Source organism: Chiloscyllium punctatum, chromosome 36 (assembly GCF_047496795.1).
Source record: "Chiloscyllium punctatum isolate Juve2018m chromosome 36, sChiPun1.3, whole genome shotgun sequence".
Lineage (NCBI taxonomy): Eukaryota > Metazoa > Chordata > Chondrichthyes > Orectolobiformes > Hemiscylliidae > Chiloscyllium > Chiloscyllium punctatum.
In genome coordinates, this window is record NC_092774.1 from 41,799,750 (window position 1) to 41,913,675 (window position 113,926).

Sequence of the window (113,926 nt, forward strand, 5' to 3'; positions counted from 1 at the left end):
ATTAGCTCGTCATTCACTGCTGTATCTGATACATGACATTGGAAACTTAGTGCAGGAGGCTGAAAGAAATGAGCAGCTTTAAAACAAAAACCTCTTGGAGCTCAAAGTTTTCAACTGTATCATTCAAAATCAGAGACAATTACACAGAGTGGTGAACTTAGCCCAGACAATCACAAAGGTCAACCTCCCATCTATGTAATCCATCTATCAGGCCCACTGTCAAGGAAAGGCCGGCAGCATTCTCAAAGACTCATCACAGCCTGGCAATGTTTTTCTTCAACCTCTACCATCGGGGTGGATAGTACACATGAACACATGCACCAGCCGGTTTTGAACCAGTTCCTACCACACTGTCGTTAGAATACTGAATGGACTCTCAAACTCTTAACATTCGCCTGGACCTGTGTTTTTGTTTTTTGCAGCTGTTTATTTATTATTTACATATCTTTGCTACTTAACTCTGTGATCTACATGTACTGCTCACAAGACAAAGCTTTTCACTGTATCGCGGCGCACGTGACAATAAATCAATTCAGTGAAAGTCTGAACCCTTCAGTAAATTCAGGTAACCTTTATTGCGACTCAACTTTGTTACAACTGCAGATCCCCCAGCAAAAAGGTGTTGAGATTGTAGCTTTTTCTTTTAAACAGCTCAAGGTCCCCAAGTGCTCACACTCTTCCCACCCCCCCACCACTTTCTTTACTATTGGTCAGCACCAAGCTACCAAGCTGTCCCTTTGTAATTGGATCCTTGGTACAGCCTTAACCTGTATTGCCTCACTCAGCAATTTCAACCCACACTCTGTATCCAAATACATTTCTCCCCACTCATTTGCTGGGTGTGGCAGTGTAGAGTCAACCACACTGCTGTGGGTCTGGAGTCACGCAAAGACCAGACCGGTTAAAGGATGCAGCTGGTTTTCAGTATCAGTGGGACTGGATGAGAGACCCTACTGTTGCAGCGCACTGAGTGTGGAGTCTGAGACAGAAATACGGGCCGAGAAAGCGGAGTTCACAGCAGGGAGGGCCTGTACACAATTTTGTGTGCAGCTGAAGCTTTCGCCACCAAGAAACCCGAGGAATCCCATCCTGTGGTGAAACCGTGGAAGTGTTGCAACTGCGGGAAAGGCTTCTGTTACCCATCTGTGTTGGAGACTCATCGGCGCAGTCACACCGGGGAGAGGCCGTTCTCCTGCCCTGACTGAGTGAATCCTTTCCCACAACGGCAGTTTCCTTCCCTAAAAAGGACATGAGTGAATCAGATGGGGGTTTTCTCCAGCTCCCCCCACCCGTGAAAACAGTTTCATCATTAGATTCTGAACCCTAGATTTCTGACCAAATTCCAACTCCGCCATCTGACTCAGAGGGATTCAAACCCGGGAGTCTCTGGAACTGAGCTGATAATCCAGTCAATAACGGTACTCTGTCATCACTCCTTCGATCCCCTTGCCATGGCACATGAACTCTTTGGTGCCTCCGCAGGTGGGAGGAGCGGGTGAAGCCCTTCCCACAGTGAGAGCAGTTGAAAGACCTCTCCCTGATGTGGACCCACCGATGTGTCAGTAGGTTGGAGGAATTGACGAAGCCCTTCCCACACTCGGGGCAACTGAAGGGCCTCTCCCTGGTGTGATTGCGCTGATGAGTTTCCAACACAGACGGGAAACAGAAGCCTTTTCTGCAGTTGCCACACTTCCACGGTTTCTCCATGGGGCGGGATTCCTCGGGTTTCTTCATGGCTAAAGCTTCAGCTGCATACAAAATTGTGTACAGGCCCTCCCTGCTGTGAATTCCTCTTTCCAGGCCCTCAGGCTCCACACTCATTGCGCTGCAACAGTAGGGTCTCTTATCTAGTCCCACTGATACTGAAAATGCACTCAAGCAGGAACCAAAAGCTTTGCTCTTTCTCATAGATCCATAGTTGAAAATTGTTGCGGTCTCAATGGATTGAATGACTGTCAGACATTGACGTCAAAGTGAGGATTGCAGACACTGGATAGTCAGAGTCAGAAAGTGCGGCACTGGCAAAACACAGCAGGTCAAGCAACATTTGAGGAGCAGCAAAGTCTGTTTCGGGCAAAAGCCCTTCATCTGCTGATGTTGAAACTTCAGTCTTCAGATCTTCAAATACTCTGTTGAAAGAGATTACAAAAGTCGTCACTGTCAGTCCAGGGTAGAAATTCAGAACAAGGAATTTTACTTGCCATTGAACATTCTTTTCTTTTGTTATTTCATAAATTTGAAAGCACCATCCCACTCTCTCTCCCCTTCTGTTCTCACTCTGCTCTAACAAATTCTCCTTAAAGTGCTGATTCAGCATCTTATAGGGGCAGAAAAGCAAAAACGTCAGGACTGATATCACTGAATTTTGGATAACTCCACCTGAAAGTTAATATCTTTCACAACAACTTTAGGGATATTGCCGAGAGTGAGCAGTTCTGATTTTGGGAAGCAAAACAAGTGTAAATTAAGGTTGAACTTGTAATACAGCTTCTTGAGAAAAAAACAGACATGAAATGGTTAACATCCCCGGGAAGTGGGAGTGGAATGAGATATTCAGGCATTGACACTGACACCAGAGAGAGACTGAACATACAGACGTGGCAAATGTCTAGTGGAAAGCCAGAGTCATAGAGATATACAACACAGAAACAGTCCCCTCGATCCAACTTGTCCATGCCGACCAGATATCCCAAATTAATATCGCCCCATTTGCCAGCACCTGGCCTCTATTCCTCTGTACCCTTCCAACTCATATACCCATCCAGATACCTTTTAAATGCTGTAATTGACCCCCCTCCACCACTTCCTCTGGTAGCTTATTCGTTGCAAGCACCATCCTCTGAATGAAAAATATGCCTGAGGTCCCTTTTAAATCTGCACCCCCACCCCACAGCCCTCACCCTGAACCTGTTACTCTCTATCTCTGGACTCTCCCATCCCAAGGAAAATGCCTTGTTTATTTACCCTATCCATGCTTCTCATGATTTTATAAACGTCTATAAGGTCACCTCTCAGCCTCCGGCGCGCAAGGAGAAACAGTCCCAGTCTGTTTGGCCTCTCGCTATCACTCACACCCCCTGGCTACATCATTGTAAATCTTTTCTGAACCCTTTCAAGCTTCACAACATCTTCCAATAGGAGGGAGACCCGAATTGCACACAATCTCCCAAAACTTGCAATGGTTCTGTTGGCCAATGGCAATTTAATTCCAAAATGCTAATTCCTTCATGAGAAGGCAATGTAGCTGTGAGAGGTCCCTTGCGGAAAAGTGAAGAACTGAGTGAGAACTTTCCATTACGATGTGGAGCAACAGAGTTGATACTGAGACTGGGGACTTAAATCTAAAGCAAGGAAATTACAGGCACAAACAGGCTGCAACAAATGAGGGAACATGATTGAAAGAAATGACAAACATTTAGATAGCACCTGGAGCAACTGCAATAGTTGTTCCATCCTGTCTGAAAAGTAAAACACAAAAGGTGGCCCAGCCACCGCGAATAAGGGATATTATGGACAGGACGGGATCCAAAGAAGTGGCATACAAATTAGCTAAAAAAAAAAGCAGCTAATCTGAAGACTGGGAGCAGTTCAGGTTTCAACAAAAGGATTGATTCAAAGGGGAAAATGGGGTATGTGAAGAGGGAAAAAAAAGGATTGGTGAAAACAATTACAATTAGAAATAGGCAAAGTTCTCATGTGGAACAAAGATGGCAGACCAATTAACCACAGATGTTGCTTATATAATCACAAAAGGAGGGCACAAGTAACGTCCCCAAAATGTTGGGGAACACATGGTCCATTGAGAGCAGAACTGAAGGAACTGAGTAGTTGTAAGGAAATGGTGTTGGAGAAATTGATGGAATTAAAAGTTTACAAATCCACACCCCAGACTATGGCCCGAGATGCATCATGCAATTGTTGAATTTAGGCTAATCTTAGCAGGACTTCAACACATAATGATAAGGTCTTTGCTTAACAAAGAGACCTTGGAGTCTAGGTTCATAGCTTCTTAAAAATACATTAGGAAGTGCGGTGGAGATGGTGGATTCATTAGTTATAATCTTCCAAAGTTCTCTCGACGTGAGAAAGATTCATTGAGTTTATTTAAGACTGAGATAGGTAGGTTGTTGATTGTCAAGGTGATGAAAGGTTCTGGGGAGAAAGTGGGAGAATGGGGTTGAGAAACCAGTCAACCATAGTGGGGCAGACTCGATGGGCTGAATGGCCTCATTTCTACTTCTATATCTTATGGTTCCACTGGATTTGAAAAATGCTAATGTAACACCTGTATTCAAAAAGGGAGGGAGGCAATTTGTGGGAAATTGCAGACCAGTTAGTTTAACACCTGTTGTTAGAATCAATTATCAAGGAAGCAATATCAGAATGCTTTCAAAGTCAAAACTCCATCGATCGGAGTCAGCATGGTTTTATGAAGGGCAAATCAGATTTGACTCAGTTCTTCAAAGATGTAACAACCAAATGGTGATCCTGTAGATGTAATATATCTGGCCTTTCAGAAGGCATTTGCTTAAGTGCCACACAAAAAAATTAATTCACGGGTGGGATCATATGGGATTAGGGGTAATTTATCAGCTTCAATAGGTGACTAGCTGATCGGCAGAAGACAGACAGTCCGAATCTATGGCTTTTTTTCTGGACGGCAAGATGTAACTAGTGAGGTGCCACAGGGTTGGGTCCTTGGACCCCAGCTATTTACAATCCACATTAGTTACTTGGATACAAGGATAAAAGGCTCTTTTGCCAACTTTGTGAATGACACAAAAATAGGTGGGATGGTAAATTGCAATGAGGAAATAAGAACCTTACAAATGGATATATATAGGTTAGGAGAGTGGGCCCAAATGTGGCAGATGGAGTTTAAGGTGGATAAGTGTGAGGTCATGCATTTTGGTCAAAAAAAAAAAGGAAGGTGATCTACTGTCTAAATGGGGAGAGACTTTGGGGTGCTCTGGTGCAGAGGGATCTGGGTATCATCATTAATGAGTCACAGAAAACTAGCATGCAGGTACAGTAGATAAAAAAGTGAGTAAATGCAACGTTGGCTTTGATAGATAAAGGAATAGAATACAAAAGGTAAGGAAATGTTGCTGCAACTATACATGGCATTGCTGAGCCTGGACCTGGAGGATTGTGCCCAGCTTTAGACCCTTTTTCCCCCTTATATGGTTATGGTAGGGGATTTAACTGCCCAAACATACACCGGGACTGCCATAGGTTTAAGGATTTCGTTGGAGAGGAATTTAAGTGTGTACAAGAAAATTTCTGATTCAGTATGTGGATGTACCTACTAGAGAAGGTGCAAAACTTGACTTACTCTTGGGAAATAAGGCAGGGCAGGTGACAGAGGTGTCAGTGGGGGAGCACATTGGGTCAGCGACCATAATTCTATTAGTTTTAAAATAGTGATGGAAAAGGATAGACCAGATTTAAAAGTTGAAGTTCTAAATTGGAGGAATCCTAATTCTGACAGTATTAGGCAAGAACTTTCAAAAGCTAATTGGGGGCAGATGTTTGCAGGTAAAGGGATGGCAGGAAAATGGGAAGCCTTCAGAAATGAGAATGAGGAGACCAGAGATGGTATACTCCTGTTGGGGTGAAAGGAAAGTCTGATAGGTGGAAGGAATGCTGGATGACTAGAGAAATTGAGGGTTTGACTCAAAAAAAGAAGGAAGCATATGTCAGGTATAGACAGGATAGATCAAGTGAATTCTTAAGAGTATAAAAGGTACAAAGTATAAACAAGTATACTTAACTGGGAAATCAGGACGGCAAAAGGGGGACATGAGATAGCTTTGGAAAATAGGGTGAAGGAGAATCAAAAGGGTTTTTACAAAAACATTAAGGACAAGAGGGTAACTAGGGAGAGAATGGGGCACCTCAAAGATCAGCAAGGTGGATTGTGTGTGGAACCGCAGAAAATGGGGGAGATGCAAAATACTCATTTTAGTATCAGTATTTACAGTGGAAAAAGTTATGGAAGATATTGACTAAAGGGAAATAGATCGTGACATCTTGAAAAATGTCCATAATACAGAGGTAGTGATGCTGGATGTCTAGAAACACAAAGGTGGATAAGTACCTATGACCTTATCGGGTCCCCCTAGAACTCTGTGGGAAGCTAGGGAAGTGATTACAGGACCCCTTGCTGAGATATCTGTAAATCAATAGTCACAGGAGAGGTACCAGAAGTCCAGAGGTTGGTTAACTTCTGAACTCAATTTTTCTTGCTAATGTACCATTGCCTTGCTGATTGCTTGTTGCACCTGTCTGACAACTGGCATTGATTGGTGTGGAAGGACGCTGAGGCCCCTTTGTACGTCCATTTCTGATGAAAGACCCATGCCTAAAACGGCGACTCTCCTGCTCCTCCGTTGCTGTCTGACGTGCTGTGTTTTTCCAGCAACACATTTTTCGACTCTGATCTCCAGGTCTCACTTTATCTACATCCCAATATATCACCATTTAAACAATGCACCTCCTTTCCGCTCTTTTTTTGACAGCAAATGCTATAACTTCACATTGCGGTACTGCATTTGCCATGTGTTTGTCAATTGTGGACTTCTCTACATTGGGGACACCAAGAGTAAACTTAAGGAACGGCTCGCCGAGCATCACAGCCGGGTCCGCAGAGACTGACCGGTCCTCCCAGTCACCACCCATTTTAATGCCCCATCTAGAGTTCCCCCTACACTCTTCCCCCACCGCCCATAAGACATAGGAGTGGAAGTAAGGCCATTCGGCCCATCGAGTCCACTCCGCCATTCAATCATGGCTGATGCGCATTTCAGCTCCACTTACCAGCATTCTCCCCGTAGCCCTTAATTCCTCTAGACAACAAGAACCTATCAATCTCGGCCTTGAAGACATTTAGCGTCCCGGCTTCCACTGCATTCCGTGGCAATGAATTCCACAGGCCCACCACTCTCTGGCTGAAGAAATGTCTCCGCATTTCTGTTCTGAAATGACCCCCTCTAATTCTAAGGCTGTGTCCATGGGTCCTAGTCTCCTCGCCTAACAGAAACAATTTCCTAGCATCCACCTTTTCAAAGCCATGTATTATTTTGTACGTCTCTATTAGATCTCCCCTTAATCTTCTAAACTCCAACGAATACAATCCCAGTATCCTCAGCCGTTCCTCATATGCTAGACCTGTCATTCCAGGGATCATCCGTGTGAATCTCCGCTGGACACGTTCCAGTGCCAGTATGTCCTTCCTGAGGTGTGGGGACCAAAACTGGACACAGTACTCCAAATGGGGCCTAACCAGAGCTTTATAAAGTCTTAGTAGTACATCTCTGCTTTTATATTCCAACCCTCTTGAGAAAAGAGACAACATTGCATTCGCTTTCTTAATCACAGACTCAACCTGCATGTTTACCTTTAGAGAATCCTCGACTAGCACTCCCAGATCCCTTTGTGCTTTGGCTTTATTAATTTTCTCACCATTTAGAAAGTAGTCCATGCTTTTATTCTTTTTGCCAAAGTGCAAGACCTCGCACTTGCTCACGTTAAATTCCATCAGCCATTTCCTGGACCACTCTCCCAACCTGTCTAGATCCTTCTGTAGCCTCCCCACTTCCTCAGTGCTATCTGCCTGTCCACCTAACTTCGTATCATCGGCAAACTTCGCTAGAATGCACCCGGTTCCCTCATCCAAATCATTAATATATAATGCGAACAGCTGTGGCCCCAGCACCGAACCCTGCGGGACACCGCTCGTCACCGGCTGCCAATCTGAAAAAGAACCTTTTATCCCAACTCTCTGCCTTCTGTTAGACAGCCAATCCTCAATCCATCCCAGCAGCTCACCTCGAACACCATGGGCCCTTACCTTGCTCAGCAGCCTCCCGTGTGGCACCTTATCAAAGGCCTTTTGAAAGTCTACATAGACCACATCCACTGGGTTTCCCTGGTCTAACCTACTTGTTACCTCTTCAAAAAATTCCAACAGGTTTGTCAGGCATGACCTCCCTTTACTAAATCCATGTTGACTTGTTCTAATCAGACTCTGCTCTTCCAAGAATTTAGAAACCTCATCCTTAATGATGGATTCTAGAATTTTACCAACAACCGAGGTTAAGCTGATTGGCCTATAATTTTCCATCTTTTGCCTTGATCCTTTCTTGAACAAGGGGGTTACAACAGCCATCTTCCAATCATCCGGGACCTTTCCTGACTCCAGTGACTCTTGAAAGATCTCAACCAATGCCTCTGCTATTTCCTCAGCAACCTCTCTCAGAACTCTAGGGTGTATCCCATCGGGGCCAGGAGATTTATCAATTTTAAGACTTTTTAACTTTTCTAGCACTATCTCTTTCGTAATGGCAACCATACTCAACTCAGCCCCGTGACACCCTTTAATTTTTGGGATATTACTCATGTCTTCCACTGTGAAAACGGACGCAAAGTACTTGTTAAGTTCTCCTGCTATTTCCTTATCTCCCATCACGAGGCTCCCTGCATCAGTTTGAAGTGGCCCAATGTCTACTTTTGCCTGTCGTTTGTTTCTTATGTACTGAAAGAAACTTTTACTATTATTTCTAATATTACTGGCTAGCCTACCTTCATATTTGATCCTCTCATTTCTTATTACACTCTTTGTTATCCTCTGTTTGCTTTTGTATCCTTCCCAATCTTCTGATTTCCCACTGTTCTTAGCCACTTTATAGGATCTCTCTTTTTCTTTAATACATTTCCTGACTTCCTTTGTCAGCCAAGGTTGTCTAATCCCTCCCCGGTTAATCTTTCTTTTCTTGGGAATGAACCTCTGTACAGTGTCCTCAATTATACCTACAAACTCCTGCCATTTTTGCTCTACTGTCTTCCCGGTTAGCCTCTGCTTCCAGTCTGTTTTAGTCAGTTCCTCTCTCATGCCTTCATAATTACCTTTATTCAACTGTAACACCATTACATCAGATTTTGCCTTCTCCCTTTCAAACTCCTGACTGAACTCTACCATATTATGGTCGCTACTTCCTAAGGGTTCCCTTACTTTAAGATCTTTTATAGAGTCTGGTTCATTGCAAAGCACTCCACACAAAGAAGGTTTACACCCAAAACATCGACTTGTCCACCTCCTTATGCTGCCTGGCTTAGTGTGTTCTTGCAGTCTCCTGCCGATGTATTTTGTCAATTGAGACACAGACCTGGACCAACTTTTCCAGAGTCAGTCTCTGCCTGGATTCACCCCTTTTCCTTTCAGTTGCTGCAAGCCAACAACCGAACCCCAAATTGAAAAAAAGTTGGTGAGAAAAGAGGCTACCATACTCACAGATGTTGGATGGAGAAAGGAAGTTGTAGTCTGGGGTGAAGCTCAATCTACATTCCAAAGAGAGGAGCACGAGGAGTCGCTTCAGAAGCTCGTCGTCCAACTTCCGCATTCAGACACTGCGGTGGCTCTGATTGGCAGGAAGACCAATCGCCTTCGAGTCCTCCAGGGCTCCCGATTGGTCCATCAAAAGCAGGTCGCGCGCCTTTTGTTTGGGCAGCGATGAGTATGCGCACTGCGTCGCTGACACCGGCAATATACTCTTGTGGGGATGCGAGTTTTACTGACAGAGTTTAAGTGTCCAAATGCAAATAGGAAAACAAAGGTAGAGCAACAATTTTGTTCCCCCGTGGCTCGACATTTTATTGCTTTTGCATTTTGTCTGGCTGCTCAACTTTTGTATGTCTTTTCCGCATGTTTGGGGGAGAGGGGAGGGAAGACCAGAACTGGAGGGCATAGGTTGAGGATGAGAGGGGAAAGATTTCTGAGGATATTAAAGGCCAGCCTTTTTGCACAAAGGGTGGTATGTGTATGCAATGAAGTGGTGGAGGCTGGTACAGTTACAATATTTAAAATGCATTCTGATAGGGCTATGAATAGGAAGGATTCAGAGGGAATTGGGCCAAATGCTGGCAAATGGGTCACTCGATTAATTTAGGATATCTGGTCGGCATGAACCGAAGGGTTTGTTTCTGTGCTATACAAATGTATGACTCTATTTTGACATAGTCAGAACCAATTTCATGAGACTAAGAATAGGCCATTCACCCCTTACAGCCTGTCCTGAGCTGTGGCCGAACTGCACCTATTTCTGATGGGTGGCATGGTGGCACAGTGGTTAGCACTGCTGCCTCACAGTGCCGGAGACCCGGGTTCAATTCCCACCTCAGGCGACTGACTGTGTGGAGTTTGCACGTTCTCCCCGTGTCTGCGTGGGTTTCCTCCGGGTGCTCCGGTTTCCTCCCACAGTCACAAAGATGTGCAGGTCGGGTGAATTGGCCATGCTAAATTGCCTGTAGTGTTAGGTAAGGGGTAGATGTCGGGGTATGGGTGGGTTGCGCTTCGGCGGGCGGTGTGGACTTGTTGGGCCGAAGGGCCTGTTTCCACACTGTAAGTAATCTAATCTAATTTCAATGCAAGTTTCAGGAAGATTTCAGCAGCTCTTATTAATTAAATTAAACATTTTAGCTATTGTCAATTTTAAAGAGCAGCCATTTGTCACCCCTCCTGGCTCTGGGTTGAGTCATCACCATCTATTCTCTCTCTCTTCTGAAAAGGCCTTGATACAGTGATCAAAGAGGGCTCGAGGCATGAAAAGAGAGAGAATGGATGAGAGGGCAGAGGGTGATGTGTAGAGAAACAGAAAATGGACAGGAGCAGAGGGTGGGGTTAGAGAAAGACTGGGGGGCAGAGGTTCGTCGGGGGGGAAGAGAAAGACCTGCAGGGCAAAAAGAGAGAATGGGGCAGCAGAGAATGGTGGAGGGGGCCAAGCGAGAATGGGGTACAGATCATTGTGGGGTAAAGAAAGAGTGGAGTGCAGAGTGTGAGGGGAGAGAGAATGGATGGGAGTCATTGGATGGCAGGAGAATGGACAGAGGGCAGAACATGGGTGGAGAAAGAGAATAGATGGGGGAACAGAGGGATGGAGAGCAGAGGGTGTGGGGGAGAGAGAAAATGCATGGGGAGTCAGAAGATGGGAAGAGGGATTGGACAGGGATGCAGAGGGTGGGGGTGAGAGAAAGAAAGAGAGAGGGAATGGACGGTGTGCCGGGGTGGCGAGGGAATGGACGGGGGTGTCATGGGTGTCATGGGGGAATGGAGAGGGGGGAGCCATGAATGGCAGAGGAGAATGGGCAGGGGATGCTGTGTGTGGCGAGGAGAATGGACAGGGGCGCTGTGAGTGGCAGGGAGAATTGACGGGGGCGCTGTGGGTGGGGGTGAGAATGGACAGTGGCACTGTGGTTGGCAGGGGGTAAGGCCAGAGGCCTTACTGTGGTGGTGGAGGAATGGACAGGTGTTGCTGTGGGGATGTTTGGGTCTTGGAGGGAGATGGTGGTGGTGAAAGCATCCCACTCACTCCCAGCATCCCCTTCTCTGCACACGTGCGGTGCACATTTTTGTGAGTCTGGATGGGATGCTGTTTGGAGGGTCAGTGTTGACTCGATGGGCCAAATGGCCTGCTCCCACACTGTAGGGATTCTATGATTAGGAGAGCTGTCAAACCAACAACTTCTAATTGGTGAAGTAAAAGACCAGGAGCCAATCTTTAAGCAGTTTTCCATTTATTCACTCAAATTGCCCATTCAATTGAATCCCTTGAATTTAATATGTTCCATTGTAGTTTAATTATGATCCATGAAAGCAACATCCAGTCACATCTGAGGGCAGAACCAACTCAACTGACTGAACAAGTGTAACAACTCTTCTGTATGCACTTTAGATGTGACATCCTCTCCCTCTCTCTCTCTGTTGACCCAACGGCTAGAACTGCTCTGTTGACCAGGGCTAGAATTACCACTCTCAAAATATAATTGCTGATCTACTGTTTGCTTCTGCTGCTTAACATAAGGATTTAAAAGCTGCTCGCCTGATCTCACAGAAAGCACAAAAACAGACTGTTCACTTGCGCCTGCGCAGAGATAAAATTTCATTTGGAATAGATCACAAAATAACAACAGGTGCCAATCCCACACTCTGTGTTACACATGGACGGAAGGGAGGGGAAGTAAAGTATTTTACTCTCAGATGTTAGAGGAGAGGACAAAGTTTCAGCCAGTGGGAAGTTAAAATTAAACCCTGTGCTGTTTTCTGTTATTAAAAACTCAAACCACATAGATTTGGGGGGAATAAAAAGTGAAGGAAAGGGAGCTTGCAAAAGTTTCCAAGCCCCCCGCACACACACGCAATTCCCACTGCTCAGCTGGAGACAGTGCTGCCACCACCCCCCCCCCCCCCCCCCACTCTCTTTAGGAGTAAACTCTGGAAAGATGGCGGTTTTGATCGTGAGGAGGATGGTCTCCGGCCACAGTTTGATACCAATCAGCTGGTAAATGGGGCAGAGAGATGGAATTTAATCTCCAGGCATTCTGGGAAATGTAATAATGGAAGAAAGTAATCAATAAATAGTAGGTCCCTACAGAGTGCTGAGGAACAAAGGAACCTTGCTGTCCATGTCCAGAGATCCCCGAAGGTATCAGTACAAATAAAACTAGGGAGTGACGAAGGCATAGATTTGTATTTTTTTCATGCAGAGGGTGGTGCGTGTGTGGAATGGGCTGCCAGAGGAAATGATGGAAGCTGGGGTACCATTATAACATTTAAAAGGCATCTGGTTTGGTATAGGTATTGGAAGGGTTGAGAGAGATATGGGTCAAATACTCCCAAATGGGTCATGAGATTAATTTAGGATATCCAGTCAGCATGGGTGAGCTGGACTGCAGAGTCTGTTTCTGTGCTGTATGACTCTACCCGCCTAATTCAATGCAAGTTTCAGAAACATGTCTGCAGCTTTATGCTTTTAGACATTAACAATGTTTCTGAATATATCATTTCAGCTGTTCTCAATTTTAAAGATCAGCCATTTCTTGTGCACCCCTGTCTTCCAGGTTGGGTCATCACCATCCATTCTCTCTCTTTCCCGAGAAGGGCTTGATACAGCAATCAAAGAGGGTTTGCGATACGAGAAAGGATGGAGGGAAGGTAGAAGGGAGAGAGAATGGACAGGGTGCAGAGGGTGTGGGGGAAGAGAGAGAGAGAATGGATAGGGGAGCAGAGGGTAGGGTGAGACAGAGAGAAAATGGACAGGGGACAGAGGGTGGAGGGGAGGAGAAAGACATGGGGACAGAGAATGGGGGGCAGAAAATGAGGGGGAGAGAGAGAATGGCTGGGCAGAGAGATTTGGTGAGTGCAGACTGTGAGGAGAGAGAGAATGCATGGGGACAGTGGGTTGGGGAAGTGACAGCACAAATCCCACCTTACCCAGGAATGGTGTCAGTGTTCCATGAACTGGAACCCACTCCATCCACAGCAGACTTGGGGGCAGTCGTTTCTCAATAGACACATGCCTAAGACGGTAGATTCATATAATCCCTACGGGCCATTCGGCCCATAAAATTCAGACTAACCTTCCAAACAGCATCCCACCCACTTTCCCTGCAGTTCCCCATGGTAAACCCACCCTAGGTTGCACATCTCTGGACACTTCAGCATGGCCAATTCACCCCAAACTTCAGATGGTTAGACTGTCGGAGGAAACTGGAGCACCCAGAGTTCACCCACTCAGACACAAAGGTGAGAACATGTCAAAGTCCACACAGAGAGCTGCATGAGAGTGGAATTGAACCCAAGTCCGTGGTACTGTGAGGCAGTGGTGCTAACCACTGAGCCACCATGCCACCCAGAACTGTGAAGTTCTGCTTTGTCTTTGTAGCTTCTGACTTCTCATGAGCCTTCAGTAGAGGGTGTCTCCTCCTGACATTGTTAGACCACGCCTGCTGCAACTTCCCTTTTCCATTTCTCCAGCCCTGAGCACACCGGTTCCCAAATCCTGGCGCCAGGCAGACACTGATGCAATCTGGTCTTGTGCTGCCAACTGCAGAGAATGGTGACAATCCCTGCCACTATTCTCTCCCTGACCACCACTGCCCCCTCCCCAACATTGTTCTTACTCCCACCACGCAGCCAGTTAGCTCCTCACTCGTGCAGACCTCTCTCAGATCCCCTTTATCTGTCTGACCTGTGCTGACACCCTCCTGACCCTGTCCACTGACCCAGTCAGAAGGCTTTGTCTGTAGAGAAATGACCATCTCCCAGAACAAAGTGTCCAGTTAACTTTCCCCTTTTCCCCCAAAGTGTCTGCAGCCCGGCTTCCAGCTGCATCTTTCTGAGCCGAAGGTACTCCAGCCTGTGTTTGCCCTGGATCACAGCATCCAGAGCATCTCAACTCTCTGCAAATCGAAAGACAAGCCCAACCCTTGGAAGAGAAGGGGGAGAAACAGAACAGACATGAACGTAAAATCATTGTAGTGCGATCACTTCCCTTAAGCATGAATGGAGGTCATCAGTCGTCCGTGAGCTTGTGGCGCAACGGTAGCGCGTCTGACTCCAGATCAGAAGGTTGCGTGTTCAAATCACGTCAGGCTCACTGCAATCAACTTCTTACATTTCAAATCAAGAAAGGAGTACGTTCTTTCCGTATATCGGTCATGTCAAATCTTCTTTGCGGTAACTTTCGATCACACGTGAATCTTTGCTGTCAGTTTGATGTGTGAACACTGTGTCAGGGAGATGGTGTGCCCATTGTTTGGGGAAATGCTCAGCTTCCCGCAATGTGAGAAGTAAAACACAGACTGTTCGTTCAGTTGGTGACCGCGGGGTGTGAATAACATTATACCGATATTTTTACAACATAATCTAGAGATTGCCATCCAGGTTTTAGTCACATCAAACTGCCACGCAATGCTGTTATGGCCTCAGTAAACTATAATAATGTGAAGATCGCTGGGATGATTTTCTACATCCGACTGCAATATAAACACAGATCATTGTTTCCAGTTTTGGTGGAACAAAAGACATCGTATTGGTGGATAATTACAGTTAGTGCAAACACAGCTAGCCATCGATAAATATTAATCCTGTTCACTTCAATGGCCAAATTTCAATTCAGAAACCAAGTGCACTCGGCTGCTTGTAACATCGACAACATGACAAAATGGCCCTTAGGACGAGAAATGGGGCATTGAGGAGGAGTGAAATGTTTGCTTTTGGTCACCTCCACAATTGTTTGAAAAACAGGTTGAAAGGATTCTTAAAAGGTGGCTGAAGTAGTGGTGAGGCATAACACTTCAGACAGCGCAAAGTGGAAGACCACTTTCTAGTGGAAGAAAAAGACATTCCTTATTTCTGAAAGAACTGGGAAACAGAAGAGGGAATGAAATCTGACTTGGGAGCTATTTCCTATTTGTTGAGGATGTTGCTTCATCACAGTCTTGGTTTAGAGCATAAGCTCTTCATCAGGAATAAAGGGTGGCCCAAGGGGGCTGAGAGATACATGGGAAGGAAGTGGGGCTGGAGGGAAGGCAGCTGGGAGTGCAATAGGTAGATGGAGGTAGGGATTGATGGTGATAGGTCAGAGATGAGGGTGGAGTAAATAGGTGAGAAGCAAGGTGGACAGGTATGACAGGTCAAGAGGTTGGTGTCGAATTGGCAGGTTGGATCTGGGACAAGGTGGGGGAGAGGAAATAAGGAAACTGATGAAATCTACATTGATACCATGTGGTTGGAGGGTCCTAAAGCAGAAGTTGAGGTGTTTTCCTACAAGTGTCGGGTAGCAAGAATTTGGCAGTGGAGGAGGCCCAGGACTTGCATGTCCTTGGTGGAATGGGAGGGGGAGTTAAAGTGTTCCACCACAGGGCGGTGTGTCGTTTAGATTTAGAGTCCCAGAGTTGTTCCCTGAAATGTTCCGCTAGTTGGCGTCCAGTTGCCCCAATGTGGATGAGACCATATTGCGAGCAATGGATATAATCTTATAAATAGATTGCATAAATCTTAGCCTGCCAGAGTTATTTTCTTTAATTAAATTAAATAATTTTTTTATTCAATTGGATGACTGCATGAAACGGTTTGTTGGTCAGATTTGAATCATCACATCCAAATGAGACGATGTCATGAATATCAGTGAACTGCTCTTTTTGTTAAAAACCACAAGTTCTTGATTTATTTTCACAACTTCCTGGTATTCACACCTGCACATTTAATGTCAAACTCTGACATCAGAAATTAAATTACAGCATTAATTTTGACTTACAATATTCGAACAAACAAATTAATAGCACAGAGTGAATAAATACCAAGTCTTATTAATATGAAATTAAATTTGACCAAAAAATATAAAATCAAGATGGGAGATAAGAAATGGGGGAAGGGCAAAGGGCAAGAAATGCAGCATCATAGAAAGTGCTCCACCAGAGAGTGCATTTTACCAACCACCACTGCTAAATAATAACACTCTGATATGATCCTCTGGTTTTAATGTAAATCATAGCCCCATACAGTAGGTACCATTTAACTGAGTTAAAAATACAATCCTTGAGCAAATCCAGCTTCCAGCCTTACCCCCCCCGCTTATTGGAGCTTGGACCTTCCTCCAGCTCCGGGGGGGTTGTTGAACTCCTGGGCTCCAGCGGCCATGCCTCCACTGAAGAAGCTTTGGGAAGCAGATGCAAAGGCAAGATACAGAACAGAGAACCTTTGTATATGAAAGCAGAGACATTGAGCAATAGCATGACATGGTATGTACCCATCGACCTCTGGGTTATCTACCCAGCACACTCATGCAGCACTACTCTACTTCTGTGCTCCCAGCAGCTGGATCGTGGATCAGTTTAAAGTAGGTCCTATATCTCTGAGTACATCGGTACACAAGGCAGTGAAGAAAGGTTTAGGCACACTGGCCTTCATCAGTTAGGGAATTGAGTATAGATGTTGGCAAGTTATGTTGTAGTTATACAGGACGTTCATGAAGCTGGAATATTGTGATCAGTTTTGGTCCCCTTGGTGTTCTGACTTCTGACTTCTTCAACTCTGGGTTTGTGTTGAACTTGATGGGATACTTTGTCCAACTCAGTATGTTCAACAGTATCTCTCAGAGGGATTCATGTGAAACTTTTGAGGAGGTGAGCTCAACAAGATTGAAGTATTCAAAGTTACTTGGACTCTATTTTAAACTTACATAGGGACCAGTAGTCAGAGACACGTACAGCATGGAAACAGACTCTTCGGTCCAACTTGTCCATGCTGACCTGATATCCTATATTAATCTTGTCCCATTTGACAGCACCTGACCCATATACTCTGGCAGCTCATTTCATATATATCCCACCCTCTGAATGAAGAAGTTGTCCCTTTAATATGTTTCGCCTCTTACCCTAAACTTATGCCCTCTAATTCTGGACGCCCCCACACCAGGGAAAAGACCTTGTCTATTACACTGTCCATGCCCCTCATGATTTTATAACCGCTATTAGGTGACTTCTCTGCCTCCGATGATCCAGTGAAAACAGCCCCACGCTATTCAGCCTCTCCCTGTAGCTCAAACCCTCCAAACCCCATCAACATTCCTGTAAATCGTTTCTCACAGAGAAGTCAACGTTTCAGTCATGAAGAAGGGTTAATACCCAAAACGCTGACTACTCCACATCCTGGTGCTGCCTGGCTTGCTGTATTCTCCCAAACTCCTACTTGCCAACTTCGGGTTGCAATATGTAGTGGCTCAGTGGTTACCACTGCAGCCTCACAGTGCCGGGGACCCAGGTTTGATTCACGCCTTGGGTGGCTGTCTGTGAGGAGTTTTCATATTCTCCCAGTGTCTGCATGGGTTTTCACTGGGTGATCCTGTTTTCTTCCATAAACCAAAGATGTGCAGGTCATGTGGATGGGCCATGCTTAATTGCCCAAGAGTTAGGTACATTAGTCAGAGAGAAATGGGTCTGGATGGGTTACTCTTCGGAGGGTCGATGTGGACTTGTTGGGACAAATGGCCTGTTTACACACTGTAGCTAATCTCATTTACACTACTTTTGTCACTAACGAATGGCTGAGTAGACCCGATGGGCCGAATGGCCTAACTTCTGCTCAGATTGTTTTGCAGTCTTACGTTTCTCTGGATCATTTCATTTGGCAATGTGCAGTCCCTGGTTCAATGAGCAGCAGTTTCCAATGAAAGCAAAGCTCATATGATGGTTGAACTCCTACGTGTGGAAACAGGTCCTTCAGCCCAACACATCTGCACAGATTCTCCGAAGAGTAACCCAATCAGATCCATTTTCCTACGCTCCATAAATTGCACACAGAGCCCCAAGGGTGGAAGTATTCCTGGGTTCCTGGTGCCATGAGGCAGCAGTGCTAACCGTGAGCCACCATGAGGTTGTGGTTGTGGGGGGGGTGGGGGAGGCAATTGCAGTCCAGCAGAAAACAAAAACAGCCCACCTACTCTCCCACTGCACACAGTGTCAGAACTGGCAGGAGGTTCAGTCCTGGGGGGTGACTAAAGGCAGCGTCACTGGTGGGATCTGATTGCTGGGAGCGCTGGTGCCCCCGCTGGTGCTTCCGCAAGTTGCAGGAAAACACGAACCTCTTTCCACACTCGGGCCAGCTGAAGGGCCTCTCCCCGGTGTGGACACACTGGTGCTTCAGCAGGGCGGAGGAATTGCTGAAGGACTTCCCGCATTCAGGGCAGCAGAAAGGCCTCCCCTCTCCACCCCCCTTCCCCCCGTGTGGACTAGCTGGTGCTTCAGCAGTGTGGAGGAGCGGGTAAAGCCCTTCCCACACTCGGGCAGGAGAATGGCATCTCCCCAGTGTGGACGGACTGGTGCCTCAGCAGGGCTGAGGAATTGATGAAGGCCTTCCTGCACTTAGGCAACTGAACGACCTCTCCCCCATGTGGACCCACCAATGGGCCACCAGGTCGGAAGAAAGAGCAAAGCCCTTCCTGCAATCGGGGCAGAAGAACGGCTTCTCCTCAATATGGACCCACTGGTGTCTCAGCAGGTGGGAAGAACCGCTGAAGACCATCTCGCACTTAGAGCCGGAGAACAGCCTTCCCCGGTGTGGACCAACTGGTGTGTCAGCAGGGCAGAGGAATCACTGAAGACCTTCCCACACTCAGGGCAGCAGAAGGGCGTCTTCCCCTCTGTGGACCCATTGGTGCTTCAGAATCCTTTCAAATTTCACAATATCCTTCTGATGGGAGGGAGACCAGAATTGTACACAATATTCCAAAAGTGGTCTTAAAAAATGTTGTGTACAACCACAACATAACTTCCCAACTCCAATACTCAGTCAGAGGATTGGGAAAGCTTTGAAAACCCACACAAAACAAACAGGAAAGAATGGAGGGTCAAACCGAATTTTTGAGTGTCACCTTGGAAGCATCACTGAGAAATCAGCGGACTGACGTTTATTGGGGAGCCGTTCTCCTTAAATACACTATATACGAATTTCTCTTGTGCTTTTCGTAGTTTCTCTGAGCTGCAGTGTGCGGTGGCTCGTTGAAATAATCTCTTCGTTTGTGGGTGTTGGGATGATTGCTTCTGCAGTTAAGTCCTTGTTTTGGGTCTGTTGTTTTTCTGTAGATGCTAGTTTGACGTTCCCCATTGACTGTTCGTTCTACTGTGACATCAAGGAATGGCACTTTGTTGTTATTCTCCTCCCCTTCAAACCAGGAGCCCCCCTTAGACCATAGTCTCACGACTTGGAACATCAATATACAGACTAGTCAAAGGCCTCCACTGAAGGCTAAAACACCTAGTCGAAGATTCACTCCACTCCATTTACTCCATCCAAGAATTCCTGAACACTGTTGTGGTTCTGTTCGCCGAGCTGGGAATTTGTCTTGCAAACGTTTCGTCCCCTGTCTGGGTGACATCCTCAGTGCTTGGGAGCCTCCTGTGAAGCGCTTCTGTGATGTTTCCTCTGCCATTTGTCGTGCCATTGAGTGCCATTCATCCACAGACTCTATCAACAAACACATCGACCTGGACCCAATATACCGGCCACTACAGCGGGCAGCTCGAACTGACAACCGGAAGCGGCAGAGACAGGCCACTATAAATGCCGGAAGAAACATCACAGAACCGCTTCACAGAAGGCTCCCAAGCACTAAGGATGTCACCTAGACAGGGGACGAAACGTTTGCAAGACAAATTCCCAGCTCGGCGGACAGAACCACAACAACGAGCACCCGAGCTACAAATCTTCTCCCAAACTTTGAATTCCTGAACACCAAAGACACTGAGATAGAAGAGGATGGAATAATGTTGTCCTTTGATATAACAGACCTGTTCACATCCATTAACATCAACGTGGCCAAAGAAAACTGAAGACACTACTCGAAGAATCAAAGACACAAACACAGCATCAACTTCATCAGCAAAGATAACACTGTCAAGCTCGTGGAACTGTGCCTTACCACCGACTTCATATTCAGTAACAAGCCCTACAAACACATCAACGAAATACGCATGAAACCACCAGCATCAGGATTCCTAGCAGATGCAATAATGTAGAGACTCGAACAAACAGCCCTTCCAATGATCCAACCCAAACCTAGAGTCCGCTACAGCGATGACACTTTTGTCATAAAAAAATGAAACAAATTAGAGGAAACCTACAACACCATCAACAATATCCTTCCTGGCATAAAATTCACAAAAGAGGAGAACAACAACAAAGTGCCATTTCTAGATGTCACAGTGGAGCGAACAGTCAATGGTAAATTCAAAACAGCGTCTACAGGAAAACAATGCACGTGAACCAAGAACTTAACTACAGAAGCAATCACCACTACACATACAAATAAATCTGAATCAGGGCACTATTTCAACGAGCCACGACACACTGCAGCACCCAGGAACTCCGAAGATCAATCAATAACTGTACAGAGCACTTAAGAAGAGCGGGTAGCCTATAAACCCCCTGAAAACGGTTGTCCTGACCGGGAATCGAACCCGGGCCACGGCGATGAAAGCGCCGAATCCTAACCACTAGACCACCAGGGAGACGCAGATGCACTCTGATAGCTCTACTGAAAATTTCTTCCCTGCCCGGAAACCGAATCCGGGCGGTGGTCGGTCGAAGGCTTTCACCTGTGTATCCAACAATGTCATTTCTTGTATCCATTGCTCCTGATGCGGTCTCCTCTACATTGGGGAGACTGGAGACTCCTCGCAGAGTCAAGTCACAGCGCTTGAGGGAACATCTAAAGGACACCCGCACCAATCAACCCCATCGCCCTATGGCCCAACATTTCAAACCCCCTCCCACTCTGCCGAGGACATGCAGGTCCTGGGCCTCCTCCATCGCCGCTCCCTCCCCACTCGATGCCTGGAGGATGAACGTCTCATCTTCCGCTTGGGTTAAATTCAACCCCAGGCCATCAATGTGGACTTCATCAGATTCCTCATTTCCCCTCCCCCGACCTTACCTCAATTCCAACCTTCCAGCTCAGCGCTGACCTCATGACCTGTCCTACCTGCCAATCTCCCTCCCCACCTATCCACTCCACCCTCCTCTCTGATCTGTCACCTTCATCCCCACCCCCATTCGGCTATTGTACTTTTTGCTACCTTCGGCCCAGCACACCCCACGCACAATTTATCTCTCCACCCTGGAGGGGTCCTGCCTCGATTCCTGATGAAGGGCTTTTGTCCGAAACGTCGATTTTCCTGCTCCTCGGAAGCTGTCTGACCTGCTGTGCTTTTCCCTCACCACTCTGATCTAAACTCTGCTTTCCAGCATCTGCAGTCCTCACTTTTGCCTTCCCAATAAACCCAGTGTGCCAATTTCACATCAACAAACTGACACAAGCGGACACAACGTCTGCAGAAACCCTAGCCACATTACTTTACATGAAAGTCATCTGGGAAATGATGTCCGGACAACTCAACCCTCTCAGCATCATGGTCGCCCACAAACCTCCCAACACACTTAAACGGCGGCTAATGAACCTGAAATACCCGATACAAACAACCAGAAAACGAATGTTATTCACAAAATACCATACAAGGAAATATATACATGAACTCTGCCGCATAGCTCTCTGTGGCAAGAAATGCTGGGATGAGATAAGGAAGATTTTTTCAGCCAAAACGAATCGACACTGACTGGACAGCCATTTAAAATCAACGCTGTCTGCCCAGGATGGAAGATCCGAAGGGATGAACTTATTTCTTATTTCCTGAAGATTTACAAAGCTGATACTGGGTTTTGGTGTTTGTTCCCTTTCCACTCCCAAGAGCCGCAGTGGTTGGTGCGGTGTGTTGGGGAAAGTGAAATGTGCCCATGAGCAGCGTGTGGGGTTATTTCAGCTTCCCCTCCTCTAACAGCGCTGTGACTTGACTCTGATGTTCTCAGGGACATTTACTGACACGAGACAGTGAAAAGATTCTCATTCCTGCAGATTAGGAATTGTACCCATACGCCGGTTTCATGACAATGAGAAAGATTAATTGGGGTGTGTGAAGAAGCTGTGAGCTGCAGTTGAAACAAGTAGGTGGAGTCAGATACGTCATCCATTGCCCCCATGGTCCTGAAGAAATGTTTGCTTTTGTCTGCTTGAGAGACTTTGGACACTGGTGTGGCAGGGAGAATACTGAGATACTGAGTGAGGGAGATTCAGTGCGCTGACTGTGAAAAGTGCTTCAAACCATTTACTCAGATTGGGGAATTAAAATCACAGCCATTCGCGGTGGGAAAGACTATGTCCCCGCTCTGTTTGTAATTTCAAACCCAGAGCAACACAAGGAAAGCTCCACCCAATGAGGAAACCGTGGAAATGTGGGGACTGTGGGAAAGGATTCCCTTCCTCATCAGTGCTGGAAACCCACAGACGCATTCACAACGGGGTGAGGCCGTTCACCTGCTCAGTGTGCAGGAAGGGGTTCAGTCAGAGAGAAGCCATTCACGTGCCCCATGTGCAGGGGAGGGGTCACACAGTCAGCTGCACTGCTGACCCCCCAGTGGGTCCACACTGGAGGGAGGCCATTCACCTGCTGTAAGTTCCAAAAGAGCTTCACCTGCTCCTCTCACCTGAGGAGGCACCATCGAGTTCTCGTGCCGGCACCAGGGGGTTGGAGGAGCGATGGCCAAGTGCTCCGATCAACCCAGCACTGGGGCGTCCCAGGTTCGAATCCCACTACGGTCGATGGCAGAATTGGAGTTCGGCCAGTAATCTGGACTTCAAAATCTAAGGATGAAACCACTTTTAGGGGGGATAACACCATCTGATTCACTCATGTCCTTTTTAGTGAAGGAAACTGCCGTTGCGGGAAAGGGTTCACTCAGTCATCCCAGCTGCATGTTTTACCCGGCTGTACCAGGGATCCAGTTACAAACGGACAACCCAGCTGACCAACAAAGAAAGTGGGGTGGGGGGGGGGGGGTGGGGAGAGTGGGTGCATTTTGAGCTGGAGGTGTTTTCTTTAAAAACTACCTTTTGTATGTCTTTTTCCTGGGGAAATCTGAAGCTGTAACAAAATAGGGTCGTAGTAAAGGTTACCTGAACTTACCGCCCGGCTTAGACTCTGTGAGGTCCAACAGGTTTTTGTTTTAAAGCTGCCCATTTATTTCAGCCTCCAGCACTAATGTCATGTCTCAGAAGGACCAGTGAATGAGTAGCTAATATTGTTACAAATTGTATATTTTTTCAGGACTTCAGGTTCATTGTTTCATTGGAATTGCAAAGTTTACTGGCAACAGTGGGAGGTGTGGGCTGTATTCACTGGAAACAAAGTTTTAAAATCTCAAAAACACCAGTGTATATTCTAACAGGTTTATTTGGAAGCACTAGGTTTCGAAGTGCTGCTTCTTCTTCAGGTAGCTGTGGTGTAGAATCACAAGACACAGAATATATTGCAAAAACATTAGAGTGTCATTCAACAGAAGTGACGTATTGAAGAAACCTAGATTGCTGTTAAATCTTTCATCTTTTAAAATGGGCTGCAGATTTCGGTTCATTAATATGTACATTCCAGAGCTTCTTTTAATTCACGTTCTCCAGGAAACTTAATGTTTTATAAAAGGAGGCAACACCTCACATCAAACAACGCATGAAAGCTGTGAGGTTTGAGTCTGTCTGTGTCCCAATCTTGGTTCTATTTCCAAATATATAATCCTGCAAATGCAAATTCACCCCAAATGTGTGAGTGCATGCATGAGAGAGAGAGTGTGTATGTGCGTGTGCATGCTGGATAAAGTGTGTGTGTGATGGAGTGTCATCATGTGCGAAGATGTATGCGTGGGTGTGAGTGGGAGGGCGTATTAGTGTGTGTCTGAGAAAGAGCATGTCTATCGTAAAGGCTGTGCACGAGCGTGTGAGTATGTGAGAGAGTGAGAGAGAGCGTAACAGTGAAGTAGGGTTACCTGTCATGTGACATGAACCCAAGGTCGCGATTGAGGCCATCCTCCTGGTTTCCGAACATGGCTATCAGCCTTTGCTGGCCCACTAAAAATGATTAAGCAGTTACACAACACACATTGGAGAGGGCAGGGTGGGACTTGTCTTTCGATTTGCAGAAGGTGGGACGTTCTGGGTGCTGGAAACGAAGGAATGCACATACTGGAGGACCTTCGGCACAGAGAGATGGAGCTGGAAGCCAGGCTGCAGACATGTTGGGGGATTCACTGTGGAAACAGGCTATTTGGCCCACCAAGTCCACACTGACCCTCCCAAGAACATACCCCCACTCCCCCGACCCACCCAATAACCCCCACAGCTAATCCCTGAATTTAGAACGCCCAATCCACTCTCGCCTGCACATCTTTGGAACATGGGAGAAAACCCGAGCACCCAGACGAAACCGACGCGGACAGGGGTTGGGGGAGGGGTAGGAAAGTGCAAAATCCAAACAGTCACTGTGAGGGTGGGATTGAACCCAGGTCCCTGTCGCTGTGAGGAATCCCCTCTCCAGCTCTCGGCAATCGATTGGCTTCTCCCCAATCCTGGTGACACTCCAATCAGTTTGAGGAATTCAATTTGCTTTCACAGAGTTTCCACGGGGAAGGGGTCGTTGTTACACGGCAGATTCAACGATCCAATGAAAGGCTCGTCTATAGCGAGAACACTGGTCCACATTTCGCTGAAAAATTAAAGTTCTCTCCGCAATTAGAACCCTTGAGTACTCCCACGCAGGCTGCGTGTATTCACGGGGACTGTCATAGCATGTTGATATTTGAAATCATTTCCTGCAGACAAACATTTCCCCTCCTGGATTCAAACACTTCTGATATTCAGGCCCTGACTAAATTTCTTGTCCATGCCTGAAAAGCAAATCCTCCTCTGCTAATAACTTGAGAAAACAGATCACTGCTGTCAGTGCAGGGCAGAAAATAGGATGAGAGAATTTTGGTTTGCACAGAACAGCCTTCTCTTTCTTCTACCCGAAATCTCTGTCTCTCAATTCCTAAATCTTTCAATGTATTCCAACCCAAATTCATCCTTCCATCCTCCTGCCTTTGCCCAGCTCCCCTCTCCTGAAAGTGCTGACCCTCTGTTCAGTTTCTCAGCCACATCTCGCCATCCTTAGTATCTAGCCCACATCTTTATTTAGTTTTTAAAACAGAAAGGCAGTGGTTTGCTGATGCCAGCATGTGCGGGTGACTGCACTCACACAGTGTTCCAGACTCGTCTCTCGTGTCATTCAGAAAAGTCTGCACTGCACATGTGCAGAGAAGGGGATGCTGGGAGTGGGAGGGATGCATTCTCACCTCCCCATCCAATCATCCCCACAGCGTCCCATGTCCATTCCATCACCGCCACCCATAGCATCCCCTGTCCATTCTCTCTCTCTCTACCCTAACCTACCAGTCCCTTCTCTCTCTCCCACACATGCCACTCTCCCCACCCCGTCCATTCTATCGCTGCACCCTCTGCCCTCTGTCCAGTCCCTCATCCACCCTCTGTCCCCATCCATTCCCTTTATCGTTCCACCCTCTGCCTTCCCCAATCCAGTCACTTCCCTCACACTCATTTTCTCTCACCTCCCACACGCTGCCCCCATCCATTCCTTCTCTCCCCCAACTTCTCCTGCCATTCATTGTTGCTCTCTTTCTCCACCCTCTACCCCGTCCATTCTCAGCCCAACCTTTGCTCCGTCCATTCTCTCCCCACCCACTGCTCCCCGTCCAATCTCTCCCCACCCATTGACCCCATCCATTCTCTCCCCACCTACTGCCCCGTCCATTCTCTCCCCACCCAATGCCCCGTCCATTCTCTCCCTACCCACTTCCCCGTCCATTCTCTCCCCACCCACTATCCCCGTCCATTATCTCCCCACCCATTGCCCCCGTCCATTCTCTCCCCACCTACTGTCCCGTCCATTCTCTCCCCACCACAGGCCCCTGTCCATTCTCTCCCCACTCACTGCCCCGTCCATTCTCTCCCCACCCACTGCCCCGTCCATTCTCTCTCCCCACACTCTGCAACCAATTTTTTTTCACTTCACACTTTGCAAATCCGCATTCTCTCTCTCCTCCCCAATCCTCTTCACCACATTCTCTCTCTCTGCTCCCACCCTGTGTACCCCATACATTCTCTACCCCCGATGCTCTGCTGTCCTACCCATTTTCTCTCTTTCTCTTCACCCAGTCTCTGCGCCCCCGGTCAAATCTCACTCTGAGTACCCTCCCCCGTCCTTTCTAGTGCCTCGAGCCCTCTTTGATCGCTGTATCAAACCCTTCTAATGATAGAGAGAGAATGGATGGTGATGGCGACCTGGGGTGGGGATGGGGAAGGGAAGTGTGAGAAATGGTTGACCTTTAACAATCAGAATAGCTAAAATGATGTATTCAGAAACATCAGTAATGTCTGAAAGCACATTCAAATGTTTAAAAAAAAAGCTGCAGACATGTTTCTGCAACTTGCATTGAAATCTGCGCAGTTAGGCCACAATTGAGGACAGCTGGTAAACTTGGAATGGCCTATTCCTAGTCTTGTGAAATTGGTTCAGAATATGTAGAAATACCGTCATAGAGTTGCAGAGAACAGAAACAAACCTTTCGGTCCACGCTGACAACATTTCCTAAATTAACCGCGTGATCCATTTGCCAGCATTTGGCCCATATCTCTCTCAGCTCTTCCTATTCATACCTCCATCCAGATGCCTTCTAAGTGTTATAATTCTTCCAGCCTCGACCACTGCTTCTGGCAGCTTATTCCAAACACATGCCACGCTCTGTGTGAAAAAGTTACCCCGTTCAGTCCCTTTTAAACCTTTTCCCTCTCAGCCTAAACACCTCTAGTTTTGGACTTCCTCCACCCTGGGGAATAGATATACAAACGTTGAGCTGCCAGACAAAATCATAGAGTCACAGAGATGTCCAGCATGGAAACAGACCATTTAGTCCAACCCATCCATGCCGACCAGATATCACAACCCAATCTAGTCCCACCTGCCAGTACCCAGCCCATATCCTTCCAAACCCTTCCTATTCATATAGCCATTCAAAAGCCTCTTAAATGTGGCAATTGTACCAGCCTCTACCGTTTCCTCTGGCAGCTCATTCCATACACGTCCCACCCTCTGCGTGATTCAGTTGCTCCTTCGCTCTCATTTCTATCTTTCCCCTCTCACCCTAAACCTATGCCCTCTAGTTCTGGACTCCCCGATCCCAGAGAAAAACCTTTGCCTATTTATTCTGTCCATGCCCCTCATAATTTTGTAAGCCTCTATAAGGTCACCACTCAGCCTCTGATGCGCCAGGGAAAACAGCTCCAGTCTGTTCAGCCTCTCCCTCCAACCCTGGCAATATCCTTGTAAATCTTTCTGAACCCTTTCAAGTTTCACAACATCTTTCCGATAGGAAGGAGACCAGAACTGCACGCAATATTCCAACAGTGGCCTAACCAATGTCCTGTACAGCCGCAACATGACCGCCCAAATGCTGTACTCAATACACTGACCAATAAAGGAAAGCATACCAAACGCCTTCTTCACTGTCCTGTCTACCTGCGACTCCAATTTTAAGGAGCTATGAACCTGCACTCCAAGGTCTCTTTGTTCAGCAACACTCCCTAGGACCTTACGATTAATTGTATAAGTCCTGCTAAGATTTGCTTTCCCAAAATGCAGCACCTCACATTTATCTGAATTAAACTCGATCTGCCACTTCTTAGCTCCTTGGCCCATCTGGTCCAGATCCTGTTGTAATCTGAGGTAACCCTCTTTGCTGTCCACGACACCTCCAATTTTGGTGTCATCTGAAAACTTACTAACTTACCTTTTATGCTCGCATCCAAATCATTTATGTAAATGACAAAAAGCAGAGGGCCCAGCACTGATCGTTGTGGCACCCCACTGCTCACAGGCCTCCAGCCGGAAAAACAGCCCTCCACCACCACCCTCTGCCTTCTACCTTTGAGCCAGTTCTGTATCCAAATGGCTAGTTCTCCCTGAGATCTAACCTTGCTAATCAATCTTCCATGGGGAACCTTGTCGAACGCCTTACTGAAGTCCATATAGATCACATCTACTGCTCTGCCCTCATCAATCTTCTTTGTTACTTCTTTAATAAACTCAGTCAAGTTTCTGAGACATGAATTCCTATGCACAAAGCCATGTTGACTATCCCGAATCAGTCCTTGAATTTCCATATACCTGTACATCCTGCCCCTCAGGATTCCCTCCAACAACTTGGCCACCACCGTGGTCAGGCTCACCGGTCTATAGTTCCCTGGACTGTCTTTACCACCCTTCTTAAACAGTGGCACCACATTTGCCAACCTCCTGTCTTCCGGCACCTCACCTATGACTATCGATGATACAAATAAGTCAGCAAGAGACCCAGCAATCACTTCTCTAGATTCCCACAGAGTTCTTGGTTACACCTGATCAGGTCCTGGGGATTTATCCATCTTTAACCGTTTCAAGACATCCAGCACTTCTTCCTCTGTAATCTGGACATTTTGCAAGTTGTCACCATCTATTTCCCTTCAGTCTATATCTTCGATATCCTTTTCCACAGTAAATACTGATGCAAAATATTCATTTAGTATCTCCCCCATTTTCTGTGGCTCCACACAAAGGCCGCCTTTCTGATCTTTGAGGGGCCCTATTCTCTGAGGAGAAAGTGAGGACTGCAGATGCACAGTTGGGCCACAACCAAGGATAGGCTGTAAGAGTGAATGAGTGAATAAAAGACAAATCCCACCTCGCCCATGAGGAGAAAGTGAGAACTGCAGATGATGGAGATCAGAGTCGAGAGTGTGGTGTTGAAAAAGCACAGCAGGTCAGGCAGCATCCAAGGATCAGGAGAATCAACGTTTCAGACATAAGCCTTCACCTTGCCCTCTCCAGTGTGTGTTGTGAAACTGCTTAACTGCTTAATCATATCTAGTGGCCGAGCAGAGGCTGATAACAAGTTTGGAACACACGAGAATGAATTCAGCTGAAACCTTGGATTCAAGTCTCACTACAGGAGACCCAGCTACACAATACACACACAAATTCTCTCTCTCTGTCTCACACACACACACACACACACACACACACACACAGACACACACACACAGACGTACTCACACGGTCGTGCAGACCCTCTCTGATCGACAGGCTCTCTCTCAGAAATACATTGATAAACCCCTCACACTAACATTCATGCACACACCTTCTCACACAATTATACTCCATCACACGCACACTTTACCCAGCATGCACACACACACACACACACACACACACACAGACGCTCTGTCTCATGAATGCACTCACACATAGAAGCCTTTGGGGTGAATTGCATTTGCAGGATTATATGTTTGGAAATAGAAAAAGTCTGACTCAAGACTGGGATACAGAACGACTCTAACCTCACAGCTCTCATGCGTTATCTGAACTCAGGTGTCACCTCCCTTTATAACACATTAAGTTCCCTGGAGAATGTTCCTAAAAGAAGTTCTGGGATTTACAGATTAATGAACTGAAATCTGCAACCCATTTTAAAAGATGAAAGACTTAACAGGTTTCTTCAACGTATCATTTATGTTGCATGGCACTATAATCTTTTACTATATATTCTGTGTCTTACCATTCTACTCAACAGCTACCTGATGAAGGAACAGCGCTCCAAAACCTAGTGCTTCCAAATAAACCTGTTGGACTATACCCTGGTGTTTGTGTCATTTTAAAACTTTGTTTCAAGTGAATACAGCCCGCACCTCCCACTGTTGCCAGTAAACCATGCAATGTCAATGAAACAATAAAGCTGCAGTGCTAAAAAATTTACAATTTCGAACAATGCCATCAACTCATTCACTGTTCCTTCTGAGACACGACATTGGAAACTCGGTCCTGGTGGCTGAAAGAAATGAGAAGCTGTTGGATTTCCCAGCTTTCAATGAGAGTTTAAGCCTGACGGTAAGTTCAGGTCACCTTTACTGCGACCCAACTTTGTTGCAGCTTCAGATCTCCACATCACAAGGCGTACAAATAGTAGCTTTTCTTAAAAAACGCACCTGAAGCTCAAAGTGCACACCCTCAGCCCCACTCCTCCCACCACACTTTCTTTATTATTGGTCAGTTGAATTGTCGATTTGTAACTGGATCCTTCGTACAGCCGGGTAAAGCATGCAGCTGGGACGACTGAGTGAATCCTTTCTGGCAACGGTAATTTCCATCACTGAAAAGGACATGAGTGAATCAGGTGGGTTTTTGCCCTCTGAAAACGGTTTCATCCTTAGATTCTGAAGTCCAGATGACTGACCGAATCCCAATTCTGCCATCTGCCGCGACGGGATTCGAACCTGAGAGTCCCCAGAGCTGGGTTGTTCGCAGCGCTCGGCCATCGCTCCTTCCATCCCCCCTGCGATGGCACGTGAACGCGCTGGTGCCTCCGCAGGTGGGAGGAGGAGCAGGTGAAGCCCTTCCGGCACTGACAGCAGGTGAGCAGCCTCTCTCCGGTGTGGACCCACTGGTGGGTCAGCAGTGCAGCTGACTGAGTGAACCCCCTCCCGTACATGGGGCACGTGAATGGCTTCTCTCACTTGTGGACCCACTCGTGCGTCTCCAGATGGCTGATCCCACTGAAGCCCTTCCTGCACACCGAGCAGGTGAATGGGCTCTCCCCGCTGTGAATACGTCTGTGGGTTTCCAACACGGATGGGGAAGGGAATCCTTTCCCTCAGTCCCCACATTTCCACAGTTTCCCCATTGGGGGAGCTTTCCTTGTGTTGGTCTGGGTTTGATATTACAATCAGAACGGGGACATCGTCTATCCCCACCGTCAGGGATGAGACTTTGATTCCCCCAAGCTGAGTAAATGGTGTGAAGCACTTTTCACAGTCAGCGCACTGAATCTCCCTCACTCGGTGTCTCAGTATTCTTCCTGCCGCACCAGTGTCCAAAATCTCTCAAGCAAACAAAAGCAACAATGTCTTCTTGATTGGAATGGCTGCTGATATTCAAGTCCCAATGAATCAAGTGGCTCTGTCAGAAGTTGATGTATCATTTGTTTTCAGATTTCTTTCGGCACGTCTTCCTGCAAAAAAAATCACAAAATAAGTGATCATTGGCAGTACACTTAAACGAACATAGCATAGGTGGCAGTTCCTGTAGTTTTCCAGATGCCTGCTGATCACATAATACCCAGCACACAGAAACCTGAAATCCCTCATTCAGCCAGATAGGCTTAGGTGTGTTTCGAGGAAAACTTCATTCAAATATAATCTAATCTTAAACTAAATACGTGTACATATATATATCAATATGCCATTCCTTTCAATGCGGCTCAATTCCATGAGAAACTACACTTTTAATTATGAACATGAGGAAAAAAGCAATCATTTTCCAGGGTGCAAACTGCATGCGTGACAATCTGAGGGAATACACAAGGAAAATACCTAAAAGAGAGATAGAAAGTATTTGAGCACCTTTGCAGAATCTGCACCATCTCTGGATTCTCTCCAGTTGCTACAAGTAAACCTCCCTGGGGGTCACGCAGCCCTGCATCGGGAAGCACTGGGATGGTCAACTACGACCAGTTTACATGGAGAACACATCTCCACATTGAACAGCCTCGAGGCAAACTTCCCTTCCTTCCAGTTAAAGTTCAAAACCACTCAAAGCGAAATTCCCCAGTTAAGTTTGGAAGAATTTCTTCCACGTGTTCACTAATCATTTCTATGAGCACTTTGTTCAAGTTTGAATATTGCGAGTTTTGAAAATTTGCGATTCTGGGCGAAATCACAGTTCGAAAAACAGAATGTGGGAATTTAGACAGAGTTTATATTTGCACATCGACGATGTGTCTGCACAACAGCAAATGACACGACAGCAGAGAAGATCTTTTGAAGTCATTCTCAAAAGTGCCTGCCACACGCCAGATGAAAAGCTGAATACTTCTCTGGAAATACAGCCGAGCAATGCAGGAGAATGGCACAACGCGTGCTTATTGGGATCATAACCCAAAAGAGAGACCATTCTCTCCTATTCATTCAACGTCGTCTTTAGCAGCTTTCCCGTATAACGGCGCTCTGTTCTGCACCTTGCCTTCTCATCTGCTTCCCAAAAAAGCTTCGACATAAATATTTCACAATGATATACTGGCCCAATGTGCACAGTTGAGATGACAACCTCTGAGGGGTCTCCTGTTCTCTGTTGAGGAGGGCAATGCTTGTCACTGGCCACTCGGGTGTCAGAGAAAAGTTTCGAAACAGTGGAGGGAGCCTGGTTCCGGGGGACGGGACAAACAGCAGCAGGGAGACAGAATGAGAAGCAGCTGTTCTGGAAACTCTTCGTCACTTGCAATTCTGAGAGCAATGTCAAATGTATTTCACACTGAGCAAGTCTCAACTGGCTCAAGAGGTGTGTGGTGGGGAACTAGCCGCTGTTTGGTTTGTTGGTGTAGGGGCATGATTCTCAGGGAGAGTCTTTAACTGTACAGACTTGTGCGCGGTCCTAGATTCAACTCCCAAAACAGGCTGCGTCTCATAACTTGATTTGTGCAAAAATGCCCCATTAATTTTCTCAAAAAGCACCTTCGTGAAACGAGGTTTGGCTGCCAGGAGGACGAATGGGGCAGAAAACAGGGAAGTGAAATGTTTGGAGATAGCGTTGAATAGGTTGACGTGAGTGGTGCGGTGTTTGAGGGATGTCAGCGATGAGGGTCGATTGGAAATTTGGGACAGCTCTCTTCGGAGTACAGAAGTTTGAAATCTGACACGATTGAAGCTTTTCAAGTCATGCAAAGTCTAGCCAGAGAAAGTAATGTAGTCAAAATGTTCCCACGCCTGAAAGGATCGGCAACGATTCGGCAGAGTTTTAAAGGCATGAGGAAAAGAACCAAAAGTGACATTAGGAAGAATGCTTTCAGTAAACCCCTAACTGACACTGACAAAGAGGCAGATTTATTAGACGCAAACGGGAATTCGGTGATCATGTTGAAAGGAACAATGTGCAGAATTACATGGAGAAGGCAAGAGAGACGAATACGAATAGGGACCCACGTTTACTTTCGGTGTCGACCCAGCAGAACGAAGGTGGGCCGCATGACGTCTAATCAGAGTGAAATCAAAGGAGAATGAGGGTAGTTACAAATAGTTTATATTGACACAGTCTCCATATGTCTGCGGAACACCATATAAGATGACAGCAGTGGAGATCTTTGACATCAGTCTCCAACGTGCAGACCACGCGCCTGACGAAAGGCTGAAAGGACCCGTGGCAAAGGCTCCCGCGTGTAGGAGCAGAGTGGCGCAGCGGGAGCGTGCTGGGCCCATAACCTAGAGGTCGATGGATCGTAGCCATCCTTTTTTTTTAACAATTCTGTTTATTTTTTTTTATTTTTTTTCTTTTTATTTAACCCCCACACTACCGCCTAAGTGCGGTAGTGCTTATTTTTATTCCCCAGCACCCATAGTGTGTGTGTGTGCAGGCCATCCTTTCTTATCGTTCAGTGCCTCCTTGAGCGACTTTCATTGGTGGTGGCACTCTGTTCAGCATCTTGCCTTTCAAACGACTTCCGGAGTGTCTAAATATCTTTTACGGCGCTTTGTTCTTTTCCTTGCCATGTCGTTTGCTTCCCAAAACTTCGGGTATCTGAGCTCAATATCGATACACAAGTCAAATTTACACAGTTGCGCTGGCAGCCTTGTGGAGATCTGAGATGTCTTGTCCTGTTCTCCGTCGCTGTGGCCTGATCTCGTGTGAAAACTCTTATCTCAGATGGCAATGAACCGGTGAAGTTGAAACACATGACTTGCTGTTTTAGTCCATTTCCTGCAGTAAAGAAACGAACGTCCGTGTAATAAATGACTTTCTGCAGGATTGCTGTGTCAAGACAAATTCTGAACACCAAGCAGGCCGCACAAAAATTCACTCATATCAATTTACCTGAGGGAAGAGTCTCCGGAGTCCGTTTCTCTCTGTCCCGACAGCACAGCATCTTTCTGTCTCTCCGTTAACAAGACCTTTGGATCAAGTTCAAAGTTGCCCATTTCCTCCGCATGACTGTAACTGACTTAACCTGCCTCACGTAATAGTGTGAGAGAGCAGAAGAGTGAATGGGCTCTGCCTTCCACCAGCACAGCTTGTAAGTAGAAACGAAATGGTTCAATTATCCAACAGTGGAGAGAGCCCGGTTCCTGGGGACAGTACAAACAGCAGCGTCCTGGGAGCAGGGAGACAGATTGAGAAGCAGATGTTCTTGAAACTCTTCCCTGCTTGCAATTCTGGGAGCAATGTACAATGAATTTCGTACTGAGCAAGTCTCAGCTGCTCCAGGAGGTGGCTACTCCCATGGCTGGTGGCTCGTTAGTCTGCGATGTGATTCTTGCTTTGGGTCTTCGAGCATATACAGCCGTGTGAGAGTTCCCGGGTTCCAATCCCAGGCGAACCATCATTCCTTAAATTGATATGAGCAAAAATGCCCGATCAATTTTGTCAATTAAAGCCGCTTCGTTAATTTAGATCGGACTGCCTGAATTTGGGACGGCGCAGAGCTGCTATTGCAGTGAACACGGCGAAGGGAAACACGTGGTGAAAGTGAGAACAAGTATTGCAGATTTTTCGCCCGCGCAATGCGAGTCTGAATGAATCCTCCACCTGTATTATGCTCAATTCTGAGGGTGATACTTCAGGAAGCGGGGAAGTGAAGTGATTGCAGACGGCGCTGAACAGGTTAACGTGAATGGTACCGTCCTGAGGAATGTCAGCAATGAAGGGAGATTGGAAAGTTTGGGGCAGCTCTCTTTGGAGAACAGAGGGCTGAAAGCTGGTCTGATTGAAGTTTTCCACGTCATGAGGGTTTTAGACAGAGGAAATAATGCAGTGAAAATGCTCCCAGGCCTGAAAGGATCGAGAACGATTTGGCAGAGATTTAAAGTCATCAGGAAAATAAGTAAAAGTGACATTAGGAAGACCGTTTTCGCACAGGGAGTGGGGTCAGGAAGTCACTGTCTGACAGTGACAAAAAGGCAGATTCAATGGACACAAAAGGGAATTCGGTGGGCATGTTCAATGTAACAATGTGCAGATTTACAGGGAGAAGGCGACAGAATGAGACACTTATTTACATATTGTGTTGAACCAGCAGAGCTAAGGTGGGCTGCATGGCCTCAGTCTGCGCTGTCACACATTTCGTGATTCTGAGTGAAATCGGAGTTGGACCAACAGAATGTAGGAAATTTGACAACGGATATATTCTGCCCAACAGGATACTCCATCACAGCAACGAAGCTGTTTTGACATCATTCTCGAAGGTACATGACACAATGCAGATTCAAAACCGAGTATTCCTTTGAATTACTGAGTAATTTGTTTACAGTTATTCAGTTGAGGTGAGCGGAGTTGCGCATTGGGAGCCACTCCAGTTGATAGGTCGAAGCCGTTTTCTCCTGTGTGACAGTCCCACCAGCACTCCAATTTGCTGTGCTTCCAGTCAGTAGATGCAGATTACTATCCCATACTGATACACGGGCCACGATGACCCAGCTGTGGTGACAAGCTTGTGAAGGTCTGAGTGCTCTTCTCCTGTTTCCTGTCTGGCTGCTATGGTCCTCATCATCAAATCTCTCTTCTCCGAGATAGGAATAAACTGGTGAAGGTGAAACACATCAGTTGCGGTGTGTCCCATCTCGCAGGAGGCCCTGCAGTAATTCCCCACGCTGTTTCACACAGCAGCATCCTCTCGGTGAATTACACTTGGCAAAAAAAATCGATTGAACCAAATCAGTGTCCGCCATTGGATTTTACTGACACCGTTTATAAAATTCAGGCTCACCGTTAATGTGGAGAGCGGCCGTCAGACTGTAGTTTCCGCTCCTTCTGTTGAATAAAGATAATTTTAACTGTGTCTGGTGAGAGGAAAGGATTTGCTGTTGGTGGGAAACATTTCTATCTGAACTCGCTGTCACTCTCCTGATAGATTGAAACATAAAGACGGGAGTCTCTGGATTATGTTGTAAAAATATCGGTAATATGCTATTCACACCGCGCTGTCACCAACTGAACGAAGCGGCTGCCAGAGGGAGACGGCTGTGTTTAAACCCCGTGATGAACTGGGGGAGAGGAGCATTTAGCCCAACAACGACGTCAGTGAATCTGACGTGATTCAAACACGCCACCTTCCAAGCTGGAGTCAGACACGCTACCTTTCCGCTACACGGTCACGGATGGCTCCTTCCCTCTATTCATACTTCAGGGAAGTGATCGCACTGCAATGATTTTACATTATGAGTAACAACGGAGATCAATAGTTCATGTCTGTTCTGTCTCTCCCCCCTCTCCTTCTGTCTCGCGAAACAATTGCCAACTCTACCTCAATAAAAAGGTGAAAGAACTGTGGATGGTGTATATCAGAAACAAAAAAACAGGAGTTGCCGGTGACCCTTCCACAGAACTGATGGTGATTGGGAAAATGTCGGTTTATATTCAGGAGATATTGTGGGAGGAAAGCAGATGCAGTAAATGACAGATCAGGACAGAGCCCAAAGCGAGGGAAGAACTGTTGGACAGGAAAGGGAGTTGATAACGATCCGTGTGGGAGGGTGAATGGAGACTGTTCGTGGCTCAGAATACATCGTGTGCAATGACAGACTGCGTGATAACAAGTCTTGGTGTGTGTGGTCGGGACGAGGATACTATGGATTTCAGGCCCTAGAATTATTGAATTCGATATTGGGACCGGACAGATGTATGGTCCCGAAGTGAAATATTCGGTGTTCTTCGTTCTGCTGGTGCTGAGCTTCACTGGAACACTACAGCAAACCTGAGACAGAGATGTTGACCAGGGAACAGGATGGGGTATGGAATTGGCAGGCAACTGGAAGCTCAGGGTCTTTTTGCGGGCAGAACGTAGATGTTCTGTGCAGCAGTTACCCAGTTTATGTTTCGTTTTCACCAATGCAGAAGAGGCCACATTGTGAGCAGCAAATGCAGTAGACTGGGTTGTGGGAAGAGCAGGTAAAGTACCGCTTCACCTGGAAGGTAAGTTTGGCCCTTGGATAGTGAGGAGGGAGCAGGTAAATGGGCTAGTGTCTCACATTCGGCAGTTGCAAGGTAAAGTGCCGTTGGACTATTGGGGTGGGAATGGGGTTAGGGTTGATGGGAATGAAGGAAGAGTTGACCCAAGCGAAAACGTCTGCCCATTTACTTATCCGCCAAATAGAGAAATTTTTAAAGTGTGCACAAGGAAATTTTCTAATTCACAATGAGGATGTACATACTGGCGAGGGTGCAAAACCTAAGGGCCAGCAACCATAATTCTATTAACATTACAATCGTGATTCAAAATAATATATCAGATCTAAAAGTTGAAGTTGTAAATTGGAGGAAGACTCAGGTATTAGGCAAGGTCTTTCAAAAGCTGATTGGGGGCAGTTGTTTGCAGGTTAAAGGACTGCTGGAAAATGGGAAGCCTTCAAATATGAGATATCAAGAATCCACACACAGAATATTTCTGTTAGGGTGAAAGGAAAGGCTGGTAGGTGTAGGGCATGCTGGATGACCAGAGAAATTGAGATTTTGGTAAAGATAACGAAGGATTCATACGTCAGGTATCGACAGAGAGATCGAATGAATCCTGAGAGAATAAAGACAGTACAGCATACTTAAGAGAGAAATCATGAGGGATAAAAGGGGACATGAGATAGCTTTGGCAAATAGTGTTAAGGATAACCCAAAGGGTTTTTTATAAATACGTTCAGGCCAAAAGTATAACAAGGGAGAGAATAGCGCCCCTCAAAGATCACCAAGGCAGCCTTTGTGTGGAGCTGCAGTCGATCGGATTGGGCGGGGAGGGGGGTGGGGGGATACTCAACGGATTTTGTGCATCAGTGTTTACTGTGGAGAAAGGCATGGAAGATATAGAATGTGAGAAAGTAGATGGTGACATGTTGAAAAAATTCCCATATTACAGATGAGAAATTGCTGGATATCTTGAAATGCATAGAAGTGGATAAATCCCAAGGACCTGATCAGGAGTACCCTAGAACTCTGTGGGAAACTGGGGAAGTGATTGCTGGGCCTCTCACTGAGATATTTGTGTCATCAATAGTCACAGGTGAGGTTCCGGAAGGCTAGAGGGTGACTAACGTGGTGCCACTATTTAAGAAATGTGGTAAGGAAAAGCCTGGGAACTATAGACCAGTGAGACAGATATCCGTGACGGGCAAGTTTTTGGAGAGAATCCTGAGAGATAGGATTTACATGTATTTGGAAAGGCAAGAATTGATTAAGGATAGTCAACATGGCTTTATGCTTGGGAAATCATGTCTCACGAACATGATTGAGTTTTTTGAAGAAGTACAAAGTGGATTGATGAGGGCAGAGCGATGGACGTGATTTATATGGACTTCAGGAAGGCATTCATCAAGGTTCCTCATGGGAGACTGGTGAGCAAGGTTTAATCTCATGGCATGCAGTGACAACTCGCCATTTGGATACAGAACTGGCTAGAAGGCAGAAGACAGAGGGTGGTGATGGAGGGTTGCTTTTCAGACTGAAGGCCTGTGACCAATGGTGTACCACAAGGATCGATGCTGGGTCCGCTAGTTTTTGTCATTTATATAAATGATTTGTATGTAAACGGAGGAGTATAGTTAGTCAGTTTGTAGATGACACCAAAATTGGAGGTGTTGTGGACAGCAAAGAAGGTTACCTCAGATTACAATGGGACCTTGATCAGATGGGCCAATGGGCTGAGAAGTGGCAGATGGAGGTTAATATAGATAAATATGAGGTGCTGCATTTTGGAAAAACAAATCAGAGCAGGACTTTTACACTTAATGGGAAGTTCCTTGGAAGTGTTGCTGAACAAAGAGACCTTGGAATTCAGGTTGATCGTTCCTTAAAAGTAAAGACGCAGGCAGATTGGGTAGTAAAGAAGGTGTTTGGTATGCTTTCCTTTGTTGGTCAGAGCATCGAGGATAGATGTTGGGACCTCATGTTGCCACTGTACAGAACATTGGTCAGGCCACGTTTGGAATATTGCATGTAGTTTTGATCTGCTTTCTATCGGAAAGATGTTGTGAAACTAGAAAAGGTGCAGAAAAGATTTACAAGGGTGTTGCCAGGGTTGGATGGTTGAGCTATAGGGCGAGGCTGAATCCACTGTTTTCTCTGGAGCGTCGGAGGCTAAGGGGTGACCTTATAGAGGTTTATAAAATCATGAGGGATATGGATAGGGCAAATAGACAAGTTCTTTTCCCTGTGATGGGGGAGTCCAGAACTAGAGGGCATAGTTTTGGGAAGGGGAGGGGAAATATATAGAATGCACTTAAGAGGCAACCTTTTCACGCAGAGGGTGATGCATGTACGGCATGAGCTGCTGGAGTAAGGGGTGGAGGCTGTATATTTACAGCATTAAAAATGCATCTGGATGTGTATAAAAATAGGAAATATTTATGGGGATTTGGGCCAAGTGTTGGCAAATCGGACTTGATTAGGTTAGGATATCTGGGCTGCATGGACGAGTTGGACCGAAGGGTCTGTTTCCATGCTGTACATCTGTGTCACTCTGTGAGACTCCATGGGATTATTCAGGAGAAAGTGAGGACTTCAGATGCTGGAAATCAGAGCTGAAAATGTGTTTCTGGAAAAGCGCAGCAGGTCAGGCACCATCCAAGGAGCAGAAGAATCGACGTTTCGGGCATGAGCCCTTCTTCAGGAAGTTTTAGCTATAAACTATAAACATTCCCTTAGTTAAACATTGTGAAGTGTGAAGCCATTGTTTTAGTCCCGAAGTTCGACCTGAGCTCCCCACTCCCCCATCCCAGTAACTCTGTTGACAGCCTTCGTGTCACATTTAAAACTAGGATCAATAGATTCGTGATCAGTTGGGGGATGAACAGTTATAGGAAAAGGGCAGGAAAGTGCAAGTGGAGAATGTCAGATCAGCCACAATCCTATTGAATGGAGAAGCAGGCTCAAGGGGTTGAATGGCATTTTCCTGTTCCTATTTCTTATGGTTCCCGAGCCCTTACCTCTGAAACAGGGTCCTGGCTTCAGTGTGTGCCATTACTGAGAGTGCTGATGTTCCCTTGTGTAATATCAACAGCTTAGCAGCTGCTGAAACCTCTTGCTCCTTTGTTACCTCTAAACACAATATGCCAATGCGTCCAGGGGAGGTGATGGCCGACTTTATTGTCACCAGACTATTCACCCAGGTAATGTCCTGCGGACCTAGGTTCAAAACCTACCACGGCAGATGGTGGAATCTGAATTCAATATAAAACTGGAATTAAGAGTCTAATGATGAAACTGTTGTGGTTTGTTGTAAAAACTTATCTGGTTTCCTGCTCCCTAACCTGATCTGATCTGATCTACATGTGATTTCAGATCCACTGTCAGCTGGTTGAATCTTCACTGCCCTTTCAGTCAATTCTTAAAGCTCACCTTTTTTAACTATGATGTTGCCAGAATGATTTATAGACGGCATAGGCTGGGACTTTCTTTCACTGGAGTGGAGGAGGTTGAGGGTGGACGTTATGGAGGTTTATGAAGTCATGAGGGACAAAGATAAGGTGAATAACCAGCGTCTTTTCCTGAAGGGTAGGGAGTTCAAAGTCTGGGAGTATATTTTTAAGATGAGAGGGAGAAGATTTAAAAAGGACGGAGGGGGGCAACGTTTTTTACATTGAAGGTGGTTCGTGTGTGGAATGAACTGTCAGAGAACGTGGTGGATGCAGGTCATGTTACAATGTTTAAAATTATTTGGATAAGTACATATGAGCCACACACAGGCAGGTGGGTCTAATCTTCCCCCAGATATTCAAAGGGACAGCCAGTCAGAGGGGGGCAGGGCCACGCCTATCGTTGTTGTGTGGCATGTGTGACAGCTGCAACAAGACGTCCAAACTCATGTGCTCAATGCTCTGACCAATGAAAGCAAGCATGCCAAAAGCCCTCTTCACCACACTGTCTACCCACGACTCCATTTTCTAGGTGCTAATAACCCGCAACCCTAGATCTCTCTCAGTTTTGGTCCCCTTGGTGTTCTGACTTCTGACTTCTTCAACTCTGGGTTTGTGTTGAACTTGATGGGATACTTTGTCCAACTCAGCATGTTTAAACAGGGATTCATTTGAAACTTTTCAGGAGGTGAGCTCAACAAGATTGAACTATTCAAAGTTACTTGGACTCTATTTTAAAGTTACATTATTACCAGTCGTCAGAGACACATACAGCATGGAAACAGACCCTTCGGTCCAACTTGTCCATGCTGACCTGATATCCTAAATTAATCTAGTCCAATTTGACAGCACCTGACCCATATACTCTGGCAGCTCATTTCATATATATACCACTCGCTGCATGAAGAAGTTGCCCATTTAATATATTTGTCTCTTACCCTAAACCTCTGCCCTCTAGTTCTGGACTAGTTCCCCATCCCAGGGAAAAGACCTTGTCTATTACCCTGTCCATGCCCGTCATGATTTTGTAACCTCTATTAGGTCACTTCTCTGCCTCTGATGATCCAGTGAAAACAGTCCCAGCCTATTTAGCCTCTCCCTGTAGCTCAAATCCTCCAAACCCCTGCAACATTCCCGTAAATCGTTTCTCACAGAGAAGTCAACGTTTCAGTCCTAAAGAAGGGTTAATACCCAAAACCCTGACTACTCCATATCCTGGTGCTGCCTGGTTTGCTGTATTCTCCCAACCTCCTCCTTGCCTACTTCGGCGTGCAGTATGTAGTGGCTCAGTGGTTACCACTGCAGCCTCATAGTGCCAGGGACCCAGGTTTGATTCCAGCCTTGGGTGACTGTCTGTGAGGAATTTGCACATTCTCCCAGTGTCTGCGTGGGTTTTCTCTGGGTGATTCTGTTTTCTTTAATAAACCAAAGATGTGCAGGTCTTGTGGATTTGCCATGCTTACTTGCCCGTAGAGGTAGGTACATTCGTCAGACGGAAATGTGTTTGGATGGGTTACTCTTCCGAGGGTCGATGTGGACTTGTTGGGACAAATGGCCTGTTTCACACTGAAGCTAATCTCATCTGCGCTACATTTGTCACTAACGAATTACAGAGTAGACTCGCCAGGCCGAATGGCCTAACTTCTGCTCCGATGGTCTTACGGTCTTAGGTTTCTCTGGATCATTTCATTTGGCAATGTGCAGTCCCGGGCTCAATGAGCAGCAGTGTCCACTGAAAGCAAAGCTCATAGGATGGTTGAACTTCTACAATGTGGAAACAGGTCCTTCAGCCCAACACATCTGCACAGATTCTCCGAAGAGTAACCCACTCAGATCCATTTTCCTACCCTCCATAAATTGCACACAGACCCCCAAGGGTGGAATTATTGCTGGGTTCTTGGTGCCATGAGGCAGCAGTGCAATCCATGAGCCACCATGGGGTTGTGGTTGTGGGGTGTAGGGCAGGCAATTGAAGTCCAGCAGAAAACTAAAACAGCCCACCTCCTCTCCCACTGCACCCACTGTCAGGACTGGCAGGATGTTCAGTCCTGGGGGGTGACCCAAGCCAGCGTCGCGGGTGTGTTCTGATTGCTGGGAGCTTTGGTGCCCCTGCTGGTGCTTCCGCAAGTTGCAGGAAAATATGAACCTCTTCGCACACTCGGGAGAGCTGAAGGGCCTCACCCCAGTGTGGACACACTGGTGCTTCAGCAGAGCGTAGGAATTCAGGGCGCACTCAGGGCAGCAGAACGGCCTCCCCCCTCCGCCACCACCTCCCTCCTCCACCACCCCGGGTGGATCAGCTGGTGCTTCAGCAGTGTGGAGGAGTGGGTAAAACCCTTCCCACACTCGGGGCAGGAGAACGGCTTCTCCCCGGTGTGGATGGACTAGTGTCTCAGCAGGGTTGTGGAACTGCTGAAGGCCTTCCTGCACTTAGGGCAACTGAACGACATCTCCCCGATGTGGACCCACGAGTGGGCCAGCAGGTCGGAAGAAAGATCAAAGCCCTCCCTGCACTCGGGGCAGAAGAACTGCCTCTCCTCATTGTGGACCCACTGGTATCTCAGCAGGTGGGAAGAACTGCTGAAGGCCATCTCGCACTTGGGGCAGGAGAACAGCCTTCCCCGGTGTGGACCAACTGGTGCGTCAGCAGGGCAGAGGAATCACTGAAGGCCTTCCCACACTCAGGGCAGCAGAAGGGCCTCTTCCCCTCTGTGGACCCATTGGTGCTTCAGAACCCTTTCAAATTTCACAATATCCTTCTGATAGGAGGGAGACCAGAATTACATACAATATCCCAAAAGTGGTCTAACCAATGTCCTGTACAGCCACAACATAACTTTCCAACTCCAACACTCAGTTAGAGGATTACGAAAGCTTTCAAAACCCACAAAAAACAAACAGGAAAGAATGGATGGAAAAACCGAATTTTTGAGAGTCAGCTTGGAAGCATCAATGAGAAATCGGCAGACCTGGTTTATTGGGTACCTGTTCTCCTTAAATATACTATATACGTATTTCTCTTGTGCTCTTCGTAATTTCTCTGTGCTGCAGTGTGTAGCGGCTCGTTGAAATAATATCCTGTTGAATCTTCGTTTGTGGGTGTTGGGATGATTGCTTCTGTGGTTTAGTATTTGGTTTGTGTGTGTTGTTTTTCTGTCGACGCTTGTTTGAAGTTCCCCATTGACTGTTCGCTCTAATGTGACATCTAGAAATGGCACTGTGTTGATGTTCTCCTCCCCTTCAAACCAGGAGCCCCCCTCAGGCCCAAAGTCTCACCACTTGGTACACCAATATACAGACTCGTCAAAGGCCTCCACTGAAGACTAAAACATCAAGTCGAAGATTCACACCACTCCATTTCCTCCATCCAAGAATTCCTGAAAACCAAAGACACTAAGATTGAAGAGGATGTAATAATGATGTCCTTTGACATAACAGCCCTGTTCAATCTATTAACATCAACGTGGCCAAAGAAAACTGAAGACACTACTCGAACAACCAAAGACACAAACACAGCACCAACTTCATCAGCAAACATAGCACTGTCAACCTCGTGGAACTGTGCCTTACCACCCACTTCATATTCAATAACAAGCCCTACAAACAAATCAACGAAATACGCACGAAACCACCAGTATCAGGATTCCTAGCAGAAGCAATAATGCAGAGACTCGAACAAACAGCCCTTTCGACAATCCAACCCAAACTTTGAGTCCGCTACAGCGATGACACTTTTGTCATCAGAAAATAAAACAAATTAAAGGAAACCTACAACACCATCAACAATCTCCTTACTGGCATAAAATTCACAAAAGAGGCGAACAACAACAAAGTGCCATTTCTAGATGTCACAGTAGAGCGAACAGTCAATGGTAAATTCAAAACAGCGTCTACACGAAAACAACGCACGCGAACCAAGAACTTAACTACAGAAGTAATCATCCCTACACATAAAAACAAAACTGAAGCAGGTCAGTATTTCAACGAGCCACTACACACTGCAGCACCCAGGAATTCCGAAGATCAATAAATCACTGTGCGCCTCATTTAAGAAGACCGGGCAACCTTCCAACGCCCTGAAAAATGCTTCCCTGACCGGGAATCGAACCCGGGCCGCGGCGGTGAGAGCGCCGAATCCTAACCACTAGACCACCAGGGAGATTCGCGTAGTCGCTGATAGCTCCACTGAAAATTTCTTTCCTGCCCCGAAATCGAATCCGGGCCACGGTTGTTCGAAGGCTTTCACCTGTGTATCCATCAATGTCATTTCTTGTATCCATTGCTCCTGATGCGGTCTCATCTACATTGGGGAGACTAGAGACTCCTCGCAGAGTCAAGTCACAGCGCTTGAAGGAACACCTTCAGGACACCCGCACCAATCAACCCCATCGCCCTCTGGAACAACATTTCAAACCCCCTCCCAGTCTGCCGAGGACATGCAGGTCCTGGGCCTCCTCCATCGCCGCTCCCTCCCCACCCGATGCCTGGAGGATGAACGTCTTACCTTCCGCCTCAGATAAATTCAACCACAAGCCATCAATGCGGACTTCGCCAGTTTCCTCATTTCCCCTCCCCCCACCTTACCTCAGTTCCAACCTTCCACCTCAGCGCTGTCCTCATGACCTGTCCGACCCGCCAATCTCTCTTCCCACCGACCCGCTCCACCCTCCTCTCTGACCTGTCACTTCCATCCCCTCCGCCATTCACCTACTGTACTATTTGATACTTCGTCCCAGCACCCTCCAATTTATCTTTCTACCCTGGAGGCGTCATGCCTTTATTCCTGATGAAGGGCTTTTGCCCGAAACGTCGATTTTCCTGCTCCTCGGAAGCTATCTGACCTGCTGTGCTTTTCCAGCACCACTCTGATCTAAACTCTGGTTTACAGCATCTGCAGTCCTCACTTTTGCCTACCCAATAAACTCAGTGTGCCAATTACACATCAACAAACTTACACAAGCAGACACAACGTCTGCAGAAGCCCTAGCCACATTACTTTACATTAAAGACATCTGGGAAATGATGTCCAGACAACTCAACCCTCTCAGCATCATGGTAGCCCACAAACCTACCAACAGACTGAAACAGCGGCTAATGAACCTGAAATACCCGATACAAACAACCAGCAAACGAATGTTATTTACAAAATACCATACAAGGAAATATATACATGAACTCTGCCACACAGTTCTCTGTGGCAAGAAACGCTGGGATGAGAGAAGGAAGATTTTTTCAGCCAAAACGAATCGGCACTGACTGGACAGCCATTTAAAATCAACGCTGTCTGCCCAGGATGGAAGATCCGAAGGGATGTACCGTTTTCTTATTTCCTGAAGATTTACAAAGCTGAGACTGGGTTTTGGTGTTTGTTCGCTTTCCACTCCCGGGAGCCGCAGTGGTTGGGGCGGTGTGTTGGGGAAAGTGCAATGTGCCGGTGAGCAGCGTGAGGGGCTATTTCAGCTTCCCCTCCTCTGACGGCGCTGTGACTTGACTCTGATGTTATCAGGGACACTGACTGACGCGAGACAGTGAAAGGAGTCTTGTTCCTGCAGATCGGGAATTCAAACCGTATGCCGGCTTCAGGACAATGAGAAAGATTAATTGGTGTGTGTGAAGAAGCTGTGAGCTGCATTTCAAACAGGTAGGTGGAGTCAGATGCGTCATCCATTGCGCCCCGGGCCTGTGCGTTCCTGACGCCGCCATGCTGCAGAGTTCTGACGTTGGATTTCATGTCCATCGCATTCACCATTCGGCCCATCAATACAGAATCACACTGACAGCTTCATTTCCCAGGTCTCTCTGCTTGTGGAGCTGAGAAAGAGTGATTCATTGCAGAGTTTGTTTGAATCCAATCACTTCACAGGTTTCAAAAGGGTTAAATATCTGCAAATGGCGAGTCTGGATGTTTCATCCCAAAAGATGAAATGGACGTTCAGTTAAAAACAAGAACAGAAATTGCAGGAGCAACTCAGCAGGTCAGGCAGCATCCGTGAAAAGAGAATCAGAGACAACATTTCAGAATTCTTTTTTCCCTCATCCAGGTACAGCCAAACCTGCTGAGTTTTTCCAGCAGTTTCGCTTTCTGTCTCGCATTCTCAGCACCCGCAGTCCTTCACGTTAGAAATTCAATCAATTCAGAAACCTCTTTGTGCTTCCTCAGTGGAAAAGATTTCCGTTTGGGAAACATTTTCCTGACACCATTAAAAACGTGCACTTTCGCAGCCAAGAAAGCGGTAGGAGCGAGAATAAGAAACACTCCGTCCCTGGGTGGTTTCGAACCACCAACCTTTCGGTTAACAGCCGAACGCGCTGACCAATTGCGCCACAGAGACAGGTCGGAGTTCCAGCCGCACAGTGTCTTTGAGGAAGCTACTATTCAATTCATAATTCAACCCGCCCCGCCCAAAATTACCATTGTCTTCTATCAGTGTTACTTTTCCATAATAAAGCCTTGGACATTCAGTATGGAGACATGGGAACAGGCTGATCCCACCATCTGCAGGCACATCTATGTCACGAGGAACGAGCTTTCCTACACCGGAACCGTCGCCCTCCGAGCCTTTCAGTGTTTTGCCTCTTCCCGAATTTTCTCATTGGCCCCGAGCCGAGAAGGGGTTTGAATTCCTGATGTGAGAGAATTCTTTCAATGCCTCGGGTCAGTTCATGTCCCGAGAATATCAGAGTCAATCATCCTCTGAAACAAAGGGACGATGTCTGGACTATCTCTGCTCAGTCCGTCAGTTCATCCTTCATTCTCCTCTAATTACACTTCCCAAAGTGTTTCTAAAGATTCACAAAGCTGGAGACTGGGATTTGTGTTTTACTTCCTGAACATTTTTCCACCTGCTAACTGACAATATTTTGCCAAAACCTCTTTCCTATTGTAACACTTGCATCATGTCCAGGGATGAGCAATTTTCATTTTGTGGAGACATTCCCAAGTTTGGGAATGCTCTCTTTGGAGCAAAGAATGTTAACTGGAGATTTCCAGGGGTTTTTGTCAATGATGGGAGAAGACGTGGTGTTTTCGCTGCTCGTTGGATGCTGCCTGAACTGCTGTGCTCTTCCAGCACCACTAATCCAGTATTTGGTTTTCAGCATCTGCAGTCATTGTTTTTACCTTGTTGATTTTAACCCTACTGCGAATCCTCTTGCAAGGATGCCTGCCTTGAAGAAGTTTTCCTCCTCTCTCTACAAGAATCTCAGGGAGTCCCTCTCCCACTGCAACTCCCAGGTCATTTCCTCTGCTCTGAAGCTCTTCAACCATGTTGTGAAACAAACTCGGTACCACAGCCACATTTGCCCAGTTTCAAACTTCCAGCTCAGTTACTGTCTCCTTGACTTGTCCGACCTGCCTATCTTCTTTTCCACCTATCCATTCCACCCTCTCCTCCTTGACCTATCACCTTCATCTCCTCCCCCTCTCACCCATTGTACTCTATGCTACTCTCTCCCCACCCCCACCCTCCTCTAGCTTATCTCTCCATGCTTCAGGCTCGCTGCCTTTATTCCTGATGAAGGGCTTTTGCCCGAAACGTCGATTTCGCTGCTCGTTGGATGCTGCCTGAACTGCTGTGCTCTTCCAGCACCACTAATCCAGTATTTGGTTTTCAGCATCTGCAGTCATTGTTTTTACCTTAATGATCAGAAGAACCTATTGCCACTGACTAGGGTCAGTTACCAGAGGACAGGGATTGCAGTTCTTTAATGGAAAGCAGCATTTGTGTAGAACAAACACAGCGAATACTGCAGAAAGCCAACCGGTCGAGTAGCATCAGTGGAAAGGTAAACAGAGCCGACGTTTTGAGTGTGCTACGGTTTTTGTTCAGAACTCAGTGTTTTGCCTCTTCCCGAAGTTGGTCCAGGTCTGTGTCTCAATTGGCAAACACATGGCAAGTGCAGTGCTGCAATGTGAAGTTATAGCCTTTGCTGTTTAAACGAAAAGCAGTGCATTGTTGAAATGGTGACATATTGGAATGTGGAGAAAGTGAGGACTGGAGGTGAAAGTCGAAAAATGTGGCACTGGAAAAGCACAACAGGTCAGGTAGCATCTGAGGAGAAGGACAGGGAACGTTTCGGGAACAAGCCCTTCATCAGGAATGATGTATGGATGTACTAAGGGGTCTCAGAGTCCCTCCACACCAGTCAATGCCAGTTGTCGGGCAGATGCAGCAGGCAATGAGCGAGGCAAGTGGTATATTACGAAGAGGAATTGAGTTCAGAAGTGGGGTCATTGAACATATTCAAGGCTAAGTTCATCTGAGTTTTGAACAACAAAGAAGTGGATGCTTATCGGGGGAGGTAAGAAAATGGTTTTAAGACCAGTACAGGTCATTCACAGAGTCTGACAGCACTGAACAGACCCTTCATCCAACTAGTCCGTGCTGAGTATGTTCTCAAACTAAACTCGGCCCACCTACCAGTGTTTGGCCCATAAACCTTCGAAACTTTCGTATTCATGTACTTATCCAAATGTCTTTTAAACGTTGTAACTGTACATGTATAAAATAATGAGGGGCATGGATAGGATTAATAGACAAAGTCTTTTCCTGGGGTGGGTGAGTCCAGAACGAGAGGGCATGGGTTTCGTGTTAGAGGGGAAAGATACAAAAGAGACCTAAGAGGCAACTCTTTCACGCAGAGGATGGTACGTTTATTGAATGATCTGACAGAGGAAGTGGTGAAGGCTAGTACGATTGCAACATTTAAAATGCATTTGGGTAGGTGTATGAATAGGAATAGTTTGGAGGGATATGGGGCCGTGTGCTGTCAGGTGGGCCTAGATTGGGTTGGGATAGTTGGTCGGCATGGACAAGTTGGACCAAACAGTCTGTTTCTGTGCTGTACATCTCTCTCTCAATGTTCAACATACTCAGTGACCTGGCCTCCACAGTTTTCTGTGACAATGAATTCCATAGATTCACCACTCTTTGGCTAAAGAAATTGCTCCTAATCTCCATTCTCCCTTTATGCTTAGGCTATGCCCATGGGTATTAGTCTGTCCTCCCAATGAAATATCTTCCCAATGTCCACTCTGTCCAGGCCGTTCAATGCTCTGTACGTTTCAGTTAGATCCCCCTTGAATGTGGGCCTGTTAATCAGCATGAACCAAACCCTTCAGGATGAGGACATCCGTGATTAGATTCAACAAAGTGAGAATGGAGGGTGAGAGTGTGGGATGGAGATTTTCAGCTTTTAGGGAAGAAGGTAGGAAAGAAAGTTTAATATAAATTATAATTGATCAGATGAGCCAATGGGCCAAGGAGTAGTGGATGGAGTTTAATTTAGACAAATATGAGCTGTTGCATTTTGATGAGGCAACTCAGGTCAGGACCAATATAGTTAATGGTAAATTAATGGAATTCTGTGCTCAAGGAAGCAGTAGAGGCAGCTTCATTAAGACACTGTTGGATGGGTTTTTTGCGTGGTCGGGGAATTAAGGAAAGTTGGGATAATGCAATTAGGAGGACCTGAGACGATTGATCGATCCGCCATGATTTTAATGAATGGCGGAGCAGGGTCGATGGGCCAAATGGCCTACTCCCTCTATTCCTTTGAAACGATAACCCTGCGTTTCCCATGGCCAACCCACCTAACCTGCACATCCCTGGACACTGGGCAATTTACCACAGCCTCTCCAAATCAAGGCCAGTGAGCAATGTAGTGATGTGGAAACCAAACACCAGAGAATGATAGAAAGGGACAAGGAGAATAAATGTACTAGCAATCAAAACTGGATTCTAACCATCACAAAAAATAAGACTAAAAGCTCAGTATGTGAATGTGTGCTGCATTGCAACAAAAGCGAATTAATTGACTGCACACGTTGAAGAGAATAATTATGATCTGAGACTCCTTACAGAGATATGGCTTCAGAATGACAAGGATTGGATCCGGAATATCGAGGGGATACGTGGCATTCAAGTCGAGTGAGAGGCTCAGTAAAGGTAGAGGGTGGGCACTGCTAATCAAAGCACTGATAGCATGGTAGTCTGGTGTCAGCTTGGATTTCAGGTCCTGATTTCTCTGTCCTCTAATCTCCCTGTTCCCACAGAGTTAAATGTTGTCTGTTCTCAGCTCTGCTCGATTTCTGTTGAAGCTTTGACCCCCTTTTACACCTTCTGGAGCAATAAAATATTCTGAGCCTCCTGGGAATGACACCTTATCTATACCCCTTCTGATTTTAAAAATTTCTGAAAGGTTAACTGTCAACTTCCTCGGCTCCATTGGAAAAATGTTCCAGCTTCTTCTTTACTCAAACCCTCTATTCCCTGCAACACGCTGGTAATGTCGGGAATAGGGAATTGTATCAAATCACATAAATGTACTGTCTGAAACAATCTAGCTGTGTTCTGGCCTGAGATATTGTGAGTCCCTGGTGTAAGTAATTACGAATGCAATAATTTTGGTCACAGAATTGAACAATAATTTTGCAACAAAGGGATCTACTTTGATAAGGAGGTTTGGTCATTTCTAGGGTAAGTGAACAGTTTGTAGATCAGGGAGATGAAGTTCCAGACACTTGGGAAGGGCAAGAAATGAATTTGATAAATAAGACACAGAACTGTGGATGCTGGAAATCTGAAACAAAAACTGAGAACACTGGAAAAGCTCAGCAGGACTGGAAGCATCTGTGGAGAGAAAGCAGAGTTAAAGTTTCGAGTCCAACAACCCCTCTTCAGGATTCTGAAATAGTTTGTGAGAACCCCTTAAGTCACCTGCCCAGCTTTAAGACCACAATACACAGGAGCAGGATGAGGCCATTTGGCCCATCGAGTCTGTACCACCAGTCGATCATGGCTGATATGTTTCTCTATCCCATTCTGCTGCCCTCTCCTCATAACCCTTGACCCCTTACTAATCAAGAACCTATCTCTGTCTTAAATGCCCTCAATGACTTGGCATCCTCAACCCTTCTCCTAGTGGAAACATCATCTCCACGTCCACACTATCCAGTCATAGAGTAGCACAGCGCTGCCTGACCCACTGTGATCTCCAGCATTTGTTGTTTTCAGGAAGGATTCCAGCATCCACAACAACGCGCATCTAAATTTTGCGCCCAGTTGGTTAGCTCTCCCTGGATCCCGTGAGATTTAACCTTGGTCTACAATCCACTGCGTAGTACAATTAACAAAGTTCCCAGCCCCCACCTCTTTCTGCACACATGGGCAGCACGATGGATCAGCGGTTCGCACTGATGCCTTCCAGCGCCAGGGATCCACTTTCGATTCCAGCCTTGGGGCGACTCTCTGTGTGGAGTTTGCACATTCTCCCTGCCGTGTCTGCTGGGTTTCCTCCGGGTGCTCTGATTTCCACCCAACATCTAAAGGTGTTCAGTTTCGGGAGAAGTGGCCATACTAAATGGGTCCATAGTGTGCAGTAAGTGTAGTGGAATGGGATAGGGGAATGTGTCCACATGGGTTACGCTTTGGATGGTCGATGTGGACTTGTTGGGCTGAATGGCGTGTTTCCACATTGCAGGAATTCTACGTGGCATTCCCCCAACTCCAGAGTCTCAGCACTCTTGGCTGTTCCCATGGACAGTGTGGGGGAGGGAAACAATGTTTTACACGGGAGTAAGGTTCTGTGAGTGTGAAGCTAAAAGGAAACGCAGTGCATTGCTTGAGCTGTTTTCCCCGGTATACCAGAGGCTGAGGGGTGATCTTACAGACGTTTATAGAATCATGAGAGGCATAGACAGGGTAAATAGACAAGGTCATTTCCCTGGGATGGGAGAACTCTAGAACAGGAGGATAATATGTTTGAGGTGAGGGAGGCAAGTGTAAGGAATGATCTGCCGGAGGAAGTGGTGGATGTAGGTCCAATTATAACATTTAAAAGGCATCTCGATGGGTATATGAATAAGAAGAATTCAGAGGGATATGGGCCAAGTGCTGGTAAATGAGACGAGATTAATTTAGGCTATCTGGTCGGCACGGATGAGTTGGACTGAAGGACCTGTCTCTGTGCAGTGCATCTCTGTGACTCTGGCTTGCCCGTAATGTTTGCCATGCCTGTATGTTCAGTTTCTGTCTGGTGTCGGTGTCAATGCCTTGATATCTCATTTCCTCCATCTCCCCACTTCCACCTCCCCAGATGTTAACCATTTCGTGTCTGGTTGTTTCTCAAGAAGCTGCATTGAAGGTTCATCCTGAGTTAACACTTTTTTTTGCTTCCCAAAATCAGACTTACTCACTCCTAGATGTCGTGAAAGATACTAACTTTCAGGTGGAAGTATCCAAAATTCTAAGGTGTCTGTCTTGATGTTTTCACTTTTCGGTCTCTGTAAGATCCTGAATCAGTACCATCGGGAGGATTAGTTTGAGCGGAGTGAGAATAGAGGGGTGAGAGGGGGTGGGATGGTGCTTTCAATTTTGTGGGAAAAGAAAAGAATGTTCTGCGGAAAGTAGAATTGCTTGTTTGGAATTTCTAACCTGGACTGACAGTAATGTCTTTTGTCATCTCTTTTTATGGATTATTTGAAGATCTGAAGACGGACGTTTCAATATCAATAGATGAAGAGCGTTGCCTGAAACATTGACTCTTCTGCTCCTCAGATGCTGCCTGATCTGCTGTGCTTTGACTCTGCCTCTCCAGCATTTGCAGCCCTCAATTTCACGTCAATGTCTGGCAGTCACTGAATCCATCGGGACTATAACAATTTTCGACTTTGATTCTGTGAGAAGGAACCCAGCTTTTTGGTTCCTCTTTCAGTACGTTTTCAGCATCAGTGAGACTGGAAGAGAGACCCGACTGTTGCAGGAGCCAGTAAACGTTATACAGACTGGGAAAAGGAATTCACGGCAGGGAGGTGCTGTACACGCGTTTGTGTGCAGCTGAAGCTTCGGTCATGGAGAAAGCCAAGGAATCCCGTCCCGTGGAGAAACCATGAAAATGTGGCAACTGTGGGAAAGGCATCAGTTTCCCACCTGACCTGGAGACTCATGGGCGCAGTCACACCGGGGTGAGACTGTTCTCCTGCCCTGAGTGCGGGAAGACCTTCAGCAATTCCTCTGCACTGCAGAGGCACCAGGGGGACCACACAGGCGAGAGGCCATGCTCCTGCCCCGAATGCGGGAAGGCCTTCAGCTATTCCTCCGTCCTACTGACCCACCACCGGGTCCACATATTAGAGAAGTCCTTCAGCTGCTCCAAGTACGGGAAGGCCTTCAATGATACCTCTGCCCTGCTGAGGCACCAGCGGGTCCACACCGGGGAGAGCCCGTTCTCCTGCCTCAAATGCGGGAAGGGATTTACCCAGGCATCCCACCTTCGGGTCCATACGGGGGAGAGGCCCTTCCCCTGCCCAGAGTGCGGGAAGGCCTTCAGCAATTCCTCCCAACTGCTGAGGCACAGATGGGGCCATACCGGGGAGAGGCTGTTCACCTGCCCCGAGTGGAAGCGGAGGTTCTCATCATTCTGCACCTTGCAGAAGCACCAGCGGGCACACCAGTGCTCCCAACAATCTGATTCTGCTGGTGAAGCTGCTGTGGGTCACTGAAAGGACTGAACCCCTGCACATTCTGACAGTGCTTATAGTGGGAGAGTCGGTCGGTTTTTTTTTGTTTTATGCCGTCGTGCTCCCCCATCCCTGCAACTTTGCTTCCATTGGGCACTGCTGCTCGTTGAGACCAAGAGCTGTCCAGTTAAAGAATTGTTGGCTCTTTCTGGGAATGAGTCCCAGCCTGTAAGAAATGGCTGAATACTGGGGTGTCTATTCACATTCAGCAGTGACTTTTAAATTAGATTTACAGTTACGTGTCTGTGAAACAGTCATAGTCCAAAGATTGCACAAAGGCTTGGCAATCCATTGTTGGAAACTGTTTGCTTGAATTGGTAAGTTTTAAAAAAAATTCTTTCTTAATTTTCCGCTTAAGTCTCTGTCTCTGAGATGGTGGGGGGCTTGATCAAAGGGTTTAAATCATTGCTATTAATTAGATTATCTTCTTTAACTTTGCCCTAGAAAATTTGCCATATTTATAATTTGGTTGTTGTTTAAATTATAATGTTGATGTGCAAATCTGTTCTTCATCAAGTCTGGTTCGGGACAGTTGAGAAATTGAGGGACATTGCATGTTTAAATTTCACTGTGTTGTGAATCTGGTGACAGTGACATTCATTTGTATTGGGTTACTTACCCTTAGTTGCAGTGTCTTCCACCCCAACTATTCACTATGGTAGTGAGTTCCACAGTCTCACCACACTCTGAGGTTTTTCATGAAATCCTTAGTAGAGAATTGTAAGGGAAAATGTTGACAAGGGCAGAATATAGGGTCTTAACTGCAAATGCCAGGAAGACATTCGACAAAGTAAAACCATGACAATATCGGGATAAATCAGGAACTTTGACAGTAATGAAGAGGTCACACGTCAGAGTTCAAGATATTGGTCGTGACAAACAGAAAAAGTACTCAGCAGATATTGGATATTGTAATTAAGCAAGTTTCTAGATGCTGTAGTTGGTTGAATACGATAATAAGAGATGAAATAACCAAAACCACTCATGTAATTTGATGTTGGTAACCATAAAGCAAGTGCATACAATTGATTGATATAGGCCAATTGCGAGCAAGTAGGCCATTCAGCCCATCGAGTCAACATTGACTGACCGTCCAACCCAGACCCAGTTCGTTACCCACCACCACATGCTGCTCTCGAAAGAAGTGAATTTCAAAGACTCGAGAACACTTGTGAGAAAAACAAAACTTTCCTATCTTAAATGAGAGACTAGTCTCTGGCTAGAATTGAGTTGACATTACATTTACATTAAGTCCTCTCCAGATGTTATACAGCTCCATCGGATCATCTGTTTCTTCTGAACTCGAACTGATACAAGCCTAGCCTGACATCCCCTTTTCCCCGACTATAAGTTGAGTAAATGAGCGACCCTCGACCTCACTGGCATGACAAAGGATGCCCTCAATCCAAGTTGACCTTAAGTGTCCAACCTCTTGACCCCCACGCCACAATGTGGTCAGCCGCAACTCAGCCCTGAACGAGAGCAGAGGAACTGAATAGACAGCAGTGAGGTGGACATTGCATTCCCAGAGAATATTGTTCAAGTGTGAAATTTGTTCAGCTCGCATTTGGATCACTGCAGGGACTATGTCTCCTGTCATTTAAATGTCTTTGATCCCAATAACAGTCTAGTTTTGTTGTACATTGTGTGTGTTTTATCTGTGTGTCACGACATGATTTTCTGTTGTTGTCATTCCCATGAGGATGTGTGAATTCAGCACCAGATAATAGTCTCAGTTCTGAATTTTCCTTGAGGATTGGTATAGAACGGACTAAGTGTCAGTCAGATTGGAAGAAGCTCGACTGTTTATTTAACCCTTTGCTGTCCTTCCCCTGGGACTGTATGAATGGGGAAGTGTAGAGGAAGTTTTACTCTGTATCTAACCCAATGCAGTCTCTGTCTTGGCAGTGTTTGTTGGGGACAGCGTTGAGGTAGCTTCACTTGCAATTGAAGAGTAGAGGAAGCTTTATTCTGATTGTCATCCCATGCTGTCCTTGTGCTGGGAGGTTTAGATGGCATCTATAATTGAAGTGAATGCAGACTTGGCTGTGGGAGTGGAGGGTACTTGAACCTGAGCACGCCCATCTTTGAGATTGCTGTGCTGATCAAGACAATCTCAGACACCTTCATGCACTTTTCCAACCAACCACAGGGTGGTTAAGGATGGGTATAAATGCTGGCATTGCCAGCGATGCCCACACCCCATGCATGAATAAATACTTTCTGTTTAAAAGTTTACATTCACGTTCCAAACCCTCTAATGTATGATGACTTACATGGAAAATTCTTGTCTGTTTATAATTTCATTTTAAAACAAAGGAATGTGTCAACCATGTAGAAATATAACAAGAACAACAAATTGAGAAGTTAACTGGTAATGAACAGGACCAGAATGCTGAGTCAGCCTGACCTCCAAGGCTGAGAGAGTTCTCCCAGATGTTGAAGTTACACCAGTGCCTTTTACTCTTGCAGCTTCCCCAAAAGTTTGTCCCTGATGTAAGATCATTCAATGACCCGAAGTACGAACTGTTTTTATCTCCATAACTGGTGCCAGACTTGCTGAGTAATTCCAGCCCTTCTGCTCGACCCTTTTATGGGATTTGAGCTTCCCTAAGTCAGTGTAATGAAGAACTGCAGATGATAGAGATCTGAAACAGAAAAATGCGTCAAATGCTGGAGAAACTGAATAGGACTGGCAGCACATGTCGATAGAGAAGCAGAGTTTGCATTTCAAGTGCTGTGACCCTTCTTCAAAACTGTTCTGGACTCAAGCTAGGATATTGTCTTTGTGTCTTTCTCTCTCTCTCCACCAGTGTTGCCAGACTGGCTGAGTTTCTCCAGCAATTTCTGTTATGACACTTTCACAAGCTTGATATTTGTTATCCAACCCTAAGTGCAAGGTGTCTTGCTTGTGCCAATTCAGAGGGCAGTTTAAGAGTCAACCACATTGCTGTAGGTCTGGAGTCACATGTTAGACTGACCATGCAAGGATGGCAGTTTCCCTCCTGAAAGGACATTGGTGAAAATGGGTTTTTAGGACAATTGACGTCAGTGCCATCGATACCATACTGAGACTTACTTTGTGTTCCCCATTTATGATTTGAATTATTCACATCTTACCTCTTGCTGTAGTGGGATTTGAACTCATGTTCCCTGGATTACTCATACTGTGACGTTATGACTACACTGTTGTTTCCCATTCTTTGCTATTTTGTGTTTGTTGTTCACGTCTTTGTCCTCTGATGTTTGGGAAATTGAACCTGTTTAAAAGATTGCCCTAAACTTGTCCCTTTGACCAAGTATTTGGTCACCTGTCTCATCTGTGCTCCGGTCTTGTGATTTTTAAAGGAATTCTCATAATGTTCATGTGAAGCACTTTGAGATAGTTAACTGTACCACAGGTATTATTTGAATGCGGCATGTGTCCCTATCTTAATATCTGAAAGTACAGGGTCATATTTTAAATGTAGAAGACAAAACTGAGGATGATTGATTTTCTTTCTGAGGGTTGTGTGTCTTCTTCAAAAGGCAGTGGATTCAAAATCTTTAAGGCAGAGGTAGATAGGTTCTTGATAACCAAGTGGATGAAAGATTGTCGGGGATGTGATGGAATGTATAGTTGAGGTTGAATTCAGATCAGCCATGATCTTATTGAATGTTGCAGCAGGCTCGAAGTGCCGAGTGGCCTACTCCCACCCATTATATGTTTGTATCAAGCAGTCTGTGTCTCCCCTCTTATAGCTATGAACTGGGTAATTCCTTTCCAATATTGCCCCTTGTAGACAGTTAATTTCACACCGATGGCCCCCTATTGGGAGCAGGCACATTGTTGCAATTGCAGTATTTCTTGTGTTAATTTTGTTGCTTCTTACTCTGTGTTGCTGAGAATCTTCGAAATAAAAACCAAAACACTTATATTGTTATCGCATGAATAGAAGTGTAGGTTTGGATGTAACATTGTTGAATTAGCCATTCCTATCTTTTCCAGAATTCTGTGATTAAGGCCCTCGAGTCTGGTTTCTACCCCTGAAACAGTTCATATCAAGGTCATATTTGACATCCCTTGTAAAGGTGACAGGGATGAACATTCCCTCGTCGACCTGCGGACAACCTTGATCAGGGTTAATGATAGTACTGACCCTCTCCAGCATCACTCTATCCTCTGGGAGGGTATGATTTTAGCGTCTTCCGTTCTTATTTGTTTTACCGTAGCTGCTGGTGTTGGCATCTATACTGATGATATCCAACTGTGCCTGAACACCACTTCTCCCCCGACTCATCTGTCATTCATGATTTTCCAATAATCTCATCTGAATGCCTGCCCAATTTCCAGCATTGGACAACCATAAACATTCCCTTAGTTAAATATTGTGAAGTGTGAAGCCATTATTTTAGTCCCCAAATTCGACCTGAGCCCCCGTCCCCCCGTCCCCCGCCCCCCCCCCCCCGCCACACCCCCACCCCAGTAACTCTGTTGACAGCCTTCATGTCACATTAAAACTAGGAACGATAGATTTGTGAAGAGTCGGGGGATGAACAGTTGCAGGAAAAGGGCAGGAAAGTGAATGTGGGGAATGCCAGATCACCCAGAATCCTACTGAATGGAGAAGCAGGCTCAAGGGGCTGAATGGCATATTCCTGTTCCTATTTCTTATGGTTCCCGAGCCCTTCCCTCTGATACAGGACACTGACTTCAGTATGTGCCATTACTGAGAGTGCTGATGTTCCATTGTGTAATATCAACAACTTAGCAGCTGCTAAAACCTCTTGCTCCTTTGTTACCTCTGAACACAATAAGCCAATGTGTTTAGGGGAGGTGATGGCCGACTTTATTGTCACCAGACTATTCACCCAGGTAATGTTCTAGGGACTTGTGTTCAAAACCTGCCACGGCAGATGGTGGAATCTGAATTCAATATAAATCCGGAATTAAGAGTCGAATGATGACCTCGTTGTGGTTTGTTGTAAAAACTTATCTGGTTTCCTGCTGTCCGAACCTGGTCTGATCTACATGTGATTCCGATCCACTGTCAGCTGGTTGAATCTTCACAGCCCTTTCAATCAAAACCTCCACTATAACCTCCCGACTTTTATACTCCATTTAAAGGTCAATCTCCCTTTTGCCTTCCCTATTAGTCGCTGTGTTCCCAGAAGCAGGATTGTGGTTCAGTTTAAAGTCGGTCCTATATCTCTGATTACATCGATACACAAGGCAGTGAAGAAAGGTTTAGGCACACTAACCTTCATCAGTTCGGGAATTGAGTATAGATATAGTTATGTTGTCGTTGTACAGGACGTTGATGAGGCTGCACCTGGAATATTATGATCAGTTTTGGTCCCCTTGATGTTCTGACTTCTGACTTCTTCAACTCTGGGTTTGTGTTGAACTTGATGGGATACTTTGTGCAACTCAGCACGTTTAAACAGTATCGCTCAGAGGGATTCATGTGAAACTTTTCAGGAGGTGAGCTCAACAAGATTGAAGTATTCAAAGTTACTTGGACTCTATTTTAAACTTAGATCAGGACTAGTATCAGAGTCACATACAGCATGGAAAGAGACCCTTTCGTCCAACTTGTCCATGCTGACCTGATATCCTAAATTAATCTAGTCCCATTTGACAGCACCTCACCCAAATCCTGTGGCAGCTCCTTTCATATAAGTACCAACCTCTGCATGAAGAGGTTGTCCCTTTAATATATTTCGCCTCTCACCCTACACCCATGCCCTCTAGTTCTGGACTCCCCCATCCCAGGGAAAATACCTTGTCTATTAACCTGTCCATGCCCCTCATGATTTTGTAACCTGTATTAGGTCACTCCTCTGCCTCTGATGGTCCAGTGAAAACAGTCCCAGCCTATTCAGCCTCTCCCTGTCGCTCAAATCCTCCAACCCCCAGCAACATTCCTGTAAATCTTTTCTCACAGAGAAGTCAACGTTTCAATCATGAAGAAGGGTTAATTCCCAAACCGCTGACTTCTCCACATCCTGGTGCTGCCTGGCTTGCTGCATTCTCCCAACCTCCTGCTTGCCTACTTCGGGTTGCAATATGTAGTGGCTCAGTGTTTACCACTGCAGGCTCACCGTGCCGGGGACCCAGGTTTGATTCCAGCCTTGGGTGGCTGTGTGTGAGGAGTTTTCATATTCTCCCAGTGTCTGCGTGGGTTTTCTCTGGGTGGTCCTGTTTTCTTCCATCGTCCAAAGATGTTCAGGTCATGTGGATTGGCCATGCTTAATTGCCCATAGAGTTAGGTACATTAGTCAGAGGGAAATGGGTCTGGATGGGTTACTCTTCGGAGGGTCGATGTGGACTTGTTGGGACAAATGGCCTGTTTCCACACTGTAGCTAATCTCATCTGCACTACTTTTGTCACTAACGTATTGCTGAGTAGACCCGATGGGCCGAATGGCCTCACTTCTGCTCCGATGGTCTTGCGGTCTTACTTTTCTCTGCATCATTTCATTTGGCAATGTGCAGTCCCTGGCTCAATGAGCAGCAGTTTCCAATGAAAGCAAAGCTCATATGTTGGTTGAACTCCTCCAGTGTGGAAACAGGTCCTTCAGCCCAACACATCTGCACAGATTCTCCGAAGAGTAACCCACTCAGATCCATTTTCCTACCCTCCATAAATTGCACACAGACCCCCAAGGGTAGAAGTATTCCTGGGTTCCTGGTGCCATGAGGCAGCAGTGCTAACCCTGAGCCACCATGGGGTTGTAGTTGTAGGGGGTGGGACAGGCAATTGCAGTCCATCAGAAAACAAAAACAGCCCACCTACTCTCCCACTGCACCCACTGTCAGAACTGGCACCAGATTCAGTCCTGGGGGGTGACCGAAGGCAGCGTCACTGGTGGGATCTGATTGCTGGGAGCGTTGGTGCCCCCGCTGGTGCTTCCGCAAGTTGCAGGAAAACATGATCCTCTTCCCACACTGGGGCCAGCTGAAGGGCCTCTCCCCCGTGTGGACACACTGGTGCTTCAGCAGGGCGGAGGAATTGCTGAAGGACTTCCCGCACTCAGGGCAGCAGAAAGGCCTCCCCTCTCCACCCCCCATCCCCCCGTGTGGACCAGCTGGTACTTCAGCAGTGTGGAGGAGCGGGTAAAGCCCTTCCCACACTCGGGCAGGAGAATGGCATCTCCCCGGTTTGGACGGACTGGGACATCAGCAGGGCTGAGGAATTGATGAAAGCCTTCCTGCACTTCGGCAACTGAACGACCTCTCCCCTATGTGGACCCACCCATGGGGCAGCAGGTCGGAAGAAAGAGCAAAGCCCTTCCTGCACTCGGGGCAGAAGAACGGCCTCTCCTCAATATGGACCCACTGGTGTTTCAGCAGGTGGGAAGAACTGCTGAAGGCCATCTCGCACTTGGGGCCAGAGAACAGCCTTCCCTGGTGTGGACCAACTGGTGTGTCAGCAAGGCAGAGGAATCACTGAAGGCCTTCCCACACTCAGGGCAGCAGAAGGGCCTCTTCCTCTCTGTGGACCCATTGGTGCTTCGGAACCATTTCAAATTTCACAAATTCCGTCTGATAGGAGGGAGACTAGAATTGTACACAATATTTCAAATGTGGTCTAAAAAGTGTCCTGTACAACCACAACACAACCTTCCAACTCCAATACTCAGTCAGAGGATTGCGAAAGCTTTCAAAACCCACAAAAAACAAACAGGAAAGAATGGAGGGTCAAACCAAATTTTTGAGAGTCACCTTGAAATATCAATGAGAAATCGGCAGAGAGGGTTTATTGGGTACCCGTTCTCCTTAAAAATACACTATATATGTAATTCTCTTGTGCTCTTCGTAGTTTCTCTGTGCTGCAGTGTGAAGTGGCTCGTTGAAATAATCTCCTGATGCAGCTTCGTTTGTGGGTGTTGGGATGATTGCTTCTGCAGTTAAGTATTTGGTTTGGGTCTGTTGTTTTTCTGTAGATGCCAGTTTGAAGTTCCCCATTGACTGTTCGCTCTACTGTGACATCAAGGAATGGCACTTTGTTGTTGTTCTCCTCCCCGTCAAACCAGGAGCCCCCCTTAGACCATAGTCTCACTACTAGGAACACCAATATACAGACGAGTCAAAGGCCTCCACTGAAGGCTAAAACACCGAGTCGAAGATTCACTCCACTCCATTTACTCCATCCAAGAATTCCTGAACACCAAAGACACTGAGATTGAAGAGGATGGATTAATGTTGTCCTTTGACATAACAGTCCTGTTCACATCCATTAACATCAACGTGGCCAAAGAAAACTGAAGACACGACTCGAAGAACCAAAGACACAAACGCAGCATCAACTTCATCAGCAAAGATAGCACTGTCAAGCTCGTGGAACTGTGCCTTACCATCCACTTCATATTCAATAACAAGCCCTACAAACAAATCAACGAAATACGCACGAAACCTCCAGCATCAGGATTCCTAGCAGAAGCAAGAATGCAGAGACTCGAACAAACAGCCCTTCCAACGATCCAACCCAAACTTTGGGTCCGCTACAGCGATGACACTTTTGTCATCAAAAAAGGAAACAAATTAGAGGAAACCTACAACACCATCAACAATCTCCTTACTGGCATAAAATTCACAAAAAAGGAGAACAACAACAAAGTGCCATTTCTAGATGTCACAGTAGAGCGAACAGTCAATGGTAAATTCAAAACAGCGTCTACAGGAAAACAATGCATTCGAACCAAGAACTTAACTACAGAAGCAATCACCCCGACACACACAAACATATCTGAATCAGGACACTATTTCAACGAGCCACGGCACACTGCAGCACCCAGGAACTACGAAAATCAACAAATAACTGTACAGAGAATTTCAGAAGAACGGGGAGCCTATAAACCCCCTGAAAACAGGTTCCCTGACCGGGAATCGAACCCGGGCCGCGGCGGTGAGAGCGCTGAATCCTAACCACTAGACCACCAGGGAGATACAAGCGCCGCTTGATAGATCTACTGAAAATTACTTCCCTGCCCGGAAATGGAATCCGCGCCATGGTCGGTCGTCGGCTTTCACCTGTGTATCCAACAATGTCATTTCTTGTATCCATTGCACCTGATGCAGTCTCCTCGACATTGGGGAGACTGGAGACTCCTCGCAGAGTCAAGTCACAGCGCTTGAGGGAACATCTCCAGGACACCCGCACCAATCAACCCCATCGCCCTATGGCCCAACATTTCAAACCCCCTCCCACTCTGCCGAGGACATGCAGGTCCTGGGCCTCCTCCATCGCCGCTCCCTCCCCACCCGATGCCTGGAGGATGAACGTCTCATCTTCCGCTTGGAGTAAATTCAACCCCAGGTCATCAATGTGGACTTCATCAGTTTCCTCATTTCCCCTCCCCCCACCTTACCTCAATTTTTTTTAGATTACTTACACTATAATCTCTTGATATTTATTCTGTGTCTTACCATCCTACTCAACAGCAACCTGATGAAGGAACAGCGCTCCAAAACCGAGTGCTTCCAAATAAACCTGTTGGACTATACCCTGGTGTTTGTGTCATTTTAAAACTTTGTTTCCAGTGAATACAGCCCGCACCTCCCTCTGTTGCCAGTAAACTTTGCAATGCCAATGAAACAATAAGCTTGCAGTCCTAAAAAATTTACAATTTCGAACAATACCATCTACTCATTCACTGTTTCTTCTGAGACACGACATTGGAAACTCGGTGCTGGTGGCTGAAAGAAATGAGAAGCTGTTGGATCTCCCAGCTTTCAATGAGAGTTTAAGCCTGACGGAAAGTTCAGGTAACCTTCACTGCGACCCAACTTTGTTGCAGCTTCAGATCTCCACATCACAAGGCGTACAAAAAGTAGCTTTTCTAAAATAAAAGTGCACACGCTCACCCCCACTCCTCCCACCACACTTTCTTTATTATTGGCTAGTTGAGTTGTCCTTTTGTAACTGGATCCTTCGTACAGCCGGGTAAAGCATGCAGCTGGGACGACTGTGTGAATCCTTTCCTGCAATGGCAGTTTCCATCACTGAAAAGGACATGAATAAATCAGCCGTGTTTTTGCCCTCTAAAAATGGTTTCATCCTTAGCTTCTGGAGTCCAGATTAATGACCGAACCCAAATTCTGCCATCTGCCGCCCCGGGATTCGAACCTGAGAGTCCCCAGAGCTGGGTTGTTAGCGGCGCTCGGCCATCGCTCCTTCCATCCCCCCTGCGATGGCACGTGAACGCGCTGGTGCCTCCGCAGGTGGGAGGAGGAGCAGGTGAAGCCCTTCCGGCACTGACAGAAGGTGAACGGCCTCTCTCCGGTGTGGACCCACTGGTGGGTCAGCAGTGCAGCTGACTGAGTGAACCCCCTCCCGTACATGGGGCACGTGAATGGCTTCTCTCACTTGTGGACCCACTGGTGCGTCTCCAGATGGCTGATCCGACTGAAGCCCTTCCTGCACACCGAGCAGGTGAATGGCCTCTCCCCGCAGTGAATACGTCTGTGGGTTTCCAACACGGATGGGGAAGGGAATCCTTTCCCTCAGTCCCCACATTTCCACAGTTTCCCCATTGGGGGAGCTTTCCTTGTGTTGGTCTGGGTTTGAAATTACAATCAGAACGGGGACATAGTCTATCCCCACCGTCAGGGATGAGACTTTGATTCCCCCAAGCTGAGTAAATGGTGTGAAGCACTTTTCACAGTCAGCGCAATGAATCTCCCTCACTCGGTGTCTCAGTATTCTTCCTGCCACACCAGTGTCCAAAATCTCTCAAGCAAACAAAAGCAACCATGTCTTCTTGATTGGAATGGCTGCTGATATTCAAGTCCCAATGAATCAAGTGGCTCTGTCAGAAGTTGATGTATCATTTGTTTTCAGATTTCTTTCGGCATGTCTTCCTGCAAAAAAAATCACAAAATAAGTGGTCATTGTCAGTACACTTTAACGAACATAACATAGGTGGCAGTTTGTGTAGTTTGCCAGATGCCTGGTGATCACATAATACCCAGCACACAGAAACCTGAAATCCCTCATGCAGCCAGATAGGCTCAGGTGTGTTTAGAGGAAAACTTCATTCAAATCTAATCTAATCTTAAACTAAATACGTGTACATATATATATATCAATATGCCAATCCTTTCAATGCTGCTCAGTTCCATGAGAAACTACACTTTTAATTGTGAACATGAGGAAAAAAGCAATCATTTTCCAGGGTGCAAACTGCATACGTGTCAAACTGAGGGAATACACAAGGAAAATACCTAAAAGGGAGATAGAAAGTATTTGAGCACCTTTGCAGAATCTGCTCCCTCTCTGGATTCACTCCAGTTGCTTCAAGTAAACCTCCCTGGGGGTCACACAGCCCTGCATCGGGAAGCACTGGGATGGTCAACTACGACCAGTTTACATGGAGAACACATCTCCACAATAAACAGCCTCGAGACAAACTTCCCTTCCTTCCACTTAAAGTTCAAGTCCCCTCAAAGCGAAATTCCCCAGGTAAGTTTGGAAGAATTTCTTCCAGGTGTTCACTAATCATTTCTATGAGCACTTTGTTAAAGTTTGAATATTGCCAGTTTTGAAAATTAGTGATTCTGAGCGAAGTCACAGTTCGAAAAACAGAATGTGGGAATTTAGACAGAGTTTATTTTTGCACATCGACGATATGTCTGCACAACAACATATGACACGACAGCAGAGAAGATCTCCTGACGTCATTCTCAAACGTGCCTGCCACACCCCAGATGAAAAGCTGAATACTTCTCTGAAAAAACTGCCGAGCAATGCAGGAGAATGGCACAACGCGTGCGTGTTGGGACCGTAACCCAAAAGAGAGACCATTCTCTCCTATTCATTCAACGTCGCCTTTAGCAGCTTTCCCGTATAACGGCGCTCTGTTCTGCACCTTGTCTTCACATCCGCTTCCCAAAAAAAGCTTCGACATAAATATTTCACAATGATATACTGGCCCAATGTGTACAGTTGAGCTGACAACCTCTGAGTGGTCTCCTGTTCTCTGTATCCTATGTTGAGGAGGGCAATGCTTGTCACTGGCCACTCGGGTGTCAGAGAAAAGCTTCGAAACAGTGGAGGGAGCCCGGTTCCTGGGGACGGGACAAACAGCAGCAGGGAGACAGAATGAGAAGCAGCTGTTCAAGAAACTCTTCGTCACTTGCAATTCTGAGAGCAATGTCAAATGTATTTCACACTAAGCAAGTGTCAGCTGGCTCAAGAGGTGTGTGGTGGATGAGGAATGAACCGCTCTTTGGCTTGTTGGTCTAGGGGCATAATTTTCCCAGAGAGTCTTTAACTGTACAGACTTGTGCGCGGTCGGGGATTCAAATCCCAGACGAGGCTGCGTCTCTTAACTTGATTTGTGCAAAAATGCCCGATTAATTTTCTCAAAAAGCACCTTCGTGAAACGAGGTTGGGCTGCCTGGACGACGAATGGGGCAGTGAAATGGTTGGAGATCGCTTTGAACAGGTTGACGTGAGTGGTGCGGTGTGTGAGGAATGTCAGCAATAAAGGTAGATTGAAAAATTGGGCCAGCTCTCCTCGGAGAACCGAAGTTTTCCAAGTCAGTAGGAGCCTAGAAACAGGAAATAATGCTGTGAAAATGCTCCCATGCCTGAAAGGATCTATAGTGATTCGGCAGAGATTTAAAGTCACGAAGACGAGCGAATGCAGTAGACGAGGTTGCGGAAAATGTGCAGGTAAAGTGCTGCTTCACCTGAAAGGTATGTTCTAGTCTGGAAGGATATTCAGGAGGGAGCAGGTAAATTGTGCTTCCGAGTAAAAACAGAATGTGGCAATTTAGACAGAGTTAATATTTGCTTGTCGGCGATATGTCTGCCGGTGCGTGATGGGAGCATAAGCCAGAAGGGAAACCATCTTCCCTGAGAGTACTCTGTTCAGCATCTTGCCTTTCAAACTACTTCCTGAGTGTCTACATGCCCAGTATCATACCGATACTGTCGCGAAACTCACACCGTTCAAATTACGTGCTTTTGGAGGTCTGAGTGGTCTTCTCCTGTTCTTCGTCGGTTTCCCATGAACTGAATCGCAAAACCACTTCTCTGAGATGCCAATGAACTGATAACATTGAAACGCATACCTTGTGGTTTCGTGCCTTCCCTGCAGTAGTTCGCCAAGTCCGTTCCGACGTGAATGACAAGACGATCCGCATGTCAGAAACCGCATCCCGGGGACAGAATGACAAGCAGATGTTCTGGAAACTCTTTGCTGCTTGCAATTCTTGGAGCAAAGTGGAATGTATTTCACACTGAGCAAGTTTCAGCTGGCTCCGAGTCTCCAGTGTCGAGGTTAGCAGCTTTCCCGTATAACGGCGCACTGTTGTGCACCTCGCCGTATCATCTGCTTCCCAAAAATCTTCGACGTAAATATTTCACATTGATACAAAGGCCCAGTATGCAGAGTTGAGATGACACACCCGTGGAGGTCTGCGGGGTCTTCTCCTGTTCTCTGTACCCTATGTTGAGGAGGGCAATACTTGTCACTGGTCACTCCGGTGTCAGAGAAAAGTTGAGAAAGAAAACGGTTTAATTTTCTGCCAGTAGAGAGGACCCGGTTCCTGGGGACGGGCAAACGGCAGCAGAGAGACAGAATGAGAAGCAGCTGTTCATACAGTCATAGAGATGTACAGCATGGAAACAGACCCTTCGGTCCAACCCGTCCATGCCGACCAGATATCCCACCCCAATCTAATCCCAGCTGCCAGCACCCGGCCCATATACCTCCAAACCCTTCCTATTCATATATCCATCCAAACGCCTCTTAAATGTTGCAATTGTACCAATCTCCGCCACTTTCTCTGGCAGCCCATTCCATATACGCACCACCCCCTGTGTGAAAAGGTTGCCCCTTAGATCTCTTTTATATCTTTCCCCTCTCACCCTAAACCCTAAAGCCCTCTAGTTCTTGACTCCCCGACCCCAGGGAAAAGACTTTGCCTATTTATCCTATCCATGCCCCTCATAATTTTGTAAACCTCCATAAAGTCACCCTCCAACCTCCGACGTTCCAGAGAAAACAGCCCCAGCCTGTTCAATGTCAACTGGAACTTTACTCTGAGCAAGACTCAGCTGGTTCAAGAGGTAGGGCGGGGGCAGGGACGCCTGCGCGCCAACCGTGTGGCTTGTTGGTCTAGCGGTATGATTCTCGCTTTGGGTCTTCGTCGACGCAGACGTGCGAGAGGTCCCGCGTTCGAATCCGGGACGAGCCCGAGTTTCGTGAATCGCGCGAAAGTTCTCGCTTAATTTTCTCAAAAAGCACCTTCGTAAAACGAGGTTGGGATCCCTGGAGGACCAATGGGACAGAAAGCAGCGAAGTGAAATGATTGGAGATAGCGTTGAATAAGTTGACGTGAGTGGTGCGGTGTTTGAGGGATGTCAGCGATGAGGGTCGATTGGAAATTTGGGACAGCTCTCTTCGGAGTACAGAAGTTTGAAATCTGGCCCTATTGAAGCTTTTCAAGTCATGCGAAGTCTAGACCGAGAAAGTAATGTAGTCAAAATGTTCCCACGCCTGAAAGGATCGGCCACGATTCGGCAGAGTTCTCAAGTCATGAGGAAAAGAACTAAAAGTGACATTAGGAAGAATGCTTTCGTACAGGGAGTGGTTGGGGTCAGTGAATCCCTAACTGACACTGACAAAGAGGCAGATTCATTAGACGCAAACGGGAATTCGGTGATCATGTTTAAAGTAACAATTTGCAGAATTACATGGAGAAGGCAAGAGAATGATACGAATAGAGACCCACGTTTACTTATTGTGTCGACCCAGCAGAGCGAAGGTGGGCCGCATGGCGTCTATTCAGAGTGAAATCACAAGAGAATGTGGGAAGTCACAAAAAGTTGATATTTACACAGCCTCCATACGTCTGCGCAACACCATATAAGACGACAGCAGTGAAGATCTTTGACATCAGTCTCGAACGTGCATGCCACGCGCCAGACGAAAGGCTGAAGGGACCTGTGGAGCAGCGCGTTGTGCGTCGGAGTAGAGTGGCGCAGCGGGAGCGTGCTGGGCCCATAACCCAGAGGTCGATGGGGCGAGACCATCCTTTGCTCTTGTTCAGTGCTTCCTTGAGCGGCTTTTCTGTGTGATGGTACTCTGCTCCGCATCTTGCCTTTCAAACAACTTCCTGAGCGTCTGAATGCCCCGTATCATACTGATACTGTCGCGAAACTCACGCCCTTCCAGTAACGTGCTTTTGGAGGTCTGAGTGGTCTTCTCCTGTTCTCAGCTGCTTCGGGAGGCTGCTGTACCCATGGCTGGTGGCTCGTTCGTCTGGGATATGATTCTAGCTTTGATCTTCGAGCATATGCAGCCGTGTGAGAGTTCCCGCGTTCCAATCCCAGGCGAACTATCATCCTTAAATTGACCTGAGCAAAAATGCCCGATGAATTTTCTCAAAAGCCGCTTCGTTAAATAAGATCGGACTGCCTGAATTAGGGACGGCACAGAGCTGCCATTGCAGTGAACACGGCGAAGGGAATCACTTGTACAAAGTGAGAACAAGTATTGCAGATTTTTCGCCCGCGCAATCCGAGTCTGAATGAATTCTCCACCTGTATTACGCTCAATTCTGAGGGTGATACTTCAGGAAGCGGGGAAGTGAAGTAATTGTTGAACCAGCAGATCTAAGGTGGGCTGCGTAACCTCAGTCTGCACAATTTCTGATTCTGAGTGAAATTGGAGTTGGATCAATAGAACGTAGGAAATATGACAACGGATATATTCTGCCCAACAGGATACCCCATCACAGCAATGAAGGTGTTTGACATCATTCTCGAAGGTACATGCCACAATGCAGATTCAAAACCGAGTATTCCTTTGAATTACTGAGTAATTTGTTGACAGTTATTCAGTTGAGGTGAGCGGAGTTGCGCATTGGGAGCCACTCCAGTTGATAGGTCGAAGCCGTTTTCTCCTGTGTGACAGTCCCACCTGCACTCCAATTTGCTGTGCTTCCAGTCAGTAGATGCAGATTACTATCCCATACTGATACACGGGCCACGATGACCCAGCTGTGGTGACAAGCTTGTGAAGGGCTGAGTGCTCTTCTCCTGTTCTCTGTCGGCCTCCTATGATCCGAATCATCCAACCTCTCTTCTCCGAGATAGGAATAAACTGGTGAAGGTGAAACACATCAGCTGCGGCGTGTCCCATACGCAGGAGGCCCTGCAGTAATTCCCCACGCTGTTTCACACAGCAGCATCCTCTCGGTGAATTACACTTGGCAAAAAAAAGATTGAACCAAATCAGTGTCCGCCATTGGATTTTACTGACACCGTTTATAAAATTCAGGCTCACCGTTAATGTGGAGAGGGACCGTCAGACTGTAGTTTCTGCTCCTTCTGTTGAATAAAGATAATTTTAACTGTGTCCAGTGAGAGGAAAGGATTTGCTGTTGGTGGGAAACATTTCTATCTGAACTCGCTGTCACTCTCCTGATAGATTGAAACATAAAGCTGGGAGTCTCTGGATTATGTTGTAAAAATATCGGTATTGTGTTATTCACACTACGCTGTCACCAACTGAACGAAGCGGCTGCCAGAGGGAGACGGCTCTGTTTAAATCCCGTGATGAACTGGGGGAGCTGAGCATTTACCCAAACAATGGGCACACCACCTCCCTGACACAGTGTTCACAAATCAAACTGACAGCAAAGCTTCACGTGTGATCGAAAGTTTCCGTCAAGAAGATTTGACTCAACAGGTATCCGGATTGAACGTGCTACTTTCTTGATTTGAAATGGAAGAAGTTGACGTCAGTGAGCCTGACGTGATTCGAACACACTACCTTCTGATCTGGAGTCAGACGCGCTACCGTTGCGCCACAAGCTCACGGATGACTTACTAGCTCTATTCATGCTTAAGGGAGGTGATCGCACTGCAATGATTTTACGTTATGAGGAACAACGGAGATCAACAGTTCATGTCTGTTCTGTCTCTCCCCCTTCTCCTTCTGTCTCTCGAAACAATTTCCAACTCTACCTCAATAAAAATCTGAAAGAACTGCGGATGCTGTATATCAGAAACAAAAAACAGGAGGTGCCGGTGACCCTTCCACAGAACAGATGGTGATTGGGAAAACGTTGGTTTATATGCAGGAGATATTGTGGGAGGAAGGCGGATGCAGTAAATGATAGATCAGGACAGAGCCCAAAGCGAGGGAAGAACTGTTGGACAGGAAAGGGAGTTGATAACGATCTGCGTGGGAGGGTGAATGGAGACTGTTCGTGGCCAAGAATAGGTAGTGTGTAATGACAGACTGTGTGATAACAATGCTTGGTGTGTGTGGAAGGGACGAGGATACTATGGATTTCAGGCCCTAGAATTATTGAATTCGATATTGGGACCGGAGGATGTATGGTCCCCAAGTGAAATATTCGGTGCTCTTCGTTCTGCTGGTGCTGAACTTCGCTGGAACACCATAGCAAACCTGAGACATAGATATTGGCCAGGGAACAGGGGAGGGTGTGGAATTGGCAGGCAACTGGAAGCTCAGGTTCTTTTTGCGGGCAGAACGTAGATGTTCTGTGCAGCAGTCACCCAGTTTTAGGCTTCGTTTTCCCCATTGTAGATGAGACCACACTGTGAGCAGCAAATGCAGTAGATTGGGTTGTAGGAAGAGCAGGCAAAGTGCTGCTTCACCGGGAAGGTAGGTTTGGGCCCTTGGATAGTGAGGAGGGAGCAGGTAAATGGGCTGGTGTCACACATTCGGCAGTTGCAAGGTAAAGTGCCGTTGGACTATTGGGTTAGGGTTGATAGGAATGAAGGGAGAGTTGACCCAAGCTATAACTCCTGCCCATTGACTTATCCGCCAAATAGAGAAATTTGTTAAGTGTGTACTAGGAAATTTTCTAATTCACAATGAGGATCTACATACTGGCGAGGGTGCAAAACCTAAGGGTCAGCGACCATAATTCTATTAACATTACAATAGTGATTGAAAATAATATATCAGATCTAAAGGTTGAAGTTCTAAATTGGAGGAAGACTCAAGTATGAGGCAAGATCTTTCAAAAGCTGATTGGGGGCAGTTGTTCGCAGGTTAAAGGACTGCTGGAAAATGGGAAGCCTTCAAATATGAGATATCAAGAATCACACACACAGTATATTCCTGTTCGGGTGAAAGGAAAGGCTGGTCGGTGTAGGGCATGCTGGATGACCAGAGAAAGTGAGATTTTGGTTAAGATAAAGAAGGATGCACACGTCAGGTATCGACAGAGAGATCGAGTGAATCCTAAGAGAATAAAGGCAGAACGAGCATACTTAAGAGGGAAATCATGAGGGCAAAAAGGGGATATGAGATAGCTTTGGCAAATAGAGTTAAGGATAAGCCAAAGGGTTTTTTTTATAAATACGTTAAGGACCAAAGGATAACAAGGGAGAGAATAGGGCCCCTCAAAGATCAGCAAGGCGACCTTTGTGTGGAGCTGCAGTAGATCGTGGTGGGGTGGGGGGCGGGAATACTGAACGGATATTATGCATCAGTGTTTACTGTGGAGAAGGGCATGGAAGATATAGAATGTGAGAAAGTAGATGGTGACATGTTGAAAAAATGTCCATATGGCAGATGAGAAATTGCTAGATATCTTGAAATGCATAAAAGTGGATAAATCCCAAGGACCTGATCAGGAGTACCCTTTCACTCTGTGGGAAACTGGGGAAGTGATTGCTGGGCCTCTCAATGAGATATTTGTGTCATCAATAGTTACAGGTGAGGTGCCGGAAGGCTAGAGGGTGACTAACATGGTGCTACTATTTAAGAAAGGCGGTAAGGAAAAGCCAGGGAACTATAGACCGGTGAGCCAGACATCCGTGACGGGCAAGTTTTTGGAGAGAATCCTGAGAGATAGAGTTTACATGCACTTGGAAAGGGAAGAATTGATTAGGGATAGTCAGCATGGCTTTATGCTTGGGAAATCATGTCTTACGAACATGATTGAGTTTCTTGAAGAAGTACAAAGTGGATTGATGAGGGCAGAGCAATGGATGTGATCTATATGGACTTCAGGAAGGCGTTCATCAAGGTTCCTCATGGGAGACTGGTGCGCAAGGTTTAATCGCATGGCATGCAGGGACAACGAGCCATTTGGATACAGAACTGGCTAGAAGAAAGAAGACAGAGGGTGGTGATGGAAGGTTGCTTTTCAGACTGAAGGCCTGTGACCAATGGTGTATCACAAGGATCGATGCTGGGTTCGCTAGTTTTTGTCAGTTATATAAATGATTTGTATGTGAACGGAGGAGGTATCATTAGTAAGTTTGTAGATCACACCAAAATTGGAGGTGTAGTGGACAGCAAAGAAGATTACCTCAGATTACAACGGGACGTTGATCAGATGGGCCAATGGGCTGAGAAGTGGCAGATGGAAGTTAATGTAGATAAATATGAGGTGCTGCATTTTGGAAAACCAAATCAGAGCAGGACTTTTACACTTAATGGTAAGTTCCTTGGAAGTGTTGCTGAGCAAAGAGACCTTGGAGTTCAGGTTGATAGTTCCTTAAAAGTAGAGACGCAGGCAGATTGGGTAGTAAAGAAAGCGTTTGGTGTGCGTTCCTTTGTTGATCAGAGCATCGAGGATAGATGTTGGGAGCTCATGTTGCCACTGTACAGAATTTTGGTCAGGCCACGTTTGGAATATTGCATATAATTTTGGTCTGGTTCCTATTGGAAAGATGTTGTGAGACTAGAAAAGGTGCAGAAAAGATTTACAAGGATGTTGCCAGGATTGGAGGGTTGGGCTATAGGGCGAGGCTGAATAGTCTGTTTTCTCTGGAGCGTCGGATGCTAAGGGGTGACCTTATAGAGGTTTATATAATCATGAGGAATATGGAGAGGGCAAATAGAGAAGTTCTTTTCCCTGGGATGGGGGAGTCCAGAACGACAGGGCATAGTTTTAGGGATGGGAGGGGAAAGATATAGAAGGGACTTAAGTGGCATCCTTTTCACGCAGAGGGTGATGCATGGATGGCATGAGCTGCTGGAGTAAGTGATGGAGGCTGTATCATTACAGCATTTAAAATGCATCTGGATGTGTATATGAATAGGAAGGTTTTATGGGGATTTGTGCCAAGTGCTGGCATATGGGACTAGATTAGGTTAGGATATCTGGGCTGCATGGACGAGTTGGACCGAAGGGTCTGTCTCCGTGCTGCACATCTGTGTCACTCTGTGAGACTCCATGGGATTCTCTCGGAGAAAGTCAGGACTGAAGATGCTGGAGATCAGAGCAGAAAACGTGTTCTGGAAAAGCGCAGCAGGTCATGCAGCATCCCATGAGCAGGAGAACCCACGTTTCGGGCATGAGCCCTTCTTCAGGAATTTTTAGCTATAAACTATAAACATTCCCTTAGTTAAATATTGTGAAGTGTGAAGCCATTGTTTTAGTCCCCAAGTTCGACCTGAGCTCCCCCCTCCCCCGTCCCAATAACTCTGTTGACAGCCTTCATGTCACACTTAAAACTAGGATCGCTGTGCTCTTCCAGCACCACTAATCCAGTATTTGGTTTTCAGCATCTGCAGTCATTGTTTTTACCAGATTCGTGATCAGTCGGGGGATAAACAGTTACAGGAAAAGGGCAGGAAACTGCATGTGGAGAATGTCAGATCAGCCACAATCCTATTGAATGGAGAAGCAGGCTCAAGGGGTTGAATGGAATTTTGCTGTTCCTATTTCGTATGGTTCCCGAGCCCTTACCTCTGAAACAGGGTCCTGGCTTCAGTATGTGCCATTAATGAGAATGCTGATGTTCCCTTGTGTAATATCAACAACTTAGCAGCTGCTGAAACCTCTTGCTCCTTTGTTACCTCTAAACACAATAAGCCAATGTGTCCAGGGGAGGTGATGGCTGACTTTCTTGTCACCAGACTATTCACCCAGGTAATGTTCTGGGGACCTGGGTTCAAAATCTACCACGGCAGATGGTGGAATCTGGATTCAATATAAATCTGGAATTAAGAGTCTAATGATGAAACTGTTGTGGTTTGTTGTAAAAACTTATCTGGTTTCCTGCTGTCCGAACCTGATCTACATGTGATTTCAAGATCCACTGTCAGCTGGTTGAATCTTCACTGCCCTTTCAGTCAATTCTTAAAGCTCACCTTTTTTTTTAACTACGATGTTGCCAGAATGATTTATGGACGGCATAGGCTGGGACTTTTTTCACTGGAGTGTAGAAGGTTGAGGATGGAGGTTATGGAGGTTTATGAAGTCATCAGGGACAACGCTAAGGTGAATAACCACTGTCTTTTCCTGAAGGATAGGGGAGTTCAAAGTTTGGGAGTATATTTTTAAGATGAGAGATTTAAAAAGGACGGGGGTGGGGGCAACGTTTTTTACATTGAAGGTGGTTCGTGTGAAGAATGAACTGTCAGAGGAAGTGGTGTATGCAGGTAATGTTACAATGTTTAAAATTATTTGGATAAGTACAAAAGAGCCAAACACAGGCAGGTGGGTCTAATCGTCCCCCAGATATTCAAAGGGACAGCTAGTCAGAGGGGGGCAGGGCCACGCCTATCGTTGTTGTGTGGCATGTGTGACAGCTGCAACAAGACGTCCCAACTCATGTGCTCAATGCTCTGACCAATGAAAGCAAGCATGCCAAAAGCCTTCTTTACCACCCTGTCTGCCCACGACCCCATTTTCTAGGAGCTAATAACCCGCAACCCTAGATCTCTCTCAGTTCTGGTTTCCTTGTAGTTCTGACTTCTGACTTCTTTATTTATGTTGAACTTGATGGGATACTTTGTCCAACTCAGCATGTTTAAACAGTATCTCTCAGAGGGATTCATTTGAAACTTTTGAGGAGGTGAGCTCAACAAGATTGAACTATTCAAAGTTACTTGGACTCTATTTTAAAGTTACATCAGGACCAGTAGTCAGAGACACGTACAGCATGGAAACAGACCCTTTGGTCCAACTTGTCCATGCTGACCTGATATCCTATATTAATCTAGTCCCATTTGACAGCACCTGACCCATATACTCTGGCAGCTCATTTCATATATATCCCACCCTCTGCATGAAGAAGTTGTCCAAGTAATATATTTTGCCTCTTACACTAAACCTCTGCCCTCTAGTTCTGGACTCCCCCATCCCAGGGAAAAGACCTTGTCTATTACCCTGTCCATGCCCCTCATGATTTTGTAACCTCTACTAGGTCACTCCTCTGCCTCTGATGGTCCAGTGAAAACAGTCCCAGCCTATTCAGCCTATCCCTGTAGTTCAAATCCTCCAACCCCCAGCAACATTCCCGTAAATCGTTTCTCATAGAGAAATCAACGTTTCAGTCCTGAAGAAGGTTTAATACCCAAAACGCTGACTACTCCACATCCTGGTGCTGCCTGGCTTGCTGTATCCTCCCAACCTCTTGCTTGCCTTCTTTGGCACGCAGTATGTAGTGGCTCAGTGGTTACCACTGCAGCCTCATAGTGCCAGGGGCCCAGGTTTGATTGCAGCCTTGGGTGGCTGTATGTGAGGAGTTTGCACTTTCTCCCAGCGTCTGTGCGGGTTTTCTCTGGGTGATCCTGTTTTCTTCCATAAACCAAAGATGTGCAGGTCTTGTGGATTGGCCAAGCTTAATTGCCCATAGAGTTAGGTACATTAGTCAGAGGGAAATGGGTCTGGATGGGTTACCCTTCGGAGGGTCGGTATGGACTTGTTGAGACAAATGGCCTGTTTTCACACTGACGCTAATCTCATCTGCACTACTTTTGTCACTAACGAATGACAGAGTTGACTCGACAGGCCGAATGGCCTAACTTCTGCTCTGATGGTCTTGCGGTCTTAGGTTTCTCTGGATCATTTCATTTGGCAATGTGCAGTCCCTGGCTCAATGAGCAGCATTGTCCACTGACAGCAAAGCTCACAGGATTGTAGAACTCCTACAATGTGGAAACAGGTCCTTCAGCCCAACACATCTGCACTGATCTTTCGAAGAGTAACCCAGTCAGATCCATTTTCCTACCCTCCCTAAATTGCACACAGACCCCGAACGGTGGAATTATTCCTGGGTTCTTGGTGCCATGAGGCAGCAGTGCAATTCGTGAGCCACCATGGGGTTGTGGTTGTGGGGTGTAGGGGAGGCAATTGCAGTCCAACAGAAAACAAAAACAGCCCACCTACTCTCCCACTGCACCCACTGTCAGGACTGGCAGGATGATCAATCCTGGGGGGTGACCCAAGGCAGCGTCGCGGGTGGGTTCTGTTTGCTGGGAGCGTTGGTGCCGCTGCTGGTGCTTCCACAAGTTGCAGGAAAATATGAACCTCTTCCCACACTTGGGCGAGCTGAAGGGCCTCTCCCCAGGGTGGGCACACTGGTGCTTCAGCAGGGCGGCGGAATTGTTGAAGGCCTTCCCGCACTCAGGGCAGCAGAATGGCCTCACCCGCTCCGCCACCGCCCTCTGCCCCCACCCTCCCCGGGTGGATCAGCTGGTGCTTCAGCAGTGTGGAGGAGCGGGAATAGCCCTTCCCACACTCGGGGCAGGAGAACGGCTTCTCCCCGGTGTGAATGGACTCATGCCTCAGCAGGGCTGAGGAATTGATGAAGGCCTTCCTGCACTTAGGGCAAATGAACGACCTCTCCCCCATGTGGACCCACCAATGGGCCAGCAGGTCGGAAGAAAGAGCAAAGCCCTTCCTGCAATCGGGGCAGAAGAACGGCCGCTCCTCAGTGTGGACCCACTGGTGTCTCAGCAGGTGGGAAGAACTGCTGAAGGGCATCTCGCACTTGGGGCCGGAGAACGGCATTCCCCGGTGTGGACCAACTGGTGCGTCAGCAGGGCAGAGGAATCACTGAAGGCCTTCCCACACTCAGGGCAGCAGAAGGGCCTCTTCCCCTCTGTGGACCCATTGGTGCATCAGAACCCTTTCAAATTTCACAATATCCTTCTGATAGAAGGGAGACCAGAATTACACACAATATTCCAAAAGTGGTCTCACCAATGTCCTGTACAGCCACAACATATCTTCCCAACTCAGTCAGAGGATTGCAAAACCTTTAAAAACCCACAAAAATCAAACAGGAAAGAATGGAGGGAAAAAACCGAATTTTTGAGAGTCAGCTTGGAAGCATCAATGAGAAATCGGCGGACTGGTTTTATTGAGTACCTGTTCTCCTTAAATACACTATATACGTATTTCTCTTTTGTTCTTCGTAGTTTCTCTGTGCTGCAGTGTGTAGTGGCTCGTTGAAATAATCTCCTGATGCAGCTTCGTTTGAGGGTGCTGGGATGATTGGTTCTGTGGTTAAGTACTTGGTTTGGGTCTGTTGTTTTTCTGTAGATGCTAGTTTGAAGATCCCCATTGACTGTTCGCTCTACTGTGACATCTAGGAATGGCACGTTGTTGTTGTTCTCCTCCTTTTCAAAGAAGGAGCCCCCCCCCCCCACCCCTCCCACCCACTCAGGCCCATTCTTTCCTGTTTGATTTTTGTGGGTTTTTAAAGGTTTCGCAATCCTCTGACTGAGTTGGGACACGAATATACAGACTAGTCAAAGGCCTCTACTGAAGACTAAAACACCAAGTTGAAGATTCACACCACTCCATTTACTCCATCCAAGAATTCCTGAACACCAAAGACACAAAGATAGAAGGGGATGGAATAATGATGTTCTTTGACATAACAGCCCTGTTCACATCCATTAACATCAACGTGGCCAAAGAAAACTGAAGACACTACTCGAAGAACCAAAGATACAAACACAGCATCAACTTCATCAGCAAAGATAGCACTGTCAACCTCATGGAACTGTGCCTTACCACCCACTTCATATCCAGTAACAAGCCCTACAAACAAATCAACGAAACACCCATGAAACCACCAGTATCAGGATTCCTAGCAGAAGCAATAATGCAGAGACTCGAACAAACAGCCCTTTCGACGATCCAATCCAAACTTTGGGACCGCTACAGTCATGACACTTTTGTCATCAGAAAATGAAACAAATTAGAGGAAACCTACAACACCATCAACAATCTCCTTCCTGGCATAAAATTCACAAAAGAGGAGAACAACAACAAAGTGCCATTTCCAGATGTCACAGTAGAGCGAACAGTCAATGGTAAATTCAAAACAGCGTCTACAGGAAAACAACGCACGCGAACCAAGAACTTAACGACAGAAGCAATCATCCCTACACATACAAACAAATCTTAATCAGGACACTATTTCAACGAGCCACGACACACTGCAGCACCCAGGAACTACGAAGATCAATAAATAACTGTGCAGCGCATTTAGGAAGAACGAGCAACCTATAAACCCCCCGAAAATTGCTTCCCTGACGGGGAATCGAACCAGACAGCGGCTGTAAGAGCGCCGAAGCCTAACCACGAGACCACCTCAGATAAATTCAACCGCAGGCCATCAATGCGGACTTCACCAGTTTCCTCATTTCCCATCCCCCACCTTACCTCAGTTCCAACCTTCCAGCTCAGCGTTATCCTCATGACCTGTCCTACCTGCCAATCTCCTTTCCCACCTATCCGCTCCACCCTCCTCTCCGACCTGTCACCTCCGTCGCCATCCCCATTCACCTATTGTACTCCTTGCTACCTTCGTCCCAGCAACGCCCAATTTATCTCTCTCTACCCTGGAGGCGTCCTGCCTTTATTCCTGATGAAGGGCTTTTGCCCCATACGTCGATTTTCCTGCTCCTCGGAAGCTGTCTGACCTGCTGTGCTTTTCCAGCACCACTCTGATCTAAACTCTGGTTTCCAGCCTCTGCAGTCCTCACTTTTGCCTACCCAATAAACCCAGTGTGCAGATTTCACATCAACAAACTGACACAAGCAGACACAACGTCTGCAGAAACCCTAGCACATTGCTTTACATTAAAGACATCTGGGAAATGATGTCCCGACAACTTAAACCCCTCAGCATCATGGTCGCCCACAAACCTCCCAACACACTTAAACAGCGGCTAATGAACCTGAAATACCCGATACAAACAACCAGCAAACGAATGTTATTTACAAAATACCATACAAGGAAATATATACATGAACTCTGCCGCACAGTTCTCTGTGGCAAGAAATGCTGGGATGAGATAAGGAAGATTTTTTTCAGACAAAACGCAGACAGGCCGCCTACTTGCGGAACGTTTCAGAGAACACCTCTGGGACACCCGGACCAACCAACCCAACCACCCCGTAGCCCAACACTTAAACTCCCCCTCCCACTGCACCAAGGACATGCAGGTCCTTGGACTCCGTCATCGCCAGACCATGGCAACACGACGGTTGAAGGAAGAGCGCCTCATCTTCCGCCTGGGAACCCTCCAACCACAAGGGATGAACTCAGATTTCTCCAGTTTCCTCATTTCCCCTCCCCCGACCTTGTCTCAGTCAAATCCCTCGAACTCAGCACTGCCTTCCCAACCTGCAATCTTCTTCCTAACCTCTTCGCCCCCACCCCACTCTGGCCTATCACCCTCACCTTGACCTCCCTCCACCTATCGCATTCCCAACGCCCCACCCCCAAGTCCCTCCTCCCTACCTTTTATCTTAGCCTGCTGGACACACTTTCCTCATTCCTGAAGAAGGGCTGATGCCCGAAACGTCGATTCTCCTGTACCTTGGATGCTGCCTGACTTGCTGCGCTTTTCCAGCAACACATTTTCAGCTCTGATCTCCAGCATCTGCGGTCCTCACTTTATCCTGAAAAAAATCCCAGCCTATCCACCTGGATGCAGGTTTCCTCATGTCCAGTTATGAACTGTTGAATGCTGGTGCTGACTGGAAGGGCCAAATGATCTATTCCTGCTCCCAATTCTCTCCCTCTGTGTCCAGGATAACTAGAGAACATACGACATAGGTGCTGAAATTAGGACATTCAGCCCATCAGATCTACTCCACCATTCAATCACGGCAATTAAGATTTTCAGCCCCATTTTGAAATTTGGATTTTGGAAAGACAGATCAGGGCAGGATATACAAAGTTAATGGGGCGTGTTGTTGAATAAAGATAACTCGGAGTGCTGCTTCATATTTTCTTGAAAGTGGAGTCGCAGGTAGACAGGCTAGCGAAGAATGTAGTATGTTATGCTTGCTTTTATAAGTCAGTGCATTTCCGTGCAGATGTTGGGAGGTCATGTTGCCCCTGTACTGGACATTGATTAGGCCACGTTTGGAATACTGTGTTCAGTTCTGGTTACCCTGCTACAGGAAAAGTGTTGTGAACCTTTGAAAGGGTTTGACAAAGATTTACAAGGCTACTGCCAGAGTTGGAGGGTTTGAGCTATATGGAGAGGCTAAATAGGTCGGGGCTGTTTTCCCTGGAGCATTGGAGGCTGAGGGGTGACTTTATAGAAGTTCATAAGGAGCATGGATAGGGTGAATAGCCAAGATCTTTTCCACATAGTAGGGGAGTCCAAAACTAGAGGGTATAGGTTTGAGGTGAGAGGGGAAATATTTAAAAAGAACCTTATGGACAACTATCTCACACCGAGGGTGAATCGAGCATGGAATAAGCTGCCAGAAGAAGTGGTGGAGGCTGGTATAATTACAATATTTTAAAAGGCATCTGGTAACAGGGTGAATTGAGCGGGATACAGGCTAAGTCCTGACAAATGGGACTATGTTAATTCGGAATATCTGGTCAGCACAGACAATTTCAACTGAAGGAAAGCAGAAATGTCGTTGTGGAGACTGGACTTTCAGAGCAACTTTCAAAGATGTTTTGCCCTTACTGGGAGCAGAAGCTATAATGAAATCTTTCATTTGTGAGACAGCAGTTGAGTGAGTGAGTGCATCTAGGATTTTGGTGGAAAATGGGAAGTTGCTGAAATGTGAGGAAGAAGTGTTTTAAGTAAAGCGTCCTGAGCCAAGTGAAGGGTTAGGTGGGTTTTTGTTTTAAACTGCTCATTGCATTCAGCCTCTACCATTATATTTCCAATGCTGTACAACAGAAGGAACAGTGAATGAGTAACTGGTATCATTGGAAGCCTTACAATTTTCAGTACTGCAGGTATTGCATTGTTTCATTCGCATTGTAAAGGTTACTGGCAGCAGCAGCAGGTGTGAGCTGTATTCACTAGAAATTATTAAGCAGTTAGATAACACACACACACAAGAGGGCAGGGTGGGACTTGTCTTTTCATTTGTAGAAGGTGGGAGATTCTGGGTTTGTGATCTGGGGCAAACACAACTGTGGTTAATCATAGAAGCCCTCCTGTGTGGAAACCGGCCATTCATCCCATCAAATCCATACTGACCCATCGAAAGAGCGTGCCACCCAGCCCCAGTTTATCTCGTCATTTCTGCTGGTGGGTGAGACTAGGTCACAAGATAAGGGGGAGTGGAGGAGATAGAGGTGGAGAAATTGCTTGTCCCCGAGAGTGGTGAAGCCATGGAATTCCTTGCCGAAGGAAGCAAGAGAAGTAGCCATATTCAAGACACAGTTCGACGGGATTTTGCAAGGGAGGAATTTAGGGTAGTCCGGATAGTGCAGATAAGTGGAGCTGAGACGATGGATAGGTCATCCATGATCTTTATGAATAGTGGAGTAGGTGCAATGGGCCAAATGGCCTACTCCTGTTTCTATTCCTGTGAATGTATAAACCTGCATTTCTCACGGTCAATTCAAATCAAGGCAGGTGAGCAATGTACTGATGTGGAAAATGAACATTAGAGAATGATAGAAAGGGACAAGGAGAGTAAAGGTCCCAGCAATCAAAACTGGCTTGAAAAGATCACAACAATCGAACCTGAAGACTGTATGTCTGAATGTGTGCTGCATTGTAACAAAAGTGGATGAATTGACTGTACACATTGAAGAGAATATGACAGAAGACTCCTGACAGAGGCATGGCTTCAGAATGCCAAGGATTGGATCCTGAATATTGAGGGGGTACATGGTATTCAAATTGAATGGGAAGGTCTGTTAAGGTAGAGGGTTGGCCCTGCTAATCGAAGCACAGATCACAGAGTAGTATGGTGTCAGCTCAGATTTCACATCCTGATTTCACTGTTCTCCTGTTGATCTCCCTGTTCCCACAGGGTGAAATGTCATCTGTTCTCAGCTCTGCTGGATTTCTGCTGAAGCCTTTGACCCCCTTTTACAGCTTCCAGAATAATAAAACATTCCGTCAATCAAGGCCCAACCCACATCTCTTAGCCTGTCAACCATCCAGGCTGAGTGAGTCATCGTAGCAGGGAATAAAACAAGTACAATGAAACAAAATTAGACATAAACGAACATTTGGTGCTCATGCTAAAAGTTTGTTTATTAGATAGTAAACCAGAATTAGGGGTCTCCCAGGATTCTTCTTGTGCCCCACTTGAGAAATTCCCTCTCCCTTGCATCTAAGTATTAGTACCCAGCTATGATTTATAACGATATTTACATCAACAGAAATAAAGCATCTGTTAACAAATATACATAGAGATATACAAACAGACTTTTTAATCCAACACATCTATGCTTTCCTATATAAATCTAGTGACCTATTTGCCAGCATTTCACCCATATCCCTCCAAACCCTTCTTAATCACACACTCATCCAGATGCCTTTTAAATGTTTTAATTGTACCAGACTCCACCACTTCCTTTGGACCATTTACTCCATCCATGCCCCTTATGACTTTACGAACCTCTTTAAGGTCACCCTGAGCCTCCGACACTCCAGAGACACAGCCCCATCCTATTCAGCCTCTCTTTATACCATAAACCCTCCAACCCTGGTGACATCCTTATCAATCTTTTCTGTGCCCTTTCAGATTTCACAACAGTTTTCCTATCCTAGAGCAGGGAGACCAGAATCGAATGCAACATTCCTAAAGTGGCTGAACCAATGTCCTGTACAGTTGCAACGTGACCTTCCAACTCCAAGACCCAATGCATTCAATGGGCCAAATGGCCTCTTCCTGCACTGCAGGGATTTAATTATTTGATTCTGTATCAGAGTCAATTTCAGTCACTATCTCTGGTTTATGGTGTGTCAGGGTGGGATCACTGGTACCAGAATTGCATGCAACACTCCAAACCTGGCCTAACCAATGTCTTCTACGGTCGCAACATGACCTCCCAATCCTACATCCAGTGCACTGACCAAAAAAACCCAAGCAAACCAAACACCTTCTGCACTGTCCTGTCTACCTGCGACTCCACTTTCAAGGAACTATGAACTTACCATTGAGTCATACAGCTTGGAAACGGACCTTTGGTCCAACCAGTCCATGCCAACCATAATCCCAATCTAAACCAATCTCTCCTGCCTGCTCCTGGCCTATATCCCTCCAAACCTTTCCTATTCATGTACTTAAACAAATGTCTTTTAATTGTACCTGTATCCTCCACTTCCTCAGGAAGTTCATTCCACACATTAGTAGTTGAATGGCAAGGATGGGTTTGAGTTGAAATGGTTCATAAAATAAACAGTTTTTACCCAACACCCTGTAGCAGATATGGTAGCAACTTCAATCCTGGAGTCTCACAAATCAGTATTTCCATGGAGTGGAGGGAAAATAAAGTGCTGGATTCACAGAGAAGGTGGTTTTCTGTGAGTGTGAAGCTAAAATTAAATCACCTGCTTTGGTTGAACTCAAACTGCATTTACTTGGAGGAGAGCGAAGGGAGTTTGTAAGTGTCCTCCCCTCCCCACATACCTCAGCTGCAGGGCAGCGCAGGTGCAGTGTGGGCCCACTGTCGCCCCCCCCCCCTCCCCCCCCCCCCCCCCATTGCCATTGTGGATGTCACAACATGTAAGTAGCCCTGTCAGTTTCATGGTGAAGCCCCCGCCCTCTGGACAACATCTGGGAGCAAAGCAATGTCTCCCCCTTTCCATTCTTTATCTGGGGGCGGGGGAGGTGGAGGGGGGCTAGAGAGAGTGACAGGGGGACACTATTCACTTGTGGTAACTGGAGTGAATCCAGGAAAGAAGCAGACTCTCCAAAGGTGCTCAGATGCTCTCTGTCTCAAAGGTATTTTCATTGTGTATTCCCTCAGTTTGGCACATATAGAGTTTGCACCCTGGAAAAGGATTGCTTCTTTCCTCATGTTCACAATTAAAAGGGTACTTTCTCATGGAACTGAGCAGTTTTTAAGGGATTGGCACATTGATATAAAATGTTGACGCATGTTGCTTCATATAGTGTGTATCTGATATTGTTGGCTGTTGTAAAAGCTTCGTGGCTATGATTTTTAACATTCTAATGCAGTAATGGATTTATGCCATGTATTATTGTCATCTTTTTTATATACTAGGCCAGCAGGAAGTCATTCAGCAACTTTAGCGGCTTTCTTTTCTCAAACAGCTTTGACATTTCATTATCACATCCTTGATTCAGCTCCATTTCCAGCACCTTTGTCGGCAGCTTTGTCCAGGTCATTGTCATCTAAATGACGTTTATCTCCATTCACACCTCAGGCTATCTGGCTGCATGAGGGCTTTCTGTGTCCTGCGTAATATATGATCAGCAGGCATCTAGCAATCTACAGGAATTGCCACCGATGGTATGTTCATTTAATAGTACTGACAGTGATCAATTAATTAGTGGTTTTTTTTGCAGGAAGACATGCAGAAAGAAATCTGGAAACAATGATACATCAACTTCTGACAGCCACTTGATTCATTGGGACTTGAATGTCAGCAGCCATTTAATTCGAGAAGAAATGTTTGTTTTCGTCTGCTTGAGAGATTTTGGACAGTGCTGTGGCCGGAAGAATACTGAGACAGAGCTGAAAATGTGTTGCTGGAAAAGCGCAGCAGGTCAGACAGCATCCAAGGAGCAGGAGAATCGACGTTTCGGGCACGAGCCCTTTTCAGCAACACATTGTCAGCTCTGATCTCCCGCATCTGCAGTCCTCACTTTCTCCTCGAAGAATACTGAGACTCCCGAGTGAGGAAGATTCAGTGCGCTGACTGTGAAAAGTGCTTCAAACCATTTACTCAGTTTTGGGAATCAAAATCTCACCCCTCACGTTGGGGAGAGACTGTGTACCCACTCTGTTTTAAATTTCAAACCCAGAGTGAAACAAGGAAAGCTCCCTCCAAAGGGGAAACCGTGGAAATGTGGGGACTGTGGGAAATAATTCCCTTTCCCATCAGCGCTTGACACCCACAGACATGTTCACACTGGGGAGACGCCGTTCTCCTGCTCAGTGTGCGGGAAGAGTTTCAGTTGGCTGTGCAGTTCACACCAGGGAGAGGCCATTCATCTGTCACCATTGTGGGAAAGGATTGACTCAGTCGTCCCGGCTGCAGACACACCAGCGGGTCTACACGGGGGAGATGCCGTTCTCCTGCTCAGTGTGCGGGAAGAGTTTCAGTTGGCTGTGCAGTTCATACCAGGGAGGGGCCATTCACCTGCCATTGTGGGAAAAGACTCACTCAGTCGTCCCGGCTGCAGACACACCAGCGGGTCCACACGGGGGAGAGGCCGTTCTCCTGCTCTCAGTGTGGGCAGTGATTCATCAATGCATCCATCTCCTGAAACACCAGCGAGTTCACGTGGGGGAGAGGCTGTTCACCTGCTCTGAGTGTGGGAAGGGATTTGTCGATTCTTACTCTCTGCAGACCCACCAGCGGGTCCACACTGGGTTCACCAGCCCCAAGTGTGGGAAGAGCTTCAGTCATGTGAGCAACGTGTGGAGGCACCAGCGGATCCACACCGGGGAGAGGCCATTCACATGCTCCGTGTGTGGGAAGGGGTTCACTCAGTCATCTACACTGCTGATCCATCAAAGGGTCCACACTGAGGAGAGGCCATCCATCTGCTCTCAGTGTGGAAAGGGCTTCACCCGCTCCTCCCACCTGCGAGTTCACGTGCCATCGCAGGGGGATTGAAGGAATGACGGCTGAGTGTCATTATCGACTGGACGATCAACCCAATTCTGGGGACTCCCAGGTTCAAATCCTGCTGTGCCAGGTTGCAGAATTGGAATTCGGTCAGAAATCTGGAGTTTAGAATCTCATGATGAAACCATTTTCAGGGGGAAAAACTCTCATCTGATTCACTCACGCCCTTTTTAGGGAAGGAAACTGCCCTTGTGGGAAAGGACTCACTCAGTCATCCCAGCTGCATCCTTTACCCGGTCTGATCTACACGTGACTACAGACCCACAGCTGTGTGGTTGACTCTTAACTGCCCTTCCCCCCCCCCACCCCACACACACACACACACGGCAATTGAGTGGCAGTAATTTAGTTGGATTGAAATTGCTGAGTGAGGCAATACGTCCTTCGGCTTAAGACTGGATCAAGGATCCAATTATAAAGGGACAACTCGGTGTTGACCAACAGGAAATGAAGTGGAGTTGGGAGGAGTGTGTGAACTTTGAGCTGCTTTTTTTTCAAAAAAACGCTACTTTTCATACACTTTTTTGCTGGGCAGATCTGAAGCTGAAACAAAGTTGGGTGACAAAGTTGGGTTAAACAGAACTTAACCCCGGTCTCAGACTCTCATTGAAAGCTGTGAGATCCAACAGGTTTTTGTTTTAAAGCTGCTCATTTCTTTCAAACTCCTGCACTAAGTTTCCAATGTCATGTATCAGAATGAGCAGTGGATGAGTAGCTAGTATTGTTAGATATTGTAAATTTTTCCAGAGTGCAGGTACCGCATCGTTTCATTGACATTGTAAGGTTTACTGGCAGCACTGGGAGGTGTGGGATGTATTCACAAGAAACAAAGTTAAAAATCACACAACACCAGGTTATAGTCCAACATGTTTATTTGGAAGCACTAACTTTCGGAACACTGCTCCATCATCAGGTGGTGTAGAGCAGGATCATAAGAGAATTTATAGCAAAAGGTTGCAGTTTCATGCAACAGAAATGATATATTGAACAAACCTAGATTGTTGTGAAGTCTTTTCTCTTTTAGAATGGGTTGCAGGTTTTGGTTCATTAATATGTAAATCCCAGAACTTCCTTGAAAACACATTCTCGAGACAACTTAAGGTCTGTATATCAAACTTGAATTAGACTGGTTCTATTTCCAAAGTAGAAATTTATAAAATCTCACATGGATTGACTGCCTGTAGATTGTGTGCTTTTTGAGCAAAATATAATATATCTGCAAATGTAATTCTGCAAATACAAAGTCACCCCAAAGCCTGATATGTAAGTGTGCGTGCATGAGAGGGTGAGAGTGTGTGCATGCTTGATAAAGTGTGTGTGTGTGATAGAGTATCAGCCTGTGAGAGGGTGTGAGTGTGGGGGGTATATGTGTGTGTCTGAGAGAGGGGTCTGTGTGAATGTGAGTGTATGTGCTTTGTGTGTGTGAGAGAGAGTGACAGTGAAGTGGGGTTACCTGTCATGTGACATGAACCCAAGGTCCTGGTTGAGGCCATCCTTATGGGTTCCAAACTTGGCTATCAGCCTCTGCTGGTCCACTAAAATTGGTTAAGCAGTTCCACAACACACACTAGAGAGGGCAGAGTGGGACTTATCTTTCGATTTGCAGGAGGTGGGAGGTTCTGGGTGCTGGAAACTAGGGAAAACACATGCTGGAGGACCTTCGGCTCAGAGAGATGGAGTTGGAAGCCAGGCTGCAGACATGTTGGGGGAATCATAGAGCCCCTACATAGAGCATGTGGAAACAGGCCCTTGGTGACACTTCAGTCCATTTGAGAGATTGAATTTGCTTCCACAGAGTTTCCACGGTGTAGGGGTCAGTGTGTCTTGGCAGTCTCAACGATCCAATGAAGGGCTCATCTACAGTGAGAATACCCAGTCCACATTTCGCCAAAGAGTTAAAGTTCTCTCCACAGTCAGAACCCTGGGGCACTCCCACGCAGGCTGCGTGTAATCGCGGGGCTTCTCGATGCATGTGAAGTTTGGAATAATTTCCTGCAGACAAACATTTCCCCTCCTGGATTCAAATGCTGCTGATATTCAGGCCCTGAGTAAATTCTTTGTGCATGCCTGAACAGCAAATCTCTTTCTCTGCTAATACCTTGAGAGATCAGATCACTGCTGTCAGTGCAGGGCAGAAAATAAGATGAGAGAATTCTGGTTTGTACGGAACATCCTTCTCTATGTTCTTCCCAAAATCTGTCTCCCAATTCCTCCACCTTTCGATAGATTCCAAACCGAATTCATCCTTCTGTCCTCCTGTTTTTGCCTTGCTCCCCTCTCTTGAAAGCGCTGACTCTCAGTTCAGTTTCTCAGCCACTTCTTCCATCCCCAGTATGTCGCCCATGTCTTTATTTAGTTTTTAAAAGAGAAAGGCAGTGGTTTGCTGATGCCAGGACATGAGGGTGACTGCGCTCACACAGTGTTCCAGACTCTCTGTAGTGTCATTTACAAAAATCTGCACTGCACATGTACAGAGAAGTGGATCCTGGGAGTGGGGGAGATGGTGGGAGTGGGTGGTATGCATTCACCACCTCCCCATTGAATCAAGACCCAATCATCCCCTCAGCGTCCCCTGTCCATTTACCCATCGCCACCAAGAGCCCCCCCGTCCATTCTCTCTCACTATCCCTAGCTTCCCGTCTCTTCTCTCTCTCACACACACAGCCCACCCTCTGAACCCTCTTGTTTCTTACCCCACTCTCTGCAACCCCCTCCATTCTATCTCCATACCCTCTGCCCCCGTCCAGTCTCTCATCTACCCTCTCTCCCCCATTCATTCCCCTTCTCTTTCTCCCCACACTCTGCCTTCCTGTATCCAGTCCCTCTCCCCACACTCATTCTCTCTCTCCCCCCACTCTCTTCCCCCACCCTCTCCTGCCATTCATTTTTGCTCTTTCTCCCCCCACACTCTCCCCACACTCTGCAACCCCCAATTCCTCTCGCTTCACATTCTGCACCCCCCCCCCCCATTCTCTCTCTCTGCCAAACCCTCTACCCACCAACCTGTGCACATCCAGGCTTTCTCTATCCCCGATGGTCTGTCCCCGTGTCCATTTTCTTTTTGTCTTTCCCTCCAAGCCTCTTCCTCCTGTCCAATCTCTGACCCCACACCCCCAACCCCATCCTTTCTCCTGCCTCGAGACCTCTAAGCATAGAGAGAGAATGGATGGCAATGACTCTACCTGGGAGACAGGAGGGGTTGATTCGAGAAATAGCTGATCTTTGACATTGAGAATAGCTAAAACGAGATACTCTGAAAATCGGTAAAGTCTGAAAGCATATTCAATTGTTGAAAAAAAAAGCTGCAGCCATCTTTCTGAAATTTCCATAAAAATCTGTGTCGTTAGGCCACAGTTGAGGACAGGCTGGAAGGGTGCAAGGGCCGAATCCTAGTCTTATGAAATTGGTTTAAATTGTGTAGAAATAGAGCCATAGAGTTGCACAGCACGGGAACAAACCTTTCGGTCCACGCCGACCATATATCCTAAATTAATCTAGTGATCCATTTGCCACCATTTGGCCCATATACCCCTCAACTCTTCCTATTCATATACCCATCCAAATGCCTTTTAAATGTTGGAATTGTACCAGCCTTGACCACTGCCTCTGGTAGCTCATTCCATACCTATACCACGCTCTTCGGTCCCTTTTGAACCTTTCCCCTCTCACCTTATACCTATGCCCCTCTAGTTTTGGACTTCCTCTACTCTGGGGAAAAGACATACAAATGTTGAGCAGCCAGACAAAATGAAAAAGGAATGAAGTGTTGAGCCCCAGGGAAACAAAACAAATTGTGGCTCTAGCGTTTCTTTTTTCTGACTGGCATTTGGACACTGAAAATTTAGCAGTTACACCGGCAACTCCATTTGGCATACTGCGCATGCTTCTCGGTGTCAGCAAGCACTGCGCATGCTTCTCGGTGTCAGCAGAATACTGCGCATGCTCTTCTCTGTCAGCGGAACGACGCACGATATTGTTTTGATTGGCCAATGGAATGTGCTGGAGGACCGGAAGGAGCCTGCCCCCATTGTCTGAATGCGGAAGTTGGATCATGAGTTTGTGTTGGTGTCGTTGCTGCTCCTCTCTCTCTGAATGAAGATTGAGCCTTACCCCAACTGCAACTTCTTTCCTCTATCCAACATCTGTGAGTACAACACATTTTTCTCACCCCCTTTTTCATTCTCGTGTTCAACTCGACTTTCAGCAAAGTTGGTTCAGGTCTGTGTCTTAATTAGCAAACACGTGGCAAATGCAGTAACACTGTGTGCAGTTGTAGCCTTTCCTGTGAAATAAAAGCAGAAAGGAGATGCATTGTTTAAATGGTGATATATTGGGATGTGGAGCAAGTGAGGACTGCAGATGCTGGGGATCAGAGTTGAAAAGAGTGGTCCTGGCAAAGCACAGCAGGTCAGGCACCATCCGAGGTGCAGGAGAGTCAACATTTTGGGCACAAGCACTTCATCAGGAATGATGTGTGGATGTACAAAGGTGCCTCAGCTGCCTTCTACTCGGGCTTTCTACTCCAGTCAATGCCAGTTGTCACAGAGGTGCAGCAAGCAATGACCAAGGCAAATGGTATGTTAGCAAGAGAAATTGAGTTCAGAAATGTCTCCCTGCAGTTAGGGGTCATTGAATATATTCAAAGCTGAGTTCATCTGACTTTTAAATGTCAAATATAGTTATGGGGGAAGGCAAGAATATTTTTATTAAATATTTTATTGGAAACTTTTTCAAATCCTTTACAAAACATCTAGACACAGAAAAGAACTAAACCAAAGTCCAGAAAGATAGAGGCAATACAACAATGTCATATCACAATGCTATTAATAATGAACTACCTACTACCCTACCAGAACAACCATATCTGCTGAGCTTAAGCTAAACTATAATCAAATTAAATAAAAATTAAATTAAACTGAATGCACATTAACTTAAAGTAGATTATATCACATTACTTTATTCTATTTCACTCACCACACCTCCACTGAGGCTCCCAATCCTGGGAGCACCAGTCATTCTCCCAATATTCTTTTCCCCCAATCTCCCCCTCCCAGGACCCCACGGGTGCCCAGACTGATTCCCATGGCTGTACCACACCCCTAATTAATATTGCTGATAAGTCTGCATCAATATAATTGAGAAAGGGCCACCAAGTCTTGTAAAATTGTTCTGTTTTGTGGTGCACCATATTTGTGAGGTAGTCTTGGGGGAGATGCTCCATCACCAGCATATGCCACCCTATAAGACCTGGGGGCTTTTCCAATGGCCAATTCATTAAAATGTGCTTCCTCGCACAGTGGGTAAGAATGTTACAGTCTCTTCCCGTGTTCCCCCAGAGAGAGCAAATTTGGCAAGCCCAAAAGAACTTCAATCCTCAGGATGTTCTTACCATGCACTCCAGTATCTCTGGATCTTACAACAGTGTGGGAGAGTGCCTGTACTAATTTTACATTTGGGACACCCTGGTGACGCTCCTCTCTTAAACTTAGCTAGCCTCTCTGGCGCCAAATGAGCCCTGTGTAAAATCTTCAATTGCATGACCTCTGCTTTGTTACATATTGAAATTTTCCTTACATTTTTCCATATATCTTTCCATACTTCCAATGAAATATCCTCTCCTAGCTCCCGATTCCATGTCCTAAGGTCGATTCCAGAGTCCGTCCACATCCCTAAGGCACGTCCCTTCTGTAAATGATGCAAAATATTAACTGAAAGAGCACCCGTACACCAGAGCACTCTTTTCTCCACATGTGGCCTGTAAAGCTGAGCCAGGAGCGTGGTCTTCCTCTGTATATAATCCCTTACCTGAAAGTACCGGAAAACGTTCCTATTAGACAATCCATACTTCTGACTTAGCTGGCTAAATAACATCAAGATCTCCGCCTCAAATAAGTTTCCCAGACAGGAGATTCCCTTATTCTCCCATGACTTACAGCCCCAGATTCATTGCCCCAGATTGAAATCCTTGGGCTCCAGCCAATGGGGTAAATGGCGAGGTCTTCAGCCAATTGCCCTTGTCTTGCCTCATTATCTTCCAGGCTTTCACTGTATTTAAAATGATTGGACTCTTACACTGCTCGGTCACGGATTTCATCTTATCTATGAATAATAGATTAACTTGGGGACTGCAAAGCTTCAATGTCAAGCCAAATCGACCCTGAATCCCCCCGTGCCCAGTCACCCACATATGCTAACAAAGCACTTATTTGATATCTCCAAGTCTAGAAGGTCCACTACCACCACCGACCTCCCCCCCACCCCCCCACCCCCTACCGTTTTATTCTCTCCAGTAATTGTACACAGTTAGCTTTATACAGCTGGTGGAAGGCAGGGGTAATAAAAGCTCCCAAATACAAAAAACCCTTTTGACGACCGTCTAAACAGGAACTGCATTCCATCCTTCAGAATAGGCACCTCCATTAATACCCCCCACTGGCACGGCTTCCGATTTTGTAAAGTTGATCCTGCAGCCCGAAAAACTCCAGATACATTAATTGTTTGAATCAATCGAGGAACGGACTCCTCCGGATTGGCCAAGGAGAAGTGGATGTCATCACCTTATAGGGTGATCTTATTCCCGCCCATTCACACCCCTGGCCCCACTATTTCAGGATCCCTCCTGATAGCCTCAGTAAATGGCTCAATTGCCAAGGTAAATAGCAATGGTGAAAGAGGACACCCCTGTCGACTACCTCTCCCAGTATTAAAGTTATCTGACTTAGTGCAGTTTGTGATGATGTTTGCCTTAGGATCATTATGCAACTCCACCACCCATCGACCAAAGGACCCCCCCAAACCAAAACGCTGTAGGATCCCAAATAGGTACGGCCATTCTATCTGGTCAAACGCCTTTTCTGCGTCTAGGGAGACACCGAACCCGGGATCAATCTTTGCTGGCATACCTGCACTATGGTCAGTACCCTCCTGATATTGTTGGAGGAGCTACAGCCCTTGACAAAACCCGTCTATTCATCTTTCATAATTTAGCGCAACACATTTTCCAACCTCAGGGCCAGTATCTTGGAAACAATTTTAAAATTTACATTCAACAGGGTCTGTGTGAAGCACATTCTTCAGGCTCTTTCCCCTCCTTTAAAATGAGGGAGATATTAGCCTCCCTAAGAGAGTGCAGAAGACAATCCTGTGTATATGAATAGCAATACATCCCCAGAGGCGGCTCCACGAACACATTTATGAATTCCTTATAGAATTCACTTGGGAATCTATCTGACCCCAGTGGGATGCTTTATTGCTTCCTGCACCTCCTGTATCGTAATAGGCCCATTCAACAGGGAAACCTATTCTGCCTTTATACTGGGGAGGTGCAGGTCCTCAAAAAAGGGCTGCATCCTCGCTGCACCGTGTTCGTCTCCCTCTCACCGATATTACTGTGCAAAGTATTCCATAAATCTAACATTGATCTTCTTCAACTCACTGTGCCAGCCTTCTCTCTAACAGACATAAAAGATTGGGAAGCATTTTTCTTTCTAGCCAGATATCGACTTGGCTTATCTCCAGATTCAAACAATCTTTGTTCAGAAAAGGAGACCCTTTTTTTGCCACCTGTGTGTGCAATGAGTCGAGAGCAGTCCGGAGAGCTGCAGTTTGACCAGGGAAGGCCTATTATAATATGCTTTCTCAGCTATCTGCAGCCGGGTCTCCAGCATCTGATTTTGCTCCTCCCTCTGTCTCCTTCCATTTGTTGAATACGAAATAATCAGGCCTCATAAATATGCCTTAGTGGCCTCCCACAGTATTGCTGGATTACTGGCCATACCTGGGTTGATATCCCAGAAGGCCTTGAACTCTCTTCTGCTGGACTCAACGGATTTGCTACGCCTTAACAGGAATGGGTCCATGCACCAGTGCTGTGCATCCATTCCACCACCCTTGACTTTACCATCTAAATACACTGGCACATGGTCCGAGACACCTATATTGCCAATTTCACAAGCCAATGTTCTGTTCAAGCAATCCAATGGCATTAAAAAGTGTCAGTTCCCATGTGGCACTTGTGTGGGTTGGAAGAGAAAGTTATGTCTCTTCCATTAGGGTGGAGATGCCTCCACATTAGGGTGGAGATCCCAACTCCTCGCACATGTCCACCAACTGCTTAGGTTGTGTCGGTGTATCTGCCTGGCCCCTTGGCACCCTGTCTACCTCGGGATCTATTAGGCGATTAAAATCTTCTCCAATGACCATGCGGCGCACCCTAGACTTATTAATTTAGCAACAGCATCAATTAGAAATTTAAGAGGGTGCACCGGGGAACGATATACATTCAGGACGCCATACTCTTCTCCATGTGTTAGAGCTGTAAGAATGATGGACCATCCATGTTCATCCTTAATTTGCTCAATTACCTGGACAGGGAGGTTCATTCTTACCAGTATAGCCACTCCTCTACACTTGGAGCTAAAGGAGGAGAAGAATACCCTATAATAACCCCCCCCCCCCCGCCCCCACTGCAGTTTTAGATGTTCCTTATCATTTAAATGTGTCTCTTGCAGCAGGGTGATGTCCACCCTTTCCTTTCTAGGGCTTAACAGCATCTTTTTAATGGGGGAATGGCTCCCTTTTACATTCCAGGTGCACCACCTGAATGAATCAGTAGCCATGGTCATCCAGGGCAGCCTGTGGTTATCCAAGAGGAGGAAGCTTATCTGAGGTGTGGTGAGTGACAAAGACATTAACTGGATAAAGTCTAAAAACTACTCCTATTAAAAACTATTATAAATAAAAATCTAACAACCACATATAACTTAAGCAAACACTCAAATAACCCCAATTATGTAGAGAACTCCCCCCCCACCCCACCCTTGCCACCATACCGGCTCCTTCCCGCTGAGGCTGTGCCCCAAGCGCCAGGCAATTCACAGATTGAACAAAATATATTATTTACATTCTGAGAGTTAACAATGGTTGCCCATCTCCCCACACCCCTTCTCCATACATCTTAACCACAGATATCGCCACCCCAATCCAAAAACAAAAGGACAGCAGTGAAAAAAAGGCCTCAGACAATACCTAACCGACCGTTTTACTAAATAATTCCAGTTTTACATGAAGGCAGTACATATAAAGCCGATAACCACAACAAAAAGGGGCAAAAAGTAGCATTGTCTGTAATGATGTCCCGCCTTCACCCCGACCTGAGTCCTTTAATTCAGTGAATTCACAAAACCCTTCGCCTTTTCTGTTGAATCAAAATTATATACCGTCCCTCCATGAGAGAAATGCAACACGGCCAGGTACCTCAAGGAATATTGAATGTTCAGATCCCTTAATTTTCTCTTAACTTCATCAAATGCTCTTCTGTTCTTAATCCAGGCTCCCGAGAAGTCCTGAAAACACATTATTCTTGAGCCTTTGTGCATTAAGGCCTCTGGATCTCTTACCAGTCTTCTTGCTGTTTCAATCACTAACTGTTTTTCTTTATAATGCAGGAGTTGCACTCGGACCGTGGGGGGGCGCGGGTCCGGCCCTGACCGCATTTCGATCAAGTGGGCCCGCCCCACACTCAACAGACCCGACTCCGACTCCAGCCCCAGGAATCCAACGAGGTCTTCACCTTCCTTGCATTCCGGAAGACCCACGAGCTGTAAGATTTTTCTTCTACTTTTGTTTTCCAGGTCGTCGTCCACTTGCTCCTGAAGGACCCGAACCTGGTCTTCCAGCGTTTGGATCCTTCCTCCTGAGACCTCTGCCACGGTCTCCGATGCCACGGTCCTCTCCTCCGCTGCCTATTCTCTTCGGTCCAACATTTGAATTTTCTGTTTATGCTTTTCCAGCGTGGCAGGTAGTGGTTCCACTGCTGCTTCAATCTTATCTCAGAGTTTGCCATCTCCGAGAGTAACTGCTGCTGCCCCATTAAATCCAAAGGGACGGCCCTGGGAGTTTGAGCATTGGCTCCAGGCACCCCTGATGCAGTAGGAGAATGCCCTGCCTGCTGCACCCCTGTCGGCTCCTTTCCTTCATTTGCTTTCCTTATGGTCTTAAAGCTGTCAAACCACAATTATAGCAACTCCAGATGTTCAGTAAATTTCTATTAGCAATTTTTTTTCTCTTACAGATGGTTAATGAGGTGGGGGGGAGGGGGTGGCAGACCACTCAAACCACCGCCATCTTGGATTTCCAAGAAAATGGTTTTAAGACCAGTACAGAACACCTACAGGGTCATACAGCACAGAAATAGACCCTTCAGTCCAACTAGTCTATGCTGACTATGTTTTCAAACCCAACTAGTCCCATTTGCCAGTGATTGGCCCATATCCCTCTGAACTTTTCCTATTCATGTGCTTATCCAAATGTCTATTAAACATTGTAACTGTACCTGCATCCACCATTTCCTCTGGACACCCATTCCACGCACAAACCACTCTCTGTGTGAAAAAAATGGAGCTCTTCATGTCTTTTTTTTAAAATCTTTCTCCTCTCACCTTCAAAATTTGCTCCCTTATCTTGAAAGCCCCACCCTAGTAAAAGGAGACCTGCCGTTCACCTCATCTGTACCCCTCATGATTTTATAATCCTCTATAACCTCACCTCTCAATCTCCTCTGCTCCACTGAAAGAAATCCCAGTCTATCCACCTGGCTGTAGGTATATTCATATCCAGTTAAGATCTGTTCAATGCTGGTGCAGGCTCAAAAGACCAAATGGCCAACTCCTGCTCCCAATTCTCTCACTCTGTGTCCAGAACAGCATTGGCAGATTGGGAAAGGGGAGATGTAGATATCTTGTTTGTTTTTATTTTTAAAATGCATTTGATTCCCACAAATAAATGCAACAGGTACAAGTACAGTACATGCAGTGTTCCTCATTGCAGCTTCAAGGTTTTGTGTCCTCTTCTTCCGCATTGGCTCCAGCACATTCGGCTTCCTCCCCCTCCCCCCCCACCCCCCCCACCCCATCCCCGCCCTGAGCCGTTGATCCTTCCATTGTTTATAAAATCAAGAGAGGCATGGATAGGGTAAATAAACAAGGTCACTTCTCTGGAAATCCAGAACTAAAGAATAATAGGTTTGGGGGGGGGGGGGGGGGGGGGAGAAGAGATTTAAAAGGGGCCTAAAGGGCAATTCATGCAGAAGATGGTGCATGTAAGGAAAGAGCTGCCAGAGGAAGTAGTGGATGCTGGCATAATCCTAACATATTTAAAGGCATCTGGATGTGTATATGAATAGGAAGGGTTTAGAAGGATATGGGCCAAACGCTGGCAAATGAGACCTAGATTCGGTGAGGATATCTGGTCAGCATAGACTAGTTGGACCAAAGGGCCTTTGTCTGTGCTATATATCTAGATGACTCTGGTTTGCCACTTCAGTCTGTTCAGTTTCTCTCTCGTATCATTGCCTTGATGTCTCATTCCAAAACTCCCCCACCCCCGTGGGGGCACGTTAACCATTTTGCGTTTGGTTGTTTGTCAAGAAGCTGAATTGCAGTTCATCCTGAATGTACACACTATATTTTTGCTTCCCAAAATCAGACATACTCACTCTCAACAGTATCCCAATGTCGTGGAAGATATTAAGTTTCAGGTGGAGGTATCCAAAATTCAGAGAGATGTCAGTTGTGACTGTTTTGCTCTTCTGTCCCTGTCAGATCCTGAATCAGCACTTTCAGGAGAATTAGAATGGAGTGAGAACAGAGAGAGAGAGAGAGAGAGAGAGTGGGATGGTGCTTTCAGTTTTGTGGAATAACAAAAGAAAAGAATGTTCTGCGAAAGTAGAATTGCTAGTTCTGAATTTCTACCCTGGACTGACAGTGATGACTTTTGTAATCTCTTTTCAGAGTATTTGATCTGAAGATGAAGTTTCAAAATCAACACATGAAGGGCTTATGCCTGAACCATTGACTCTCCTACTCCTCAGATGCTGCCTGACCCATAGTTTTTGACTCTGATTCTCCAGCATTTGTGAGCCACTCAATCCATCGGGACTGCAACAATTTTCAACTATGATCCAATTGGTTCCTGTTTCAGTACGTTTTCAGCATCAGTGGGACTGGAAGAGAGACCCTACTGTTGCAGCAACGCACTGAGTGTGGAGCCTGAATCAGTTATCTGGCTGGATAGAGGAATTCAAGGCAGGGAGGGGACATACACGCGTTTGTATGCAACTGTAGCTTCGGCCATGGAGAAACCATGGAAGTGTGGCGACTGCGGGAAAGGCTTCCGTGTCCCGTCTGCCCTGGAGACACATCGGCGCAGTCACACCAGGGAGAAGCCATTCTCCTGTCCTGAGTGCGGGAAGGCGTTCAGTGATTCCTCTGCCCTTCTGAGGCACCGACGGGTGCACACAGGGGAGAGGCCCTTCAGCTGCCCTGAGTGCAGGAAGAGCTTCAGCGATTCCTCCGCCCGGCTGAGGCACTTGCGGGTTCACACAGGGGAGAAGCCCTTCAGCTGCCTCAAGTGCGGGAAGGCCTTCAGCGATTCCTCTGCCCTGATGAGGCACCAGCGGGTGCACACAGGGGAGAGGCCCTTCCGTTGCCCCGATTGTGGGAAGGTGTTCACTCGCTCCTCCCACCTCGTGATTCACCGGCGGGTCCACACCGGTGAGAAGCCCTTCCCCTGCCCCAAATGTGGGAAGGCCTTCAGCGATTCCTCTGACCTGCTGGCCCACCGGCGGGTCCACACTGGCGACAGGCCATTCACCTGCTCTGTCTGCGGGAAGTGCTTTACACGCTCTTCCGACCTGCTGAAGCACCGGCGGGTCCACACTGGGGAAAGGCCCTTCAGCTGCTCTGAGTGCGGGAAGGGCTTTACCCAGGCCTCCCACCTGCTGACACACCGGTGGGTCCACACTGGGGAGAGGCCGTTCACCTGCCTCGAGTGCGGGAAGGGCTTTGCTGTCTCCTCCACTCTACTGACGCACCAGCGGGTCCACACTGGGGAGAGGCCGTTTGCCTGCCCTGTATGTGGGCAGAAGTTCACAATGTCCTGCAGCTTGAACAAGCACCAGCGGAGGCACCAGTGCTCCCAACAATCCGATTCTGCCGGTAACACTGCTGAGGGTCATCCCCAGGACTGAACCTCCTGCCCTTTCTGACAGTGGGTGCAGTGGGAGAGCTGATAGGCTTTTTTTGTTTTCTACTGGGGGGTGCGGGGTTGGGAGTGGTGGTGGCTCATTGGTTAGCACTGCTGCCTCATAACACCAGGGACGCAGATTTCATCCTCAGGGTGACTGTCTGTGTGGAGTTTGCACGTATTCCTCCCCTGCCCCACCCGCCCCGGCCACCAGTGTCTGTGTGCGTTTCCTCCGCGTGCTGCAGTGTCTTCCCAAAGTCCAAACATGCGCATATTTGGGCGAATTGGCCAAGCTAAATAGTCCCATAGTGTTCAGGAGTGTGTAGGTGTGGTGCATTAGTAAGGGGTAAGTGCAGAGTGATAGGATAGGAGAATGTGTCTGGGTGAGTTACTCTTCAAAGGGTCGCTCTGAGCTTGTTGGGCAGAAGGGCCCGTTTCCACACTGCAGGGATTCTATGATTCTGTGAACATTGCTTCCAGTGGGCGCTGCTGCTCATTGAGCCCAGGACCCGCACAATCCTAAGACCACAAGACCATTGGAGCAGAAGTTAGGCTATTTTGACCCATCGAATCTGCTCCACCATTTGTTAGAGACAAAATAAAAAACTGCAGATGCTGGAATCTAAAATAGACAAACAGGAGGCTGGGCACAACAGGAGTCAGCATTTCAGATATTATCCCTCAGGACTGAAGAAGGGTTCTACCCGAAACGTTGACATCTCCATCAGAAATGATTTATCAGGATGTTGTTAGAACAAGAGGGCATAGGTTTAGAGTGAGAGGGGAAAGATTTAAAAGGGACCTAAAGGGAAAACTTTTCATGCAGAGTGTGGTGCGTGTATGGAATAAGCTGCCAGAGGAAGTGGAGGAGGCTGGTTAGAATTACAGAATTTAAAAGACATTTGGTTGGGGACATGAATAGAAAGGGTTAGAGGGTTTTGGGCCAAGTGCTGGCAAATGGGACTAGATTAATTTAGAATATCTGGTCAGCATGGATGAGTTGGACTGAAGGATCTGTTTCCGCGCTGTACCTCTCTATGACTACCGGTCCTGATGTAAGTTTAGAATTGAGTAACTTTGAATAATTCAATCTTGTTAAATTCACCTCCGGGAAGATTTCAAATGAACCCCTCCAAGCGATATGATTTAACTACTCCGAGTTGGATAAAATATCCCATCAATTTCAACATGAATGCACAGTTGAAGAAGTCAGAAGTCACACAACCCCAGGTTACAGTCCAACAGGTTTATTTGAAATCCCAAGCTTTGGGAGCATTGCTCCTTCATCAGTGCTGCTCCTTCATCACTTCACCTGATGAAGGAACAGTGCTTCGAAAGCTCATGAGTTCAAATCAATCTATTGGGATTGTCACCTGGTGTTGTGTGACTTCTGACCTGTCCACCCCCAGCACCTCCACTTCAGAGTTGACAAATGAGATCAGATTTTATTCAGCATGATTTAGTGAGATATTCATCTGGATGTCCTTATGACTGAAACATCGATCCTCCTGCTCCTCGGGTGCTGCCTGACCTGCTGTGCTTTTCCAGCATCACACTCTCAACTCTGATCTCCAGCATTTTCAGTCCTCACTTTTTCCTGGTTCATGTGGAAACTCAACACTGTCAGAGTGACAGGAACACCAGTCATCGAGTACGATAGCACAGAGACAGGCCCTTCAGCCCAAACCGGTCCATGCTGACCAAAATGTTTGTCAACACTAACCTCATTTTCTTGCACTTGGCCCATATCCTTCTAAAGGTTTCCTATCCATGTATTTGTTGAAACGCCTTTTCAATGTTGTTAATGTACCTGCTTCAACCACTTCCACTGGCAGCTGTTTCCCCAGGCGAACTACACTCTGTAAATATTTTGTCCAACATCTTTTCTTCCGTCTTTCTCCTCTCACCATAAAAACGCATCCTTGCTCTTGAAATCCTCCCCCTAGGGAAGACACAGCTACCATTAAGCCAACTCTACCCCTCATGGTTTGAAAATATTGCCTCTCAACCTCCTCTGCTCCAGTGGAAAAACATCCCAACCTAAATTCTGATTAGATAATAATGGCAGTGATGATTTTGGCTGTGTGTGTCAAGGATCTCTCATTTCTAAGGCAATGCTGTGCCTCATAAGTTCACCTGATCTTTAAATAAATGGGGTGCCATTCGTTTTAAATGCCCATGTTTTCTGTGCAAAGTTGGTCCTGGTCAGGAAATAGGCAGTGGTGTCTTATATTCCCGTAGACTTCTTGTGACCGAGTTCATAAGCTCTGTTTTGAGATGTATGAGTAAGTCTTCAGAACAAAAAATTAATGCAGCCTTTATTCATGTCTCATTATTAAAAACACTTTCTCCATTTACAGATGTGATTGAGAAGCTTCTCCCAATGAATCCTTGACTGATAACAGCATTTGTCAGGCTTTTGAAAGTCACTGCAGCTCTGTCACAGCACAGGGGAGGGTTCTTTCAGACAGAACGCATCATGCAGAAAATTCTCCCACATTAGTCGAGCAAAGTTGACATCTTTTTAAGACATTGTGAAACTTGAAAGGGTTCAGAAAAAGTTTGGAAGGATGTTGCCAGGGCTGCAAGGTTTGAGCTACAGGGAGAGGCTGAATACGCTGGTACTATTTTCCCTGAACCTTCAGAGTCAGCCAGAAGCATCTGTTGAATCAGGAAACATCTCTTCCTGCAGCAGCTTCAGACAGACTGCTTGCTAAAACCCAAACCAGGGGAAAAGAATGGGACAACTGCCCTTTCATTGTAGAAGTGTTTTAGAAAATAAAATGTCAAACCCTTTTCCCTGATTGTTGCCTTAGCCAGTATCTGTTAACCATTAGTGAAATCCTTAATCCTAGACGAATGATAAGCTCTGCCTTTTACAACCCCTCCTGAAAATAAACCAACAACGTAATCTTCTTAAAAGGAGCAGCATCATCACAACAGAAAGCACCTGAACTGAAACATTTGTATCAAAGGGCTGTACAGTTAGCAGGACAAGAAAACAGGTGTTCAATTTCACCAATCAATTTAAATCAGCCCCATTGGCTACCAAAAACTTATTAAATTTAAATCCTAAAGTTTTGACAACAGGACCAATCCTATCATAAAGAATTGGTGCTCTCAGTCAGCTGTGTATTAGAGAAGGCATCATTTAGAAAAATAGAGAAGGGCATTCCTGACACAGGAATCGGAGGAGGCATCCCCCACAGAAGATGGCACAGAATATTCCGGAAGACACATAACCTGGTTGTAATCTGAGAGATTAAATTCTATTTTGTGTTATCTGAGTGGGACATGTATTGATTGGAACAGCATAGCAGAAGAATCTTGATTTATTCCAGAATACTCAGTAGTTAAGAAGAATTTATTCAGTTTGTTAATAGTTTCGATTATTTGTTCATCGTGAGAGTTGGTTAAATAAATTGCTGATTGATGATTTTAAAGTGTCAGGGATTTACTTTTAACACTACAGCAGGTTACACCACTTATCACACTGACTTTACAGATTAAAGGGCAATGTGCCACTCTTTGGAAGTTTCGGTTTGAGATCTTGGAGAGTGGGGGGGTGGGTTCAGCCTTCGCTTTATAACAGTATTGAAGACATTCTCTTGAATGCAATGGAGTCAATATTAATCCCAGCCTCATGGTGTGGTTGTGGGTGAATCACCTTAATTTGGCTCCTGACTCAGAAACCGCACAGAGAATCAACTGCTGAAACAATGATTTGCACTTTATTGCACGTAACAACCACAAATAAAACCTCTCAAGTTCATTCAGCTTCACCTCCCCAAACCTGGCTATCACCCAGTTGATGGTTGAATTTAACTGGGTTTCCACCGACAGTGCCCAACTCTGGAAGTGTCCAGGGGTTTGATGCAGTATTATTCTTCTAAGTACTGCTGCTGCTGTATCATTCTGGAGTTGAATTTTGGTGGTAGTTCCTCAATTTCAAATCTGTGGTGTGACTTTTTTTTAAGACTCTAACATCACCTCACATTGCTGGAGACCTCAGGTCTGTAGTTTACCTTCTTATCCTTGAGGGTTAGCTGTCTGTTTGAAACAGCCTGCCCTGCATTTAACCCCTCTATGTCAGGGCTTTCCTTCTACAGGCAGAATTAATTATCATTTTGTCACACCAGTATTAAATAACATTATCTTACCTGTCCCAAGAAACAATTTATTGTGTTGCCTCCTCCTTCCCAGGGATGGTTAACAAGCCATTTATACTATTGAATCTGCTCTGCCATTCAATCATGGCTGATATGTTTCTTAACCCCATTCTCCCTGTAATCTTAGAGCCCCTTGACACTCAAGAATGAGTGAATGGTGGAGCAGACTCAATGGCCTAATTTCACTTCCTGTGGTGTCACACTTTCGTTTCTTGCTCCAGAAAGTGTTATTGTTGACTCGTGAAGTTGGGGAAGTTCTGGAGTTTACAGGTGCATACCACGCTCCTCTCTGCCTCCTCCTCAGCCTTCAAGAAAAGGGAAGACCTTTTAGAACAGAGATAAGAAGGGCTTCAGACAGAGAGTGGTGTATCTATGGAATTCACTGCCCCAGAAGGCTCTGGAGGCTAGATAATTGAATATATTTAAGATGGGATAACAAGGTTCTTGAGTATCAAGAGGATCAAAGGTTATGGGGAGATTGGGGTTGAGAAACTTATCAGCCATGGTTGAGCAGGCTCAATGGGCTGAATGGCATAATTTCTGCTCCTATAGTCTTATGATATGCTGATGTGTGGAGGGGTGAGGATGGGGGAAAAGAGATAAAGAGCGGAACACAATTAAGGTGAAGCTGGATACAGATACATAGGAAATACACGAATTGTACGATAAATTTCAGACCACTTTAAAGCACTAGCATACAGAGGGATCTGACCATATAGATCTCCAAAAGTGGCAACACAGGCGGGTAACGTGATCAAGAAGGCACACAGCACGTTTGCCTTGAATGTAAGAGTTGGCGAGTTATGTTAGAGCTATTTATTCCGGTCACATTCAGAATATTGCGTGCAGTTCTGGTTGCCACACTACTGGAAGGATATGGATACTGGCTATGGAGAAGGTTCACTAGGGCATTGCATGGTCTGGAGGTCTCAATATGAGAAGAGATGGGATAAACCTGGAGTATTTTCACTGTAAAGATGGAGGCGGAGGGATGACCTCAACAAAATGATGAGACACACAGATTGGCTGGACGGGGGCGGCATGGTGGCTCAATCATTAGCAGTGATGCCTCACAGCACCAGGGAAACTGGTTCGATTTCAGTCTCAGGTGACTGTCTGTGTGGTGTTTGCACATTCTCCCTGTATCGATATGGCTTTCCTCCGGTTTCCTCTCACAATCCAAATGTGCAGGTTAGGATGCAGTGGCTATGCTAAATTACCCACTGCCCAGAGATTAGCAGGTTAAGTTGGATTGTCTATGCTTAAATTGCGCCACAGTGTTCAGGAATGTGAAAGTTAGGTACGTTATTCAGGGGTAATTGTCGACTATTAGGGATAGGGAAATGGGTCTGTGTGGATTATTCTTTGGATGTTTGGTGTTGGGCCAGATAGTCGGTAAGATACTCAGAGGCTTCCCCCCAGGGTGGAAAAGTCAACTACAAGAGGGCACAGGTTCAAGGTGAGAGGGGGACAGTCTGGGGGAGAATTGAAAGGGAAGATTTTTCACACAGTTGGATGGTGGATGCCTGGAATGCACTGCCAGTGGATGGAGTGGAAAGAGGCACTTTAGCAACACTTAAGGTGTATCTGGATAGACACATGAATGGGAGGTGAATACAGGGACTGAAACCAGGCATCAGCAATAAATAGAAGGTCTAAGTTAGGATTAAGAATTGGCACAGGCTTGGGCGGGGGTGGGGTAGGGGGTAAAGTGAACTTTCAAAAAGCAGGGGATACCTGTTTGCTGATGAAGGGATGGGTGGACGCTCAGGTGGAGCATAAACACTGACAGAGGCCAATTGGATCGACTGTGCTGGAGACTCAATGGGACAGAGACAAATGTATCTATTTCAGATCTACCTGCACTTCAGCCGCTTCTGTGGACTGTTTCCGTAGGGAAGGTGCAATCCCAGGCTCAGAGAGCGTCAGCCCCCACTAGAAGTAAAGTGGGTGAGAGCGCGGCCAGTCAGCATAAAGGAACCCCTTACTCCTCCCACTTCACCCACTAAACCGGGTTCAAGATGTGACTCTCAGCAATGGTAACAGCAGAATCCAACCTGAATCCCTGTGCCATCTCACTTGTGAAGTTGCTGGTGTCTCCCCAAGTTGCATGACTGGGTGAAGCCCTTCCCACACACTGGACAGGTGAACGGCCGCTCCTTGGTGTGGATGCGCTGGTGTTTGTGCAGGGTGGAGGAATTGCACAAGTCGTTGCTCCACACGGGACAGGTGAATGGCTTCTCCCCAGTGTGGATCCGCTGGTGCGGCAGCAGGTGGTGTGACTGGTGAAGCCCTGCCCACACATGGGGCAGATGAACGGGTTATTGCTGGTATGGACACACTGGTGGGCCAGGAGGGAGTGTAACTGAGTGAAGCCTTTCCTGCACTGAGTGCAGGTGAACAGCCGCTGCCTTGTGTGCAAACGCCGATGAATCTCCAGCGCAGATGGCGAAGGGAAACCATTCCCACACTCTCCACATTTCCACGGTTTCTCCATGGTGCAGGTGCCCTCATCTGTCTCAGACCTTAACAATCAGTTGAAAAGTCGCTCACGCTCACAGCCTGTGTGTGGTGTTACTGGTGAACCCTCTGATAATTGGAACACTCTCATTCAGACTGTAAAGCATGTTACAGTCACTACTCTGGTGTATGGGTATGTGAGACTCTGAGTTTCCTGTCACACTGACGTTTAAAACCTAACAAAGCAGACAGACCTTCTCCCCTTTGTTTTCAAGGCCATGAATATCCACGTCCTTGTGAATCAAGTGACTGTCAGACTTTGATGTGAGGTTTGGTCTGAGATTTCTGCCGCCAAATTCTTCTCTCGTAATATTCCTGTGAAGTGATTGCAAAGGTCATCACAGTCAGTCCATGATAGAAAATCTGAACGTAACTCTAGTTACTGTGGAACATTCTTTCCTCTCAATCCCAAAGATCTTTGTGTAGATCTATATGTAACTGTAAACCAACACGGCTATGGGACAGACTGCATACCTCCACGAAGAGTTCATATGGACTCAAGTTGCTAAATGGACCTCTGTAGTGCAGTATTGACACTCTTACTGAAGATCTACAATATGCTGCAGTACGATATTACAAGCCCAGAAACAACTGCAAATCAGACAAGGTCTTTTCAGAAGTTGGACCATGAACTTCTGAAGCTGCTGCTGCTCTTCCTCTCTCTCTGGATGAAGATTGATCTTCACCCAGACTGCAACTTCCTTCCTCTGTCCAAATATTTGTGAACACAGCCCTTTTTTTGAATATGGCATGTTTCCTGATCATCACAATTAAAGGCGGTCTTCCCCCTGATATGGAAAGGGACGGTCAGTCAGGGGAGGGCAGGGTCCCATCTTGTGTTGTTGTGTGGAATCTGTGACAGCTGCAACAATTCATCCCAACTCCTGTACTCAGTGCTCTGACTGATGAAAGCAAGCATTTGGTATTTTATACTGAATGCCATGACTGATGAAGGCCAGTGTGCCAAAAAAATTGTACCTGTGACTCCATTTTCAGAGAACTGTGAACCTGTACTCCAAGATCCCTCTGTTCCACTACACTCCTTAAGGTCCTGCCATTCACCATGAAATTCTTACCTTGATTTGCCTATACAAAATGTAAGACCTCACACTTATCTATATTAAACTCCATTTGCCATTAACCTTAAACCTATGCCCTCTAATTTGGGACTCCCCCATCCCAAGAGAAAAGACCTTGCCTATTTACCCTACCCATGCCCCTCATGATTTTATAAATGTCTATAATGTCACTCCTCAGCCTCCAAAGCTCCAGGGAAAATAGCCCCAGTCTATTCAGCCTCTTCCTGTAGCTCAACCCTCCAACCCTGGCAGCATCCTTGCCAATGTTTTCTGAACTCTTTCAAGTTTCACAACACCCTTCCTGTAGCAGAAAGCACAGAATTGCATGCAGTATTGCAACAATGATGAAACCAATGTCCTCTCTGAAGAGGATTTTAAAACAATATTTATAACTACAAGCAAATCAAGATAGTTGGGCATGACTTTCCCATAGCAGTTTGTTTTGGCTGTCCTTCATTAACCTATGCTTTATAATATATATGAAAATATTTTGAGGGATGGGATTGTTGCTAGCACGTCCAACATTTGCTCACCATCCCTCGTGGCCTTTGGACCGAGCAATTGGCTGCATGCTAGAAGGCAGTTGAGAGTTAACCACATTGTAGTAGGTCTGGAGTCACATGATGTGAGCGTGTGCACACGTGTGTAGGGTTGTGAATGGTGGATTTCTCTCCCTAAAAGAACACTTTGACGACAACCAGTAATGACTGGACAAAAGCAACAGTTATGGCTGCATCTTTGAGGAGAAGGCAGTGTTACTGTTTTGAGTCCGGTGGCTCTTCAAAGTTAGGCTGGATTCAAAACATTAACTGTTTTCTATCCACAGATGCTGCCAGACCTGCTGTGTTTCCCCAGCAATTGTGCCTTTTGTTGCTGATCTCCAACATCTGCAATTCATTGTCTTAGCCAATAATGGTTTCCTAGTTGCCAGGACTGAGACAAACTCTCACTTCCAGATCTTTTTATTCATTGAAAATAAAGTCCACTAGCATCCATGATGGGATTTTAATTTTTGTTCTCAGAAGACAGATCTCTGGGCTACTTAACCGGTATCACTAGATCACAATCTTCCCTTCACTGACAGTGACAATCTTCTCCTGAATATTTTTCTTTCTTCATTCATGGAACGTGACACTTTGTCTCCCAAAAAAACCAAGTGCCAATTCAGAGGGCTGTTAAGAGTCAACCACATGACTTTGGATCCAGAGTGACACATTCACCAAACTGGGAAAGGACTGAAGATTTCCTTCCTTAAAAAAATGTTATTAGTGAACAAGATTGGTGATCTTATCAATTTTCTTAAGTACCAAAGCAGCGATAAGCTTTATATTCCAGATACATAAATTGATTTCAAATTGCATCGGGGCCATAGCAGCATCAATTTGAAACTCCAGATGTTAAATCCAGTAACAATACCCAAATGCCACCAACTCCCTACAATCTCGAGGCTTCCCAACACTGACTGGTCTCTAATTGCCAGTTGTATCCTTTTCCTCATTACTAATTACTATTCAATTCAGCCCATTGAGTTGACTCTGCCATTTATTCAGATCACGATTATTCTGGTAAATATTTACTCCACTTTCCTGCCATTGTCCCATAATCCTCAATTCACTTACTGATTAGTGTGAAATTAAATTTGACCATAAAATAATGCAAAATCAAGATGTGAGATAACAAATGGGGGAAGGGCAGAAGGTAAGAAATGCAGCATCATAGAAGGTGCTCCTCCAGGGAGTGTATTTTACCAACTACAACTGCTCAATATAAACAAACACTCTGACATGATCCTCCGGTTTTAATGTAAACCATAGCCCCATACAGTAGGTACCATTTAAATAAGTTAATAGATACAAGCCTTGAGCAAATCCAGCCTCCAGCCGGACCCCCCGCTTCTTGGAGCTCGGACCTTCCTCCAGCTCCGGGGGGTTGTTGAGCTCCTGGGCTCCGGCCGCCGCCGAAGAAGCCGCGGGCGCCGGCTCTCTCTCCTCCACCGCCGACATTTTTAATTTGTTTTCTCGTTCACCCGGTAACCGTCACCTCCCCCTTCCCGGGCCCCGGAAATTATACAAAAATAAACAATAAACCCCACCGGGCACTGTCTCCTTTTCTTCACAACTTTTGTTTGAAAAGTTCCGTCTTTAATTTGAAATGTATTTTAAAGGTATTTTCTGAGGTAAACGATGCCTGTCTGCCCCCCTCCCTCCGTCAGAAACCGCCCGCTGAGTCGATGAGAAAACCGCAGCCTCGCGCCGCCATCTTTGTTTTTTTCTTCTTTCCGTCTCCTCCTTCAGTGACGCGCGTCATCCGCGCCCCCTCCAATCAGAGCGCACCTTACTCCACCTGACCAATGGCGGCCGGCTTTGCAGTCAAAAAGGAAACCACATCCCGGAATGTCGCTCTCCGATTCGTCCGCACCGACCGCAGCCTTTGGGATTGGTGGAGAGGTTCGCAGGCCCTTCACTGTCCCCGCCCCTTTACTACAATGGGCTCGAGGGGTTCAGGAGGAAGGTGTTCTCACTCATTCATTCAACAGGAGATGGGCTCAATTTACTGTAATGGGCTGTGGGGGTACAGTGGTCATGTCTCATGTTGAGGAGGAAGTTGTTTCCTCTCATTCAACAGAAGAGGACCTATTTACTACAGAGGGTTTTTTTGTGATGCAGCTGTAGTGTCCCATAGAGCCCTGAGGCTCAGGTTTAAATCCCACTGCTCCAGTATGTGCAATAACATACTCCATGTTTTTCAGTCATAAGTCTCACAACTATAGTCCAACACGTCTATTTCAAATCGCACGCGTTTGGAGCGTAGCCTCTTCATCAGGTGAAGACATGGAAAACAAAACGGGCAGGAAAGAGAATTCAGACAACTGATCAGCCATGGATGGTGATGAAAGACAGAGCATCTCAACAGTCAATTACCTATTCCCATTCCTATTTCTGATCTTCTTCATACATGACAAGTTGTATATTTTCCAAACATTAATTTTATTTCCATGGTTTAAAATGAATATTTAAGAATGGTCAGTTTATTCTTTCTCACTTGGGCACATTATGACCCACAACTATTTAGATACCACTGTTAATATCATAGCCCCTCTCATGAGATATCAGAGGAACAATTCATAAACAAAATTTGACACTGAGTCACTCGAGTAGACACTTGAACAGAGAAAGCACCCGACAGATATTGGGAATCTAAAGGTTATTGAAGTGAAATGTTAAGAGCAGGTGAACACCCCCAATAAGGGAACTCACCTGACTGACCTAATTATAATCACCACAGTATCCAGTGCTACTCTTCACCGAACACTGATTACTTTCCTTTTCAGTTTAATGATCCAAATATCTTTTGAATGCCATAATTGAATCTGACTCCAACACACTCTCTCACAGGCCATTCCAAAGGTCGAAGATTTTCAATCATTAATGAAATATGTTCTGGATCTCTCCCAAAACACCAATTCATATGGATCTTGCTTCAAATCATTTGCAGTAAGTTCTTCACATGGACAAATTTGCAGCTTAGAGCATTTGTTTAAATTTTATATCATATTGAGGTGGCACAGTGCTTGGCATTGCTACCTCACAGCACTAGGGACCCAGGTTCAATTTCAGCCTCAGGTGAGTGTCTGTGTGGAGTTTGCATGTTCTCCCTGACTGCATGGGTTTCCTTCCACAGTCCAAAGATGTGCAGGTTAGGTGGATTGACCATGCAAAATTGCTCTGTGATGTGTAGGTTATGTGGATTAGTCATACTAAATGCAGGAGAACAGGATGATCCTGGGTGGGATGGTCTATGGTGTGTCAGTGCAGGCTCAAATGGGACAAATGGCCTCTTTCTGCACTGTAGGGATTTTATGATCTCTGTCTGATTTCTTGCACATGCTACTTTCGGAAAGGGATATTTTACTGTCATGTGCAGTACTGCAGTCTGTATATTTTCATACATACCTCTAAATTAGGTTTGAATGAAATCCCCCCATTTCACTATTTTAGCAACCATTCCCCCCACCCCACCCCACCCCTTCCATTCCTTATTCATTTTTCCATTACCTGTGTTATGATCCCCTCCTCTTTATATATATTATTGTAGACAGGCTAAATCTAGTGACCATGTCTCTAAAATATGAGATGAAATATGATTGCATACTTTGAGTCCATTACTACAGCTTGTTAAGGTCTCTTGCCAAAGAGAACTCTCAATCCTGCATCCTTCGGTAGGATTATATGAGGATATCTGGTCAGCATGGATGAGTTGGATTAAATGGTTTGTTTCCGTCCTGTGCATCTCTATGACTATGACTATCGAATAAGGGCCAGGAGCAGGCAGGTGGGACTAGTTTAGTTGGGGATCATGTACTGAACGGTCTGTTTCCAGGCTGTATGACTACACAGCTTCAAATGAATGGGGATCAATCCCAAAGAGATATTAAAGGTCTCAAGCACCGCCTTAGGCACATGTGTGGACACCTTCCAGATAACTGAGAGCAGTGGGGCACTGTGAAGTTCAGCACATCAGTTAGCCAGCAAGTTCTCTTTGGGAGACTTGTCTCGAGAAAGGAAGCGGTTTCCTGTCCCATCAACTGGACTGTGGATCAGTTTGGAGTAGGTCCTATATCTCTGACAACGTCGGTGGACAGAGTCGAGAGTGTGGTGCTGAAAAAGCACAGCAGGTCAGGCAGCATCCAAGGAGCAGGAGAATTGACGTTTCGGGCATAAACCCTTCATCAGCAATGAGGCTTGTGGGCCGGGAGCGCTGAGAGATAAATGGAACGGGGGGGGGTGGTGTTGGGGAGAAGGTAGCTGAGAATGTGATAAGCAGATGAAGATGATTGGTCGGAGAGGAGGGTGGGGCGGATAGATGGGAAAGGTGATGGACAGGTCAGGAGGGCGAGTGGAGGCTTGGGGCTGTGATAAGGTGGTGGGGGGGGGAAAAGGAGGAGGAGGAGGAGGAGGATACACGAGGAAACTTTTGAATTCCACATTGATCCCATGTGGTTGCAGGGTCCCAAGGTGGAATAAGAGGTGTTCTTCCTCCAGGCATCAGGTGGTAAGGGTTTGGGATGGAGACAGCCCAGGACCTCAATGATCTTGATGGAATGGGAGGGGGAGTTGAAGTGTTCAGCTTAGCGGAAACTTCCGATCACACGTGAATCTTTGCTGTCAGTTTAATTTGGGAACACTGTCAGGGAGATGGTGTGCCCATTGTTTGTGGGCAGCACGGTAGCACAGTGGTTAGCACTGCTGCCTCACAGCGCCAGAGACCCAGGTTCAATTCCCTGTTCAATTCCAGGTTCAACTGACTGTATGGAGTTTGCACGTTCTCCTCGTGTCTGCGTGGGTTTCCTCCGGGTGCTCCGGTTTCCTCCCACAGTCCAAAGATGTGCAGGTCAGGTGAATTGGCCATGCTAAATTGCCCGTAGTGTTAGGTAAGGGGTAGATGTAGGGGTATGGGTGGGTTGCGCTTCGGCGGGGCGGTGTGGACTTGTTGGGCCGAAGGGCCAGTTTCCACACTGTAAGTAATCTAATCTAAAGGGCAGTGGGGTTTGTGGGTGTCCCAGAGTGGTTCTCGGAAACAATCCACAAGTTGGCGTCCTGTCTCTCCGACGTAGAGAAGACCACATTGGATGGAATGGATACAGTGGATGACACTGGTGGAGTTACAAGTAAATTTCTGTCAGATGTGGAAGGATCCTTTGGACCCTTGGATGGAGGTGAGAGGAGTGGTATGGACACATGTTTTACACTTCCTGTGGTGGCGGGGAAGGGGCCGGGACTGGGGTGTGGGCTGGTTGTGGGCGCATGGACCTGACAAGGGAGTTGCAGAGGAAATGGCCTCTCTGGAATGCTGGTAGGGGTGGGGAGAGAAAAATATACCTGGTGGTGGGGTCCGTTTGTAGGGAGCGGAGGCTGATGTGATGTATCCGGAGGTTGGTGGGGTGGAAGGTGAGGACGGTTTGGGGGTGGGTTCTGTCCTTGTTCCGTTGGGAGGGGTGGGGTTCAAGGGCGGTGTTGCAGGATGTGGAGGAGATGTGCTGGAGGGCATTGTCGACCAAGTGGGAAGAGAAATTGCGAACTTGGAAGGAGGAGGCCCTCTGGGATTTTCTACGGTGGAATTGGTCATCCTGGGAACAGATGTGGCGGAGGAATT

The 113,926-nt window shown here is 46.4% G+C and overlaps 1 protein-coding gene and 6 non-coding genes across 9 annotated transcripts; 2 read left to right on the forward strand and 5 right to left on the reverse strand.

The window, feature by feature from the left end:
* The first annotated feature begins 14,360 nt into the window (after positions 1 to 14,360).
* trnaw-cca (transfer RNA tryptophan (anticodon CCA)) lies at positions 14,361 to 14,432 on the forward strand. Its single transcript has one exon. It is a non-coding gene; the product is annotated as a tRNA-Trp (tRNA).
* Positions 14,433 to 20,772: 6,340 nt separating this feature from the next.
* On the reverse strand, positions 20,773 to 20,847 carry trnae-uuc (transfer RNA glutamic acid (anticodon UUC)). Its single transcript has one exon. It is a non-coding gene; the product is annotated as a tRNA-Glu (tRNA).
* Positions 20,848 to 44,769: 23,922 nt separating this feature from the next.
* On the reverse strand, positions 44,770 to 44,841 carry trnae-cuc (transfer RNA glutamic acid (anticodon CUC)). The gene has a single exon. It is a non-coding gene; the product is annotated as a tRNA-Glu (tRNA).
* A 2,099-nt stretch (positions 44,842 to 46,940) lies between these two features.
* On the reverse strand, positions 46,941 to 47,014 carry trnan-guu (transfer RNA asparagine (anticodon GUU)). Its single transcript has one exon. It is a non-coding gene; the product is annotated as a tRNA-Asn (tRNA).
* A 16,044-nt stretch (positions 47,015 to 63,058) lies between these two features.
* Positions 63,059 to 63,130, reverse strand: trnae-cuc (transfer RNA glutamic acid (anticodon CUC)). Its single transcript has one exon. It is a non-coding gene; the product is annotated as a tRNA-Glu (tRNA).
* Positions 63,131 to 70,946: 7,816 nt separating this feature from the next.
* On the reverse strand, positions 70,947 to 71,018 carry trnaw-cca (transfer RNA tryptophan (anticodon CCA)). The gene has a single exon. It is a non-coding gene; the product is annotated as a tRNA-Trp (tRNA).
* Positions 71,019 to 90,797: 19,779 nt separating this feature from the next.
* LOC140460974 (uncharacterized) lies at positions 90,798 to 103,448 on the forward strand. 3 transcript variants are annotated; one of them, XM_072555731.1, is made up of 4 exons: positions 90,798 to 91,126; positions 95,572 to 95,650; positions 96,429 to 96,583; positions 98,772 to 103,448. In XM_072555731.1, exon 4 carries the CDS (start codon positions 99,113 to 99,115, stop codon positions 100,007 to 100,009), a length of 897 nt encoding a protein of 298 aa, XP_072411832.1. In that variant the 5' UTR covers positions 90,798 to 91,126; positions 95,572 to 95,650; positions 96,429 to 96,583; positions 98,772 to 99,112; the 3' UTR covers positions 100,010 to 103,448. The 3 variants fall into 3 exon arrangements, with proteins under 3 accessions (XP_072411832.1, XP_072411831.1, XP_072411830.1); XM_072555730.1 differs by having other exon boundaries at positions 90,799 to 91,126; positions 95,572 to 95,655; XM_072555729.1 differs by lacking the exon at positions 95,572 to 95,650 and having other exon boundaries at positions 90,802 to 91,126.
* Positions 103,449 to 113,926: the final 10,478 nt, after the last annotated feature.

Excerpts from the sequence above, each read along its gene's own strand:
- LOC140460974 (XM_072555731.1), top strand. The coding sequence starts at position 99,113 with ATGGAGAAACCATGGAAGTGTGGCGACTGCGGGAAAGGCTTCCGTGTC.